The following is a 108,597-nucleotide window of genomic DNA, read 5'->3' as shown; positions in this document are numbered from 1 at the left end:
GCGCGAACGTGAGAAGGGATACTGGAAGTGTTGGAGACGTGCTTTGTACCTTGTGCTGTCCTTCTGCTGCACCAGCCTTGTGTGTGTGTGTGTGTGTGTGTGTGTGTGTGTGTGTCAGTCATAGTCGCACGTGGCTATCACGTGCTGCGCAGAAGGCACCCCGAACACGGTGTCTCCACTCTTCGCATTCGTTTTCGCTCTTAGTCCAACCTTTGTTCGCATGCCGTGTTTTGCCCTACCTTCACCTTCTCTTTTCCTCGTCGCGTGCTGCATCCGAGTCGTCGGGCTTTGCTATTCTCTCTCCTTCTCGTTCTGGACACCCACCCACCAATTCACCCACCAAACACACTCTCAGAAGCATCAGCGAAAGCACGTCGTGAAACAACCAGTGAGAGAGAGAAAGCCCCCCCCCCTTCCATCCCCCTCTCCCCCGCCCCAAACACACACACACACACACACACAGGCGCTCACCTCTGTCAAACGCGAGGCTTTGGCAGTGTTGTTTGTGCGTGCTATCGATTACTTCTCTGCCTCTCTATACACCACTGCCCACCGCCACCGCCCTTCCCCCCTGTCTTCCCTCTACGCATACAGGTACACGTCCACAAGTCAGTCTTCCAATGTTCCGCCTTGGGTGCAAATCGTTGATGCGGCGCACTGCCGTGGCGCTCTCTAGCGTGGCAGCCGCCGGTGAGGCGGCGCCGAACCCAGTCACCTACCTCACCGATGATGAGAAAATGCTTGTCGAGACGGTACGTGCCTTTAGCCTGACACATGTGGTGCCGAGGTCTCGCCAGATGGATGAGGTGGGCAAGATGGACCCTGTTGTGCTCAAGGAAGCGTTTGCTGCTGGTCTCATGGGCATTGAGACCCCCGCCGACCTCGAGGGTGGAGGCATGAGCTTCTTTTCGAGTATTCTCGCTATCGAGGAGCTGGCGCGTCACGATCCCGCCGTCTCGGTCACGGTGGACGTACAGAACACGCTGGTCAACAACATCTTCTTCAACTTCGCGAACGACGCGCAGCGCAGAAAGTACCTGCCCAAGCTCGCCAAGGATACGGTAGGCTGCTTCTGCCTCACCGAGGCGGGCAGCGGCAGCGACGCCTTCGCGCTGAATACGAAGGCGGAGAAGAAGGGCTCGAAGTGGGTCATCAACGGCTCGAAGCTGTACATCACGAATGGCGGGTGGGCAGGCATCTTTCTTGTCATGGCAACGGTGGACCCATCGAAGGGATACAAAGGAATCACCTGCTTCGTAGTGGACTCTTCTGAGACCTCAGGAGTCTCTGTGGTGCGGACAGAGAACAAACTAGGTATTCGCGCCAGCTCGACGGCCGAGCTCCGATTCGAAAACGTGGAGGTGTCGGAGGAGAACGTCATTGGAGAGGTCGGCAAGGGCTACAAGATTGCTATTAACATCCTCAACGAGGGACGCATCGGCATCGGCGCGCAGATGCTCGGTATTGCACAGGGCTCCCTAGACATCGTCATGCCCTACCTCTTTCAGCGCAAGCAGTTTGGGAAGCTCATCGGCGATTTCCAGGGTATGCAGATGCAGTACGCCGAGTGCGCCATGGAGCTACACGCCGCTCGGCTCATGGTCTACAATGCGTCTCGCAAGAAGCAGAACAACGAAATGTTCATCCAGGACGCGGCGATGGCCAAGTATTTCGCCTCTGTGGTGGCAGAGAAAACGGCCAGCCGTGCGGTGGAGTGGGCTGGTGGCGTCGGCTTCATGAAGGACTTCGGTCTCGAGCGTTTCTACCGCGATGCCAAGATCGGCGCCATCTACGAAGGTACGTCCATCATTCAGCTGCAGACCATCGCCAAGATGATCAAAGCCCAGTACGACGAGTCTTCCTCCCCTTCAGGCGCCTCATCTTAAAGATACAGTCTCCCTGTCAGCAGCCTGTTCACTGAGAACTGCGGATCTACTCATGTTGCGGGGCGAGGACTGGCAGAGGCTATCGCGTGCGCGCCAGTTGCAACTGCTCGTTTCCATAGAGAGAGTATCCTTGTTTTTTCAAGATGACGTTCTCCTGGCCGACAAAGGGAGATATTTCAGGGCGTGACATCTCGATGGCCACTACCCACGCTCTGGGCGTTGAAAAGCCGAGCAGCCCTCTCAGTGTCCCTTTGCCAATCCACAACGACTTTCTCGTGTTGACAGGGTCAGGTACCTATGAGTAAGTGAAGCCAGCGCAATGTATCGCTGCTGATGTCGGCAGTCAATCCGTGAATGGTGCTGCGTTGGAGTGGCCTGCGGCGGTTGACACACTTGTGGCACTCATAGGAGTAGACAAAGTGTCCACGTGACTCAAACACATCTCTCACCCGGCCCTCGCTGCCTGCTGGTACGGGGATCCTGAGCCCCACACCCCAGAGAGAGATGCCCCATGGATAGTGGCCTGTAGAACGGGTGGTGAGTGGGTAGGGGCTGAGTCAGAGGCAGTGCACAGGTGACTGAGTCGGCGTATTGACTGTAAGGTGTGTGCCTAGGCCGGCTTCGCACCACAGGATGCGTGCCTGTGACAGACCAGGGAGGGCAGAGAGAAGTTGCGTTTCTCCTGTATGGCAGAACGGACTCGTGAGAAAAGGGTATTCCTCGATCGCGGAACTTCTCTACATCAGCCTCTTCTGCTCCCCCACTCTTCTCCGCGCTGTTCTGCGTTTTTTGCATGTGAGTGAAGTCGACTGTTTGATTTTGTTTTTTTTTCTGGTTTTTGTTCATGTATGCCTGTGTGCGTGAGAGAACGCATGCAGTTTTGTTTTCGTCTGTTCTCTTTCCCGTGATGCTGTCCCACCACGTGAGGAATCATAGGGGAGGGAGTAGGGCCCGCCGCCGCTGCCTTCTCCGCACCCTCGTGCGCTGCCCATACATGTCCCCGCCGTGTTTTTGAAGCATATGGTGAAGAGGAAAAAAAAAAACGCACGAAAAGGCGACGAGCAAACAGCGAACGAACGCCTCCGGGGGAATCGTTTTGAAGGCGTATCAGCAAGGGTAGAGCGAGACACCAGACAATGTGAGCCGCGGCGTCACCGTGTTGTGCCCTCCGCCACCCCGCCTCGATCGGTTGCTGTTTGCTTCCTCACACCCATTTCTCTTTTTTTTTTCGCCCCGCTCCGCCTCCCTCTTTCTCTTCAGAGGCCTGCACTGCTGGCATGATCCCCAAAACGCTGCCTTGACTTTCCTTTCTTTTCCGCTGTTCTTGCAGATGTGTCTGCGGGTTTGAGGTGTATCTTTTCTTTGTTGTTTGCTCTCTTCAACCGATCGAGCACCGGCGTCGCAGCCCGTTGCTCTTCTTTGTCTGCACTGTTTTTCTCCAGCTCTAGCGAGATGGACATCGTTGCCTCTACCGCGTGCCACGCGCCCTACACCGCATCAGCGTGTACCGGTGCAGGGGACTGAAGTTTGCTGTTCTCCTTTTTGTTTTGTTTACTTCTCTCACTTCTCGACAGACACTTTTTCTCTTTCTTTGCGCGACGCTGCGTACGCTTGGCGCTTTGTGGCTGCCGTGAGGCAGCGTGCAGCTGAGCGGAGGTGCTGTGCAGCAGCAGCAGCAGCCATGCACCCATCAAACAACGCAAGGCAGAGGGGTGGAGCAGCGGCGTCAGCAAAACATGGCATACCAGTGGCCATGGTAAGTGCGGTGGGGTGCAAGACGATACAAAAAACGCACGCAAATGCTCCTCCTCGAGCGCACGGCGATTCCATGGCGAAAACGAACGCGACAGCGCCCTCGATGGCTTTTCGGAGCAGCAGCACACGTTTGGTCGTCTATGTGGTTGTGGACACTCACAGACCTATCTGACTCCAAGGTGTTGTGAATGCATCACAGGAATGGCACCGCTTTCTTCTCGCGTGGTGTGTTCTGTCTCCGTCAACATTCTCGCCTCTCCTCGCCCCCACATCCTTCACTTCACAAACCTTCTTCTCCTCGTGGTATCGTTTTTTTTTGTCTTCGCTATCCCTTCCCTCACTCATGTTTTCACCGTTGTCTGCCCCAACACAATACTGCTAGGCGTTACCATCATAAGAAGCAAGCAAGCGGCGGCGGGACGGCAGAGGTGCTGGTGTGTGTGTGTGTGTGTGTGTCGGTGTGTTACCGTTATTTCTCGTCTGCATCAGCTCTGCAAGTCTGCCATATCGGTCGCAGTCGCTCTCGATCTGTGTGTGTGTGTGTGTCCCGGTCTCGCTCACGCTTCACCGTCCCCGTGTATTCATGGAGCGCGGCTCCGGTCTGCAGCTTTTTCTTGTCGCCTCCACACTCGTTGTTTAGAACTGCACCAACATATCGAAATTAGTGGGCTCTATTCTGTGAAGAGAGACGTTGGAATCGAAGAGCTGCCCTCTGTTCCGCTCCTCTCGTGTGTAGCACGGTGTTGTCCAGCTTCTCTGACAGGGCCACCGCCCAGCACAGGTGGGTTCACTCTGGTCTCTCGCTTTGTAGTTTCACTTGACTGCGTGCAGCTTACTGCCGACTTCTCGTGTGCCATAATGATCCTCTTGCTCCACATCGCGGATAGTGCTGGTTGCAAGCACCGCTTTTTGGCTGTCGGCAGGCCCTCCACAACCGCCGTCGGTGCCATCAACAAGCTTCGCTTCAAGCTTTCCATTCCTACAGAGGTAGGTGTAAAGTTGCATCTCACCAATGATCTTCCCATTCGCCACCTCGCAGCACCCTTGACAAGTCTGCGGAAGCAGCGCAGTGGCAGCGCGCGGGTCTTGTGCATGCCGCTGTGGGCCGTGCTGAGTGGTCCGGAAACCGCCGTCAACGAGATCGACTACAGTGCAGCTGATGTCAAAGATGAGAGCGACGGGGAAAGAGAGATCCAGGGGGAAGAGGCCTCGAGGAGCTTATCACACACGTCCCCGCGACCCAGCAGTAGCACGGTGGAGAGGGCCACCAACGGTAGTCAGTCCATGCGTATTGTTTTTCCGGCACCTCCGTCAAAAACGCCACCTGTGCCCGTGCAGGCCAAGCTGCCGGCAGCCGCCGCCAGTCCTCGACCATATCGCAAGCCAACGACCGGCGTGCACGAGACGCCACAAAAAGACGGACGACATGAAGATCGCTTCACTAGAAACCGGCGACGCAAAGGAGAATGCTTGCTCTACACCCAGCCTTGCCACCACCTCAACCGCTGCAGGGCCGGTGCTTCGTCCGCCAAGGAGAATGGCTCCTCCGTCGCAGGACATGCCGCAGACAGCTCGTGCCGTGCCGCAGCAGCTGGCTGTTAGCGCTTTGGCCAGCTGCTGCGGTGCTGACCCAGTCGATCGGCCTGGTGGGCTCTACAAGACCGGCTACGCCCGCCGTGACACCGTCGTCGGGCACATTATGCTGCGTGAGTATCCAAAGGTGATCTCCGGCCATCAAAAACAAATCGTGCTGGCCGTGAAGGATGAGGAGCGGTTGGCGTCGCGCCCCACAATCGTGACTTTTTCTGTGCGTCCGACATTGACGGCATCGATGACACAACCTATGCACAGTGCCTCTCCATCGGCCTCACCCACGGACAGGAATTCCGCACCAGCACCTCTCCTGCCGAACCTCGGCTGGCCCTCTATGGCGAACTCGGCACGCTTCGGCATAGCTGCTGGCCAAACGCGGCTGTCCAGTACGATCTCCTCACTGCACCGTACGCTGGCATCTGCCGATGCGCCCGATTGGAGGGCATTCGCCGCGGAGAGGAGATCAAGTATCTCTACAAGCACGCCGACTCTCTCGCCTTCCTACTGCTTTCTCGTGAAAGACGCCGCAACATCCTCCAACGGAAATACTTCCTGGACTGTGCCTGCTGTCGCTGCACTGAGACTCTGGAGAACACCGCGTCTACCACCGTCACCGGCTCTACCACTGCTGCCGCTGGGGCCGCCTCGATACGCACCCTACATGAAAAGGGATGCGCGGCCAATGTGAAGCCGTTGAAGAGCGCGACGAGGATCAAGGCGCAGCTCGAAGCGGAGTTGACCTTGACCGGGGCCTTCTTCACAGACTCGGGCGTCGACCGTGATGCTGCGAAGCAGAGGGACCTGAGGCAGGAAATGCACGAAGACTTCGAGGCTCTCCACATCATGGATGACACCGGCGTTGAGATCAATCGCGCCCTTGTCGGCAACGTCCCTCTCATTCATCGAAGGAAACAGTGCAACCGGCTTCTCGGATTTTTGCGCAAGTACAGCAGCTCAGAGTCGGTTCTGCGCCTTCATGATCACCACTGGCGGCTGAACCTCGCGCGTGCGGCCTGCGTGCACGAAACGGTGCGACTGTGCGCCGTGAAGGGCGCCATGCCACATGCTCGGCAACTGGACCCGTGCAGCAAGACACTCTTCGTCCCCACCAAGACGGTCTACGACATCTCTCTGAAGCAGCTCGCCGCGGAGGCACTCTTTATCCCTCCTGGGCACCCCCACAGCCTCACCACGTACGAGTCCTACCTCTACCTACTCGCGATTCTGCCCCGGCGATCGCCCAGACGGCGGCGGATTCCGCGCAGAGCGAGTCAGACATGAAATGGAAGCAGCTGCAGGAAACGAAGGAGGCGTAGGGCGTCCTGAAACGCGCCGCGCTGCCGCCGAACATTGAGAAGCTTGTGCAGTCTCAGGAGCCGCCGCAGCTGCCTTCGCCGCAAGAGTGCGCACCACCACCCGCAGCGGAACCACGTGCGCTGGTTGAGGAGGGGCCAGTGCGGAAGGAAACCTCCACGAAGGCGCCGCAAGTGTCGGCCAAGTGAATACGCGGGAACGCCTCCGAATGGGAAAGAAGTGCCAGCTTGCGCATTGGTGTGTTGCGGTTCTCGCTTTTTTTTTCTCGAGAACGATTCTCTATTAGTGCAATCTCGTTGAGGCGAGCCTGAGGTGGCAGGGGGATCGAAAAAAAAGTGTGTCTGTGTGTGTTTCACGCGTCTCCACTACTTACCAGTACCAGAATAGAAGCGGCTATGTGTGGCAAAACAGTGGTGGTGGGAACGGTAACGCGCTCCTTCACGTCTCAGCGTGTCGCAGCTAGCAATGACCTCCCACATGGAGGTGCATTCGCACCTTTCAATTAGCCACTGCGTTCCTTTATGTGCATTTCCGTCTCCGTATGTATATATATGCATATATATGTGAATCACTTGCTCTGTGTGTGTGTGTGTGTGCGTGTGTGTGCGTGTGTGTGTGGGGGGGGGGGGGTAGCGCACCTGTGATCGAGAGAATGTCAGCCCTTGCGCCCCTTTTGCTTGTCTTGATGCATGAGGCTCTCCTGCTTTATTGCTGATGGGATCGTTTCGCTTTCACGCTGGTACACTCTCTCTCGCGCGGTGCCCCATGCGATGCACTGGTCCGGGTTTGTTATCGAGGTGCCGCACTGAATGCTCACCACGTTCCCGCGGACCTTTTCTTTCGTGTTCGCCCTTGCCTCTCACGTGGCAGGAACCTTTTCACTCTCGCATACATGACACATTAGCCTCTGGCAACCGCGCTCAGGAGCTCCCCCCAGCCCCGACTCCGCGAGCTGTCGCTACGCTTTATGACGGTAAGCTATCTTCTCTCTTGTTCCCATCCTCTCCATTACAGTGAGCAGAATGCGAGAATGGAAGCGTGCCCACTTTCCCTTTTGTTTGCAGCATGTGGCGGTGCATACGCGGTGCTGGTGCCTGGGTACCCAAGACGACTGGATGCACTTCTTGCACTAGTACACTGGCCAGGTATCTATATCGAGTGTGTAGGTGCGTGCTGTCATGTTCGTATGTGTGCATATGCGGTGTTTGGGGGGGGGTCGCACGAGTCGGGGCGACGGCTACGCCGCCTCCGTTAAGCAGAACGCACTCTTTGAGTTTCAGCTGCCCACCTTTTTGTGGCGTTGTCGTTTCCGTGTTGCTGCTAGCTGTGCGCTCCCCACCCCCCTCTCACCTCCCTCTGCGTCGTCTTTGTTGCCTTCTTCCTTTTCGGTTCCGTCGCCCACCGTGTAGATCCCTTCTTCTCAGTGTGTGTGGCCGTGCCTTTAGCGCACGCATCTGCGTCCTGTGCCTTCTTTTCCCCCTTCGTGAGGACGCGACAGTGCTGCAGCAGCGTTCATTGTGACGTCGACGTCGTACTCATGATGGCTAGGCCCATCACCCATGAATACATGTAGTCAACGAATGAGAGAATGCGGAAAGTCGGCTGTGAAACAGAGACTACGCATGACTTAGATGCACTCGACTGCAAGACCCGCGGGAAAGAGTCGACGGGTAAAGCAAGCCACCACACCACCCATCTATAACAGTGCCGGCGTCATGATTTGCCTAGTTCTTTCTTTCCCTGCTTTCAAGATAGAGGCTCTACGACGACTCTCAAATGATGCGCACCAGATCACTAGCGGGGAAGTGTGTACTACTCTCAAATTCGTGTCTCATATATATATATATATATATATCGTTTGTTTGTTGGGCACTCCCCCACCCACCCACGTCACCGCACACGCACGGACCGACATAGACGGACAGACACAGCCGCGTCTTGGCGTTGGCAAGCGTTGCAGTGATAAAACGCATCACGAGAAACGGAAACAAGAAAGAAACGGTAAAGTGCGCCTTTGAATCCCGTCTTCGGCCTTCCTCGCTCTGTAGATCACAGTGGTTGTGGCAGGAGAAGCAAAACCAAAAGAGGCCGCTCGGAGAGTCATGGTGTGTATGTGTGTGTGTGTGTGTGAGTGTGTGTCTGCTTTCCAGAGGAAATGAGAACAATCGAAAACAAACAAAAGAAAGCAAAAGCGACTGCGTGAGACGTTGAGGCGTATACGTATCCGCGCTGGTGGTCGTGCCGATGTCGCCACTAGCTGTGTTAAAGTTTTTTTCCATCTCTCTCTCTCTCTCTATTCTTTCCTACACCGTTGACTGCGCACTTTCAACAACAACAAAAAAGAAGCGCAGTTACGTGCACGTCGAAAATATGGCGACTCGCGACCGCACGGGCGAGTTCTTGCAGTACCGTGCGATCCGCCCTCGCCGGCATGAGACGGAGCAGCTGCTTGCCGAAGAGGAGAACATGAATCGTGTCTATGTGACGCCGCTTTGGGTGAAAAAGATGGCTGATGTCCGCCGCATTGAAGACCAAATCAAGGAGCAGATGGCGGCGCTCGAGAAGCTGCGCAAGGACCACCTCAAAGTGGAGTTCAGTTCCACGCGTGATGAAGGCCGCGAGGAGGCCGAGATCGAGGATGCTCAGAGCACCATTGATCGCCTCTTCAAGCAGAGCGAGAAGGGTGTGAAGGACTTGGAAGTCTCATACACGCGCGACCTCCCTGACGGGGGCACGGATGCCGAGCTGAGCATTTTGCGCAATGTCAAGATGTGTCTGGTGAACGAGATCAACAACATCAGCAAGATCTACCGTGAGAGCCAACGCCGTTACATGATGGATGTGAAGAAACAGCAGCTCGTCTCGCAGCGGTGGGCTGGTGGCGATCGGCAGAAGGCAGTGGAGCAGCAGCTGGAGAACGACGCTCTTATGGATCAGTACCTCCAGAAGGGTATGACGCAGGAGCAGGTCGAGACGATCATGCTAAATCAGCAGATGGCAGATGAGCGGGTGAAGGAGTTTGAGCGCATCTACAGCTCTATCAAGTCGCTGCACGAGATGTTCAAGGACATGAACACCCTCGTCATTGAGCAAGGCGCCTTGCTCGATCGCATTGATTACAACATGACCATCACCCATACCCGTGTGCAGAAGGCGCGCACAGAGCTGCAGAGAGCTGCGGAGTATCAGTCCGCCGGCACATTCAAACTGTGCGTTCTCTTCATGATTATACTCATTATTGGCTTGATGATAGCCCTCGTCTTCAAGGCCATTACCTGAGGTGAATCTGAGGGTGTGTGCACCGCATGAATCTGTCTTTTCCATCTTTCGCACGATGGCGTGAGCGCGCACCCCGCGCAATGCATCGGTCGAAATGATATACGCCTCGGGTCACCTTTGGGGGGAGTCGTGAATCGGCACAAGGGGCTGTCTCTCTTTGACCCGGTCGCTCTCTCTCTTCCCCCCCCCAGCTCATCCTCGTTGCGTCTTTGTGTTTTCCCCCCTTTGAGTGTCCCGTTGCCACATGTGATGTGATTCTCTATCTTTGTGTGCGTGCGTTGGTTTGTCGTTCTGCGGGCGAGCGCACTGGTGTCGAAGTCCATCGGCGTCGAAGAGGCCCCTTCACGTCACCGTTCAAGGTATGCGCTGCGCCTTGCGGAATCGGTGTTACAGGGTGCGTTAAAAGACAAGTGAGGGTGTCGTATGCCGAACAGGACGGGTGTGTTTGCCGTACCGCGAATGCATGAGGTGATGTGTTCTCGTTTTCTTGTGTTGCCGCTCATCACCTTAGCGCCCTCTCGTGTTGTTGGTCCGTGAGCGCACCAAAAAACAAAAGGGGGCGCACGTGCACCGCGCCTATCGAGCGCACGCGCTGTCGTCGTTCGCCCTTTGCTCCTGTCGTTGTGGCTTTCTTGCTCATGCTTCCCGGTCCTTCGATTGTGCTCCTCATCTCTTCTATAGTCGTGGCGGAGTTGTGTGTGTGTGTGTGTGTGTGTGCGCCCTGTCTAGTGCTTCCGTTATTGGGGCATCGCTGCTGCCTGTAGCACTTGCATGCGTTGGTATCGCCGCCGCCTCCGCCTCCACCCCACCCCCATCTCTCTCTCTCCGTTTTCTCCCGCTTCTCTCCGGTGCCCTCTTGATGCCCCTGCACGTCGCATCGCTGTGGCGCAAACATACAAACGACAGCAAAAAGAGAGAACGAAGGAAAGTACAATGACTGCGTCGCCACTCAGTCGTACGGTGGTGGGATAGTGTTTTGCGATCGCGTATTCCGTGCCATCCGTCATGTGAAGCAAGTGGCTGCATCAGAGAAGTGGTACAGTCGAACGGGCACGTATGTTGCGTTTTCGCGTATGTGTACATGTCTGCTGGAGTATTGGTGTCTTCTACACGTAGACGCAACCACCCACACTGAGAGACACCTCGAATCTCGCCTTGTCTTTCTTTTCGCTGGTCACCGCCACTCTCTGCGAACTCGCCACCCCTACCGGACGCTGTCTCTCCCGCGTAACCCCCCTCCCCCTACTCTGCTCCCATGCCTCTGAATTGGCATTCGTTTTTCTTACTGAGTTCTCTTGACGAATGAAACACCCGCCCTCCATGAGAAGCACCTCTCCCCACCGAGGAAACCAAGCAGAAGCCTCTCCTCCTTGAAGTGGGTGGCGACACCGTTCTTGTGCCGCGCACAGGCATTGCCCGCTTAGTGGACCATGCAAGCAAACCCAACGCACTCGCTAAACCCCTGTTTCGACGATGAAGGTGGCGCCGGTGTACCGAAAGGTACTGAAGCAGCTGCACAAGGCGTGCTACACCCGTCCACACTATGTGCAGGACATCCGGTTCCTTCTCTCTTTCCCTCTTCACACAACAGGCAGTGAAGCGAGCACAGCGGTGCCAGGCACAACGTCCTCCTCGCGAACGGTGAACTCAGCAGCGGCTCCGGCCACGACCCCAGCTGATGTGTCGAAATCGCCAAAGTCGTCTTCGAGGAAGACGACGAGCCGCGATCCTGTCGCGGAGCACCTCCTGCGGCCGAGTTCCGAATGCTACCCTATTGACACAAGCATGCTCTTTGCGATGTGTTATACCGACTTACACAACGCGGTGCGCGAATCGGCGCCGGTGGTAGCCGGCATGAACCCGGTAGCCATGCAGATTGTGCGGTACCGCAACCTTCTGTGGCTTCAGGAACGGCTCGGGCGCGTCCTTAGTAGCAAGACCCAGCAACTGCTAGCCACCTCACTGAGCATCTCCAGGGGGCCAGCCGAACATGACTTCATTCCAGACGAATACTTTGAGAGCAAGTCGCAGAACACCGGGAGTGCCCCCCTCTCCGCGACGACGGCTTCTCAGCGGGCAGAGGCGGCAGTCACGGCCGCAATGTCGACACGTTCTACTTCGGGTAAGGCATCCCAGGAGGCTACGGAATCGTTCGCACTCGCCGTCGCTGGCGGTGGCTTGGCGGAGGTGGTGGAGGAGAGCGACCCAGACATCGTCTACTCCGCCGGCGCCATTGGCCAACAGCAAGAAATGTTTGTCCTTCGCCACCGCGAGCCCTTCCCAATGGCGGAGCAGTTTTTGGCCGGGTTTCCCACCGTCACAGCGGCCGAACTGGCTACATGCGCGTATCAGCGAGCGGCATTGACGCAGCTGGTGCGGCAGAAGTTCCCGACAAAGCTGACGTGTCAGGACGCGAATGTGAGTCTCTCCATCTCTCTAGAGCCGTACGATCTGCAGTACACGAGCAAGGAGCACGCTGGCATGGGATACTTCGCAGCCGCACATCGACAGTTTCGCGTCCGGTTTTTGCTTGCGCCTCTGTCGCCGGAGTTGTCCGGGGCGGAGCGAACCGATGTGCTCGTCGTAAACTCGTACTTTGTGCGACTGGACATGGAGCTGATGCAGCTGGTCGAGGAGGTGGGCTATCTCCACAGCAGCGACGTCCTTCGCATGCTGCGCGAGCGCGATTACGGCGATCATTTTAGCGAGCTCATCGGCAGCGGAGTTGCTGAGGTGCTCGGTGAGGGAGTCTTTGCGGGGCCAAACGAAGGAAAAGTTGCGGTTGCAGCGACCTCGGTCGACAAGCGCACCGGCATCGAGACCTCAGCAACCTCCCCCGCGCCGGCGACCGTCGCCGAGGGCTCTCGAGTGTTCTCGCTGTACTTTGTGAATCACAGCGACGCACCCATGGTACTGAAGGGGTTGCTGTACTACAAGCTGGGCAAGCGTCGCCACTTGGCCCACGCACCCATTCAGTGCATTCCGTTCGGTTTTCTCCTGATGGAGGCGTAAACCGGTGGAGAGTAGAGAACGACAGCCGCGGTGAAGGGAGCTCGTGTTCGCGAGCGAGGACGGGAGTGCTTCGGCTCGCCACGTGGCGCAACGAACGAAGCCCAGACGCGAGGGAGGAACAGTGGGCGGAGAAGCGCATGACTGCTGAACGTCCCTCATGCACTTTGCACACCACCACGAGCACTGGAGCACACCGTTTGGCGTCGAACAGCACTGCTCGAGTGCCTGTTTCCTCGTCCCTTTCCCTACTAGATTGGAACAGTTTATAGCTACACAAAGTGGGACATCTCATATAAAGACTCCGCGGTGAGCTCAAGTGGAACGAGCGAGCGCAACAAGCACCAAGTTCTCGGCCAACTGCGGTGTTTTCGCTTGTCCGTTTCCTTCTTGACGCCTTGCCGCATCTAAGTGTAGGAGCGTGACGTCCGTTACGGGAACGTGGATCGCTGCCATGCTTTCTCGCTTCACCTCCTGTGCCTGTCACAGGTGCCCCTGCATGCGAACAAAAAGCGAAAGGAGCAGTGAAAATTGCGGACACGTCTCCATCGTCTCGCTGATCCGTTCCCTCGCTCTCCCACTGAATGATGGCCGCACACCCTGTGTCACCTCTTGAGCACTCCCTCTGCACCCATACACGCACACACACCTGATCCCCTGCCCTCGTGCATCCCTAGGAGTACTGAAGCAGCATGCAATGCGCCCCGAGGAGGCGCCCTCGCTTGCTTTTATTTGGAGTGCGCCTTACTTGTCATAGCGAAAGGGAGAGAGAAAGAGAGGCGGGGCGCGGGACCGTGGGCGTTCGCCTATCCGTGCTGCTTTGCCACGCAGTGGGCCCTCTCGACTTGGGTGAGGTCTTTCTGTGCATGTTCGAGGCATTGAACCGGCGGAGACCCTCTTCACACCGGCCCCACCCCCACCCCCTCGCCACATATCGTCTGCCGGTGCTTGAGAGCGAGCAGAAAAATAGATCGGCCTTTCATGCGACTGAGCTTCGCGCCTGAACCGTGTTTCCATATTCGATTGCGCCCCTGTTGTGTCCCTTTTTGCGCACGTTCTCCATCATGCGCGCTAGACTAAATCCCTCTCTCCTTTCCGAGTACTACCCGACGAGTAGCAGCTCCCTGGAGCAGCACACGCACCTGCGCATCCTATGGCTTCCGCTTTCAGTGTGCTTTCTGTGGAGCGGTGAAACGCTTTACGCCAAGTCAGTGACAGGTGTAGCGGCGACGACGACGGCGGCAGCAGCAGCAGCAGACTCTTTGCAAGCGCCGCCGACTAGGGGCTCCTCTCTAACCGCAAGCAATAAAGGCTTGCCAACGCCGTCGAACGCGAGCGTTGGCTGCGGTTCCTTTTTGAGAGGCCGAAACACAGAAGCTTTTGTGGGCGTCGATGAAACCGTGAGCGGGTACGAGGTGGCCCTACGGCGTAGTCTTACCCTGCACCCACCTGTTTCAGCCTCGGAGCTCTCCTGGACCTCGTTCCCCGCAGTGTCCAGCATCGTTGCATCGCCTAACACGTCTGGCGAGGAAAACGGCCGCGGAAAGGGACTCTCGCTTGTCGACCCATCCGCATCGTTGCCGTTCTCCCTCACCAGCGACCTCGGCACTTCCCATTGGGAGAATATGGACAGCCATCGCGCCACCATGGCTGTAGTGGTTGTGGTCAACGCCGCCGTTCTCACCGTCTCTGTCGAGCACGCGGTGCAGGTTGTCAGCATCATATTCGCTTCGCAGTTCAAGGATAAGGTGTGCCGCTGCGTCGTCGTGGATCCTCCCGAAGGGCTCGCCGAGAAGCTCTCGAAATCATCCCTGTACCTGTGCGTCTCCGACTCCATACCAGTGAGTCAGACCGTGCGGAAGCTACTCCTGTGTGTGGCGCAGGCGGTGGTCGATGCCCAAGGCGCTGCGCTGCGGCTTTACAGTCAGCCCGACAAGGCAGATAGCACGGCCGTGCGGACGCCCATGGACAAGCTCACCACGTTCACGACAGCGCGCAACGCGAGCACGTTGATTGCCTCCCGCTTCAAGAAGAAAGCGGCGGATGTACTCCTGCAGTTTGGCGCCGTGGCCGCCGCTGTGGCCGTGTACGGGGAAACTCAGTTTAATTCGAATGTCGACTGTCTCTGGTGCTCAGCAACGTTAGAGAGCATCGCTGCCGCTCGGTATCGCTACCTGCAGACGACGCTACTCTGCCACCGCGACGCGCTTAACGCCACGGTCTTGCAGCTTCAGAGTGACAACCCCACCTGGGGACCGGACCTGGCCGCCTCCGTGAACCAGCTCGACTCTTGTGTGGCGCAGTACAGTGAGAGTCTGACGCTGACGATAGCGAGCTTCAGGAGCGCGTCCGTGCCCAACTCGATGCGGGCGCGGCTGACGCGCGAAGTGGAGGAGAACGTGGCGGTGCAGGTCGCGCTACTGAAGGAGCTACTTGTGCGAGTGCACGTGTGCTTGAACGCTGGTACGTGGGAGGTGCCGTCCGACCCGCAGTCGTATCGCCTGGGCAGCGATGTTAAGGGCTGCGTCGAGAACGTGTTGCGTCTGGCTTTCAGTGAAATCGACGTGTATTTGAGCGAGTCGCTGCGGCAGCTGAGAAGGTATGCAGCAGCGGGTACGCTGACGTTCTACCCCTCAGCCATGGCGGCAACCGCCTCGCTGCTCGGCAGCGGAGGCACGAGTAACGCGATGGTGAATACGACTCTCGCCATGCTGCGAAAGCGGGAGTTGGAGGCGCGCTTCAAGCGGCTCGAGCTGCTCGCCGCGCGGGAAGCGCGGCAGCCCTTCCTCGAGGAGCTGAGCACATTGCGGAGTCTCTTCCCTGGCATCTACGGGGCCGAGTGGACGGAGCGCAGCCTACCCTTCTTTGCGTACTTGTGCATGATCAACGGCGCTGAGCGTCGCGCGCGGGCGCTGCTGGTGGAATTCGCCTCCATCAAGGCACGTCTGCAGCACACGGAAGAGGCTGCCGAGGTGCTCCTGCGCGTGTGCGCACTGGCTGGCGTTGGACTTCCGCTTGTCGGGCTTCAGGCCTCGAGCAGCACTGCGAGCGACGACGGGGTCACCCTAGATAGTGCCACCTCGGCGGACCCGCTGTATCAACTTAGCCGCGCAGCGACCGCCACACAAGTCGCGCAGCAGGTGAAAGACAGCGATGCTGCCGAACCGGCGGCGAACGGGAACACGTCAATCGGCGCATCCTTTAGTATGTTCAGCTCCGTGGAAGAAAAGGCTCCCGATCGCGGCGTCGTACGGCTGAATCAGTCGATCACCAACGCGGCACTGCTGAACGTGCCACTGCTGCTCGAGCTCATCAACGTCTTCGACCGGGTGGCCCCTGCGACGGCCACGGCGGCGCTGCGTTGTCAGCTGGCGACATTCCTCCTCTTTAAGTTTCCGCATCTCCTCGAGAAAGCAACGCAGCAGACCCTCAAGTCCGTTCTGCGTGAAGCGTCCGCGCTGCTGGAGCCGCAGATGAACACCGCCATTGTGCCGTCCCCGTTCTTTCTGGGGTGGCAAGCTTTCCCGCTGCCGCCGCATCTCGCACCCAAGACGGTGCCTGTTGGGGGTGCTTTCTTCACCTTCATTGACACACAGCGGCTGAAGCTGACCATCCTCTGCCTGAATGGCAGGAAACTGAGTAGTCGGACCGTGTGGACGGTCGGCGACGTCGCGTCCGTTCTCGTGACGTTGTACAACCCCTTTCAGGAACCCCTCACGTTTGACGCGCTGGCCTTGCGCTGCCGCTCCTGCGCATCTCTCGTTGCGGACGACGGCGATGCCGCCTCTGGTGAAGGTGCGGTGTCGGCGTCTTCGTCGCACACGCTGAGCGCGCCCATCTCGTATGTGCTGTCCAATGTAGAGGTACCCCCGCTCGCGAAGCGCAAGGTCTTGCTGAAGGTGCAACCAACCGAAGAAGGTACTCTGCTTATCGACGGCGTGACGCTGCGGCTGGCAGACACACGCTCGTCGCAGCCGATGACCGGGCAGCTTCCGGCCCCCATGTACATCCCGGTACTGGAGCGATTACCGCAGGTGTCCTGCACCCTGAACACCAGCGAGCTGGAGGTGTTCGGTACCCAACGGATCAACTTCACGGTGCGGGTGGTCAACTGCGGTCGAGTGCCCATCAGCTGCATCTCCCTGACGGCGCACAGCGAGCAGTGCCAACTGGAGGGCTGCGAAGGCTGCAAGGAGCGCCGCAACGAGACAGACACAACGGTGAAGCTGAACAAGCGCGCCCTCGACGCGGCGGCGCGCACACCGCTGCAGCCTGGTGACGTTGTCATGATTCCAGGAACCCTGGAGGCGCCCCCGACAATAAGCAAGTTCGGCGCGCACTACGTTATCTTCCGCACTGATCTCTCACTGCCCCACCCTGAGCCGCAAAAACCGCGCGACGTGCCGGACGCCGTGCCCGTGTATGCGGTCATCCCGCGGCGCGTGACGGAGACGCGGCTGCGCCTGTTTCACTCTCCCGGCCTTGTTGTCACGTCTGTGGCGCTAACGAAGGACCGCCGTGCCGTGGAGGTGCGTGTCGCAAATCGGAGTCGCCTCTACAGCATGGAGCTGCAGCTGAGCGCCCTGACATTTGCAGAGCTGCCGGCCGCCTTCATCGTCGCCGGTGCCGAGTACGTGGTTCCGCCGATAAAGCTGACGCGCATTCCGCCGACGAAGGAGAAGGACGGCCTGCGCTTCCATGTACCGTGGGTCGCGCGCGAACTACCTAACTGCACTGGCACGCTGGAGCTGAACTTGTCGCTCACTGGCACTGAGGTGGTGAGCGCGGAGCCGCTGGACGAGTGTGCGGTGACGCTCGAAGCCAGGGTGCCTCAGGCGGTGCTGCCGCCACAGCCTTCCGATGCCTGGTCATCGCCGGTGCTCCCTGACGAAAGCAGAGACTACGTCGTCGCCGAAGACCCGCAGACAGATCCGTTGGGCGACGGAGCGGTGCTGATCTACCGCTGGGAGTACGACGGAGACGCCTCCTACGGCGGAGCGGAGACAAGCCCTGTCATCTCGCGTGCCAAAGTAGTCTGCCGCGGCGCCCGCCTCTGCGACGCCACAGGCGCTGTCACGGCGACAGCCGTGTACGACAGCCCTTCGCAATCGCCGCCGACAGCAGGCCAGCACCTGGCGCACCCGAGGGCAGCGCAGGCGTCCGAATCCCTCTTGGATTCGCCAGCCTCGATCTCCGCTTTGTTGTCTCGTCACACAGATTCGATGGATTCGGGGGCAAAAGCGAGCGCCAGTGCACCGCAGGCTTTGCATCGAGCCAGGACTGCGCTACCGCGACTCGGCGGCTGTGAGAGTGGCACGCTCAGCACTGGCGGCGAAGGCACCCCAGTACCGATCGTCATCCCTGCCTTGAGACCGATTCGTCTGTGCCTGCGTGTTGCAGCTCCGCGGTGGCGCCGCGCCATCCCCCTTCACGTGCACGTGTCCATTGACTCGCACTTTGACGTGGCGGTGCTAACGGGTGCTGTGCAGGCCGATGCAATAGTCGGCGAGGAGGGTCGAGCGGTGCACGAGGGTGAGTTTGAGCTGTTCGCCTTCAAGACCGGCGAGCATCTCCTGCATGTCACCATTACGGACGACGCCGAGCGGGAGCTGACGCACACGATCCGGCTGCTTGTTGAACACTGACGCATATCCTGACCAGCGGCACAATGACATAGACGCACATGCAAGCACACGCGACGGGTCATTCCAAGAGCGCGCGCTGTCGAGCGATTTGCGGACGCACGCGCGACGAGAGACGAGGAGGCTCGTGGTCAGTGGGAAAAGGGGGTGGGGATCACGCGACGCGCTCTCTTTGACCCAGAGAGGCAGCGGCGAGAGTGCGTGGCGTGAAAGCCGTCAACGGTGCGCTCAATGTTCTGCTCTTGAGTTGGCGATATCGTGGAGCAAGATCGCCTTTTTTGTTTGCTTGTTTGTGTTTGCCTGTGTCCGTGTATCGCCTTGCTTTAGTCGCCACAATGGATGTCCAGGTTGTCAGGTGTGTGTGCGCACCGTTTGCGGAAAAAAGAGTATAGGAAAGGCGACGCATGGAGAGGACGAGGCGTGAGGGAAGCAGGCGCTGTGTGCCCCGTTCTCTGGGAGCGGCGAGCGACGGCGTTCGTGTGTCGCTCAGGGCAACCCAACACACACTCGCGCTTTTATGTTTCTTTGCTGGGGATTCTCCCTTCCTCATCCCTCCGTGAGGTTCGGTGACGCGCAAGTCACACGAGCGGAACTCCCCTCCGCCAATATGTATATATATATGCTTTTTGGACGGGGTCCTCTTCAGGTGGAGTAGTTGCTGGTTATGAGCGCCGACGCTTCCTGTGCTCATTGCCACCTCAGTTGCTGTTTCCCCGTCATTCCCCTCTCTCTATCTCTTTTCCGAACCCTTACCGCTCCTGTTGCAACCATCCCCTACCCTCACAACGGTTATCTGTGCTCCTCTCGCGCACGCACTCCTGCATGCCGAAAAAAAAAATAAAACACATCCGCTAACATGTCCGTAAACTCGACATCGACAGCTGTGCATGCAGTTTTCGTTTTTCTGAGTCCATTGAGCCAGACACACAAGCATCTACATACATACTCGTTGTACACGCGTGCGCATTCGTGTGCTACACGTATTGGGGGCATTTCAAGCCCACTTGAGGGAGTGTGTGCGTGTGTGTGTGTGTTTGTTTGTGTGTGTGCGCGCGCGGGTGTGTGCTTTGTTGTCGTCGCTGTCTCGATCAGCTCACACTCCCGCGCCTGCCCCTTTTCCCAGTCTTTTATACGTTGTGAGGGTCGCTGTTACGCCGCGTGTACTGCGCTGTCACCACTAGAACACTACCCACACACTTTTCCGAGCGCACCTTCGAGTGTGGTTCCTGTTTACCTCTGCATCTTGCGCGTTTGCGTGCGTGTGTGTGTGTGTGTCACACCATCAGTGACGTAACAACGTTTTGCTCATCGACGTGTTGTCACGCCTTCGCTTCTCGTCTATCGGGGTGCCCCCTCTGTGATGCCGCCAACCGCCGTCGAAAAGGGTAATGGCGAGCGAGGCGCGCAGCGAGCTGTGAGCGGTCGGCGCCAGCAGCGTGGGGGACGTAAGCGCACCCGCGACGCCACCTCCATCACCCCCGCCTCGCTTCTCGTAGAACCCGGTGATGCCCCGGCTGATCATGCGTTGACGATGGCGGCGTCTGTGGCGGCGCCGGAGAATGACGGCGTAGATCACCCTCCAGACCACTCCTCCGCGTCCGCCACCCCTGCTGGGCGCGACTCTGTGCGTGACCCACACTCCGCCACGTCGTCCTTTGCCGACGGAGGGGAGGAAGACAATATGAACGACGACGGTGATCCAAGCGGGCTGGTGCACTCCATCACATCACCGACGTTTTCCCCTAGTGACGCTGCCGGGAACATGACCGAGGAGGAAACGGCGGCTCGACTACTGCAACAGTCGCGCGGCGCCGCCCAGTCGATTCAAGCGCAGGTGGAGAGCTGCGTGTCTCGCTTCAAGGTAATGGAGACGCGCCTAGACACACTCTTGAAAGAGCGGCAAGAGGTGAAGCCGAAGCTGGAGGAGGTTGCCCAGTCGCGTCATCTTGAGCGCTACATGGAAGTGGTGTCACTCAACGTCGGTGGTGAGCGCTTCACAGTGCCGCTGTCGACGCTGTTAAGCAAGGATGCCCCCAACTACTTCCACATCCTCCTCGGCTCCGAGGAGACAGGGTGGGTCGCACCGGTCTTCAAGGATGAGCACGACACCATCTTCATCGACCGCGATCCCTCCTGCTTTAAGTACATAGTCGACTACCTTCGCGGCTACCATTACTTCAACCTACTCAAAGAGGACTCGCTGCGGCGTCTCAAGGTGGACGCGGCGTACTATCAACTGCCTGGCTTACTGGCGATGCTGGGGGATGTCGATCGTGATGCTGAGCTGCAGTTCAGCCCCGGCCCGGGCGTCAGCCCCGAACGTAACCGGTTGCGCGTCGTATATGGCGTGGCTGTTGTCGGTGACGTGTCGCTTGTCACGGGGAGACACACAATCACGTATGAAGTCAAGGTAGCCGACTATGTCGGGTTTGGCCTCATCTCCGAGTCCTGCGTCAACACCGACCAGGAGTTCCACAAGATACCGGACTGCTGTGTCTACTACATGTCCGGCGTGTTCTACACCAACTACCCGTACCACCGCAAGGAGGAGAACCTGGAGCGCATCGAGAACGGGGACTTCGTGACGGTGAAGGTAGACCTGGAGAAGGGCTACGTTGAGTATGTGCTGAAAAACTCGCGCAAGATGGTCTCCCTCGGCCGCGCTCGTCGCCTGCGCTTCGCAACCACGATGAAGCTTGCCTCACGCGTGCGAATTGTCCCGCCAGAGGAGGTGCGACGTCGCTTGTCACCCATCCACTACAGCTTTGAGGAATAAGAGGCCGTGCCGGCGAAGAGAAGGTGACAACGATGAAAAGTGTGGCGTCATCGTGAAGAACGGTGCGTGGCCAAGAAGAGTTGCATCCGCTGCAAAGGCGAAGAGTGGTGGGGGCGTAACGGCGAATGTTAATGTATACAATGGCAGGCCGTTCCTAGGTAGGTTAGGGTACTTCACCTCCCTGGATGGCAGCATCTGTGTTTCTCCTCGGCGTCATCAGTCTCTCTGGCGGCCGATTGCGCCGCACGCATGTGCGAAGGCGAGACGAGAAGAGCTCCTGAGGCGCGTGGCTCGATTTTTGGGCAGGGCAGTCTGCACTAGACGATTCGAGTGTAGCCGTTGTACGGCAGAGGCTGGTGAGCTGTGCTTGTGTATGCGTTTACTTTTGTGGATGTGTTCGTGGGTAGACTAGACACCCGGGAAAAGAAATGAGTCTTTTCTTCGTCTTGTACGTTATGCTACATTGCTTATCACTGCTACGCGAGGGCTACTGCTGAGGCAAGGCAATCCTGCACTCTGCCTTTTTTTTCGTGCTCCCCCCCCCCTCACCCTCACAGAACAGAGCATTCCCTCCGTCATCCCCTGCTTGCACCCCTTCTCCTTCACGCTATGGTGTTCGTCGGTTTGCACGCGTCGGTGTGCGACGATGCTGTTTTGAACCTCGCCTGTGGCCGCAGCGGTGGTGGCGCTCTGCAGCTCACTCACAACTCGCGCACGCACACGCACACGCATCCCTAAAAAGTGCACGAAACGGCCATGCGGCGTCGTATTGCTGCAGCCCTCTCGCTCAGGCCTTCGTCCTTGTTTTGCTGCTGCTCTTCTTTGTGAGGGTGCGTCGGTCCCGGCAGTTGTTTGTTGGGTTGTTTTCTTCGTGTCGGTGGCCCTCCTTTTGGGGTCTCTCGCTCGCTCGCTCTTTTTCTCGCTGCCACTATGCTTTCTGCTTTTCCTTTGATCCCATTCCTCTCGCCTCTGTTCGTTCTTTATATGTGATGTTGGCGTGTATCTTGTTCCCTCTCTCCCTCCCTGTCGCCATGAGCGAGCCTGCGGTGCATGCTGACTTGATATGTAGGCATGTATGTGCCCTGATGAGACTCCGTATTTAAGTGCGTGACTGTACTTTCTTTTTTCTTCGGGCGATGGTGATTTGCTCTTGTAAGGGGGGAGGGCGGTGCGTTTCCCCAAAAGAAAGGGCGCAGCCAGCGTACATCTCTGACCTTTCCAGACTGGCAAAGGCACCACAATGTGTGCGGGTGCTTCGGTGTGAGTGTGTGTGTGTGTGTGTGTGTGTGTCGGCTGGACAGAGGGAGGGAGGCTCCCAAGGTGGCTACACAACAGCAAGCGGTAGGGTGTAGGAGGTGTGGGCAGTCGAGCTGTCGGGACTTGTGCAATGAACAGAGGGCAACGCAATCTACTATCTGTTGCTTGCTTTCCCTTTTTCGCACTTCAAAACGCTTCAGTGTCCTCTCACTTGACCTCTTCGCGTTTTCTTCACCCCTTCTGTGTCAGTATCTTACCCCCCCCCGGACTAGTGTCGGTACGAAAAGTAGCTTTGGGGTGTTGTACGGCTTGTCGCGAGTCTTTTTGCTTACTGTCTCCGTGGATTGATATGCTTTGCTCGGAGGTGTGTAGAGATGTGCATGGCGCGCGCACCGAAAACAAAACACGGAAACAAGTAGTCTTCTGCAATGTAATCAAATCCGAACGTGACGAGCCAACCCAAGTCAGTGCACACGAAACATAAGAGTTGAAGCAGCTGACAATCATGTCAGTCTGAGAGACGCTCAATCGAAAAAAAGCGGTGCCGGTGCCCTTGCTCCAGCACCGCAAATACAATCTGTCACCACAATGAAGCAGGATGCCCATCACGCAACAGCAGTTGTGGCGATTGCCAGCACCTCTTGGGCAAGAGGCAACTTGCATGCATGCATCTTTTCGCGCACGTGTGCCATCGCTCTACGTTGGCCCTCTTTTCCCTCTCTTGTGCTTCTTCGACGGCTGTAAGTGTAAGATTCGCATTCTTTTTCAGGCACACCACGTTTCAGCACCACATTCGACGCTTCAGTTTCACTGCTCACCCCCCCCCCAGCTGCACTCGTGACGCCTGCGGTCGAGATAGGTCTCTCGTTCACTGTATCGACGAAAGATCACTTGAAGAGGACGCGCGCACGCCAAGAGCAGCACGGGCTTGCCATACACATCTACACTGTCAGTAGCCGCATCGATCCTCTTACCCTCCTCACCACTTCCCGTTTTTTGCACACAGACGTCCGACCCTTCAAGGTACGTCGGCGCTAAAGCCGTTTATTTTCTTCTCGCTTCCACTCGTCTTTACGCCATCGTCGACATTCTACACGGCTCTGTCCCCCTCTTTGTTTTTTTTTGGTCCTAAGAAACGACTTTGGCTCTCTTCCGCGAGCAAGTTTTCATTTTCTTGTCATCTTGTGGCTCCTTGACTTTCCGTTGATCTCTCACTCCATCGTTCTCCAGCGCCTCTTGTAGTTTTTTTTTTCGTCTTATCACTAGGGACCACTATTGTAATATCGACTATGCCGCCGAAGGCCACCGGCTCTCGCAGCAAGAGTGTCACCAGCGTGACACCCACCACTCCCGCTTCTGCTGCCGCACCGGCCGCGATGGTGGCCAGCTCTGTGCCCCAGGGTGGCACACAAGAGGTGACATCGCATGTGCAGGGGCTGATGCAGCAGATGCAAGCCCGCTTCGACGAAATGTCGAAGTGCATCATCAGTCGCATCGATGAGATGAGCCTCCGCATCGATGATCTCGAGCACTCGATTGATGATCTGATGCAACAATCTGGCGCAGAGCAAAGTCAGAAGCCCGCGGCGCGGCCGAAAAAGTGAAGGCCGCGTCGGGGAGAGGCCCAAGTGTGCATGTGCCGTAGCGCCTCCGTTCCTCGCTGCCCGTTCCCTTGCTTGATCGCTCCGCAGATGCGCATTCCGCTCACAAGAGCGAGACTTTGCAGAAGTGTGGTTGCCAACAAAAAAGGTATTGGTACCTTTGTTTTTTCTTTCCTGTTTTACCTGCCCTTGAGGTCGCGTTTGTGTTGCCACTCGGTTTCGTTTCGTCTGACTTTGTATACGTGCTGCGGGTCGAGTCGTTCTCTCTTTCCTTCGATCATTACATTGTGGCGTCCTCGCTTTCGATGTCTGCACTCCCCCTCTCACAAACACACACACACACACACACATCTTCCCAGGCTGCAGCTTGCAGCGATTTCACTGTCCATGTCTAGGAGTTTCTCGGAGGCGACCGAGAAGAGATTCATGCGCGATAAGAGCGAGAAGTGCCGCACCCTCTCCTCTCCTCCTCCAGCCATAGCGTCGGTGTATCTGGACGCATTAGATAAGGCAGATCACGGGAGCGAGACGAGGAGGAGGCAGCAGCGTCTTGTGCCACTCGTCTACCTCCTTGGTACTGGGTCCGATATGCAAATATGTCGCCGGTTGTGTGGTGGATAGATTCGCGCTGTGTCTGTGTCTCTTCGTGGTTGTGTTGCTGTCATGCGGGCGTCTGTCGGCTCTCTCGACTGGTTGAGTGGTATTCGTTTTTTCTTTTCTTTGATGACTTCCTCTCTGCATGCGCGTCTTTTCCGCTTCCTCGTGCATGTGCGCTGTGCTGTTTTCGTTTCTATGATCATTTTTTGGGGCGACTGTTGTCTACTCCCCTGTTGTGCTGTCGTGAGCACAGGTGCGGCGGCTCTTCGTCCTTTTCGTTGCTTTTTTGTTGTTGGTGAGTCGGTTGGTTTTGCACTGTGGTGTCTGGTTCATCGAGATCTCGTTGGGTGTGTTCTTTTTCAGAGCGGATGTGTGTGCGCGTGCTGCTCTGTGGCGGCCAGAGGGGCGAGTGCGTATGTGCCCCGTTCGCTCACAGACGTTGTTGCCTTTGACGTTGTCGGGAAAGCCGTCTGCAGACTGAACAAGTCATATCTTCTCGTCTCTGAACACTCTCATTCGCTGCCAGACAACGTGAGCGCAACTCCACTAGAGCCCCGGCCACCCACAGGCCCCATTTGCGTGGTACGAGGAAACCGTAAACACACACGCCGCGCAGCAATGCACCGCCTCCGCCATCCGAGCACGGCTCCTGCCTCCAACGCTACCCACCCACCCCGCCACACAGCCGCCTCCATCATGCCGGTCGCCACCCTTCGTGCATCCCCCTCGGAGTGACAGACCCAGGCTGCCCTACCCAACAGTAGGCAATGCGAGGGCCGGGTAGGAGACACGTTCGAGTCACGCTGACGAGTTGCCTATTATATTGATGGTACAAGCGTACTGACGGCCGCGCGCTGCTTGGCTTTCAAACAGAGTATATGTACTGCACTCTGAGATGACACGCATGGCGGCGTCCCCTCCGCCGTCAGCGCGAAAGAGGGCGTGCAGAGTGAAAAAATAAAACAAGGGTAGAGGGCGTGTTCGTGGTGAGGTACTTTTCTCTCTTCCCTCTATTTCAGCCTCTTCTCTTGCCGCTGTCCGCACGAATACACAAAAAAACGCACTCATGATTTCATCCTACGCTCTCTCGTTATGCGCCCGTTGCCATGGTATTTTTGTTTTGTTTTCTTCGAGGTTGGGGGTTGTTTTCTCGTGACAACGTACACCCCACCCCCGCCCCTACCTCCCTGTGAAGCGTCGTTGAATGCTTGTGTACATGTGTATCCGTGCACGGTATCTCTCTCTCTCTGTCGATCTCCCTGTATGGTTCCGGTCACGTATCGTGTCGTCTCTCACCCCTTCTTGTCGGTGTTCCACCCGCCTTGTACCCGCCTCACACCACCACCACCCCTACTTCCTTGCTTTTGGTGTGTTTTCCAATGCTCTCTGCGAGCCTCTCTACGTGTGTGTGTGTGTGTGTTTGTGTGTGTTCTCTTGCCTGTACTCCCTCCTCCTGTTCGCGTCACACAGTAGAGCCGTTTTTGTCACCTCCACCCCACCTTTCGAAGTTCCTGCGCGGTGCGCAGGACTGTTGGCATCACGCGGTGTCGACTGCGGAGGGGCGCGCAGCTTTGGTGGTTCCGCGGCACACAAAGCCCGCTCTTTTTTTGTGGCCGTCTCCGAATCAAGGGCATGTCCGGCGATGTGCACGCCTTTCAGTGGGGCACGCACAGTGAAGAATCCGTGCAATCCGGTCTCTTCCGCGAAAAAAAAAACACTCCCGACCTCACCAAGGCTCTTGCAGCTCACAACTTCGAGAACGCTGCCTGTCTCACTCGACAAGTGAACCCATTTTTCATCCCGGCTTCGCTTCCCATCTGCTCTTCGCCGTGCACAAAGCCTCCGCTTTCGAACAAAACGAAACAAAGGAAGCAACGACACCTTTCAGCAGCCGCTCTACAATGTCAAGCACTCGCTCCCCCCGCGACACCACGTCACGGCGGGAACCCCCTGCGGAGACGATCTACGACGCTTGTCGTCGCGGTAATGCCGAGCGCTTTATGGCGTACGTGCAGAAGGGTGGATGCCTCAGTGAATGCGATGATCAGAAGCTCACCCTGCTCCACCACGCCGCCTTTTCGGGGAACAACGCCTTTGTGAAAGCCATTCTCGACGGCAGCGACGCGCAGCAGGTCAACATCGACGCTGCCGACAGTGAAGGGTGGACGCCGCTGCACTACGCCGCAGACCGTGGGCATGTACGTGTCGTGGAAGCGCTGCTCGACGAAGGCGCCAACGTGAACGCGCGTGATGCCGCAAAGCGCACGCCCATGCACCTCGCCGCTCTCTCTGGCAGGGCAGAGGTGGTGGCGGTGCTGCTTCGGAATGGTGCCTCGAAGGCGGCAAAGAATGTTGCGGGCATGAGCCCGATGGATTGCGCCCAGCAGACGGGCCAAGCAGCCGTCGTTGCTCAGCTCGAGTAACAACCGAGGTCAGTGTATGTGTGCGTCCATTGAAGCTGCAGGTGCAGATGTGCTCATGGTGGACGCTGCCTCCACGTCAACCAACAGTGACGTTGGTGGCGGGACACTTGTATGTTTGGAGCGCTTTTGACGTGCGTGTGAGTGTATGTGCTCACAAGCGAGCTCAACTGCACCGTGGCCTTGACACGTTTGTCGGGAGTGACGATGCATGAAGGGCAGCCGCCTTGTCAGCGGCCGAGCATAACCCGTTATTGATGCTGACACGGCGCCGGGGAAAGGCCTCGTGGCTCGCAGCCACGGAAAAGGTATACATATATATATATATATATGTGGGCAGATGCAGAAGAGGTGCACATCTCTCAACGGGTTTCCCTCTCCGCAGTGCTGCTGCTGCTGCACTTTTTTCCCCCTCGCTCAGCTGCACGTTTCTGTCTTTCTGTTTCTCTCTCTCCTGGTGTGGCGCTGCAGGGTGAGCGTATCGTTCTGTACCGATCCCTCCCTCTGTCTGTTTCTGTTCTTTGCTTGTTCTTGTGCCATGCACTGTTTTTTCTTGCTGATGCGCGTGCAATCGGCTTCAAGGTGTGGATAGGCACACGGCAAGCAGGCAAGCAAAACGCGCATAGGCACACATAGACACACATAGACACACACACATCTCTTCATAGATAGTTCTCAGCATCCACGTAGCCGCAACGCCTGCTTTTCGCCCAACACCCCCCGGCCGCCCCGCCACGAGACTGCCCTTATCCCCGCGCAGCCGGCGCCTTTGCTCAGTGCGGACCAGAGTCACATCCGCAGTCGAGAATGCGCCCAACAGAGACGCTATCGCCAGACATGTGCGAGACGTCGCCGTCTGCCCCGTCGCCGGAGGTTGCCACCGTCACACAGCCACCCCGGCCTGCCGTTGGTGATGGAAAGGATGAAGTCACCATTCTCTCCGCTTGTTCTCCAGCCATCACCGCCCTCGGCGCCTCCGCTCTCGTGGGGTGCACAGAGGAGGACAAACTCACGAGAAACTTCGTTGAGGCGGCGGTCGTGGCTGACGAAGGTGCGAACGCTCCCTTTTCCGTGGATGACGCTGCCCAGTCCAGGATAAGCGGGAGGACGCTATTTCTGGTGGACACGGAGGGCAGCGACGTGATCCTTGGTGACACCTCGCAAAACATCTTGCCCTCACCACCGCTGTCTTTCAGGGAGGCCGGCGAGCATCACGGCGCTCCGCAGCACAACTCCCACGCTGGAGGCGTGGGAGACGAGGAAGAGCAGAAAGCGGACGGCGAAGATGGCGCTGATGTGGCGCGAGGCAATGCGATACAGAGCAAGTACAGCGTCACATCGGAGTGGGTCGAAAGCTTTCCGCGAGCCGACTCGTCTGTCTTCCTTGACGAGTCCATGCAGGCGACTGCTTGTGCAGAGGCGACGCAGGTCTTATCAGCGGTACTGGACAAGAAGCGAAGGCGACGAGAAGACGACGGCAAAGATGGGCATGCGAAGGGTGGCAAGGGTGATCGCAAGCGGCGCGCGCAGGAGAAGGCCAAGGCTGCCGAAGTGCAAGCAGCTTTCAAGCACTCCCAGCGAGCGCTGCGGAAGCAGGCGAAAACTTTGAACATGAGGGACGTCTTCTCTCGTACGCTTTCCCTGCCGTCGCCGCTGCAAGCCGCTACCGATGCGCTTGTTAGCCCCCTCTCCTTTCCTCCGAACAGGTTACTTGTGGACACCAGCATCAAGAGCAACGCTGCGAATGACGGTGGCACTTCTCCTGCCGAGACGGGTGTCTGCTCGCCCTCGTCGCTTCGACCCCACTCGCCTGCCTTCTCACCAGCGTCGCTTGTGTCGCCGTCTTCGCCGTCCAGCAGCAGCGCGTGGTCCCCAGACGTTGTAGGGGAGCTGACGAACCGGTTTCTCGCCCATGTGCAACAGCAGAAGCGGCAGAAGTTTGAGCAGATGGTATCACGCGAGCTCACACAGTCCCAGGCGCTGAGCCAGACGCGGAGCCTTGCACAGCACCCACGCGAGCATGGCGGTGCTGAGGATGGTCAGCGCGGTGACGACGACGAGTACAACCCGCGTACGCGCACGGACAGCGCGATGGCGAATGACTTCAGAACACCGGTTGACGAGCTCGTTATTGGAGAGGAAGACAATGAGGCGGCGAACTGGATGCCAGCCGATTCGTCCTCGCCCACCTCACAGCACGCGCGGCGCATGATGCAGCGCGACCCAGTTACAGGCAACGAGATGATGCTACTGGGAGCTAGCTCGAGCGAGGAGGGGCGACTTCCGTCCTTCTCCACGACGCCGGCCGAAAGTCGGAAGGCTGAGGAGGATGAGGAGGCGTCGCAAGAGCAAGATCAGGTGATGAGGTCGCTCGCCCGCAAGCATGAGATCTGGAAGCTGAAGCAGCGACATCTACGGGCGCAGGAGCAGGTCGAGCTGGACGAGCGCGCCAAGGCACTGCAGCAGCAAAAGTCGGCCAAACCCCTCGCGGCCGTCACGTCGGCGTCGTTTTCCGTCAACGTCCCCTTAGCCCGCGGTGATGCCGATTCGGCCCCGGCGACGTCTGCGACTGAGGCCAGCGCGGCGTCCGCGCCGTTTTTCACTGGCATCTTCCGGAACTACGCGGCCGCCGCAGCAGGCGTAGAGCGCAGTGGCCGTAGGGGCGGTGACAGTGCTACAGCCGCCGTGGGCTGTGGGCAGGTGGCAACGCTGTCTCCAGATGACATTTCCATGATTCGCCGCATCAACAGCTTCGACAACACCTCGACCCAGCGCGTGGTCGTCTTTGGCACGGCGGCGTCGAAGCAAACGCGGTATGAGAGCATGCAGCGCTGACGGGCGCCCTCGAAAAGGAAAGGACCAGCGTGGGTGCATCCTCGGCTGCCGTTGGCGATGCCTAGAGTGTCTAAGGGTATGTGCGGCGATTCATCGGCCTCGCTCTTCGCTTGTTCTTCTCTTTAGCCCGTGATTCAATGCATAGTCCCTCATCTAAGGAGGATCTAAGAAGACGTCGGTGCTGGGGTGCGCGCATAGCCAGCTGCCCTGCCCCCCCCCTCCCCAACCTACCACCTCACTCCGCCCCGATGAGGTTTGCGCAACATCCTTTTCACGCATAAGTGCCTCGCTCACGTCGATTTGACTGGAGGATGTGAATCTCCACGGCAGGTATCAGCTCTGCCGATCTCCCTTGACACCTCTCCACCACGCATCAGCTGTCGTGGGCTGTGAAGGCACACATGGGAAGGAGTGGAGGCTGTGGCTCCTGCGCATGGTTGTTCTTCTTTCTCTTTTGTTTTCTTGTGTGTGTGTGTGTAGTTTGCATCTCTTTCGCACTGTTTCGGTGTGTGCCAAAAAGTATGAGGGCAACCTAATCCGCGGGGTGGTGGTGGGGTCGAGACCACCTCGTGTTGTCTCCATGGCTGTCGGCGTGGTGACTGCTGTGTGGTATCGTGAGGTGTGTGCGCGCGCGTTACCACTCGTGTACGCATGCGGAAGCGGGCTGCCGCGTGCCCTCTGTCGGCAAGGCGCCAGCTTAGAGCTTGCGTATCATACACGTCTATTTCTTCCCCGTTCCCCCCTCCCCCCCCTCTCTCTCCCTTTCCTTTCGTTTTGACTGTACACCTCTTCGCCACTCGCATTCTCCTACCACCGGTTCGCCGTTAAATCAAAGTGTAGGGGCGCGCGAGCAGCGTGCTCGGTAGCCCAAACAAAACGCAGTTGTCTCTTGTGCGGTGCATTAAAACGAATGGCGTTGGACAAGAGCCGCATTTCGATTCTCAGCGCCACCAAGGTGGACGGCGAGAAGCTCAGCAGCGTAGGGGACACAATGGATTCCTTGATCCCCGCTAGTCGTCGGCTGCAGCTGGAGAGTGAGAAGTGCTGCCCACTCTGCTGTGTTGCGTACGGTGTTCTCATCTCCAGCGTCGCCGTCTTCTGCATCACGGCATTCGGCACCGCGGTATCCATTTTTGCGGAATCGCGCATCAACTACACGGTGAATGGTGCAATGAGGCAGACGGCATGGATCGCTTTCCCTGGTATTCTGGCGGGTGCGACGCTGCACTACTTCATGGCGGAGGCCATGTGGAGCAGCAAGCATAACTCCTGGGGTCAAGCATGGACGAAGGCGATTATTGCGAACGCGGGGCTGTGGACCGGGGCAATCTGCATCGGCACTCTCGGATGGCGAAAGGGGCTACCACTCACTTCGACAGGCCGTCGCCTCTATCACCGCTACCCGATCCCCTCTGAACCGCTGGAGGCACGATTGCTGCGCTCCAGTCGTGAGTTCTTTACCGGAATGGGCGCCACGTACTGGCTGAGCGGGGTGGCAAGCGGTCACTTGGGCTTTGTTACGTGTGTTTCGTTTTGCGTGTCGGCGAATCGGCCGTACTTCATGATGGCACCTCATGGCGGATATGCGTACCGGTGTATGCCGCCGTGGCGACGACAGCAGCTCCAGGCAATGGCCCTGGGCAGTGACTCGACGAACCAGCCTACCAAGCCGCAGCCGCAGGAGCAAATACGCAAGCAGCCGTCCATCAAGTGATTGTAGTCATCTTTGACGTGTAGCTTCTGCTCAAGCGCCCGATCGACGCGAAGGTGCACGTATTTCTCGTGGATGGACTTTAGCAAGCCTGTGATGTGCGGGGTGTTCGTCTTCGTGTCTCACCGCGTGCGCATGGGCGGCCTGGTGTGTGTACGCGTATGTGTGTGTGTGTGTGTTCCTCTGGGAAGTAGGTCGGAAGCGTTCGTGCGACTCCGTACTCTGAGTTTGCACAGAAGACTCTGTAAGGAGAGGTCATAGTGAAACGGACCTGCAGGCATCACTCGCAGAGGCGACTTGCTGCCGCGATATGCCGGTGAAGTTGTTCCTCCCTCCCTCGCTGCCGTGCTTATATATATATATATATATAGTTCAAGCAAAGAGCGCGGATTTCCTGTAGCCCTGCGTGGTTGCGTGTCTTATCGCATGCCACGTTGCTCACCCTGTAGCGCATCTACTGATGCTTTCTTCGTTCACCGCGCGAACCCCCTCCCTCCTGTCGCTGTTGTCCATACACTTCTTCGCCTGCTCTCGGGTCTCCTCATCACCGCATGCCCAACAGTGTGTGCAACCCGCTTCCCGTCTCCCCTCCGTCGGTGCGGCGAGACGCGCCGTCGCCAGTGCGGCTTCCCCCCCCCTCGTGACAGGGCACGGATCACCTAACCCTCGCTCTCGCTTTCTCGCATGACGAAAGACCGCCTCCATTACCGCCTGTCGAGGAAGCACGCCCATGGCGCGGAGGAGGTGGAGCGGTCTATCGGCATCACCTGCTCACGCTATGCGCCAGCAGCCCGGACAGCGGACGCGCGCCGGCCCGTGGCGCTCATGAAGTGGGCCTTCGATGACTATATCATGGAGGAGGAGCTACCGAGCGACGCCTTCGTTTCATCTACACCAGCGGATGCCAAGCCTCGCACAAGCCTCGTCGTGCGCCTCCTCAGCGAAGGGGTGCCAGACACGGTGGTGGAGCGGCAGCTGCGTGAGCGACTGCCAAAGCACATGCAGTTTCACTTCCTCTCTCCCGTTGACTTTGTCAGCTGCGCGTCGCGCTACGTTTGGCTGCGTTGTGATGGCGCCCAGGCAGCCCAACTACTGAGCAACTCCTTTCAGCGAGAGCAGCTGTGGCACACAGGGGCCGGAGACGTTTACGTCAGTCCGATGCAGGAGGTGTGTGTCGACTCCAGCGCTGACCATTTCCCTCCGCACTTGCTTCCCAGCACCCGGTACACTATCACCCTGCGCAACGTGCAAGGCAGCCTGGGTGATGTGCTCCCGCAGCTTCGAAGTATTGCCCAGAATGGGTTTCTAAACTACTCCCACGCAGCCCGGCACGGTGTTGGGCTCTACTACGTCTACAAAGACGCGAAGCTGCTGCTGCGTCGCGAGTACGGCGAATTCCTCCAAAGCTACATGAGGCGCCTCACCGAGGGCACCACCCACGTCCAGCGGGAGATGCCTGTGCTGCAGGAGGTCCTCGCCTCGCCGCGCAGTTCGCGACGTGATTGGGTCAGCGTGGTTGAAGGGATGGAAGCTGCCGTCAAGGGTGACATGCAGGTGTACGCGCGTACGCGACAGACCGGCTTGTACCCGCCGCATCACGACCTGCTTCTGGACTTTGTGCGGCGGGCAGCCGATGTCGCCCCGCGTCACCATGACTCGGCGCAGATCATTCGCGAAGCGGTGCGTCCGCTCGTACTGCAGGAGGCGCTGCACGCTATCACAGATGTGCACTTCAACGCACTGGCCTCCCTCCGCTGGCAACGCGGTGGTGACACCGTCGTAGTCGGTGACGTTGTTCGCGTACGAGACTTGACCCGCCAGCACGCCGCTGAGCCGGATAACGCGCGAGATGTCTTCGCCGGTGCGGCAGATCACGTCAACGGCGCGATGCTCTCTTCGGCACATCAAGACTGGTCAGCGTTCACAGCTGAGGGAATCGGAGCCGCGCAAACGGCGGTTGCCTACCGGCGTGTTGCCACGAAAGCGGAAGCTTCCCAGTACCGCCTCACGGATGTTGTGCTGCCGACGTTTGGCAGAGATGTGGCTCACCTTCCCCTCCTGTCGGAGGAGAGCAGCGACGCGCTCTTTGCCGCCCTCGCACAAGAGCTTCGGGTCGAGGGCCTGGCAGACATGCGCCTCGCCCCACGCGCAGCTTTCCGCCCGCTCGTGCAGCTGCCCGTGAGCATGTCGTTTTACCTGGTGGATGAAAAGCGCGGCTGGGACTGGGAGGAGGATGCCGGTGCGACGCGCATCAAGGCGTCGCTCTACCACGATCAGGATGGCGTTCTGCGCTGCCACTCGCCCATGTCGCGGCGGACGGGCAAGAACATGGTTGCACGCCTTGGCATTCGTGGCGATGCGGCCCGCAAGTTTTTCCTCAAACCGGCACGGAAGCTTGGCATGACGTGTGTAATGCAGTTCACGCTCCCGGCAGGAAGTCACGCGACATCGGCGATTCGAGAGGCGTTTATGATGGCTACCGTCTCACCCTCCGCCATCTTCCGCCTTCTTGCCGCGAAGTAGAGGTGATGGCGGGCGAGTCTTGTGGCTCGGGACCGCTGCTCGCATGCGCATGTCAACGCACTCCCCTCCCCCTCTCGGTACATTCCCGCTATGCCATCCGCCGTTGCACTACCGCCTTCCTGTTCTTTATCTGTGTGTGTGTGTGTGTACGCGCGTGCACATTCCCCCCCCCCTTGTTAATCGTCCCAGCAAGGCTCGTTTGACGTCAGCAAGCCCCTATTCGTGTAAAGTGGTGCAGTTGAATCGAACTCGGTAGGTGCAGGTACGACGACTCCCCGTCATCACGAATGTGTGCGTGCACGTGTGTGCCCGCATGCCTCCGGTGTCCGTACTTCCCCTCCTCCCTTCCCCCTCCCGCTCAAAGCCCATCCCCGTGCAACGCGTCCTCCTATCCTGCACGTCCATTCCGCAATCACTTCTCACCTCTAGTCTCCAGTGCGCATACCTACAGACGCGCGCGACACAGGCAGGCGTCCTCACCCTTGTAACCTCAGGACGTTGCATTTCTCTCTCTCGCTTCGTGGGAGGTGTTCTGAGGCACCCAAGTGACACACAAACGGCGGAGCAACAGCGAAACAGACGTGACACAGTGCCACAGCAGCGGTAAAGAACGCCGCCGTATCGCGCGCGGTCTTCGTCGAGACGCTTGCCGGTTGCCACCTCGTGCTCGCATACCGCGCCAACGCACCCATAGATGCACTCGCGTGGACATAACCCATACACATGATTGTAGCAAACGACCATTTTTCACAACAACTCCACCCATTCCCCCACCCCTCCACCTGGCACAGTGGGAGGTGCGCTTTCAACGATGCCGCGCGTCCGCGTCGGCCTCCGACTGCGATTCGTGAAGCTGCCGCACATAGACGGCGAGCGCGTGTTTCGCGACGTCATCAGCTTCGTAGAGCCGGAAGATAGAAGCTATGACGATCTTCGCGCGTTGGTGGAGGCAAAGATGCGCTTCATGGAGCTCAGCCACTCCGACTTCACCGCCTTCCACATCGAGGAGCACACCGGTGACCGTGTTGTCGTAGACACTGCCTACTTTAGTGCGCTGCTCCGGCAATGGGCGCGCAGAGCGGCGAAGGAGCGTCCGCCGCCGAAGCGGCCCACCGCACTGGAGATGGCGGGGCTGGCGGTTCTCGGTGAATCGCCCTCGCCATTTGGCAACCCCGAGTATGAAGGCCACGTCGGCAGCGGCGGTATGCTCACTATGCCCACGAGCAACACGAGCAGCGATGACGACGTGGAGGACGATGAGCGTCCACCGGACATGTTGGAGCGCTTTGAAATTGAGCTGCAGAGTAGTAAGTCTGTCGCTGTAGCTACAGCCGCCGCAATCCCAAACCTGGTGTCGTCCGTGTCTGGTGCGATGCCGTCACCGGTGCAGTTTGCCGCTCTCACGCGCGAGAACCTAGCGCGCCTGTGCGATGGGGATGTTGCGAAGTCGGGCGCCTCAGCGTTGCTGTCTGCATCCGGGGCTGCATCACCTGGCAAACAGGTTGCTGGGATAGACCCCTGCAAAGCCGCATCGAACTCCCATCTGCCTGACCCTAATGCCGAGGTCCTGATGCGTGTTCGCGACCTGACGTATCCGCTAGGGCACGTCAAGTTCTACCTTCGCTGCATCATTCTTGCCGTGCGCTTTAAAATACCTAAGCCGGGACTGACGGTCGCCGAGCTCGACCTGGGCGACGCCGAGGACGTCACACAGGCAATCACGGCAGTCACGTTTGACGAGGTTGTTCACAAAGCCATACGAGACCGCCTGCGCGGGGACCGTCGACAAGTTCTGGAGCTGCGCCAGGTGTACGTGCGGCGTAAGAACGACGTGGACGTACGCTACCAGACCAACGCGCACCCACTCCTGCTTCGCCTCGATCGGTCGTCGAAAATGGAAGTGGTGCGCATCCTCGCAACGCCGGCGCCGCAGCCAGGTAGCGGCGCCATCGTCACGGTGCGCGAGCAGCTAGGCTCGGCAGGGGTGGTGGACGTGACCCAGCTCATGGGGCAGCCGCAGCGGTTGCGTCACGTCTCCGGTGGTGCTAGTGGCGCTTCATCGTCAGAGAACGGCGTCTGTCTCAGCGGCGTCGGCAGCGGCGCGTACCCGCCTGTGTGCTCGTCCTCATCTTCCTCCTCGGGTCCGCGACGAACGACCTTCACCATGTGCACCTCCAGCGGCAATGCCGGCACGAGCACGGCGCTCGTGAGTGGTGTCGTTCCGTCGAGCTTCGGACAGGAGTTGCGCAGTCGGCAAGAGATGCTGCTGCGCCAGCAAAGGCCGGCGGGTTCGACGCCGATCGAACCCGGGGTCGCGATCGTCACTGCACGCGATGTTCGAGAGCGCGAGCCGCTGATAGAGCAGTACGCCAACCGCGAGGAACAACGAAAGATGCGCATTCGCCGCAAGGTGGAGGTATCAACACAGTGTCTGCTCTGTGGGCTGGATTGCAGCGACGAGTCCGCGTGCATGGCGATCGTCCGGCAGCAACTCATGCGAAGCTCGCGCAACCGCGGCGCACACGTGCCTCAGTTCGAGCAGGTGAAGCGCGACCTCTCGGACCGTCGGCGGGTGCCAGAAGGGAAAGTGCCTACGCGGCTCTTGTGCGCACATACCTTCGTGAACAGCGCCACTCGCACGGTCCACGTCGTTCATCCGCGCTGCGCACACTTGTGCTCCGCCTACCAAAGCGGGAGCGAGTTGGAAGATATCGTGGCGTGCGATCTGAGCATGAACGTGTGCACACTTTGCGGAATGCCCGGCGCGTGCGTGGCTTGCTATCACCCCCGATGCACGGAGATGTTCCACGTGGTGTGTGCCCTCTACAGCGGTGGCTACGTGAACCTCGGCCAGCGAGACCCCTTCTGGCCCTGCCCCGCCTGCCCACGTCACACACAGGTGATGGTTGTACCGAAGAAGGGGCGGGAGGGAAGCAACGTCTTGCACGTTGATCACAGCTGTTGGGAGGATGGAGTCGCCTTCGACTCGCGTGTGGTGGAGTCCACTGACCTCCGCGACCCGGACGAGAACGACGGACAGTGAGCGTTCAGCCACACGTAATCCCGCAGCGGAAATGCAACCAAAGCAGCACTGGAGAGAGCGGCTTCCTCGGTCCTGCTCGCTTCTGACGTCGTCTCCCGTTCCTCCGTACACAAGACACGTTCTGTTTGGTTCGTTTTGCCGACGCCAGTTCTCATAGATGCACCCCCACCCTACCGAACAAAACGCAAGCGATGCCCCGTGCTGCGAAATGCCGCTCACAACTGCCGCTCCTTCAGTATGATTCCTTCTACGAATGGAACGTCGGTCGCACGCGACGGGCCGTTGCCATTCTGACACGCTCTCCCCTTTTCGTGCCACCGTTGTGCTTGTCTTTCTCTCCTTCGGACTCCTTTATCACACACGCACATCCACAGTCACCACAGCTGCCTGCGGAAGCCGCGCACGGGAACTGCCAAACCAGCGCTCGTGGTTCTTTATGCCGCCGTGCATCAGGCAGCGTTCGTTCGCGATTGTACAAGTGCTTCCGCAGATACGCAAGACATGACGGATTCACCACCAAAGCTGACCCCGCCGCCAAACGGGAGCGCGCTGCTGCGGGAGAACCTCTTCGAGGAGAAGACGGATGACGACGATGGCGAGCTGCTGAAGCGGCGCGAGCCGACGATGCTGCTGAAGGGAACAAAGCTCATTGCCCCTCCCTCGGACGGCACGAAACGCTACACTGTCGTCTTCGACCTCGATGAAACCGTCGTGTACGCGAGGGACGGCCCCCTCTACGCACGCGCGTACCTGAAAGACCTTTTCCGCTTCATGAAGGACGACTTCGAGGTGATTGTCTGGACCGCAGGCGAGCGCGACTACGCCAAGTGCATTCTCGAAGAGATCAATGAGGACCACATCATTCAGCACCTCGTCTACCGGCACAAGAAGTGGTTCCGCGAGGAGGACTACACAAAGGACCTGCGACAGCTCGGCCGCGACCTGAACTACACCCTCATGATCGAGAACACACCCGACTGCGTGCGGGCAAATCCGGAGAACGGCATCATCGTGGAGGACTTCGAGGTGCTGCCAGAGACGACCGAGGAAGAAGGCTCGATGCCGGCGACGCCGGTGCCTACGCCCCCGCCGGCACAAGCAGCGGAGGCGACCGCGACAGCGGGGGAAGCTAAGGACAGCGCCACGCCGCAAGCCAGCACAACCGCCGCACCGAGGCCGGCACTGGAGAGCGGAGGCGGCGGCAGCTCCCAATCACCACTGCGGCGGCGCCGCACAACCGATCGCACGCTGTTTCTGTTGCGCGAGCTGTTGCAATCGCTTGTGAAGAGCGGGGAGACGGTGCCTCGCTTTCTTGCCTCGTGCGAGCTGCTCTCACGGCAGACGGTAACTGGTTCGGATGGCAATGACATCCCCATTTACCACCTCGGCACACGGCGGCGACGCAAGGATGCGGGGGTGCAGCGGAAACAAGTGCGAGTAAACCGGGACAGGGCGCCGCCAGCTGCTGCCCCGGGTGGGGTCCCTTTGCCTCCCTCGGACGCGTCGGCGGAGAGCTCAATGAACGAGAAGAACGTGTCTAGCGAGGACCGCGACGACTGCAACGACGTGGCGCACTCGAGCGGCTCGTCAGGGGACACACCACAGCTCTCCCCCGCAGGCGCACCGCGGCAGGGCGCGGACGGCCAAGTCGAGTGCGGACGTGCTGGAGGCGCAGACAATGAGGACAAAGGAAAACCGCATCCCTGATGCGTCGTCGCACACAAACACGCATTGTACGGTGCCCATGTTGCATGTCACGGCGTACTAATCTGCTTCTGTTTGGTTTGTCTCCGTCACACGCCACTTTTCGTCGTGCGCTTACGCAACTGCTGCCGCGCGCTCGGTTGCGCGTCAGACACGACAACTTCCCAAAGAACGATGAGAAAAAGAACCAGACACAGGTATATCTGAATGTCAACATGCGTTGAGACAATGAAGGTGTCGAGGCTGGCCCAGTCACACTGCTCGGTAGGCCCACCGTCTTTTGCGTCACTATCGTGCACGCATGTAACCTTCTAGCTTCTGGCTCTGTCCGTCACGCCTCTTCGTGTTCCTCCCCCTCCACGTTAGCGGCCTTCGCAGGCTCGCACCTCCGCATCAAGGCCCATCTCCTCGGGGTGCCTCCGTTCACAATCTAGTAGTTACACCTCGCGTGGCTGCCGCATGCAGCACTGTGATGTGTGGTCACACGTCTCATCCGTATATGGAACTTTCTCCCCACCATCCCCCTCAGCACCACCCATTTCCCTCCACACCCCAACAACAGCCGCCTCCGCTCAGCTGTAAAACAAAAAAAAAAACACGCGCGAAAACAATGAAGCTGGAGCCGCGCGAGCGTCGGCCGCGGTCGGACTACATTCTAGACAACGCAGCTGCGTTGCAGCTGGGCAAGCTCTACCTCGGCTGGGGCCGCAGCAAAAGACGCTCGAAGCCCAAACTCGCAACACCCGCCGCTGTGTCGAAGCCGAAGACGGCGCCGGTAAAGGCTTCCACGAAGACGACAAACAAGGCAGCGGCGGCAGAATCGTCGCAAGTGTCGGAGAAGGCAGCGACGGTAGCGCCACGCACGCCAGCAAAGCAAGTACCCGCGAAGCACGCCACAAGTGCAACCCCAGTAGCAAAACGTCCTCGTGGAAGGCCGCGCAAAACGACATCACCGGCTGCGGTCGTCAAGAGCATGCCGCCCAAAACCAGAACCCGCGGACGTCCCGCGACGACACCAGCGAAGGCACCGCGAAAGGCGGCCACTCGGGATCGGGTGCCATCCCGCAAGAACCCGAACCCGGTGGTGAAGTCGATCTCCTCGAAGGTGGTGGCTGCGGCGACGGCCGCGGCGGCGGCCGTGAGTGCCAGCGCCAAGGTACCAGCCACGCCGCTGCCGCACACTCCTCGCAAGACCGCCAGGGTGCTCGCCACGAAGACTGTCGTGCAGCAGTACCACCGTCGAAGGGCAAACAGCAAGGTACCACCAGTGATCCCCAACCCGGTGCCTACACCGGCACTCTTGCTTGGCGCAGCAGAGCAGTGGGTCGGCAGCGACGACGTAACCGTGCTCGTGCGCACCATGAACGGGACAAGCTTCCGCCTGGCTTGCACCTCCGAGTCGACCCTGTGGGAACTCAAGCGTCGTATCCTGGAGGTCATTATGCCATGGACTGCATCGGCGTCTCCAGGCTCGATGGTGCGCTTACCGATGCTGGTCATGAACGGACGTGCGCTGGGGCCAGAGACTGCCACGCTAGCCGCGCTGCGCTTCTCGGCGGAGTCGACGGTCTACTGCTTTCCCGAGCCGAACTGAGCCGTGTCCGCCGATAGCGGCTCACCACCTAAACTTGCACCTTTCCCCGTTCGCCCCACCCCCCACGCCGTGAGCAACGATGCCTCCGCCCCGCACTCCCGCCTGCGCGCCCCCTCCCGGGGGGACGCCGTCCTTGGGGCGAAAAAAAAAAAACTGCGGGCGCGCGGTTCCCGCTGGCCGCCTGGGCACCCCTTCCCCGCGCCGCGATAACTCGCCCGCCCTGGCCCCGTGGCGGCCGCGCCTAGGGGGCACTGCCCCCGCCCGCAGGCCCCAGGGGCGGCGGGGGGCGGGGCCTGCGGCTGGCGGCACGCCGAGGGGGCCGGGGTGCACGCGCAACCACCGCCACCCCCCCCCCACCACCACCACCAGGACACCGCCCCGCAGCCCTGAAGGGCACGCGTGTGGAGCGCCTCCTGCCTCCACATGCTCACGGCCGTGTCCGGACTGTCGCGGCAACATGCGGGCAAGCCATCCGGGCACGCCACCCTCCTCCCCCAGGCCAGAGCGCCGTCTTGAAGCAGGCCGCGGGATGCCGCAACTGCGAGCACTGCGCGCAGGCGCTGTGGAGCGCAGCTGGCACGGCGTACCACACCCAGGCAAAGCATCCGGCGGTCAGCGGTGCGCGAGGGAGGGGCGCGAAGCGGCGCATGCCGATCACCCCCCGGCGAGCATGCCTGCGAAGCATGCGGCAGCCCCTCTACATCCCGACGGGGTGGGCTGATGAGGCGCAGACGCCGGAAGCATGACGAGAGCACCACCGAGCCCTGCAGACACCCATGCGACGAGTCACCGCGCCACATCACGGAATAGCGCGACTTGCAGCGGCTCTGGGCGGAGGAGGACAACACGCAGGCCGGGTCTCAGAGGGCCCCCTGCCCTGCGGCTGTCCCACCTCCTCGTCGAGCTCGTGCGGCGTGCACGGTGGCGCCGCCCTCTGTCCCGCGCGGCGACAGAGACGCCGTCGCCACTGCCCCTGTGGAGCGCAGGACGCTGTACGCGACCCGCTTGGATCGAGGCATGCGGACCCCAGTGTGGGGTCCGTCTGGCGCCCGAGGCGCGTGGCTCGATTTTGCGGCAGGGCGGTGTGTCCTTGACGACCAGAGTGTAGCCGTGGTGCCGCAGAGGCGGGTGAGCTGTGGTTGTGCGTGCACTTCCGTTTGTGGAGTAGTTCCCGGTAGGTTGGACACGTTGATGAATAAAAGAATAGCCGAGGAGGTCGTCTTGTGTATATATAAGCAAGGGGGTGAGGCGCGGAGGCGCTGCGCTGAGTCTGAATCAATATGCAGCTTCGTCGTCACGTATGCGTCCACGCTGCGTAGCGCTGTTGCATGTGGCCGGTCGCCGTGCTGAGGTAGGCCGAGTCGATGCCCCAGACAATGCGGATAGCAGAGCCGGTAATCTTTGTGGCGTCGTCGTACGAGTGCGCTTCCGTCGTCGGCTTTGGGCTGACGCTGGTGAGCATGTAGTGGTGCAGTGGGGTGTCGTGCGGCACGCCCACGATCTGAAGGATGGTGGCCGCCATCAGGTCTGTGGGGTCCTTGCCGGCGGTGCCGTAGAACAGGATGGATTGCTGCCGCCCGTCTGCACGGAAAGGGGTGCTCGTCAGCAACTGCAACAGCTGCGCCAGCTAGTGGCTTCAGTTGCCGATATGGTGGCGGTGCGTGGGGTGGACGAGGTCACGCATGCACTCTGGCGTGGCCTCCGTTTCGGGCTCCCACAGGCTCCGCCCATCGACCCCTCCCACAATCAGCTGGAGCACGTGCTCAGTGTTCCGAAATGAGCACGACGTGTGAAAAACCTTGTCTCAACTGCGGAAATCAAAGGTGTAGGTGAGGTGCCGCCGCTCTGCGAGGACCTACTGTGCGACAACGTTGTGGTAAGGTGTGCAGGCTGTCGCTTCGGAACCCAAACCCTTCGCAAACTCAACGCCCGCAGGTGGTTGCGTAGCCTCCGAGACCGCGCAGGTTCGTGAGGCCGGGCAGGTTTGAGAGCGCGTTTCATGGGTGCGTACGAAGAGGCAGATGCTATGGTCGATCCCGCACAGCAATGGAGGACGCGATGACGACGAAGCACGAGCAGCAAAAGAGCGGCCAAGTGAAAGCATCAAGGTAAACAGTGTCGGTGAACGAACCGCGAGAAGGGCGCAAGAAATAGGCAAGCGGAGGCAACAGGCATGACCAGTATTGCGAAAACGAAAAGACGCAAACGTGCGCGTAAGCACCATCATCCGAGCCGTTCGCGGAGATGCTTAGTAGAGCAGCACCGCAGTATCCGCAACGGCGCTGTATCGCTCACCCCTTTTTCTTTTCCATGCCCGTTTCTTCAAGCGATCGAGACCGGCAAGAGCAACCGCCATCTGCACCAACCACACACATGTGTCACACCACCACACACAGGCAGATCACATGGCGGGGACTGTCGACAAGAACAAAAAGAGAGGGGAGAGAAAAAAAAAGGAGCACGAAACAGCGGCAGCAGTAGAAGCACGCGGCGTCAGAGAAAGTTGCTCTGTGCACGCAAGCTCCACACACACACACACACACCGTCGTCCTCGTGGGTCCGTGTGAATCTTTTCCTCAAGGAACGCCACCGACTAGACATAGTAGTCGAAAGGGATGCGGCTGCGTCCGATGGGGCTAAACAGGCGGCGAAGAAGATTGACACAGTATTTGCCGCTCCTCGCCTCCGCTACAGGAACGACACCAGGTGGCTGCTCCCCCGACTGCGTCTGCTGCCGCTGGGTGCGCATCGTCTCCTTCACGGTGGAATTGGAGGCGCTTAGCATAATGTAGCGACCGGCACACGGCATCACCAGAATCGCACCTATGACCGCGGCCACAATGCAGAGGGTGCACGAGGCAGCCAGCCAGATCAAGTGCGGCCGTTCGTTCGCTGGCTTGAAGTCCGTCGATACGAGGATGATAAAGGAACGGATAAGGATATAGAGCACCAGGAAACTCGTAATGACAAAAAAGCCGCCGAAAAAACGGAACGTCCGCTTCCCCACGCAGCTGCCGATGATACCGCAGTGGTGGTCAAACTCCTCCACGCAGACGTCGCAGAACCGGCAGTGTGTACTGCGTGGTGGCCGAATGATGTGGCACGTTGTGCACACCTTGCACAGCACAGGCTGCCCGCCCACCGTGACGGCTGTCGACTGCGTTGGCTGCTGCGACTGCGGGGCTGGCGGGATGACGCCGGGGTCGAGGGTAACCGACAGTGTCAGGCACGTAACTGATATAGTGGTGAAGAGGGCCGTGAAGACGTAAGTGAGCCACTCCCCGCGCGGCACGACGACCGTAACGAAGAGGGTCGTGAAGAACAGAATCGGCAAACCGACGAAAAGGGCATGCCAGCTCTCGGCGGTCACCACGCAGCACCACACAATGCGCAGCCGGCCGAGCGCTCGTTTCGTCGTGCCGGGCGGCAGGTGCATGGTTCCATCGTACACGTTTTTAAGCCTCCGTGCAGGTACGGCAGAGGGTGGCACATCAACGAAGGCGCACGAGGGCGGCGCCTGGAGGCACGGCACGGGGGCAGGCGCAAGCGCACCCACCTGCGGCACCGCATCCGGGGACGCCAAGGCAGCAGAGGCAACAGATGAAAAGCAGCAGCTGTCATAGGCAGGTTCCTGGGCACTCGCACACGGCGGTGCATTTGCGTCGGTGCTCTCGCCGGTTTCGAGGAAAGCGCAGCGGTCACGACTGCCATCGTCCGTGACGTTGATGGGAGCAGCGATTTCCTCTGCGCCGTGTGGCGAAGAGGTGAGGTGCGCGGTGGTGGAGCGCTCATGGGCCGCGCTAACCTGCACAGGAGACGATGTGCGCCTCAGCATATGGCCAGCTAGGCAGGAAGGCGAGGCGAGAAGAGCTGCAGAAGGTGCGGAGTGTGATCGCTTGAGAGGCACCGCGGTAGCGCGCTTGAGAAGAAGGTGCGCTCGAATACCCGCTTTCCTCGCCCACCGCACAGCAAAGGTGAGAGGGTACGAAAGGCGCGCGCGCTGTTGGGCGAAGTAGATGGATGCACGCAAAACGCCATGCCCACCCCAATCGAAAGACAGGAAAAAAAAAAGGGTGGGTCATACGAAGGAGAGGCAGAGTCGGCATAGGGAAAAGTGGGGCACCAACTTGCGTGTGAGTGAGCACCGTAATGCCGTACAAGCGATCCAGTGGGAAGCGACGAAAGTCTGATAGGTCTACAGAGAACGTCGTGTGCCCTTCCGGTAGCAACGACGACGACCACCACCACCGCCCCCTCCTCAGCCCTTTCTCTTGGCGAGGAGAGGGTAGTCGCAAATGCCGCTCCTCTTGTATCGCGCATTTGTGCGCCTGTTTTCACGTTGTGCGCCGCCGCCTAAGCGTCGGACGATGACGAGCCCCGCACTTCATTACCGCTACCTAAGGTGCACCGCGCCACACACATCCGTCACATCATTACGACAACCGTCCCGCGAGCTTCTGAGAAGCAGTGGCCTTGGCGACTCGCTCATGCTCCAGCTCCTCCTCCAGCGTCTCCACATCAAAGCCGAGCCCGCGCATCTCCTGCAAATACCGCTGCGTCGGGTCGTCATGCCCCTCAGCGTGCGCGGCGCGGGGAGCCTCAACACCTGGCAGCGCGTCCGCCTGGCGTTCCTGCTTTTTCTTCTTCATCGCCCACATGAAGGCGGCGACACCGACAGCACACATGACGAAGGCGCGCAGCCCGCGAAACGCTACTTTCTTCAGGATCTCCGTGTTCTCACTGAAGGCCTGCTCGCCCAACTCCTGCGCGAGCCGCACCTGCTCTGCCGCCTTTGCGTCCAACTCGGGTGCAGCCTGTGTCTCGCCAGCTGCAGACGGCTTTGCTGGCGAGCGACTGGCCTCTGCAGATCCAGTCGCAGCTGCTCGTAACGACGAAGCCTCTCGGCGCGGCACCACAAGCGCGGGGCTCGCGTGCGAGAAGGGTACAGCGAGGCGCGCCACACCGCCCGCAGAGCAGCGCCGCAGCGCGCTCGAGCAGAATCGTTGCATTTTTTCACGATACAGCCAATCAAAACACACACAAAAACAAACAAAACGGCAAGCTGCGCGTCTTCTCTGCTCAGCGGCGAGTGGCACCGAGCCAGCCCGAACTCCTCGACACACGAAAAGGAAAAGAGCCCGGGAACAGAGCGCAGAACCGGTAAGGATGACAAGGAGTGAAGCCCACCACGCACCGTGGCACTTATGAACAAAACAGCTCTTTGATCAGCTCTGCAAGGCGTCGTGGCGAGTAGCACCAGTGATGGGTCGGAGGGAGAGGGAGCGATCACCAACGCGCCCAAAGAGAAAAACAGAAGGACGAAGCCCCTGCAGAAGTACCAGGTCCATCAGAGCCATGGGGGCGGCAGGAGAACGAGACGCAAGGGAGGCAAAGAAGTACATGATAAGGGACGGGAGGGAGGTGCCGCACGGTGTTCTCTGCAGAGGCCTAAGCCAGTATGAAGCGCACCGTCGGTGAGCTCTCGGTCGTGTCCACAACGGGTATGAGGCAAAGGTCGTCAGAGGCCCTCCGCCACTTTTTGCTCACGCATGCACGTGCGTGTTGTTGAACGACGTGCATTCGGAGGAGATCGCGCTCTGCCATCTCTCTTGCGTGCTCCGCTTCTCATCGGTTGCGTGTAGGTTGTTAGAACGGTAGGGAAACCTCCGCAGCGACGCCACATGCGTACGGTGCAGAAGAACATCACAATTACAGAGAGGGTACGGCCCTCGCCGTAGCATAGGTGGGCGGGTGCCTCGCCAATCCAAGAAGCCGCCCCGAGCTCGGTCTACGTCTATGTGAAGCACACGCAAAGAAAAGGATATGGCAACACAACCTCTAGCCGACAACACAAGGGACAGAGTAAAGTGATAACACTCTACAGGGCGGAGCGAAGAGAGGGAAAGCGAGAGAGGAAGCAAACTTGGCCTGGGCGCTGAGGCCTGTGCCAATCGATGAAGAAAACAAAACAGAAAACGGGGAGGCAGACGCGCATGTGTAACAGCGGTAGCCACCATCACCACCACCTTGCAGCGTGCTTCGGCTCGCGAATGCCACAAGCCGCACCTACCAGGAGAGAGGGATGGGTATCCGTGTTCTCACCTGTCCACGCGCGAGGTCATCCTACATGCTGCTCCCTGCGAGGGTGCCCGTTTCTTTGACTGTATGTGCAAGAGAAGAGAACAAGCACCGATGAGGTAGAGGCGCACGACGCAACCACAGAGGAAAGAAAAGGTTTACCAAGTCCCCAATGGCTGCTGCCACACGCCTCGCCACACACACACACACACACACACAGCAGCAGCATCAAACTCAACCCACTTGGGCTCTTCGGCAGCTGCAGGGCACGCAATCCACACGTTTCGAGCCGCGAACAAGAAAGACAGGGAAAACCAGTACGGATCCGTCCCACTGCGGCCAGTGCTGAGGCGGGCCATTCGCCTTCACATTGCTTACCAGTCATCTGTAGACCTGAGGCCCGCGAGGTGACTTACGCTGCTCGTGCGCCGCTTCGACACAGCGCGGTGCCGCAGCGCACGCTTTTCACTGTTGCTATTCCCCTCGCTCGTCACGGTAGCGGACGTGTTTGTCCTGAGAAGCGGACGGGCAGCGTGTCCATGCACGTGCGGGCTGCTTGTACGGCTGAGGGCACTAATAGACGCAACCCGGGTGATGGGCATGCCCGAGCGCCGCACAAACGCCGGGGGGGCGTTGAGGGACGGCGAGGGCCGGCGCGAGCTGCTCTTCTTCACCGAGGTGGCGCGCTCGTGTTCTTGCGCATCACCGTTGCTACTCGGGGGCGGCACGAGAGCGGAGGTCTCACGACGGAACGGGCTCTCATGTATGCTGGGCTGGCGCGTTGGTGTAGGTGGACGGTGAACTACGGCAATGTACTGACGCTGCTCCGCGATGGCGTCCACTTTGCGGCCGAGGATGGTGATGACCGACTGAAGATTGCGGCAATCTGCCTCGCGATCCGCCAGCTCATTGGTGATGAGTGAAAGCCGCTCCTCAAACGTCTCACGCTGGCGGCGCAGCTCCGCCTCGAATATAATCTTCTGCCGAAGCAGCTCTGAACGGAGGGCGTCTATGTCGTCTGAGCTCATTGAGATCTCTAAAATCGCTGGCGAGAGTTGTGAAGTCTGTCACGAGCACAGCTCTTCCGTCCTGTGCTGGCGGTATGCGTGGGTGCTGTAGAGTAGAAGGGTGAGGACGGGGGTGGGGGGAGTATCGCTGTGGGGAGGGGAAGGGGGCTTTCAATGTATAGACCAGCGAAAGACGCAGACACACACACGCACATCACCATCAACGTATCAGCGGGAATTGCAGCGCAAGCGCACTTTGTGTACACAGTAGATCACGATAGACACAAGATCGCGTGTATCTCTCTGGGTCCGTGTGTGTCCGTGCCGATAAGCGCTGTCGGTTGCACAGATCAGAAGCAAGCACAGGGCAGTCTGAAGTGGACCCGCCAGGAATGGGACAGGCGCAGTGCAGTGGAGGAAAGAGGTGGCGTAGAGGAGAGTGAAGCATACGTGCCAGCAGGAGCAAGAGAGAGAAAGAGAGCACGCGGGCAGCCTGTGGTCTGTGCTATTTCGCAAGGCTGATGACCGTCTTTTCAGCCCGCCATTTGCCTCGATGCGCGCGCATGCGTAAGGAAGGGGGGGGGAGGGTAAGCGATGCTCAGAACACTCCGAAATGAGAGCGTGCTGATATGCGTAGGGTGTGCATGCGACTACATTAGCTTTCCTTGTGATTTTACGCCTGCCTAGAGTCTTGCGTGGCCAACGTGGCGGTTAAGGACACTGTGGAACAACCAGTCCCCGACTCTCTCCTTCTCGTGGTGAAGCGACTGGGCCGAGAAAGTGCTGGGGGACGGAGAGGCAGGCAGTGGCGACAAGAGAGAGATCAGAAAGGAAAAACAGGGAGATCGCGTAGACAACGATACACGCACGCGCGCACACACATATACAAACAACAGCCTTACGAACAACGAGGCAGCACGGTGCCAAAGAAACAGAAAAGGACATGAAGACATGATCATCAGTATATGATACTCAAATTCGAACAGCAGCGAAGAAAATAGAGGGAGAAGGAAGAGCAATGAAAAGAAGCAGAACATACGGTCAGATTTACCGCGGCTATCGTCGTTGGATGGTGTGCCACAGAGAGCGAGCGAGGGAGAGAGAGAGAGAGACAGCGTGACGTTCGCGCTCTATCAGAAATCCAGTCACGTGCTGCGACGTGTGGTCGTCGAGGTGCAAATTTGCTGGGTTTCTGCTGTCAGCTGACTCAGGCATAAAGGAGACAAAGGAGGGTGGTGGTGGGGGGGGGCTAAAAGCACACCTACACCCCAGCTACGGAGGTGCTCCGCAAGTCTGTCCACGATGCGTCAGACGACGCTCTCCTACAGCCTTCGCTGACAGCTTCTCAGCAAGCTGTCGGATGACCATTCGAGAACAAATGGAGAAGAGGAAAAGAACACCCGAGCTGCGGATATGCCCGGCGAGGCACCGGCGCCAACAGTACCGCAAACACAGGTGCACAGATCGATGATGCTGTTCGCATGTCCTCTGAGCGACCAACATTGTCCTTCTTGGTGCTGTGTGTGTACATGTTACTTGTTTGAACTCACTGCCATTGCTCAGAGCAGATTGCATGACTGCCGCCGCCAGCATCATCATGATCGTCGCTGCTGAAGGGGAAAGTCACAAGCGCAAAGAAGACGGGAGTAACAAGAGGCAAGAGAACGGAGGCGATTGCACCACGGAGCAGCCGATGGGTTCCCATGGCCGATGACACCAACAACAGTCTCCGCGCGACACAAGCCATGAGTAGAACGATCTCAGAGAAGACTAAGCACATACACTCGATTTCCTACTTATGCTATTGCGCTTTGGTGGACCTCTGCCAACACCTCTCGCAGCATCCCGTTGTTCATGGACACACGAGCTGCCGCTGGCGTTTGCCTCTCGTCGTCTGCTGAGCGAAAGGGGGGAACACAAGAGTTCAGTCACAGAGAAGGGGAGTCGTGAGAAGAGGCAACGGCACCTGCACACACGGAAAAACACACGCGCACAGTAACGAACGCAAACGCAAAAAAATAAAAAATAAAAAGAGAGACAAAGCCACGAGGAGGACGATCGTGACCGCCCCATAAGCGACACGGTCGCGGAGGAAGACGGCCGAAGAGAAGGAAGAGGGGTTCGCTTGACTGCTGCCTCGAAGCAGCGGAAGAGCGCGTGCGCACACACACGCATACGCATACGCACATACACACAGGAAAGGAAATCACTCGGAAAAGCAAACCCGGAAGACAGAATGTGGCAGACGAGGAAGAGGGGGCAAGATACAAAGAGAAGTGGAGTTTAACAACGCCAGTGCGTGGTGAGGGAAGAGGCAAAGAAGATGAGTGAGCGGGTGGCGGAACGTAGGCGCCGACGCACATTAGCAGCCACACATGCGCACATCCACTTGCAGGGAGAGTGGGAGTACTGCAACAAGCACGGGGCCTGTGTGAGAAGAGCTAACGTGACCACTCGTCGTAGGAAAAGGAAAGGAGAATGCAAGGGAAAAGACGACACGCGACGAGGTGCAAAATCGGTGTTCCTTCCATTGTCGCGCACAGGCGCAGATGAAACAGCGACCAAGAGGGTCACACAGTCATCGCAGGACGCACACCACCACACAACAGCATAAAAAAACAGAAACGGATGAAACAAAAGGAAAAGGAGCACACATCATATGGAAAGATGACGCCGCCGCAGGGAGGGAGGGAGGGGCCGCGCGACACACAGAGGTGGGCGAGAAACATCCAACAAACATGGAAGTGGAGGCCCAATAAAACAAGCAAGCGCTGGGGCGACAGAACACGCAAACGAGGCGAGGTGATGGGGGTTTCAGAACGCGCGCCCCAGCTGCGCAACCTTCATCCGCACACGGGCACAGACAGAGACAGGAAAGCACTGAATGGGGAGGCAGAAGCCGACTGGGTCGATGCCTAGTACACATCCTTGAGATAGCGGTGGTCGCTCTCTAGGCGCCGGAGAAACTCAAGCGCCGCCAGGCGCGTCATGCCTCCACGGTCCTGCAGCAGCGCCACCAGTGCCCGGTCCACGTCCTTCGCCATGACAGATGCTTCACCGGACAAGAAGACAAGGCATCCGCCGCCGGCGGTGCTCGTGAGCATCTCGTAGATGAGATCCTTGTGCTTGTCAATGAGAGAGGTGACGTACCTCTTCTCCTCTTGATCTCTACTGAAGGCGCAATCAACGGTGGTGATGACAGAGGTGGGCAGTGGCTCCCACGAGTGTGTCTTGCTGCGGCGCGCCGCCAGCCCCGCGTGGGAGGTCGGGTGATCGGCGTCCCATTGCTTCATCTCGGCCGGCGCCATAGCCCAGCGCTGGACCTCCTCCTTTACAAAGTACTCCGTTTCGCGACGCTGCGCGCCGAAGAGGAAAACGGTCGGGCCGTAATGGGCCGCCGGTTGCTTTCGCATGATGGCCTCCTTCCTGTAGCAAAACCCTACCATCGCGGCAGCACCGGTGCCCGGGCCGATCATGAGCACCGGTCGCTTCTCTCCAATGCGCTGCGGCAGATGGAAGGTGGTGATGCGGACGTACGCAAATACCTCGTCTCCTTCCTCGACGCGATGGGCGAGGTAGGAGCTGGCCAGCCCGTCCGTGAGTACTCGCACGATGATCTCGACCTTGGTGCCGTGGGACATCCGGTCCGACGCGATCGAGTAGTAGCGCGGCTGCGTGCGTGGCATGACCTCGATGAAGTGGCCAAGCGGAATGCAGCAGCAGCTAGGGAACTTCTCGAGATAGTCCACGACTGTGCGCAGCTTCTTCGGTTTCCACGCAGCACAGCTGCCGGCAGCCGCCTCCTCCGCCTCCTCGGCGGGGAGGCGGAGAAGCTCAAGGAAAGCCTCCTGCTGGACCGGGTCAGCGCAGTACTTGGCGAGAACGCGCAGGGCCGACTTCTTTGGACGGCCGCACAGGTCCACGTAGCGTTGCAGCACAACGCGCAAAGGTACACGGGCCGGCAGTACGTTTCGGAGAATGCCGCGCGATGGCACCATCTCGCACAGCTCCACCGGTGTCTCCAGCTCGCCTGCTGGGATGGAGAGGGCCTTGGCGCACCGCGCCACCATCTCCGGCGGGTTCGTGGGAAAGATGCCAAGATGGTCACCGGCCTGGAACGAGATGCCTGTGCCGTCCGTCTCGAAGCAGAAACGGTAGACGCTGCTGCCGTCGCTGTCGCGCGGCGGCGACAGCTGCGTCTTCGTTACGAGGTGGATCCTTGTCGGGTTCAGTAGCGATGGCTCCAGCAGCACCGGTGGCGGCGGAAACGGGAGCGAGATGGGCGGAGCGCTCGTGCTCTCCGCCGCCACGGCGCTGCTCGGTGTTGCGGTTCTCAGGAGAACGCTACGATTCGGGTCCGCGTTGTTCGTGATGGCGGTCGCGCTCGGCGCTGCGGTGCCCTCGGCGGCTCCGCAGGGTCCCGCCTGAGGGACGGTGGACGTGGTCGCTGCCGTCGTCGCTGCGGTGGAAGACAGGAAGCGGAACTGGAGCTCGGGCTTTGGCGGCGCACGCGTGCCCGTTGTCATCTCCAGCCCACACTTCTCCTCCAGCGCAAGCATCACCTTCTCCTGCCAATCATCGAAGACGTCTTCCTGCATGCCGTAGCGGGCGTCGCCGAAGCCGACACGATGCACGTTGATGCCGCCACCCTTTTTGAGAAGAGTGTTCGTGTCGGTGGCGGAGCGGCAGTAGTACTTGTAGGAGCTGTCACCGAGCCCGAACACTGCGTAGTAGATGTTTTTGAATGGTGCCTCCTCGGTAGCTGACGACGGCGCCGCACCTGCGGTGACGGCACTGGACTGGGCAGGTACCTTGGCTGTGGTAGCTCGCCGCACCGCCGACTGCATTTCCTGGAAGAGAGCCATGAAGTTACCGGTCGGTTCGCCCTCACCAGCAGTTGCAACAATGAAGATGTACACCAGCGGCGGACGTGGTGTGTTCGCTTCCTCTGGAGTCTTGCGACTCTCCTTCTTGGCGGCCCTGGTGCTGGCGGACGCTACCTTGATGGGGTGAAACAGCGGCACGTTTCGCTTGTTGTGGTACAAGTAGTCCTCCATGTACGCCCACCGGCTAGGATCGATGAGCGCGGCCTGGACGCCGCGGTCGCGCAGTGTCATGACAAAGCCCTTCGCCAGTCCCTCGGCATTGCCAGACTCGCTGCCGTAGATAACCTTCACGGCCGCGGCCTCGTCGTCGAAGTCGGCGTCGCTAATGTCCGCTGAGTCCGGCGAAGCACTGCCACCGTTCAAGAACTGGGCATGCGCCTCCCGGGCCGCCTTTATTTGCTTCGCGTAGCGCTCCGCAAACTCGCTGCGCTCGCGCTGCACTCTCCACTGTCGCATCAGAAGCACCGCGGAGGTGGCGCCAAGCACCAACGCTCCTGCCAGGGCCACGTACCGCTTTTGCACCATTATGCTCGTTTAGTCGCGTGACGTGCAGATAAAGAGAACGAAAAGATCAACAAAACAAAAGACGACAACTTCGGTGGCGCTCGTTGCGGCGTCGCCGCCTCTTGTGAGGCTCTGTGTGTGCGTAACCGCTGGAAAGAGAACACGGCGTTGACGAGGGGGACAAAGACAAACGCAGCAGAGAGCCCGCCGCAGGACTACACAAGAGAAGCAGCGCGGTGAATGCCCTCGTTATTCTTTCACCTGTTTGCTCTGACTTGGGTCAGACACCTCAAAACAACGCCCTCCCCCTCCCCCACCACCCGCGCGCCAAAACAAAAACGACAGAGCAACACCCACAAGAAATCTTTAGAACAACCCGTCGCACGTACGGGGGATCCGGGAGAGCCTTCACCTCGTAAAAAAAAAACGACGTGTATAGAAGCCGAACAGGAGGCGCAAATCTTGTCCACGAGAAACGAAAAAAAGAACAAGGAAATCGAGAACAGCCAAGCAGCTGTCGGCCAGAGAGGGAGCGTGAACGCCACACACAGAAACACAGGGCAGGGTCGGCGCAAACGAACCAAACAAACGAAGCGAAATATGCGACGCTGGTTGCTCCTCCCCACTCCCCGTCCAGCAGCGAAGTAGATCTCAAAGGTATTGGCAGAGCGACGGCGCGTCGACGGAGTTAAAGGGCGGTGCCCGACTGGGGAAAGCGAACAAGAAAAAAAGAAACAAAGAGCGTCTTAGCTTAACAACAACAACAAAACAACAGAAAGAGCCGATTCGCAGCGCGGCAAATTCACCGCCGCTGACGCCACGCGAGAAACACCGATAAAAATGAAATCGATGTGAAAGACAATGATGGCAGGTGCTCGGTCGCGAGGAGTGGTGGGGAGGGGAGGGGGGAGGAGAGGGGGAGTAGGCGAGTTGGAAAGATAGAAAGCGCCGCACACACCAAGAGAACAAGAAATTGGTACACCCCCCCCCTCTGAACAACAAAAAGGAAAAACAGAGAGAAGAGAGAAGGGACGAGTTAGGAAACGACAAAATCAAAGGAAAGCCAAGGAGAAGTGATGATGAAGAAGGACACCTAATTTTAGACGTCAATCTTTTTTTTTCTTGTTTCTGTTCACATGCAAACCGTTAAACGCCAAAACAAAAGGAGAACACGCACACGCACACACACAAGAGTGGTCGGGCGGGATGGGCGTGAGCAAAATCGACAACAGAGAAAACAGCAACGACAAGGAAAAAAACGAAAAGAGGGCTGGTGTGAGAGAGCAGCGTCTCTCGTGGTGAGTCGTGCGGGAGTGAGTAGTGAGAAGGACAGAGGCAGAGACGCAGAGCCGGAGATAATCTTTTGAAGAGAAACCACACAAACAAAACGATCTATTTAGGTTATAATCTCCGGTCGAACAACAACGAACAAAAAAGAGGAACAAGACAAGCAGATATGACCCCGTTCGCGCGTCTCTCCTTGTATACATGTATATATATAGAGAGAGAGAGAGATGTATTACGTAGACTGGGTGCTTCGCGAGGAGGAGCGGTTTACAGTGGAGATGTAAGTGGGGAGAACGAGTGCTTCTGTGCAAGGAGGCAATAACGACACTCTGCGGCTCCTCCTAGTGGTGGTCGTCGAGTGCGATACCGCTGCTGCGTGTTCGCAGGGTTGTTAGTGCTCTTGTCGTGTGGCAGAGAGAGAGAGAGACACGGGAGGCCGAATGCAGGGGAGAGAAAGGCAGCAGTAGCGGTAGCGGATGCGCCCGAGAGCCGACAAGCGCTCACAAATGACTTACAAGAGGGCAGAGATGAAAGATTGGGGGAGTGAGGCGGGGTGGGGGAGCCGACGACCCAAGCAAAGAAGATAGACAACGAGGCAACGAACAAGGCTGGTTCAACAAAAAGGGAAAGACAGTTTGTCAGGCGCTTCCTCGTCATAGTGTTGAGAGGTGAGTCATGGAAAGAGGAGAGAGACGGTAGATGAGGTGGGCACAGGCACACACAAACAAACAAACAAACAAAAAAAAGAGGAGGAAAGCGCCGGAGGAGTTGAAGAGGCATAAAGTCGAAGTCCAGAGAGGACGGAGTCTTCGAAGCAGTTTGTGTGCGTGTGCGTGTGCGTGTGCGTGTGGGGGGGGAGGGGGGGGGAAGGTGTCTTGTAGCCCCTGTGTTTCTCAACAGCAGCCGAAGAAGGTACTATACGCCATGCGCATCAATCGCGTGGCGGCGATGAGGTCTGTCTCGTATGCGGCTTGAGAACGAAGGGGCAGCAGCTACGGCGTCCAAACGCACACGGCTCTCCATAAACTCTAGATCCGCCTGGTGCTCCCCTTGTTCACACCACGAGCAGCAAGCCGCTGACGGATCGTGAAGAAGAAGTGCACACGTAGGACACGAGAGAAATTCGTCATGCTGCTGTCACCACAGGTTTTGCTTCTTGCTTCTTTATATCGTAATTAGTTGCACTCCTTTAACCGAGGTCAAGACGCATGATTTCTTAACAGAAGCAACGCAGGATACCACCATAGATGACCTGCTTTACACGTTACACGGACGGCCGCGCTTCGCACCTCTTCTCACGCCGGGTGATGGCCTCTGTCATTCGTAGGATATACATACCGCGCATCTCAAAGCCTGTCCCTCTTCCTTTTTTTCGGCTATCAAAGCATGACTGTTCAAGTCATCTGTCGTTCCTATCTCGCCGAGCTCACTCGGTGCATTGGCGGCCAGCCACCACAGTTCAGCTCCAGCTCGTCTGCGCGCGGGGGGTGCCCTTACTTCTCTGGATTGCGCGTTTTGCGCTTCACTGGCGCGCGTGGGCCGCGCGGCTTGAACTCTACCTTGCCCTCTACCAGCGGCCGCAGGTCCTTCGGCATCTTGCGCCGCGGGTTTGTCGTTAAACCTGCCCACGAAGGAAGGTCGGAGTCGGTGCGCGGTTTCTTGAAGTTGGAGTAGCCTGCGCTGCCTCTACTGCCACCGTCACCGTCGCCTCCGCTGCGAGATCGTTTGCACGCCTCTGCACCACCACGGCCGCCGGCGTGCTCACTGCGTCGCTTCTCGCGTCGGCTCTTCGTCGCCACCTTCACCTCCTTTGACTTGTTAACGTGCACAATGCGCAGTTCGCGCCCGTTGAGCTTGTCGCCGCGGGTCTCTATGGCAGGTTGGACAGATGAGGCGTGCATGAACTCAACGTACCCGAAGCCCTTGCAGTCGCCTGTCTCGCGATCCCGCACCAGGCGGACTCGCTTCACATCTGCGATGCCGTGCTCCTGAAAGAAGCTCCACACATCCTCCTCCGTCGTGTTGTAGGCCACGTTGCCCAGGAAGATGGACGTCTCCGGCGGGTACGCACGACTCTCAACGTCCATCGTTGTCACGACTATGTGGCGGTTGTGGAAGATTAGCCCGTTCTTTTCCAGGGCCGATGCGATAGATTTGGCTGAGTCGAAGAGGACGTACGCCGTTGCACTGTATTTGGCATCCTTCTTGATTTCGCCGCGCAGTACACGCACGGCGCGACCCATATTTTGGTGCTGCTCGTCGAGCTCCTCTAGCGCCTGGCAGCGGATGCGGACCGCCGTGATGCTGCCGCACGACTTGAAAATCTTCTCCACATCGCGCTTGTGGATGGTGTTGGGCAGATTGCCCACGAAGACAGTGCGTGCGTCCTCCTCTTCGTTGGAGTGCAATGCGTGCCGGAGCACCTGCTTCTTCGAGCGCTTCCGGCTGCGGCGATCCTCCTGGGCGGCGAGCTCTTTTTCCACCTCCTTTGTGTCGAAAACGGTCTCGAAGAGACTTTTCTTTTTCTCACCCTTATTTCCGATACCGCTGGCGTCATCGGACGAGGACGAGATAGTGGCGGACCGTACCACCTCCGCCACCGCGGCGCTCCTGTCGCTCTGCCTCGGCTGCCCCTTCCGACCCTTGCCGGCCGCGCCACTGGAGTCGTCGACGGCGCGGGGTTTGGCTCGTTTCACCTCCAGCTCGCGCAGCATCTTGTCTTTCTCACGCCGAGTGAGCTTCTTCACCTGCGGCGCCGTAGCGAAGAGGTCGACATTGCTCTTCTGGAGGGGCTTGAAATCAAAGGCGGGGGCAGCGGTCGCCACCGAAGCAGCAGCAGACGTGCACGAAGAGTCCGCCATGTTCCTTGATTGAGCTTGCCGTTTGGCGATAGGCCTGGTGTGCTAGAGGGTCCTGAGCGTGGATAAGTGAAACGTGTAGCGATTACACAGCTGCACGCGCAAAGCAGAGGTGTCAGAGAGAACGAGAGGCGTGGCGTACACGATGAAGCACAGCGGCGCCACTATGGCACCGCCGAGCAGACGTTACAGACAAGAGAAGGAAACGGAGAAGATACGAAGAGAGAGAGAAAGAGAGAGAGGCAGCTATCACCAGCGGAATGAGCAGGATACAGGAACCAGGGTCTCGTCCACTTCACGAGGACGCTGTCACTTCTGCGTTTCTTCCACTCCTCATGACCCTCTTTTCCTCCTTTTCCTCTTCATGAAGCACTGCCGCACGTGAGTGGCTGTATTGTTTCAGCCACCGTGTGGTGCTGCGCGCGACATACGGACGCAGACAGTGAGTACATCACCTTCAGGGGATTCTCGGGATCCGTTACTGTTTTTGTTTGCGCCTGCTCCATGCCATGGTCTATGCACGGTCCCGAATAAGACGACTTGGGCACGTCCAAACCATGGCGGAATGGCGAAAGATGTAGCACAGCGATGACAGCCTCATCCACGAGCGAAGCTACGGTCTTCTTCAGTGGAATAAGACAGGAAGCGGGAGTAGATCACAGAGGCAGCGCCGCCGCGAAGCACACACACACACACACACACACACACACACACACACGTATACCAAACGAAATACGCGCACTGTTGGCGGGGTGAAGAATCGGTTAGTCCCTGGGAGGGAAATGGGGACGAGAGAAGGGAAGCGGGGCACATGTCCGAAAAGGCGCAAAGGAGCGGCAGGGTAGTGCAGCCTGGATAGACCGCCGCTGCCCCTCACAGACTCACACAGACCCTGCGTTGCTTCCTCATCCTCACCCACCCTCAAGCGGAGAGCCGTCGAAAAGGCCGCTCGCTCTTGTTCGTTGCGGTTGCCGTTGTGTGTGTGTGTGGGGGGGGGGAGAGAGCGTTTGATCGCGCAGGACGGCGCATGACCCTACATTGAGCGCGACAGAAACTCCGACTTCGTTGACAAGAGTTCTTCTTCGCACCTCGCTGCCTGCAGCGTATCTGCGTGACGCCGCCCTTCGCCGTTTCTCGTGCGTGAATGGGGTATAGCCCGCGCGGGTAGGGTCAAGGGCCGCTGCCTGGCTTCGACAGCACCTCTTTCAATCACGGCCTGCCGGACATCAGCTAGTCTCGCGGCCAGCATCAACAGAGACCCCTGCGCGCTACGCATCATACGCTGAAATGGCCGTTCGCCATGGTAGTAAAACAACACGTTAGCGCAGTGCCGCGCGAGTCCCCTGGCGCTGCACTTGTGTGCGTCTGCTGCCAGGACTTCTCAGCGGTAGCGCCTACGTGCTTCCTCCGCAACAGGAACCTGCGCACGGGAGCGCTGCAGGAGTACCATGCGACTGTTTCGTCTTCCCAAAGGATGGACTCCACACACGTTCCCAATGGTTGCGGCATGGCATCTCGGCCACGCGCTCTGCAGACCACGCGAAGTGAGAGCGATCGCGGGTGCACAGATACAACACGGCTGATGAAAAACAACAGAGGAGACGTCTGCCGTGGTGTGAGAAGAGAGAGTCACAGGGGGGAGCACTGCAGGGGATGACGATGACCCTCCTCCCTCCCCTTGCACACTCACCCACGACAAGAGACCCTCAGCGCCTTTTTCCAAATGCGTGCAGAGCCGGCGGCTTCATAATATGTGGATCGATGCAGTAGACCGAGAAAGGAAGAAGGCCGGCAGAAACCGGAGATAGTACCAGTCGGTGTCATACAAACGATGCCGACAGCAATGCAGGTCATCACCGCATCGTTTCCCTTGAATCCAGATTGACCGCGTGCGTAGCACGCTCGGCCCTCTCTCGCTCCGCTAAACATGAAGTAGGTCGCGCATGCTCCGTGTGGTGGATGGCACCAGGCAAAAACAACTTCACCTCCACAGCCTTCTCTACACGAGCGTGGCATCGAGAACTCTTTGTCTCAACTTGCTCATTCGCTGCCAGACAACGTGAGCGCAACTCCACTAGAGCCCCGGCCACCCACAGGCCCCATTCGCGTGGTACGAGGAAACGGTAAACACACACGCCGCGCAGCAATGCACCGCCTCCGCCATCCGAGCACGGCTCCTGCCTCCAACGCTACCCACCCACCCCGCCACACAGCCGCCTCCATCATGCCGGTTGCCACCCTTCGTGCATCCCCCTCGGAGTGACAGACCCAGGCTGCCCTACCCAACAGTAGGCAATGCGAGGGCCGGGTAGGAGACACGTTCGAGTCACGCTGACACTCTGCACATCATATGGACAAGACAGACATGTTCGCTGTCGCAGGTTGGCCCGATGCACCCCTCTCCAGGACCTGACCGCCGACATCCGTGGCGATGCACCGCAATGACCCCCCTCCCCCTAGGTCGTGGGGACCTGCCGCTGTCACTACCAGAAAGCGGATCACCATTTGGCAGGGGATAGGAGAGGGGGGACTACCAGGCCTCCTCGACTCAGTGAGGGGAGGGGGAGGCGTGCACTGGGCGCTGGATGCCACGCGCTGCGCTGTAACCCTGATCATTAGGAGTCTGCAGTGGTAGTTGGAAAGACGAAGGACGAAAAACAGAAAAAAAGCGAGGAAGAAATCCTCCATGCTGCAATCACGCAAAGTGCCACATGCGAAAACTGAGGCGCTGGGGTGCCAACGGGGCGCCAACCTCCTCCCCCGCTCCCTCACCACATTCGGAGCACGGGAGATAGCAAAACGACCAAGAGCCCGATGACCGCAGCGGCGACGGAGGAAAAGAAGCCAGAGTGCAGCTTCCTTACAGGGCTGTCACGGCGCGCGTCAGTGTAATACCCCGCTGCCACATTGTGATACAAATGGGACTGGAGCCCGAGAACGGCCGCCATCGCGAAGCAGGCGATGGCAGCGAGCGGCACGAGAACCGCGAGAACGCGCGTGATCAAGACGGCAGCGCGGCCGTGCTTCAACGGCAGCATCTGGACGAACAAGGAGACGAGGAGTGAGAGGCACGTGAGGAGGCACAATGAGGCAAAGACAAGGTAGGCGGTCATGCAGCGTGTCAGCGTCGAAGCGGGGAGGTGCGCTAGCGACGTTCTAATGCGCACTCCCTCGATGGGAAGTGATGACCCACTACTGGTGTCCATGATATCGATGCTGCTTTTCGAGGCTCTGTCCGATGCCGCAAGCCACGTGCTGGGTGGCGGGTTGTACGCAAGTGCTACGCCGTAAACAAACAGGTTCCGCTCACCAACGGATCGCACCTGGATGGGTGACAAGACACTGCACACCATCAGTGCCATCATGAGAGCGGCGTAGGTGAAGTAAAACACCACCAAGTCCGCCTTGTTAAGCATTGGGGCCGCAGGAAACCGGAGAACCGAAACGACGCAAGATATATATGACTGCCCAAGAGGTGATGGGAACCTTGCACGTGCGTGTGTGAAGAGGGGGGAAGCGAAGTACACCACCAAAAAAAAATGAGGCTCACTGCGTGCCTGCTTTTCGTGTCCTTGTTGATGCTGTCCTTGCTATGTGCACGGACAGAAGCGCTCGAAGAACAGAGAAACCATTGACATGCGGATACGTTCGCTCGCGCGCATGCGTGTACACTGCGCACGTTGGCGCACCACCGACAACACGAGGGCCGCAGACACACAGCAACACCGAAGAGAAAAGCAAGAAGAGATGAGATAAGAGGGTCGGCGGGGAAGGGGGTGAAAGATGGATGTACGAGTGGCAAGCCAGGCACGCGCATCCGCATTGCACAACGGGTACCGCTCTCCTTGATCGTCACGCGCGGAGCGGTGGGTCGATTCTCGTTTCCATTGAGGTGACCACTTGCTTGCCATCTTCGCGAGTCTAGCTCAGCGGACGGCTTCCGCATCCACCAGGCACTGCAGCAAAGCGCGGCGGGTGTGCCGTCACGCACGGGATTTCCTGTCTTTCACTTTTTCTCCCCCGCTGCTCACGAGCTGTTTTGCTTTTCTTTGGACTAGCATTCGCTTTGGTTTGTTCTTTCGCTTCTGTGGGTGCGCGATGCGTCGATGCGTTCCATATTCACTCAATGATTTTACGCTTGCGCTCCTGCGCACGCCGACGAAACTCCTCGTGTGCGTCGGCCCATACTTTGCGGAACTGCCCCGCCTTCTCCTTCGACCCTGGCGTCGCTTCCATCCGCCGCTTTCGGTCTGGAATGGTTTGTGTATCAGCAATCACGGAAGTCGTGTCCGTTACAAAGCAGCGGTCCCACCACAGCGTCATGCCAAGACCAACGGGTTCTTTAAAGAGCTGCACAACCAAGAGACGCAGGTGACGTCTAGGCATGAAGTGCAGCTGCCAACAGCCGTCAATCAGATCCTCGGATAGCTTCACGGGGTAGCGGAACACTTGGTGTATGCGGAGAGGCGCCGCTGAGGCAGACGGGCCGCTACTCGGCGATGTCAGGCACGCTGGCCGCACCAGAATCGTTATCTCCAAGTGAGCTTGAAGCAGCTCCGACTCTAGCGCCGTCGTCGAGCGTGCCTCGTAGAGACGAAACTCGGTCACAGACTTGCCCTTCGTCTCCCAAGGCACCAAAAAGCTGACAGTTACCGTGTCTTCGGTTTGGGTCCACCAGTGGTGGGAGCCCTCCCGGCCACCGTTGCGGGCAAGGCTCTCGTATAGCAGATCCTCGTCATCATCAGTGGCGCCCATGCGTTCCTGATCATCATCCCGTCTCCCAGCTGTGTTGCCGGTAGCGTGACTGCTGGCGTTCGAAGCCCCCGTGTCGTACTCGGCGTGAAAAGACTCTTCCTTGATTGGGCATCTTGCCACAGCAACACTGCCGTTATCCGTTTCCTCAGGAGGTGCACACGTCCCCGGAAACGGGCTGGCCGACGCTTTGGGTGGCACTTGCTCGAGCTGCACCCCATTCGGGCCCAGTGTCACGCGAGACGGATACTCCAGCCGTGTGACCTGCGGGGCTCTGCTGCTGTCATCGTGCCCCTTGTCGTCCCTGTCCCCTTCGTACTCGGTGCCGCTGCTGGTGCCGCTGTCGCACAGCTTGTCCCACTTCGAGTAGTCGATCCCCGCCATTTCCTGGAATGGAGGGAGGGAGAGAGGGCACCATGCAAGATTGAAGAAGAGCAAACAAAAAGAGAGGCAAACGCCCAGAGACAGAAAAACAGTCGTGAGGAGGCCAGAGAGAAGCAGCCGGTGCACACACCCACACCCACACCCATCAATTTGTCCCTATTTCACCTCTTCTGCACGCGCTCGCTAGCTGAGCACCACGGAAAGAGCAAGTTCATGATTCCCATCCTCGGTCTTCTCTTTATTGGGCCGCCGCTCATGGCGGCGTCTATGAAAGCCATACCACCTGTGCCTCGCGCGCATCAAGGGAATAGCGCGTGACAGTGCTTATCCGCGTTCGTCCCAGCTCTTCAGAGGGGGTCCTTGGACTGCATCTGTGCGTGCGTGAGGAAGGGACCGTCATAACACAAAGAGGAAACACGCACCCGTAGGCTGGATGAGAAGCAAGACCATGAGACACGGTAGAACGCCACTAGCAAATGCGGTTCCCCACTCACGCGCTAGTGCAGCCATGCGGCATGCGCCGGACGTTCAGAGGCAGCGCTTGGAAGATTGCTGTCCATCTCTGCTCTGCCTTTCAAAGCGTGCGCGAGAGCACGCAAGCGACAAGAAACAAGAGCTGTAAGCACAGCAAAAACAACAACAACAACAAAAAAGTACATGCCACCTTACATGTGGTGGTGAAATCCTCTTCCGCCAGTGGGCGCGGAGGTGTGTGGAAAGGGAGTGCGACGGAGGTCGGCACACCGTGGCTCCGCCGCACCCTGCGTTCCCTCTCTCAAACTCGTCTCACCATGTTCCCACAGGAATGATTACATCGGGTGTTTGGCGTAGCCGGAGCGGCAAACGGGGCAGCGGCTCGGAAAAGCGACGACTGCTCCACCATCTTGCTCTACCATGTCCAAGCAACGCCGCTCATGGAAGCGCTCGTAGCAGTCAATGCACGCGGCGTGGAAGCAGTGACCGCAACTCAGCAGGATTCCACTCTGCGGGAGCACCACGGCAGCCTCGTGAGCGCCCACCGCGTCCACTCCCGGGGCAGACGACAGTGCAGCGAATGCATTCGCATGCTCAGGCCACGGCGCGGCAGCTGTCGGTTGAGCAAATCCTTTCTGGCGTCCTGCTCGGTGCTCTGGTGCGCGCGACGATGCAACTTTTCCGTCCCTTACCGAGGCTACAGCTCCGGGCATAGGGGTCAATGAGTTGCCCGTCTTGCGCTGCGCTGCACCTTTCACCGCAGATCTCACAAGCGCGCCAGCAGACGCCCTTGCCGCTTTCGGCTCGACAGACGGAAGACGTTTGGCCACCTTTCGAGCTTCGTAGGCCGCCCACATCGCCGCCACAGCGTCCTTTCCAGTCAAACGGCGCACCCCACCTGCATGAGATGCGGCGGCCCCGGTGCCGGGACACTGCGAGCAGTGAATGAGCTCCAGGCATATAGGGCACTGCACCGACGCGCCAGCCGTTGACGGAGCTGCCGAACTTCCAGGTTCGCTGGAGGTGGACGGGCCATGCACTGCCTTCCTCCAGATCTCCGCCCATGCCTCTTCACTCAGGAAGGCTGCGCGAGCCATCTCCTGTTGCACGGTGAGTGCTGTTTGCAAACCCGCTCGACGTTGCTCCTGCTCAGCACAAAAAGTTTGCCATGCAGCAGACAGACGGGCGAGACGTTCCTGCACATAACGCGTGCGAAACTCTGGGTTGTTCTGCAGTTTTATCTTGATGTAGGCGCGCCGCGCGAGGAGACCGCGGACAGCGGCTTGTACCTTGACGATGGCCGCTCGTTGCGCTACCGCCTTGCCCTCGTAAAAGATGCGCTTATAGTAGCTCTGCGTGCGGCACACCGGACACGCCAGTGGGGCGCTAACCTCGCCAATTCGAAGGGCATCAGCTCTCTGCTGAGCGCGCACGTAGCGCTCGAAGGAGCGAAAGCATCGGGCGTGGAAGACGTGCGAGCAACTTAGGATCACCTGGCCTTCGTCGCAGTTGGTGGAGTAGCTCATTTGGCAGATGGGGCAGATAGACGGGTTGGCCCCGGGTGAACCAGCGTCACGCGCGTGTCGATGCTCGCGCTGGAGGGCACGATGCGTGATGACACGCCAGTCGTCCGCCGACGGTGGCGGCGTCGGACCTGGTACAAGCCCCATACGCTGCGCAAGTGTCGGCTTGTGCAATCGCCCGGCGAGACTTGGCGCAGGTCCGAGGTGCGACCGAAGGTCTGAGGACACAGCTCCCGAAGAGAAGCCGGCGTTGTCACCCAGCGCCGCGGCGGTGCCCCTGTCTTCCTGCGAGGGCAACGCAGACGACGACAGCGGCAGCGGCAGACCTCCGCGACCGCCGGTAGCGGTGAAGTGTTGCTGCAGGGCGACAGCGCTCCACAGCCCAAGCTTCTCGCGACGTGTATTGCGCGCGACTCCGGTTCCGGGCTGGTTCGTGCCCCAGTTCGACACGGGCGGACCCAGTGAGGGAAGTCCCTTCGCCTCGAATACAGAAGGCATTTGCGAAGCCTACGAGTGTAAGATTCTCCAAAGCAGGAGAGGCAGCGCGTGCCGTGAGTGCTTGCTTGTGCTTTTGTTGTTGTTCCGATGCGCAGCCCAGTGAGAGGAAGAGGAAGGAAGCAAACATGACATCCATGCCAGCGGTGGTGACCAGGACAGGCAGAAAGGGGCACGGGGAGGGGGGTGCATGAGGAGGTAGCAAGTGGCAGATGCCACACTTGGAGCGGTGACAGCATACGCGTGCTCACCAGAGCGCATCTGCATGCGCCCCACTGAGATACGTTGACATGCGTGGCGATTACGTTATTTTTTTTTCTGACTGTTTCCGCTTCGCTGCTGAGTGTACACGTGTGGAGAGAAGACGCGTCTCCTTTCCGTGCTTGCGTTCGTGGTCCATGTTGCGGTATCCCTCATCAGCCGAAGATCAACGCAAGGCCAATCAACGTGATGTTCACAAAGATGAGGGGCCAGCGCATCAGGAGGCGGATGGAGTGCAAAAGAGAGCCGATCTGCAACTTGACGGACGAGACAGAGCGGACACCGCCGTTCCGATTAGAGCCGAAGTCGGCATCAAAAGAGGATGGCACCATGTCATTGAAGGCGGTGTCTTGCTGCGGCGCAAAGCCCTCTTGCAAGGCCTGTGGGGTGGCCAAGCCAAACTTGGAGAGGAACCGCGACTCCGAGAGGATGGCCAGTGCGTTCAGGCACAGAACCACGGCTGAGACTAGCGAATAGACACTGATGCCCATGTTTCCTCTGCTGATCGGCTCGTCCCCCTTTTTTTACCGGCTGTGACTTTTTCCGATGATGTCTGTGGTGGCAGAATAGACCTAACAGCTGAGCCGCTCGCGCTGTCCCCTCCTGCCACCTCAACTTGGTCGTCGGTTGGTTGTGGAATTCGAGTGATCGTGGAGGGAGGAGAGGGGGCGGGGGAAAAAAAGAAAATCGGTCCCGGAACCACCTTGCAAGCACGCTTTCAGCACGCGCAACGCGTCAGCGAAAAGGGGCGATGCAGCAATATACCTGTCTAGATATAGATTTGTCTGGTCCAGCCAACCATTGCCTCCAGCAACAAGAGCAGAAAGCACAAGGGGAGTCCAAGGGTGTGCGAGTGTGGGAGGGGGTGGAGAAGGAATGCGTGCGGCAAGAGAAGCAGACGAGGTATCGCACCACAGTTGGGCTTCCCTTGCTAAGCAACCTTGTATGTAAATGTGTGTACGTGCGTGTATATGTGTTCCGCTGAGGAAGACACGGGAAGCAGGAGGGGAAGGAAAGGGAAGAATAGAAAGCGGTGCCTCGATGCATTCCAAGAGAGACGGCAGCCCCTTTGGTGCTCGTGTCGGGGCTGTGCTGTGCCCGTGGCCCGCAGTGTCCACACACACGCTTCGACTGCTCCTCCGCGCCACCACCACCTCTAAGGCGCTTGACAGCACATCCTTCCCTTCTTGGGAAACAAAACAAGCAGCGGAGCAATGCTGAAAAAAAAAGATGGAGTTTGCGGAGCAGCGGTGCGCCACTCAGGCGTGCACAACATGACGCACGTGTCCGGGTCCTTCCGCTTGCACGAGCAGCAGCATCACTGAGACAGAGAAAAACCAACAAGCAGCGCCACAAGCCCGCAAATGATCGCTTTCTGTTTTCTGTTCGGTAAGCCCCCGATATTTTCTTTCCCTCTCGATGTGTGTGTGTGTGTGTTTCACGTTCTCTACCTGTAGACATGCGTGACCGTCTTACGAGCAATGAGTGTTTAGTGGTCCTCGAAGGACGTCAAGGAACAACGGAACGACAACGGAGAAGGGGACAAACACACAAAAGAAATCAGAAGAAACACCACACAACCACAAAAGGGAGGGAGAGGGAGAGAACTCCCCCCCCCTCAAATACCAGACAGAAGTACACCAACCGAAAGGCATGACTCCGCCTGCTTACGAGCGGCAGGAAGTGAAGCGGACGAGCCCATGTCCCTGCCGCGACGCGCGTGAGAGAAGAAGAAAGAAAGCCACAAAGCCGACACTCCAACAACGAACCAAAACCAACGAATCATCACGCTGCGTAGACTTCATCGGCACACCATCGTGACGGCCACACTCGTGTGCTGCTACCCCTCGATCCGCTCCTGCTTCACTTGCGATGAGCTCACCGAAGCGGTGTTGAGAGTCGCGTCGCTGACGACAGGCGCACGAGCGGCGGCAGCAGAGAAGTGCTCCTCCACACGTAGCTGCACTTCACTTCCTACAATGAGTACGTCGCCGGCTTGCAGCTGGCGCGGCTCGCTAAGCACCCAGCCTCGTCCAGCTACGCGCACACCATTGCGACCGTAGTTGACGAGCCACAGCGTGTAGTGATGCGGTCGCTTTGTGTGCAGCACCGCCGCGTGCCCTTGATGCGCGTCCGCATCGCTCTCGGACGCCTCGTCATCGGTCGATGGCTCTCGTTTGCCCACGTGCAAGTGGCTGTCGGGCCGCCTCACCTCATTGGCATCCGCGGCGTGTTCGTACACCGGCCGCAGCACCAGCGCGAACTGAAACCGGGAGAGCACCTCTGGGTGGGTAGTGTAAGGAGCCAAGGCGCCGGCGATGGGAGTAGCCGCTGCCGCGGCAACAGCAGCCGCTCCTCGTACCCCTGACTCACGTCCAAAGTAGGTGGTAAGTTCGTCCAGTGGCAGACGCGTGGGAGCGGGGGCAACGGACTTCCCGGCTGAAGTGGGCGTTCCCGCAGACAGCACCACCGCGTAGAAGCAGGCGGTGTGCGCCACACGCACGCCACCAAAGTAGTCTGTGCTGAGTGATGAGGAGAGGGTCGCCCCCCACCCGAGGGCGGTGGCAGGGTCTAGAAGGGCCCCTGGCACCTTGCTATTGTCCGCGAACGGACTAGTGACGTTCACCGTTCCTGGCGGCACCACAAAGTCGGTCTGCTGACCTCGTGAAGCGAGCGTCCGCCAGGGACGGTGGTAGAGCTCAGCAAGAGTGCGCAGCAGCTCTACCTGCTGCTCTACGTTCGCCTCGCTCACCGCCACAAATCGCCCAGAGCCGTCCGACGCTGCCAGCTCCGCCTCCGTTGCCCATGGATGTGGCGACGGGAGCCACACATCTCTCTCGTCATTGTCCTGGTCAGCGCGACTGCGCTTCCGAGACGGGGGTGGTGCAGCGTGGGAGGGCGAAAAGGCGGCACTCCCTGCCGCCTCCTCATCGCTCACCTTTTGCTCGGCACGAGACACAGCGGCGTGCAAGGAGGGGCCGTTAAGCTCTCGCAGCTTTTGCCACGCGAGAAGATTAATGAAGTGGTTCGACATGATGGCGGCGCCTTCCTCGTCGCTCAGCCCCATCCGTGCCTGAAGCGCGGCCAGGTGGGTAATGATTGCAGCCGATGAGAAGGCGTCTCTCTCCAGCACCGTTGCATCCAAGCCTGCCGCCAGCAGACGGTTTTCGGCAATCATAGATGTCAGCGTCACCATCGCCTGCGGCCTGCGCTCCACTCCTGTGCTGGGCTTGATACCGCTTGTGCCGGCTGCTGCCACGCCAGCCGCAATCAGCTGCGTCGCATCTGCCACGCGCCACGACGAGGCAGCGATGTCCACAGCATCGGCCACAGCGTCCCACACTGGCAGCGGCGGTGTTCCCTGTGGTACCGGCGGCAGCAACTCTGGGAAAAGGTACAGTGGTGGCTCGTAGGTGGTCGAGCGTGAAAGTTTGAGCACACACTCGCCAAGGATTGGCGCCGTCTGCGCGGGAGCCGCTGCAGCAACAGCAGCAGCAGGCTGAGTCATGGCGACTAGTGAAGTTATATCAGTCTATGTGTCCAGAGGGGAGTATTCAACGATGTACTCGCGTCAACAACCTCGATGAACGCAAAAAGGCAAGAACCGAGACAGCGCGCGCGTGCTCACGCGCCTGGTGAGCGACACACAGCCGAGATTTTTAGTGGTATATATTTATATTTATATAAGTGGCACACCACACACACACAGAGAGAGAGAGAGAAAGGGAAGCAATACAAGTACAAGGCGAGCAGACACTACCTAAGACGCACAGAAAATGAAGAGGGGGGAGGGGCGATAGATGCAATCAGCACAAAGGAGAAAGGAAACGACACAACGAAACAGAAGGGGGAGTTGCGTGTGCGTGTGCCTGTGTGTGGAAACACAAAGACGATCTAATCGAGCTCCCAGTCCGCAGCCGCAGAGAGCATCACTCACCAACAACAAAGAAAGTAGATGAATACCCAGTCAGCGACAAACAAATAAGACACACGCACACGCACAGAGGGGGAGAGAGGAAACAAGGGCGAGGAAGCGTGGAGCAACGTGTGCACGCACGAGCAACGTGAGGAGATAATGGGCGCCCGGCACAGTGGGGCAATCGAACGGCAACGGCCGTTGAACCACCACTGCTCAGGTCCTTTGCACGCTTACCCCTCCCCAGTCCGGTCGTGATGACGTGCGTTTAAGGATAGACGCCGCTACTGCGTCTTTCCTTTTTCTTTGGAAATAGAACGTCGCCTCTTGATGGTACGTCAGCCCAGCTTCGTCCGAGAAACAAGCCAAGACGCAACGTCTGAGAGAAAGAGGTGAGGCAGAGAGAGAGAGGCAGTAGAAATCCAACGCCTTCACCACTACCACAGCAGACAAGAAGCAACACAAGCAATAAAAAAAAAGAGGCACCAGCACGAGAATAGCGCGCGGTGCACCGCTGCAACCAGACGTAAATTCTGTACGCAGAGGAACACAGACAATACCACAGATATGAGACGCAGAGAGAGAGAAAGGGCGGTGATGTAAAACAAAAAGGGGGGGAGATTGTCAGTGGGGAAGCGGGAGGGGCGGGAGGGCGATGGCAGTCATAGAAGGCGCCGAAACCGTCGTCGAAGCGCAAGGGCAGCGACCGAGAGGCTGCGGCAACGCGAAGTAGCCGGGGGGGGGGGAAACCGCTCGCGTCGAGAGAACGGTGAGGCGTCCTTGTTCTTTTTTTGCACACAGAGCTGAGGCTACACCGTTGGTGACTGGGCTCTCCCCAGCGGTAAGTGGTGACGTATTCGATTGTGTTATGGCGCACAGCGCTCGCGTCAGTTCCTCCGTGCGTGTTCTACACCTAAACGAGCTCAGGACAACGGCTGTGAAACGCACACGGCTGTGCGAAGATGAAACGTTACAGAAGTAGGGAAACAACCACAAACAGAGCAGGGGAGGGGGGTGTAGGAACACACGGGAAATGAGAAAGGCAGCGACAGCGCAGTGATGGATGACAGTGGGAGCTTGTCAAGTGGAAGTAGCACGTCCGCCATGAATCTACGGCGTCAGCAACGACAAACGACAAGCTCGACAAAGCGCCAGGCAAAGGCAGTAGCGCCCCAGAGGGCAGCGGGAAATCACGACAGGTTTACTACTGGCTAATCTAGGAAGAGAGTGAGATACACACAAAGACGACCACAACAAAAGTGGACAGCACGCACGCCTCCACCCACCCACCCACCCGCACAGACACACGCGCGCGAAAAAAAAAGGCAGCCCATGACGCACAAATGCATCGCTAGAAACCGGATCGGCGTATGCAGTCCTCGAAACATCACGAGCCGCTCCTCTCGACTCGTACGATGGACATACGCAGGGTCCACCCAGGACAATACAGACATACAAGAGAGACCGACCGCCTCGCCGCGCCTACGTCCCTTTCTCGAAGCCATTAGCGCAGGTCACCGATATCGTCATCTGCTTCATCGCCGCTGGCGTTGAGGTCCGCAAACGGGTTGTAGGCCGTTGTAGGAGTACTGCTTGGGTTGTTCGCCTCGAGAGACTCGGTCTCAGGTACACCACGACGGGATGCCTCGCTTGTGCTCCCTGCGCTGTTGTTCGGCGCCGCGGCAGTTTGTGGCTGCGGTGGTGCGTTTGTCGCTAAAGACGACTCCCTCGTGGTCCAGCGAGCTGCACCGCGGTCCCTGGCTCCTTCGACTCCCATCGCCCGGTCTCCGCCGCTTCCGAGAAGCGTGCAGTCGCCACCCGCCATCGCGATTGAGTTATCCTCGGGACTTCCAGCGCCGGCCAAGAAAGGATTCGAAAGAGCAGCGCCGGAGGTGGTGACCACAGCAGCAGCCGGTGCTTCCTCTGCACGCAGTTGCGCAGAATGGTGCGTAGCTGAAATGTCGGGGGTGTTATACCTGGCCTCCAACATGTTGTCGGTCACTGGTGTCTCCTGTATACTTCGACAAACCCACGGCGGCACCCCTCTCGCAGAGTCATGCACTGTACCGTCCACCAGTCCGCCTCTGTGCTGCCTCTCCACGGGGTCGGAATTCTGCGGTGAGTCCTCGGCAAGCAAGGCACACTCGACCCTCGGTGCTGGAAAGCGATGCGACAGGGCACTTCGCTGAGGCGAACACTGCGCGGCCGGCGGCAGCAGATCTCTCGGTGGCGGCGGTGGTCTTCCGTCGTGCGAGCGCTGCTCGCCAGCAGCGTTGGAGACAGAATTTTGTGGCGGCTGCGCCCCTACAGAAGCGCCGTCTCCACCACCGAAGAAGATGGTGGGCAGGTCAGGGTAGCGAGGGGCTTGCAGCGCAGACCGCTGAAAGGGGTGTTCGTGCGCCGTTGCGGGCAGTGGCGGTGGCGGTGGAGGAGGGGCATGACTTGCTGGAGGGGGCGGCGACTGGTCTGCATGTTGCTGTTGCTCCCCATCGGGTTGCGGCAAAGGGGCTAGCGAAGGCGGTGTTGCTTCCGCCTGCGACACAGCTAGGCTGGAAATCGACAATGGATTGGCTGGCGCTGCCGACAGCGGAATCGACCGCTGGGCCGGTAGAGGAGTCGCGAAAGCTTGCGTAGGAGTTCGCGCGCCCGAATGGTGAAGCGTGACATCCATCGCCGCTTCATAGGCGTGCATGGATGCATCAGGCCTGCCATTTGCATCCGCACTCGGCTGTCCCTCGATAGCCAAGGCCAGGGCCCGCGCCTGCGTGGTGGGCACCGGCTCTTGCCCTTGCACTTTGAGCATGCCAGTTGCCGCAGTATCCATCGTGCCCTCCCACCGCACAGGCTGCGGTGTAGCAGCCGTTCCAGGTAGCACCTCCGCACTACTGAAGAAGGTTTCGTCAGTCATGGCACCGTCGTAGACGGCTGGCTCGTGAGGCGCCTCAACCACCCTTTTCAGACTGAGCCCAGCATCCTCAGGCCACGGCCGTGCTGGCGTGTCTGCTACGGACGAGCCTGCCTTCACCGATACGCACTCCTCGTTGAGCTCGGCTACGAGGAGCAGCAATTCGCTGTAGTCGCTACTGATGCCTTGCAGAGCGCGCTGCAGTCGTGCAGTCTCCTCTTGTGATAGCGCAAGCTGCTCGACCACCGCATTGCGCTCCGCTTCCATCGCAGCAATCACATCCGGTGGTGGAAGATGCTGTTGCTCTTGCTGATGTTGTCGCTGCTGGCGAGCCTCCTGCTGCTGGGAGGCAGCGGCTGCAGTGGTGTTGGAAACGTGCCGCAGCTGCTCTTCCATCATGTTCAGCGACTCCACCAGTTGCTGATGCTCCTCTTCCTTCGAGCTCAGTGCCTCTTCGAGCAGCCGAATGTTCTCGCGAAGTTCCTCCACCACCTCAGCCGATACGGCGTGCGAGTGCGCGGCCTCCGCTGCTGACGTAGCCGCATCCTCCAGTCGAATGCGCTCTTCGCCCGCGGCCGCGGCGGCGCGCCTCTGTTGCTCCTTCTCCAGGGCAGCGCACTGTGCAGCGGTCTGTTCAGCCCGTTCGCGCCACTCTCTCAGCGCGTTCGTGAGGTTCACCTTCTCCGCACGGACGGCCTCCAGCTCTGCTTGCAGCGCAGCCAAGTCGCACGCGTGCGCGTCTGCCAGAAGAGGGGCCTCTACCGGGTGCAGTGGGGCGGCCAGTGGCTGTGGTAGAGAAGACTCAGCCCGGAAGTTGCCAGGCGGCATACTGCTGTGCCCGAAACCTCCCAGCGACGCAAGGGCGGGGCTAGAAGGCGGCTGCTGCATCGATGCCAACGGACCCGCGTGCCTCGGCGGCGGCAGCGGCGGTGCAACTGGCTCTGACGCTACTCGGCATTCCATCTGCTCATCATCGGGCTGCAGCTGTGCAGAGTGTATGGACGGCCGCAGCGCCATCGTCGCACGTGCCACCTGTGATGCAGACTCCGCAACGCTGTCCAAGAGCTGCTTGAAGTCCGCCACAAGCTGCTCCACCAGCCCCACAATAGCCTCATCGTACGGGGTGGGGTTCTGTGTTCGCAGCCCGCTCGCCACGGGGTGTTGCCAAACCGGCGTGCTGGCTTTCAGGTCAAAGAGGATCGTGTCAAGGGCCGCCCCTCCACCCACAATCTGCAGAAACCGGCGCGTGAGAGCCGTTGCGGCCGCCGCGGCTGTGGGTGGGGCGGCAGCGGCGATCGTCGCCGTCGTTGACAAGACGCAGGCACTAGCGACCAGCACAGATGGCCACAACCGAAAATGGGCAGCGCCGTCGCGGCGGGCTTGGTGAAGCAGCGTCTCACCCCATGACGCTTCCTCGACAAACGCGGCAGCGGCCACGGGGGAAGAGCCCATCCACGCTAGCAGCGCCCCAACATAGGCACCGAGAGCCGCCGTGTTCACCTGCTGTGCCGCCGCACCGCCACCGAGGCAGAAAAGCACGAAGGTAACGGTGTAGTTAAAGAATGAGGGCGGCAGGCGGGAGGACAGCGTCCATCCCGGCTGTGCCTTCACAAGACCGTCCAGCGTCGACGTCTGCAAGTGCGGCGGCACCGGTGCGTTCACGAGGTCCTGGAGCACCGGAGTGGCGCCAGGCACCGTAACCAGCGCCCGCAGCACCTGCGCGGTGTAGAACTTCTCTACAGCTGACGTTTGCGACGAGAGCAGCACCCGCGCAAGCGCCGCACCACACTGCGCGTCCGCATTGACGGCGCCGGCGGTGCCTGCACTGAGACTGCTGGGGGGTGACGTCGTGGTAGCCCATGACTGTACTGCTTCACGGACGCCGCGGTGATCACCACGCTGCAGGGTCGGCGACACCAACCCGCTCAGAAACACGCCAACCGAGCGCTCTTGACAGGCAGGCACGCTCAGCACCGCCGTGAAGAGCTGCACGCCAGCACTGACGAGGGTTGTGTCAGTTGACTCGCAAACGTATGCGAGTAGCGCGCGCGGAGCCGGCCACACCTGCACTGTGTAGGGCAGAGTGGCTCGGACGAGAGTTGTGACCGGCGGGAGGTTCAGCCATTCTTCCACCGCTCGCCGGGAGTCTCTCAGCAGCAACGCCAGCACCCGCACTGCTTCGATTCGGACGGCGTCGTCGATGAGCAGCCCGCAGAAGGCGAGGCGAGCAAGCGAAGTCAGAAGACCGCATCGAAGAAGGGCGTCTTGCGTGGAGTGTCGCTCCTCCTCGCCCTCGTCGACGCCCCGCAGGACGCACGCGAGAATGGAAACGGACATTAGCACGTTTAGCATCGACTCGGAAGTCTTGGTAACGTTGAGGAGTGCCTCCAGCTTCTCGGTCAACACTCTCGGTTGGGGGTATATGGAGCTTGGAGAGCTGCTGTCTCCGCTGCTGCGGCTGTGATCCACCAGCGTGCACGCCGCCAGCTCAGATGGGACGGAGTCGAACAGGGCCGCCAGCCGTGCAGCACAGCCCATTTCGCGAAAGAACTTCTGGGTTGCCTTGTTCGAGCGGAGCATGTTGTGCACCACCGTCAGGCAGTCCTGCACAATGGATCTGCCATGCCGTACACCGCCCTCGCGCTGGATCACATCAAAGAGCGAGTCGAAAGCGTTGTGAAAGGCCAGAAGGGTCTGCAGCTCCGCATCGGCCAAGGTCAGCGATGTGAGAAGCAACAAAGCCTGATTACGCAGCAGGAAATTGTGCTCATCCTCGTTCAACGCGTCGAGCAGAACACCGATGCCACGGGCGCCAAGCAGGGACTGATTCAGCTTATACGGCTCCAACTCCTCCAGTCGCTGAAGCAGGACAACCACATAGTAGCGGCTCCAAAATGGCGCTGTTGTTTTCATCGAGCCTAGCAACGATGGCACCGCACCGAAGAGCGGCTGGAGCAGCGCATCCCTCGCTCGCCGCTTGGCCGCCGCGTCGACTTCGACGATGCGACGGTTCGACTCCAGTTTGTCAGGGTACAAGTCTAAGTCCGTGGCATTGGCAAGCAGATGCAGCGTCGGCTCCGTAATCGACTCATCATCGGCGTAACTGACAAGCAAATCGAGCAGCGACTTCAGCGACGTTGCATCTAGCGCGTATGGGAGGTCAGGACAGCGCAGGAGGTCGCGCTGCGCGTCACGGATATCCTGCGCCACTGTGCAGCCCTCAATGCGCAGAAGCAGCGTCTGTGTTGGCGTGCTGGGCCGCGGCGGCGGCGGCGACGGCGAGGATGATAAAGACCTTGACTGCGGCCCCGCCAAAGACGCGGATGCGGTGACGGATGGCCCGGCAGGCGAGGAAGGTGATGCCGCAGCGTCAACACTCGGCTTTGGTGCAGAAATCTTGCCGTGAGCACCGGTGTTGAGCAACGATGCGTTCGCCGGCTTCGTCGCAGGCGCCGATGACGACTTGGTGTCGCATATCCCGTTTGCCGCCACGTGCAACTTTTTGTCACTCTCCGGCGGAGGCGGGTGCACCACGCGCTGCCCCAATACAGCCTTGAAGAGAAAGCTCATCCTTCGCGATTGCAAGGGTAAAGAATAAGGACGGAAGCAACCGTGCGAAGGCGGGAGAGTGGCGCAACTGGTCGCACAGCCTTTGGCGGTGGCCCTTCCCCTGCTGCTTCGCTTTCAGACGCAATGGTCCGACAAGTTCCGTTACTCGGCCTATTTTGTGGTCCCGTCCAACAACACACCGACACAACAGCACAGACGACAAGAGGGAGACGGTCGAGAGAGGGGGAACAGCAGCAACAGCCACACAATCACAAGAAGCGCATATATATATATATATATGCATGTACGTGTGCCTGTCTCTATGTACGTGTGCGTATGCGTATGTGCAATACAGCACTGCTACGACAGTGCAATTCCGGGAGCTATCGTGCGGCACACCGGTGCACTCATATACACCGTCGTGGATGAGGTGAAGCAGAGGGTAGAAAGCCAGCAAAAGAGAGAGGGCGAGGGAACAGAAAGGCGTGGGTGGGTGGCAGTCACAAGAAACGGAAGGAGGTGGCATGATGGGCCCGCAGCGGTCAGCTAAACACCATGGAACTCATAGATGTGGACAGCGGGTGCGAAAAGCCTCATGCCCTCGTTCACCAGCCCTGTCTCGCGTTTCTGCTCCATCGCGAGGAGCACAGTTGACAAGTCTTCGCGCCCCTTCAGCGGTGTTTCTCCCCGGCCGCGAATGACGCCCGCACTCGCATGATTCCACCCGGGGTTTCATGGCATAAGGCAAGTTACTTTTGTACTCGACGGCACAGACACAAACACCTGTCCCGGAGAGAAATGTACCAGAAGCGGCTATCGCGACGGCACGTATACAGACACACACACACACACACACACACACAAACATACACACCGAACATGAGGGTGAGCACTCCCTTTACACATTAGACACGCCTTTAGAAAAAGAGAGACAAAACACAGCACGCGGCACAGCGGCAGTTTAGTCGAAGAAGCGCTCACCACCACAACAAAACCACGTGATGGTGCACGCATTTCAGGTGAGCAAGTAAAGCATACATGGGAGGGCAAAGGGCAAGTCCCTTCGACATGCAGCTCAAAAACCTGTCATGGGCATCACGCCGAACTCTTCCCGCTTGACGCGCACCTCACCCTTCGGCTTCAGCACCTTGCGCTTGTTGTAAGTGTGGCGCATGCGTGCCGGCACCAGGTTGCGCTCCTCGAGTGATTTCATGCGCTCCAAGGCCGGGTGAACATACCCGCCGCTGAGGTGACGCAAGGAGCCTACGAGCTTATCACTCGGCGTGACGTCCAGAACTAGCGGGGTGTGGTAGTGCCGGCCGTAGTGTTTAATAGCTAGATTTGCCTTCTTCGCCGCGCGACGCTTCTGCCGAGCCACCTCTCGCTTACACGCCGTTGCCTTATGTGCGGCAAGCAGCACGTCGAGCTCGTCCGTTTCTTTCGCTACAACACCACGCTTCGGGTGACGCCGGTGTGTCATGGCCCGCTTCGCCTCCTCCGCTGTGGCCTTCTTTGTCTTCTTCTTTTGCTTTTTGGCCGTCTTGCCGTTTTTCGCCACGGCCGCCGGAGCAGCAGCGACCTTCTCATGCTTTGCCTTGTTGCCGTTATGCGTCACAGGGCTTGGCGCTGACGAAGGTGCAGACGACGACGCGCCGGTGGAGGCAGGCGCCGTCTTCGTCCTTTTCTTTTTCGGCGTCTTTGCAGTCGCGGGCTCCGTCTCTTGCACCTCCTCTTCCCACGTCTTGTCTGCTGAGAGGTTGCCCGTGTACTTCTTGTCGCGGCCCATTGTCATCATCTTCACAAACTTCTCATCTTTGAGCTTCTTCTTGCTAAGCTGCCGGACGGCCTTGGCAAGGGCCTCCTGGTGCTCCTCATCCAACGGGTTGTAGCTCTGACCACCGAGCGGGATGGCGACTGCGTCGCGGTTGTTGGGGCGAATTGGTGCGTATTTGCGCCGGCGCGGCGCCAGCGGCTTGGCTGGCAGGAGGTCTGGCGTCACCCTCCATCCCTTGGCAACGGTGACCTGTTGAGGGCGACACACAGACTTGGTGCCCTCCCCGTCATTCCACAAGTTACGCGACTTCTGGCGGCCCATTCCTTCGCGGGCGCGCCTCTCTGTGAGTGCTGAAGGGAGGAGCTGGGAGCAGGGCGGTACTGTGAGCGTTACTACGTTTGTGGATATGGCCGTTAAGGGCGTTTTTCCTGCTTCTTGCAGAGAGCAAGAGCACGCATAGACGGAGGCCTTGAGTACCTTGTGCGTGAGTCAGATCGCCGTCGGAGTGACCGACGCAGGTGCCGCTCGGTGTTCCGACGGCACAAGAAGACAGTAGTGACGGAGGCGGATAGAGAAGGAACGGTGAAGGCCCACGAAGTGCGAATGTAGCACGTACGCATAGAAGGAAGTAGCCGGTACACGATTGCCAAGGCATGCTCAACATGTTACAGATCTATGTCCCTCCCCTTGGACCGTTGGAATGGAACGGCACACGCGGTCCATTCAGCACAACCACTCCGCCTCTGCTCGCACACTCAGCGATGGCCCCGCATGCCCGACGGCCACTGCGTTGCTCTCCGCACCCTTGCATCGCTCCGCGTTCGGGTGCCGGCATCTACGCGAGGGCGCGCCTCATCGCGTTTTGTGTGGCGTGTACACGCACTGGCGCGCGTGTCCACCATTATTCGAAAAAAAAACATGTATTACCGCCTTAGTCATCCGCCACACGCACGCATACACAGTCGGGCACGTGGAGGTGTCTTTCTTCACCAGTGCCTGCATGGGTGGCTGTCAGCCCGCACACTGTCTTTGATAGCCGCGGCGACTCGCTCATTGAATGATCTGCGTGTTTTGGCCGTGTGCGAACGAGCACCCTTCCCGAGCGCCCTTCTCGAAGGGAACCCCGTTCCTCCGCCGTCATTGAAACATTGCGCGAGTATGGCTGTGTGTTCCTGCGCTCATAACTGTGTGTGTGTGTGTGTGTGTGTGTGTGTGTGTCGACGGACGACAGAAAGCCGCAAGCGCGTCACTGGAAGCAACAGTCCAGCCGGCAAACAAAACGTGAAAGGAGCGAAGAAGCATGGGAAAGAGGGCGCTTCAGAGAAGCGGAAAACTCAGCGGGTCAGGGCTAGCGTAGCAAATAGGAAAAATCGCCTCTGTCGCGAACAGACCAACGAAACGCGGAAGCACCCCTGTGTCGCTCACCCAGAACAAAAACCCTGAAACCCTCCTCCCTCATCGCCACCTTCAACGCTCTGCCCACCCGCGCTGCTTCTACTTCTACAACATCGACCATCACCGAGTGACTGGCGCACGACGCACACATACACACAGTGGGGCAAACAGGAACGCAGCAATAGCAGCAGTAGCACAGCGAAGGCAAAAAGAAAGAATGAACACCAACAGCAAGCCGAGCAGCAAGCAAACGCGAGCGGTGCTGGGCGCGCAGAAGTAGGGAAAGGCACCCTGTGGCGAGGCCCCTACCATCTAGAGAGCCGCATTAGTCTCAAAAATGTTTGATGGTACGCTGGTGCTTCTTCGCCTCGAACAGCAGCTTGTTTGATCGACTACGCTTAAGGAAGTTCTCCGCGTTGCGAGTCCACCGCCTACTCACCTGAAACTGGTAGAAGTCCGAGTACGTCCGCAAGCGTCGACGACGGCTGCGGCGCACAGGCTTTTCAGAGGTCTCCGCCACCCCGTCGCCGCCGAACGTCGACACCAGCTGCTCGGTGTCGACGAGAGTCTCCGGATCCTCGTCGCCGTCACGCGCCTTCTGCGCCGAGAGTAGCTCTCGCACCACCTGCTTCACATTCTTGGGCACCACGTAACGGAACCCTTGTTTGTCCCCACCGCGGCGGTTCACCGCCCGAAGATGGTTAATGTGCTCCTTCGCAACCTTGTTGAGGGCCCGCTCTTGCTTGCTGAGCTTCTTGAAAAAGTGGTGCGCGTTCTGGAGCAACTCATCGGCCGAGACGGCTTCGGCGTGCTTCTTCTCCGCGTAATCGTCCAGGAAGGCGTGATCGGGGTAGAGCGACGGGTCTTGGCGAATGAATGCTGCGTCATCGGCGACTCCCGCGGCTGCGTCGCTGCCGAGCAGATCGTCTCCGCGGATTGCCCGAGCAAGCAGCTCACGGTCCCGCTCCGCCTGCGTCAGTGTCTGCGTCGGCTCCACTGACGATGCCGCCTGTGCCGCAGTCGCAGGCAGCTCGTCCTTTGTCACCCGCGCCTTGCTTTGCTTTCCTTCTAAAGTCTCGCTCGAGACAACTGCGGCGGTGGCCGCACCTGCACGGGTTGACTTAGCGGTCAGCTTCGGCTCCTTCTTGGCGCAAGCCTTCTTCTTCCGATTTTCCTGCACCAGCTCCCGCGCCTTCTTCTTTGTGAGCGTCTCCTTGCCGGTCTCCACATTGGCCACCTTCAGCTTCGGCACGCGCGTTTTCGGCTTCCTTTTTGTTCCCGCTCTTCCTGCACCACCGGACTTCTTCGCTGCTGTGGTCTTTGTCTTCGCGCCATCACTTGCAGACTGAATCTGTTCGCTCGCTGGGCGCCTCTTGCCGGTGACTATCTCGCGCTCCTTCTCGCGCGCCTCGACGCGCTTCTTGTACTGGTACTTCTGCTTCTTCTTGAACTCCTTGTTGAAGCGCATCTTCGGGAGAAGCTCCCGCAACTCGTCCTCCGTCGCCATGACAGCGGTACTGGACCGAGCGTGGCTTGAAGGGCAAACAAGAAGTGAGTTGTGAGGACGGCACAGAACGACCTGGATGTGGTCTACAGAGGGAGCAGAGCGCGCGGCGGTGATGATGCAGCTTTGTTTTCTAGCGTAAGGCTGTGATTCGCTCACTGCGTAGCACGGAGAGGCCTCAGTCGGCAGCGGCAGGAGAGGTGGACAGTTAAGCAGCAACGCAGAAAAAAAAACGCTTTGGTTGCGGAGAATGACAAGGCGTGAAGGGGGAGTGAGTTGCACAGAGAAATTGAGAAATATGGCGCGTACCTTCATCACCAACGAGGAGCGAGTCGCGGCAAGTGAAGTGGCAACAAGTCTCTGGGCTGTTTTGCGTGTGGGGGGGGCGCGTGGAGAAGGGGAAGGGGGCCCACCGTTTTGGCGAGGCGCAAAACAGAGCCGCGGATCGGAAGGCCAGCGTCAGCGGTAGCGACAATGCTGCTTTGAGCTCTGGAACACACACACAGACACACACGCACACATCGACAGGATTCTCTTGGCTTGGTGAAGAAGTGAGAGCAACACGGGCCACAATGTAATGTAGCACCTTGTCGAGAAAGGGAAAAGGAGCAGCATTTTTTTTTTGTGATGGAGCCACAACAGCTGCCACAGCTGAAGCTTGTTTTTCTCGATTCTTCCTTCGAATTCATCGCTGTTGGTGTTGTGTTTTTGAGGGGGAGCTGCACAGGAGACTGCAATGGTGGTGATGGTGGTGGTGAGGGAGTAAAAGGAGAGGGGGAGGAGCAGTGGCACCGAGTCGACACGATATACCCCCATTCACCCATCGTCAATAACGACAAGAAGTGAAGGCGGCTGCAAAGACAGTTACGGCACGACTCGAAGTAGCTTCAACATCCTAAAACGGCAACAGAAAGAGAAACGCACAGCAAAAAAAAGACGGAGAGCTAACATCGTTTACAGCAGCTTGCGCCAACAGCCGGCACGATATTGGCCCCTTCGTACTGACGCAGTGGGAGAGCCTACTGCTAGGGCAAACACCGGCGCAGAGACGTAGGAGAGAGAGAGCATAGGGACACCTCACCATTGAGAAAGATGGATGAGTCGCAAAACAACAATAGCAACTCATTCCCAGACACAGCGCCGCGAAGGAAAGCACGAGGGAAGAGCGCGCGCGCAACCGATCATTCCAGAGAGAGATATGGCAAGACACACGCACGCAGACATGCACATAGAAAAAGAAGCAACTGAGCAACATAGGAACACCTCAGCCCGCACTGAGGCAGGTATGAAAGGCAGCACAACAGGCAAGAAAAGAGAGCAACAAGAGGAACCCGAAGGAAGAAAAAAAAACGCATGCAGAGGTCAGCTGTGAGTTCGTGAGCGTACGGACGCTTGCAAGCAGGGAGACGGGGAGCAAACACACGGCAAGAGACAGGAAGGGAGAAGTAGCGGGAAAAAGGGGGAAGAAGAGGAGGGCCGCAGAGGAAGAGCAGCAGCGCGGGCGAAGGAAAGGGAAAGCATCGCGCAGGGGACAGAAGCAGAAAACAGAGGGCGGGGAACCAACAGAGAGAAAAACGATAAAGCAACGAAACTGTGCAGACGGGAAGACGAGACGAAAGATGAAGGGAGAGGGAGTGGGGGTACAGCAGTCAACGGGTGAAGAACGCGACGAAGGTGGAGAGATAGGGAGAAAGTGTTAGGCACCGGCGAAAGGAAAACGCAACAGAAAAAGTAGCACAGTGCAGAGAGAGGGGGGAGAGGGGGGCTCAAAGGGCGACCCAAAGGCCTTCCCCCTGCTCTTCTCTACCCGAACCCCCTTCACCACCGAAAAAGAAGAGCAAACGCGAAAAAAAAAGAGGAGTCGCTCTTCAGAAACACACAGATACGAGTGTCAAAACACCACCGCAGCCGCCTTCAAGTCTTGAGCGAAAGCCCGCCGCATCCGCGACAACCCTCACAGCAGGGTGCGCCAGCTGCACCAAATATCATCCCAGTGGATGCAACAGACATATAAAGAAAGGAGGGGCCGCAGAGACGCGAAAAGAACGCCAGATGAAAGGCAGAGGAAAGACGTGCGCAGACGTCATGTCTACGAAAGCTCGAAGGAGCTACCAGATTCCATGATGCTCATTAGGAGCTTCTTGTACAGCAGCTCCTCGCTCGGGTATGGCGGCAGCTTTAAGTACCGAAAGCATGTATTCACCGATGGCAGAGCCCACTCAGACTCAGGTAGGTGGAAGAAAAAGCTTGACAACATGCCGCCTGGCTCCTCTGATGCTGCAGGGTAGACGGAGGAGAACATGTGGCTCGGTGCCTCGCCCTGTCCAGACGGCGAGTCTTCCACATCTGACTGAGCGGTGTGATCGTACAAGCCGCCCATCAGGCCGCCTCCGCCGTCGTCCTCCTCCCCTTCCATGTCAAGCGCTCCACCGCCGCCGCTGCTGCTCGTCGTCGCTGCTGCAGCTTCTCCCCCCAGCACCTCCGTGTGCTCGTCCACAAACGCGTTTGAGCGCCTCACTACCGTGATGGCACCGAGAGCGCGGATGCCGCCAATAGGTAGCCGGGGGCAACCGGTGCAGAAGAGCAGGAATTCGCGCTGCTCTGCTGGAGTCAGCCGCTGGCCGAGCACCTTCGCCAGCAGTTCGAGCTGCGGTGAGTCGTTTCGGTAGCCGTGGTCGCCGACCAGCACAGAGCGAATCTCTTCCGTCGTCCACAGAGGGTCACTTGGGTTCTTGTCCTCGCCACAAAGCACGCCAATCAGCTCCTTCACGTCCATCACCGTGAGCGCCTCCTGCGGCACAACGTCCTGGCAGCCCATCGTCAAAAAGTACAACGGCACCGCCACGGACTCGTACAGCAGCGCCCCAACAACGCGGCGCTGATACAGGCGCAGGTTCTTCTTGGTCACCAGGATCTGAGCCCCATCGGGGCAAAGCTCGACGCTGTCGTCCCCCGGGAGGGTGAAACGCAGGTCGAGCGCAGCGAGGGTGGAGCTATCCATGGTGGACAGGCATGCTAGGCTGTCTGCGATGCCCTGGTCGACCCAGCTCGCCGCTGTCAACGGTAACTCGAACAGGTCGACCGGGAACTCTGGCGGCGGGTCAATGTGCGTCACATCGGAGACAACGCACTGGTAGGCCGGCACGCCACGACGGATGAAGTAGGCCACAGCCCGTGACAGTGGAAGAGGGAACACCTGCTCGTCGACGAAGGCGCGGCCGAGTGCAGCGCCGATGACGTAGTAGGCCTTGGCGCGCTCCCGCTGTTCCAGGACATAGTCCCTCATCAAGCCAACGTTTCTGTCCACCAAAAAAGCCGCCTTGCTGAGGTCGTACTGCACCGCCGAGGCGTTGAGGCTGTTGCTGTTCGTACGATGGTCACCAGCCCCCGCAGTGGAGGCGTGGCCGGTGAAAGCGGGACCTTTTCGAGTCGGCGTCGAGCCGAAGTGGTCACTGCTGCTGTGGCTCAAGGCATGGGTGGAGCTGTTGTCGGGCACGGTGTGACTGTGGCTGCAACGCAGTAGAGGCGTCACGGGAAAACTGTCGATGTCTTCGAGGTAGCGCTGCACGCCATCCATGTGGCGCGGATAAAAGCCTTCCGGTGGTGGAATGAGAACTGCGGCCGCCTCCGCAGCCGTCGTCATGGACGGGCTCGGGCTGAGGGTCGCGCTCGGCGTCGTAGGATGCGCCGAGTCTGCGCGCGCAAAATTGCGCAGGGAAGACTGGGTAGGGATCGAGCCCAAACGCGATGTGCTCACGGTGCCGCCAGCACCGTTGGTGACAGAGCCAGGGCGGGAGGTGCCCATGCGAGATGGGGAAGTTATGGGGGTGATGCTGCTGCGGCGCGGCGGCAACGACTTCGGCGGCAGACCAACCATCAGCGAGCCAGTTGCCATCACGATCCCTGCGGACGAGTTTGACACAGCTGCAGCGTTGTCGCTGCTGCCGTTAGCGTTGTCGTCGCTATCGCGCCAGAGCCTGGTACAACACTTGCTCACCTCAGCAGCCAGCAGAGTGTAGAACTGCGCCGTGGGCCCCTGTCCCACGCCGACGTCGCCTTTGAACTCGATCGAGATAGGGAACCGCGCGTCGCAGCACTTGCGCAGCATCGTGTACGCGTCGCGCGCAAACTCGTCACGGCTGACGGCGAACTTGTGGTTCGACAGCCTTGCCCACTCCCCTGGCAAGATCAAGACAGCCCTGTCGTTGCGCTGACTACGGAAGACGCGCATGTGCTGGATGAAGGCGCGCCGTGCGCCGTAGGCCAAGAAGCGCGACGCACGCTCCCGCACCGACAGCGGGATGAGGAAGCGTCCCTCACGCAGCAGAAAGTTCACCCACCGCGGCAGCGCGTAGCGCGGCGGTAGCAAGCTCACACGCAGCGCCGACGCCTCGAACGAGCGCACCAGCGCGGTGGTGATCGTGTTGTTCTGGAAGATGCTGTCATCCATGCCAAAAATATCCTTCGCCTCCCCGGCATAGGCGATTAGCCCATGGGTCTCTTCGAAGAGCGCGCGGTGGAGGATGATGAGCAGCAGCATATCGGCCCGGTGGGCAAAGGCGGGTGGCGTGAAAGTGAGCGCCGGCGGCTCCTCTGTGTGGAACTCGGCGCGGGAGTGCGCACCGCACGCGCAGTACGCCGCCGAGTCACTCTCGAAGTGGTGAAAGAGGTAGTTCTGGTTCAGTCCGACGCGGTGGCCATCGAACTCGCGCGCCTCCGCCAACTTTTCCACACACGTCGTGACCGGCTCCCCTGCCGCGGTCGCAGCCGCAGCGATGGAAGAGCAAGCCCCGGCCACTGCAGGCGGTGACTTGGCCGACTTTGCCTTTTTGGTCACCTTCACGTTAGCGTTGAATCGAATCGGCAAGGCAGCCGGATTCGCGACCGTCACCGAGCTGTTCGCCTCCAGCGTCAGCGGTGCCTCCACGGCGCCGTCAGCCCGCAGCAGACAGTTCTCCAGTTGCAGGAGCACTTGACGATCGCCGAGGGCAAAGGCGCGGCGGTAGAGCGTGCTCAGCAGCGTCTCCTGGAACGGGAGCATGCCGCAGGAGGCGCGATACAAGATGTAGCGCTCCTCCACCGCCTCCTGCACTATACTCTCAGCTGCCTGTCTCTCCGCCGCAGTGCGCAGTACCCTCTGTACCTCGACATCAAGGGTGGCCGCAATGTCCGGCGTTATCGGCGTGCCCTCGTCCATCAGCGCCCCACGCGTCGAAAACCGTGAAAGGTACTTGTACGTCAAGCGTCGTACGACGTTGGGGTGACTTAGCAGTTTCTCCGCAAGCTCCACTGGAAGATTGCTGCTTGCGGTCGGGTTCGCAAAGGCGAGGAAGTTGGACCCTGTTGCGCTGCTAGCACGCGGGATGTTTGAGACCGCAGACGAGTTGTGAACCGCCGTATACCGCTTCAAGAAGGTGAGGACGCGCGTCGTGAACCGCTCCAGATGATGAAGCGACGACTGTGAGGTAGGGGCCGACTCAGTGCCCTTGGTCGACGTGGACCCGGTGCGGAACCACCGCTCTAGATCGCCGATAGTGGCGCACAGGTGCACGCGGTTCCGCTCCATCGTGGAAAGTGACCGAATCAGGTCCACATTACCCGTGTAGCCGGGGTAGCAGTTGTCGCATACGTCGTAGTTGCACGTGCGGCAGCTGTGACTGCTGGAGATGCTGCGGTTGCACTTGTCGCATCGGCGCGGCTGCGGGTAGCGCTCCATGTGGTGCAGGCGGTGGCCTGCCATGCAGCACTCCTTTGCCATGCACGCGACCTTGGTCGGGTCGTTTGCCCACCACGACTCAGTGCGGCTACGTGCAAATGAGGATGCCAACAAGGTTGTCTTGCGCTGTTTCGGCTCCGTCCCGTTGGAGGACGATGCAGCAGGCACCGAGGAGTCGCCGGCCATGATTGCAGAGGAGCTGCTACGAGGAAGCAGTACAGCGTCGCCGTGTGGCACGGTCTTGATCGCGGCGGAGATGCGCCGGCCGGCATCGCCACAAAGTGAGATCAACGGCGAGATCACGCTGAGTGCCTGATATGCCTGTAGAGGGGTCTTGCACACCACCTTGTCGTAGGTCACCACCGACTCGACAAGCGGGAGGCAGCTTTGCAAAGACAGGTTCGCCGCCAGGGTGTGCACAAGCCGGCGCATGCCGATAGGGTAGGCCACCGCGCACTGGATAAAGCACCGCAAGCGTTTTTCAACCACGTACATGGCAAGGATGTCGGCGACATGCATACCGCTTGCCATCATGGCCGTCCACGACGACGTATTGCGGTCGATCGGTCCAGTGTGCACCTCTGAAAGCGGAGTAGTTTCGTGCCTCGAGGTGGAGGTGGAGGCACCGGAGGCGAACATCGATGTGCCACCCAGCATGTCCTCCAGCGTCCGGTCACCGAAAAGGTAGTACAGCAGCGTCGATGCCACACCGGCGGTGAAGACCTCGAAGGCGGTGATGTCGTTCGACTCGTTGAAGATACGCAGCAGCTCGCGAATCGCGCCCTCGTGTGTATCAGCGAGTGCCTTGATCGCCCGCGTAGGGCTTCCGTTTCTGTCAGCAGCTCTAGCTCTGCTTGTGCTGCTGCTGCTGCTGGTGGCGGTCACAGTGCCTTTGACGGCCCCACAGTGGCACAGCCGGAGCTCGTCCAGCACCGTCTGCACACGCAGCATCGTCGGCGACAAAAACGCGTCACCGAGAGTAGTTTTACTCCCAATGCTCCCATTTATGCCCACACCACCCACGTGTGCGGCACGGCAGTTCTCTAGTTTCTCCACAATGCAACCCATCAGCGCGCTCGCCTTCTCCACGAGCGTCGCCGTCCGAGTCGGCTTGTTGCACACCAGCGGCGTCGTCTTGGACAGCATATCCAGCTGCTCCAGCAGACCACAGCGCAGTGCGCTTTCTGTAAACTGGCACGGCTCGGCCATCGGGTGGTACAGCATCCACTCAATCATCGTCAGAACAACCGCCTTGGTAGCCTTGTCCGCCGAGATGAGAGCTTCGCGGCACATCTCGCACATGGACAGTATCGCCGTGGCCATCAGCCCCTCAAAGCGCGCCGAGGCACCGGACAGGAACATAAGTTGCAGCATCGACGCGCACGCACACGTGGCCACCTGCTTCGCCATCTGCCCCGATGTGTTCTTCGCAAAGGTGCACAGAAAGCCAAAGTACTCCTCGGCGAGCAAAATGTGATCCTCTGGAACCTCCACCTGCGTGTTCAGCACCACCGTCGAGGGCACAGAGTCTGTCGCGTTCGTGACTTCGCCCTCGGACAAAGAAGGTGTGTTAACGCCTTTGCGGCGACTTCGCTTTGCCGAGCTCGAGCGGCTCGTGTTTTCGTCCACTTGCTTCGCTCTCGAAGCGCTGGCCGTCGTCTTGCTGCCGTGCATCGCCGATGCAGTCGGCTTCCACGTGAGCATTGTGCCGTCCTCCGCGCACGGTCCGGCCTCCTTAACGGCAACGATGGGCCGCAGTGTCATTTCGTCTGCGAAGTGGTACACAAACGGGACGTAGCTGCGACAGACGTTGCGGTGTCCTGCGCCGGCAGCCTTGGACATTGTCATGGTGTGCAAGTCCACGTTCAGCTGCTTCACGTGGACAGAGATACGGGCGCGGGGATTAAGTCGCGTCCAGCTCCGCTCGAGGGACAAGCACTGCTCCTCCACTAGGCGGTTGTAGTGGCGCAGTTCATCCTCCCACATCCACTGGTGCACTGGCAGCACCAGCTTAGGCTTCAGGCCGAAGGCGTTCGGGGGCACTGTCGGGCAGGCTAGTACGAAGAGCTGCAGGGCAGCGATGGAGGTGATGTGATCCTTGTCGCGACGCTGCGTGCTGCGGGTGGCAATGACAGCGCGCGGGAAAGGGTCATCGAGAAGGGTGGTAATCTCCTCCGTCGAGTCCTCCAGGATGAGCCGGAAGAAGCGTCGCGCCTCCGGCAGCTGAAGGCTCTCGAGAATCAGGTAGCGGTGGCAGTACGTCAGCAGCGTCAAGGTCGTCTCGCATAGGAGGATGCGGTCGACGCGGACGCTGGGTTCCAGAGTCACGTTCGACTCCGTGTCGAGGATGAGCTGAAACAAGATCTTGGGAAGCAGAGGCGAGGCAAGTGCGCGGGCGGTATGCGGTCGGTGACAAATCAGCGCTCGCTCAATGAGGGTGCCGAGACACTGCAGCGACAGCTCGAGCAGGGCCCAGTGCTCAGGAATCGACGTGAACGACTTGGCGCACTGCTCTATCAGGGAGACGAGCAGAGGCAGGATAACATTCTCAACCTGCGCCACCGTGGGGTGATCCGCGTATGGTGCAATGTCCTCGGCCGAAGCCGCCTTCGTCGACGAGCGTCCGCTGGAGACGGACATTTGGCCAGCCTTGCCTGTGTCGCTGCTGGTGCGCGACGACTTCTTCTTTGACTTGAAGAATGAAAGGATGCCGGCGGCGAAGGAATGGTTCCGCTTCCCGAGCTCCGACGGCATCACCACCTTGGAGCTCATCATCAGCAGCGTTTCCAATGCCTGTCGTGCCACCAGCGGGTGTGGGTCCGTGCAGAGGGTGAGCAAGTCACCGACAAGGGCGTGTTGGATTATCTCGCCAGTCATATCGTCCTTGCTAACGAACCGCATGACGCGCAGACCTTCCTCAATCATCAAGGCGTTGTTCGAGTGTACAAACTTCCACTCCGTGCAGAGCGCGCGGTGGATCGCCTGCGATGAGAACTGCATGAGAGAGACGTGGAATCCTTGCGCTGCCTCGTAGGAAGACGGAACGTGCTCCATGATGAGGGAAAGGGCACGCAGTGCCATGACGATGAGGTCGCCCTGCGCGGCCTCCCTAATGAACGTCTCGCACACGTCGGCAAGGAGTGGGATGGCAGTTGCAGAGTCGAACTTGCGTAAATATCCCTCGAAGCCCATTACTAGGGAGGTAGACATAACATTGACTGCCGCGAGGAGTCGGGTGGTGTTCATTGATTTCAGCTCCGCCGCCACGGCCTTCACCTGCGCCTTTGGATCATAGACGCCGACGTCCATTGTTGGTCAGAGAGCTACCGAGAGCGAACACTGTGAGAGAGGGAAGGGTGGAGGAAGGTTGAAGAGCATACGAGGAGGAGAGAGCAGCCGCGCAGAAACGCAGAGAACCAAAGAAAAAGGCGGTGCACAGATTCTGCTTCACCAGCCTACACGAGAGCTTTATGAGTACTTCTCTCGCCTTCCAACCAATCGAGCTGGTACACCTGCAGACTCCCTCACACCGAGCGGGCGAGATCGAGAGGGGAGGGAAAGAGGGGGGGGGCGGATCGAAGAGCACTGCCTCCCCCCCCCGTTGTGTGTTTCCGGTTTGCGTGTGTCTGCGGGTGGTAGAAGAATAGAGGAGAGGCACCTTATGCAAGCGGCACACACACACGCTTGCAGAAGCAGACAACACTGTTGAGGAAGCAGCAGACAACAACGGCCAACAAAAAACAAGGGAAAATCCACTAGAGCGCCGACGACGACGAGCGCCGCCGTGACGAGGCGAAGGAAAGCAGTAACCCCGGTAGCCTGGTGGCGAACGGCAATCCAAAAAAAAAAAGTGATAAAACAGAGCTGAACAATCACGCGCACACAGCCACCAAAAGAGGAGGCGATGGAAACCAACAACAACGATGCTAGGGGAACGGAAAGCGAAAAGGAGTAGAGGTCTTCGGGGCACTCATGTCGAACAGCGCGGCCGTGTGTATAGAAACAGCAGGGGATTCGAAGGGGTCGTAAGGAGAGAGGATCGGCGTAGAACTCCGAAAGCACGGCAACAGACCAGAAGCCCGAAGCAGTGAAACAAAGTTGAAAAAAAAAGTGAGCAACAAAGACGGGACAGCAGCACGACCGATGGTGATGGGAACAGTTCTCCATACACATAGACGGACAGACTGACAGACAGATGGGCACAGGGCAAGAGGAAACGAAGCACGGATCAAGAAACAGCTACAGCCGTATCGAAAGCAAAACCGCCACGGCAGAGGGGCAGAAGCGAAAGATAAAGGCATGAGGAGTGCAGAGATGCCTACAGCAGTAATGACAAAATGGTCAGCGGAAAAGGTGAAGCAGGACAGGGAGACGGCAACGGAAAACAAAACGATACTTCCTGCGTCCTGCTGTTGCGACACAAGAGTGTATAGTCTTGATGTGCAAAATAGCGTGCGCGCGTGCTCGCCCTCGCGTGTGCACTGGTGTGGCGAGGCTTGCCGATGCAGAGTGCCCGCCGCAAAGAAACTCACACAAACGACGGACACGGACACGGAGCTCTGCCTGCCGCAGCGGACACTCGACAAATCGACTGCGGCTACTCAAGGTGACGCACGCCAAAAAGCGAGCACAGGATGAAATGTGATTTCGCTTCACGACGAAGTGGGTGCGTGGGTATTTGTGTGCGCGTGTATCTGGCAAGAACCAATGCAGAGACACGATATGAAACAGCACCTGCCTTCTTTCCACACGACGACTTGAGCAACGAAACGATCTAGAGAAAGATAGTGTGCAGAAGGCTGAACGCGTCTGCTGTACTTGTGTGCTGCGCGCGTCTTCTCTGACGAATCTTGTGATGAGCGCAATGACAGCTGCCCTTCTTCTCTGCTGTTTTGACTCGGCCTGTGCTTGACTGAAACGCGCAGAGAGAGAGAGAGAGACGAGACCTGCGAAGGTGCAAAACGAACACACAGAATGACGTAGGCGCGAACACACACACACACACACGAGCACACGAGGAGAAACCAAAAAAAAAAGGAAAGGGAGCGCAAAATGAAATCTAAAATACACATATACGAAAGAGGATGGCGAAAACAAAAATGTTGGGCACAAAGACACGGAGGGGGAGGAAAGGAGGGAGGGGGGGGGGGTAGCTCACGCACAGCACAGTAATTGAACTAATAGAAACATGAAACAGCAACAATGGCAGTAGATGTGATCGCACTTGTATGCATCCGCGTTCGTCCACCTCACTTCCACTCGGGAACTGCGCGGACAACCAGAAATGAGACGAAACGGGGAGAAGGCAACGGTAGAGTCGAGAGATAAAAAAGATCAGAACAAAAGAAAAGTCGCACACGCACACACACCGCTTGCAAGGATCGACGTGTCCAGAGCACCCGAAAGACCAAAGACACACACACCAAAAAGATGAGGTCAACAAGACACTTCCGGGAACATACATACACACACACACACAGACACACGCACGAGACCGAGAGAAAAAAAAAACGATCAGCAAAGTGAAGCAAGGCGAGGAAGAAAGGCGGCGGAGTTGCCTCAACGGCGTCGACGAGGAAATCCACAAGAAAACAAAAGACGCGTCGGAGATATAACTCGATAGTGATGCGGAGACAAAGACACGACCCAAGACAGAGAGGAGGAAACAGAAATGAAAAGAAGAGCGTCGGTTTCGTATCTCTTCGTTAAAAAATATTCGCTTCTTTTTCAAGTTTCCGTTTACTTGAATGCCTCTGCAGCCGTTGCCAGTGCTGCCTTGAAGGCGGCGTCTTTGCTGTGCTCGTTTTGTTCGTCGAAAAAAAAAAGGTTTGTCTTCACTCTAGAACAAGTCGGTTCTTTTTTATCGCCACGGCACTGAAAACCCATGGAGAGGAAAGGACCCGCTTCCACGGTCTTGATGCGTGCAATGGAGTCGTCTACCCGCCTCTTCGTCGTATCTGTGCAGGAGCCTCGACAGGCGATGGTGAGAGAAGACGTTGCGATGATGTAGATGCTGCTGATGGCAAAAACCCAAGAAAGAGCTTGAAGGGAGAAACACAACGAAGAATAGTGATGAGAGGAGTGAGCGAAGCGATAAAGCAAGTGTGCGTATCGAACACCTGGAGGAGAGGGGTCGGAGAGGAGCGAGCGAGCAAACAAAAAAAAAAAACAATAGGCTTGTCTGATACGTGAGCCTTCTTCAACACGGCACACGTGTGCATCCACGACTACCTCTTAAAATTGACTTGAAGTACCTTTCCCTCGCCGCACACATCCAACGCGAGAAGAGAGATGGAGGAGTAAGAAAATCGTTGAGGTGCCGACAGGATGAAACACGAAAAGAACAGGTGATAAAGAGCCGAGTCGCTGTGTAAGTCGGGAAAAGAAACGAACGCAATAAAAAACGAAAGAAAAAAACAGAAGGAGTGCGTCTTTAGAGCTTCTATGACAGAAAAGGGAAACGCAGGAAGCAGACAATGAAAGACGAGAAGAGCATACAAAGAAACAGCAGCAACAAAAAACAAGCAAACAGACGGAAACAAGGGCCTCACGGTTTCGAGTGCCTTCGTGGGCGTATACGTGGTTGGTGGTGCTGTTTTTTTTTTGTTGTTGTTGTTTGTGTTTCGTCCTTGTCGTCCACGCTTGTTCGTTTTCGCTGCTATGCGCTTCCGTGCGTGGTTCAGGGGAATGGCCACGGAAAACGCAGTACTGCTTCCAATACATATATATATATATATATATATTGCGGTCACGTCGTCCACCCTTTTGGAGAAGGAAAACGAGATGAGAAATCGAGCCGACCACGAAGGCGGCACACACACCAAAAAAAAAAAAGGTAGGGGGAGGAAACCATGAAGGCGGCACACACACGCCCCCAAGACAGAGAAGGAGGGGGGAGCGAGACAGCTAGAGACGCGCTGGGTGCAGAGAAAAACACAAACAAAAAAAAAGGAGCAAAATGTTGAGCAGGTGGGCTATGAAAAAAAAATCCAAACAAAAAGATGCATATATACACATATATATAAATATATATATGCATAAGGGACTCCCTTGTGGAAAGACAAGACAGATTACGAGAGAGAGGCCACAACAGACGGTAGACATGGAGGAAGAAGCACGGCACCACGAGTGCACGTAGTGAAAAACAAGTTCATTGCATTTTCGTGATTTAGTGGGCTGAGCAGAGTGCGTTTTTTTTTTGCTTCTTTCGAGGTAGGACGGGTACGCGGTCGAGCCTTCAGCGTTACTAGTATACGCGCAATGAGCAAGTCTACTGTTTGCCTCCCCCGTGGGCTGAGCGTGCACGATGCGCCGGTGCGAGACGGATGACGTATGTGTGCGTGTGTGTGCAAACACTTCCGCTCTTTCGCCAGCGTGAGAGAGAGAAACAGAGAGAAGAGGAGTGAGAGAGTTGCACCGAGGCGAGTCAGCGCATTCGTCTCCATCGATCCGACCGCCGGGCTGGTGTGTGCGATTATGCCGCTTACACCGAGGGCCATGCCGGCGGGAACAGAGCGCCGCTTGCTGCACAAGCGCGCCGGGGTACGCGTATATGCCCGTGCCTGTGCACGGGCGAGAGTGAGGGGCCACCCGTCCTCGCAGCTTCCTGTCGTAGCCGGGTGACGACATCGCGGAGCTCGCATGGGCAAGACCTACTCTGGAGGCACAGACGGTGGAAATAACGAGAGAGAAGGAGCCGCAAGGCCACTGGGGTCCTTTCTCAGACAAACGGGAAACCAGAAGCAACGCCGGCACCCGGAGCAACGGTATCGCCTCCATTCGACACCGTACACTCGATCGCCCTCCACACCCACCCCCGATCACGTCGCACCATCATGCCCAGAGAACAGTGCGCAAAGGCAGCTACACGCAGCAAGGAAAAGAGCGCATCCTCGTTTCTTTGTGCCCGCGGCGGCTCGTGCACACTCGCCTGCCGGCGGAGGAAGGCGGTAAGAAGAGAGCGCGAACGCTAGTCGTCAGTGCTCACCATCCAAGGCGCGCCCTGTGCCAAAATGTGGTTGAGAAAGGTGCGTCCTTTTTTTTCCTTCACGTTTGCGTTCGTTTTCTGTTGTGTTCCTGCATGCGCAGGCGCGATGCGTTCGGTCGCTAGCTCAGATATGTGTGCCAGCTGATTGTGCGTGGCGGTAGGCTCGAGGCGAGGGTGTGAGTCCACCACGAACAACTTGTCTTCCGTATCCCGCTGTCTTTCCGTCGCCTTTCCTTATCATCTATCCGCCTGCTTTGAGTCGACTCACAAGAGACGTGCGTCGATCCTTGCTAGGATCTGTGTTGGTGTGTCGAGGCGTACGTGTGTGTGAGGACCAATGCACGCGCGGTGCATCAAAGAGCAAAACAGAAAAGAGGAACAGTTGAAAGTAACGTCTGAGGAACAGGATACGAAGTATTAGCGCGGTTAGTGTACAGGATCTCTCGATCACACGCCTCATGTTCATCCTGCATTCACCCCACTACCACCACCACCAGACACACACACACACACATACACACACATGTATATACGCGTAAACTTGCCATCAACGCTGCGCCCCGTGTACGACTCGTCTGCACCTGCTGAGGTGCGAGCAAAAGCATACATCCCGGAGAGCTGACACCAAAGAAAGCAGCGAGCAACGAGCATCTTGAGGGTGTGGGTGTGGATGGTGATTGGAATCATGCGCCGTACCCATCCCTATTCACTGGCTAGTGCCACACAGCATGTGCGGTGAATGCTTCTATGCCCATTGTACGTTGGTCTTCTGTGGCCTTTTGCTTTCGGTTTCAGTGATACGCTGCCCCTGGCCTACATGCTCTCGCGCGTTCAAAGGCGTCGATTTGTGTTGCTCGCACCTAAACCCGTTTGTGCAGCGGCGCGAGGCACGTTACGCCATGTTGTATGCGGGGGAAGGGAAGGGGAAAGGCTTTCAGAACGACGTGAAATGGCCGCTCAAGAGCGGCGCACACGTGCACGACGACACTCACATCAATACGGCATCGGAAGAGCGAGAAACATCAACAAGAAGGGGTCCCACGGCAGGAGAAAGAAAACAAGTGAAACAAACAGAAGAGCTCTCTCTCTCTCCATGTGAGCAATCGAAACCACACAAAGAGGGAGTAGCGCGTGGGAAGGGAGAAGAAGCGTGCGGACTGGCCTCGTGCACGTATACAGAAGCTTACCGAAGCGCGGGTTCATGATTGCCGTTTTTCTTAGGTATTCTATGCTGTGAGAATATGACGGTGATGGAGCTATCAGAATGCCGATGATGCGTACTGAGACGGCAACCTTCAGCAGACGACGCGAAAACAAGAGTGTGAGGCTGAGACGGCCGAGGGGAAACAACTGGAGGGACGAACCATGTCCCTGCGACAATTTTTGTGACGACACGGTCGAGGTGACTCAGACATACTTCAGTTTACACGGACGGGGTAAGAGAATGCCCCGTGGGAAGGAGGCAAAGAGGGAGGCGCCGCGCGTGTTTGCCTTCTTCTTCGACTAAGTCGGTCATGTCCCACGGACTCCGGTGTTCTCTCCCTTTCCGATGATGACTGCAACTCTGGTGTATGAAAGAGGCGAGTACGACGCTCCCCTGTGTCCCTCGTCGCCCGCCTGAGCAGGGAACCCACACTACTGCAGCAGTGAGCGCGCGTTGTGTCTCTCTCACGCACCCACACAGCCCTCCCGCTCGCCACAGACTCCTCTCCTCCGTGGCTGCGCGGTTCCCACCCAAGCGGCGGTGGCAGATGCAGACTGATGAACAGAGAGGAACGGTTCTCAGCAAGGACGAATGGCAATGAAAGTTGAGAAGGCAGGTGAGTAAGTACGGGATACTGGACGCGGATTGCGTGGTGGTGGCAGGGGTCGGGGGTTGAGCCTTATTCGTATTGGCGAACAGTGAACCAAGCGGGCGAGCCAAAGCAAATATCGCTAGCATGACGGCAGATGGAACCCAAACACACAAAACACAAAAGCGAGAAAGTACAACGGCAAGGAGGAGCAGCTTCACTGCACATGAGGATGATGTGCCTCAACGGCGCAGCAAAACGATAAAATGACAAGCGTGACAGCCGCTCGCACAACTACGCGCGGCAGAGACCGTCGGAGGAGGTGTGACAAGAAGCATCCAGGCTCACAACGCACGCATACCAATCTTACCCGCGATCGACGCCCCCCCCCCTCACCACCACCAGCTTCTCAGCTAAATAACGTTCACCTTGAGCGTACCAAGCCCCTGGATGCCGGCCTCCATCACGTCACCGCGACGGACAGCACCCACACCGGATGGGGTACCGGTGAAGAGCAAATCGCCGGGCTGCAGTGTGACGTACTTGGTCAGTTGCGCAATCAGTTCCGCGACCGACGACACCATGCAGTTGAGGTCGCTTCGCTGGCGCTCATTCTGGTTCACTTGGAGGAAAATACTTCCGCAGCTCACCACATTCGTCTCGTCCTTATCGAGCGTCAGGAACATCTCCGGGTGCGCCTCCTTCAGGTCTTCCGAAAGGACGAGAGGGGCGACGACGGCGGCGCCGTCGGCGCCCTTGGAAAGGTCCCAGGGCTTGCCGTTGCTCTTGGCCACCAACTGCAGATCTCTTCGTGTCATGTCCAGCCCCACGCCATAGGCGTAGATGATGTCGTGCACGTCCTCTATGTTCATATTGGCATAGTGGGCATCGCCGGGGCCCTGCGCGGATTCCGGGGACATCGTTTTTTTGCTAGTCGGGTATCCGAGTGCGACGATCAGCTCCACCTCGTGATGGTAGCACTCCGTGACCGGCGGGTAGCGAATGCTAACGGTTGCATTGGGGGTCGTATGATTGCCAAGATCCGTGGTAATGCTGTCTGTCGGCTTCAAGAAAAAGAACGGCTCCGTGCGGTTGATGGCGCCACCCATCTCCCGCGCGTGGCTGTCGTAGTTATGCCCGACGCAGTAGATGCGGCGAACTGGAAAGTTGAGTGGTTTAGCGCCTCTTGTCACCACCGGCACCACCGTTTGACGAAGCATAAAGGCCAACGACGACATCGGCCCAAGAGCAACAGAAAAAAAAAGACGGCGAGCGGAGGGGGTAATCAATAACCGAGGACACGAAGCAAGGAAGACCTTCTCAGTCACGCGAAACACGCGAGTGCGGGGAGAGCGAAGAAGAAGCACGCTTTACGGCTTCTGCGTGTGAGCAAAGGTAGGAGTGGGAGGGCTGTACAATGAAGACACTAGTGGTCTTCCCCCCCCCCCTCTGGCAGAGTGAGCGATAGTTTCCAAGAGGATGCAGTGACGTGAGTATCCTTCCAGCTGGTCGAATGTGGCCTCAGTGACCCCCTAGAGCTCAGCGTACGGCTGGTGACGCTGTGTTGTGTGTGTGGAGAGGGGATCTTTGTGTGCGTGAGGTTAAGCCGACAGAAAGCAGGCGTGGCTCATGAAAGACTCGACAGAGAAGAGGACCTTCCGCCTCCACCGAAACAGTGCGCGTGTGCGTACGGAGTGGTAGCCATGCCGGGAATGCGGTGCAGCGAGCCGTCCACGCGAGCAGTTATTGGAAGCACAAGAGATGCCAAAGCGCGTCACCCGTGTTGATGATACAATGGTGGCGCCGACGTAGAAAAAGGATAGAGAGGGGAGAAGAGTAAGTGGCGATGGTATGGAAGCCGGCAGAGGGGGTTCGGTTGCAGGTTGTAACGATTGCAGCGCTCCGTGGCAATGCCGCATCGACAAAGACGAGTGACAGAGCTCACATCGGTAGTTGTCTCTTCGCAGTCTGCGGGACAACGCAAGAAGCGCCGCGCAAGGCGGCTGCCACTGCTACCGTCGGCGAGGCGTCAAAACGCAACAACGTGCGTCCTGGGTCTACCGGGGGCGGGTGGGAAGAGGACAGGAATGACGCTCAGCAGCGGCACAGGCAAGGCAGCAAAGGAAAAGTGAGACGCCAGGGCGAAACGCTGCCGGAGCCAGTGACCGTTGCCTCCACCTCCACCTCTTGCTCTCCTCTGAATGCAACATGTCACGGCACAGACTTCCAGTGTCACCCAAAGTCGTCCATTTGTTTTCTCGCTGCTGTGGTTATTGCCTTTTGTGCAGTTGACGTCCAGAGACAGAAGCATAGAACATAAAAAGGGATACTGTTCATCGAGTAGCGAGAGCTTCGCTTACAACATGCGTCGTGGCACACGTCCGCGTTCGCTCATAACTGTGCCGATTTCCATTTTTTTTCTTTCTGTCGTCTCCCGTGCTCCCCTCTCGGTGAAGAGCGAGAGGATCTGGAAAAAATGTCAAAAAAAAAACGAAAACGTGACACAGATGGCCAACGAAGGCGACAAGCGGCACATGCCTCGAACACGGGGACAGGAGTCCGAAGCGATGAGTGAAAAAAAAGGGAGGGAGGGGCGAAAAAGAACGGAAAGTCAAGAAAAAAAACGCCGCAGACGCAGCCGCGCGCGCACACATACAGAGAAAGAGAGGAAGAGAACGAAAGCGAGGTACGCGAAGGAAAGGAAACTCAAGCTAAGAAAGAGTGAAAGAACGATTGCCTGGAACTAACAACAACATCACCAACATAAGAAGTAAACCGCCAGCACTGGCCTATACAACACACACGAAGCAGGCATAAACATACACACACACACACACAAACACAGGCCACAGCCCCGACCCCTCCTCCCAGCAAATGGAAAAAAGGGAAAAATGTTATTGAACACCAACCCATCCCAGAAGACTCGCGCAAGGTCCCGCGCTGATCCTTCCACCTGGCATAAAAGAAAACAACCACAGCAAACCCTCGACCCTAGCCGTCACAAATCAACCAACACGAAGAGAAAAAAAGAGAGCAAAGGAGGGGTGAGGGTGAGGTGGAGAGAGAGGAAGGTGGCGGGAAGGAGAGCACGAGCAAAGAAAGATGGGAATGAAGGAGACGTCGCAATAAAGCAATGAAGGAAATAACAGAAGAAAGAAAAAGGCAAAAAAAAAGGAAAACAGATTCGCACGCGAACTACGCAGACAGCGCGAGAAACGAGAGAAAAGCACATGCATGTCGCCTCACGCCGGTAGAGCGAGGCGGTCAACTGAAGCATCTCACTCCAACGCTCGACGGCTCACAGACACACAAACAGAGAGAGAGAGAGAGAGAGAGAGAGAAAAAATACGCAAACGAAAAAATAGATAATGAAAGCGCGGAGACGCACGCAGAGTGACGCGCTTGCATCTCACATGCAGTCCGGCCCTTCATCATCGTCGTCCTAGCGTACCTCACGTGGGTAACATAGACATGCTTTTTCTTGAATACCTACTCGATTTCGTCTGCACCGTCAATAAGCGGAAACAACCATTTCTTGCTCTTCAACAACAACGTCCGCTCCTCGACGGAAAGGTTCAGTGCTGGCCGTGGACCATCGACAGGTGGCGACCAAGCAAACTGCCCATGAGAGCCCTCGTCGCTTTTGCCCATAAGCGTTCGAGCAGAACCGGCCGTACGAGGGTACATGGCAATAGGGGGCGATGCTGGTGGTTGAGGGTTGTTGACGCTCACGAGCGGCGTCTTGGGCTCGAGATCCAAGCAGACGTTAGCGTCGCTACAGTGGGCCACTGTCATCACCAATGGTGTGGCCGCCATCTCCTGTTCAGACTCCGCACTTGGTGTGAGAGCACGAGATGTGATCAGGCTTGAGTCAGTGAAGACGCGAGAGCCGTTGCCGGTCGTGTTGCTCTGAGCGCTGCTCACCTCGTCGGCAAGCATCAGGTCGTCGAGATCGTCCTCGAGTGCGTTGGGGCCGGGGCTTCGTTGAACACGATTGCACAATAACGAGCTCGGCGGCGACAACGGTGAAAGGGTCGTCACAACAGCCGCCGCGGCAAGAGGAAGTGTCTTACAAGGGGCAAGGACTGGCTGCCATGGCTCACAGTACCTCTCTGACCTGCGTTTTCTCAGGGACTTCGGCGGCTTAGCGGCCGGCAAGTGCCGCAGCTGTGGGGTAGGGACGCAGTTCCGGCTAAGAGCCGCGCCGTCCGTCCCCTCCTCCATCGACTTCTCCTCCACCATGTCAAGCCTGTCACTGAGCGCGTCCGTGGCTGGTAGCGCCGTCTTCGTCAGGCTAGTGAAAGGCACATGCAAGGCCGCGTTAGGCACAGGGGATGGCGCAGCCGTGCTTTCGTGCTCAGACGGTAGCGCTAAATACTCCACCTCGCTAATGTACGACTCCACCGTGGTGCAGAGGGCTTCGCTAGAGGGCTCGGTAGGCGGGAAGCAGCCTGTGTCAAACAGACCGTCAGCGATGGTCTGGTCGGCGTGATGTGTCATTCCAGCGTCGAAGATAGCGGTGCCAACGTGCGGGAGTGCGACGCGCGCACAGGGAGTGTCGTGGAAGGCGTCCGCGCCAAACAGACACACACACGATGCTGAGCTGCGACGCGATAACTCGGCCAAATGCGCCGGTGGCGGAGGCGTGTGCGACGACGACTCGACGCTCGCATCGGACGCTGTCGAGCGAGTCATGGCAGCGAGGCCGCCGCGGGGCTGCTGACTGGCACTGGCATTGTTCCTGCAATCACTGGTAAGCAGTTGGTCCTCGGCGTCAAAGGAGCTGTTGAAGTGGATCAGGTGTGTCAGTATGTCGCCCCTGATGTGGAGGGGAGACCCGCGTTCGTCCGCCGCGGCGCCGCGGAGCGCGGGACGCTCGACTTCCGCGTGAGCTTCACCGCCGCGGTCGCTCTCGCACGAGCAGCGCCGATCACGCATGCTGCTTTCACAACTGCTCACACCTCTGTGATCGCCGCGGTCATCGCCGGTGTCGGAGGAGTCGGTGATAGCGGTAGCGAGGCACAACACTTCCTGCATGTGCGACAGCGAAGCGGAAGCGCGTGGCGAGGCTGACGGCGTGCGATCAGCGTCCCGTGATAGATTCCGGGAATCTCTTGGATTGTCAGTCGCCCCCTCGCCAGCGTCCACTGCGATCGAATCCGTGCGCCTTCGCTCCTCGGTCGAGTCTGTTGGCTGAGTCGACATGTAAAAGAGCCCGACTGGTGTCTGCCGCCTCGCTCCCCACAAGCGCGCTCCCTCCACAATACAGCTATCAGCGTGAAAGAAAGTACCAAGAGCACGGTCGCTTTCTGCCGCACGGCGCCCTGCCCTCTCATCGTCCGGAACGTCCTGCGAGTCGAGCTGGTGGCCTGAGAGGAGCCCACGGCGAGACACCACTGCATCTCCAGATCTCACTGCACTGTCGTTTTCCGCATCGGACGCATCATCTACAAAGCGCCGCCACCTGCTCAGCCAACGCGTGCAGTAGCGCCACCACCTCCTGAGACACCACGAACCTACTGCCAGAAGAAGAACCCCGACGCAAACAATGGACGTGGCGTACGTGAGGAAGCAGCGACCGTATGCACGGTTGCCACAGAGGTCCTGCCACCACGAGTGGGCAGGCCGTGTAGTGTCACTGCTACCCGTTCCAGAGCTGCTGGACGACAGCGCTGTGCTTTTCGAGGCCGAAGCGACGGGGTCTGAATAGTCCTGCTCCGGAGAAGACAAAGTACTGCCGTTTCTTCCCTCGTGAGCGCGGCTCTCCACGGACACCGCATCCAATAGAATTGGTGCACCGCCCAGTAGCACCGCCGCTACAAAGGAAGATACGACAGGCATCTCTTTTTCGTTTTTGCTTTGCGCCTGCTCCCTTGTATGTAGCGTGGAGCACGCTCGGATGCTGATGGCAGGAGCCACACAATCGCTAAAGAAAACGAAACGGAAGCGAGAAGCACTACAGAAAGACCTGCAAAAACGCGTTGATGCCTCTCACCAGGTACCACGTGTATGAGCCCCCTCCTGCGTCCTCTGATCCGTGCGTGTGTGTCCTTGCTTCAGCTGTCCTTTAACTGCAATGAGCAGCGCTGGTTTCGGCCTCGTACTTCTGCAGGCGACGGAGCACAGAAGGCGTCAGTGACCAGAACCCACCGGCCTACACCGGCTGACAAAGAACAGAAACGAAAAAAAAAACTACTAGAAACCTAACTAAGAGAGAGAATTGAAAGACCAACTGCAAAACTCTGGGCACCTCATGTGCTGCGTACGAACGAAAAGTCAACGTAGCTGCGACACACGATAAATAAAAAAGACGAGGCTAAAAAGAAAAAAGAAAAGAACCAGGGCGTCGCTGGCACGCACGAAAGCAAGACCACCAAACACCGCCTCTTCAGCACACTGGGCGATGGGAGGACCGACCGTGCAGAGAGGCAAAACCAAGTGAGGAATTTAGCACAACGAGAGAGGAAGCAAGAAGGGGTATCACGACAAGCTCCGCTTCACGCACGCTCTGTAGACTGAGGAGCAGTGTCCTTGTTCCGTTGCCTCGTTTTTGCCCCCCCCCTCTTCAATATTGCCTTCGCCAAAGAAAATCAGATAACCGTATTTGCTGGACCGTCTGCATACACAGCTGTGAGCTGCTCTGTCGCTGAGGCTTTTCGTCGATTGTTCTCCTCCTCGAATCACTGGAGGATGCCTGTCTCACTCAAAACAAAACACTAGAAAAGTAAAAGAAGGAGCGACGACGAGCAACAAGAGGAAATCAACGAAGAAGAGGAAACACTCACGTGCACCGGCAAGAAAGGAAAGACTTGAACGAGGGCAGTAAATACTCGAGTACAATTACAATGCGGGAGAGTCTAAAGCACGGAGAAAGACATGCGCGCAAGCACTAGCACACAGACTCGGAAGATAGGAGAACGACGGTTATAGCGTTCCTTTGTCGTGTCGATTGGCTGCTATTTCAAAACGACACGCCAGTTGGAAAAAAAAACTCGGAGAATCGGAACGACTAATAAATACAAAAAGGAGAGACCGCCAAAAAAAAAAAGAATGGTGAGCTCGAAATCAAACTCCACACCTGACCAGGGCACGTTTATAGGCCAGAAAATTAGTTACTTTGCATTCACCTTAGTTTGCGCGAGCCTCTCTCTCTCTCTCTCCGCTGCAGCCGCTGTTGCTGCGCTGACGCCGGGGCAGCTGTTGTTATGTTTTTTTCCTTGTATTTCTGTATGTGCCCGTGTGTGGAAGGAAAAAAAAGTCTGTAGTTGGATCAGCGCCAAGAAGCTGCTTTTGTTTGCTTGTTTGTTTTCGATTAGCGGGTTGTATTTCAACCCACGCGTCGACCAGTGTGTGAAGTCGCGAGTCGTTTTTTTTTTTTGCGATCACGACACAGGCGAGAAAGTAGCGTGTCCACGGAGTCCGAGATGGAAGACCTGGAGGCACACGTGCACAAACGGAATGGAAGCGAAAGGGCGGCGCTGACGGTAAGGCAACTGCCTCCGTTTTCTGTCCTCTTGCGTATGTGTGCGTGTGTGTGTATCGGTCCAGAGAACGCCGAGAACGCTTGGGGGAGCACAGAGCAAGCAGAAGCCCACACGCACGCAAAGACGCCAACAAGCTCGATTTCCCAAAGCACTGGAACAAAAGGACAACGGAGGGGGTGCGTGAGAAGATATCTGAAAAGACAAAACCAACAAAAATATATATAAAGAAAAAAAAAACAACTGAAAGAGGTTGCAAGGGGAGGAGGAGGAGGAGGAGAATGCTTGAGACGAAGCGGTGGGGAAAAAAAAAGGCAGGACAATCTGAAACAAACGAAAGATGCAGGTACGCCACTGAGCAGCCTGGAAAGAATGCCAGCAGGAGAAAGAAGAGCACAACAGACTAGAGAAGCAGAGCTGCGCCACGACGAAGCAGAGGAAACACTTAAGAGCAACACAAGATTCACCGCAATAAAAAAAGCAAAACCGAAGGTGAACAAGGATGCAGGAAAAAATGCAGTCGCAAAGTGGGAGTCGTAATCGTGGTCGGGATCAGCGATCAAGCAAAGAGGAGAACAATCACATGAACCCGTACCGCAAAACGCACAGCGGAAAAAAAAAACCAACAAAAACAAAAAGGAATTATACAAAAAATAGAGAGATGAGCCAAAGAAAAGGAGCCAAATCTCTCAAGATCGGTATGGAGCACCCCCGCTTGGGTAAGCCGGTGCAGAGGGGTAGAATAAACAACGAATTTCCGTTTAACTCACACGTAATGATAACAATTTGGAGGCAGCCGTCAAGTAAGCTGGAAAGCAAAAAAAGTAAACGGTCAAAAACGAGAGAATGATGAAGATAGGAAGGAGTGCGTGATGTGTATGATGCCCACGGAAACAGCGTGCAGTAAACGCCGAAATCGAGCACCGTGGTGTGCTTGCAGGGGAAAGTCTTCTTTTTCTTCCTTTTCTTCTTGTATAGATGCGTCGGTATACTCCACTCCTCTTCTTGATCTCTGCGTGTGTGTGTGTGTGCGTGTGTGTGTGTGTGTGTATGTGTGTGTGTGTGTGTGTTTCCTTTCCTTTCTTTTTGTAAGTTTGTATTTGAAGGGCACGGCACTACACCGAGCCAGGGAGACAGAGAGGGAACAACCAAACAACAACACACGGGAAAACGGGAACAGCGAAGCGCTAGTCGCGTTGTAAACGCAGATACAAACGTAGAAAAGCTGGTGCAAAACAAACAAAAACGAAAGTAATACAAAAAAACTCAAACTGAAAGAACACCACAAAAAGCACACACACACACACACAGAGGAGGAGGAGGGGGGCGGCGGCCGTGAAAAAAAAAAAGTGCAAAAAAAAAAATAAAGGAGCAGAGAAGAAGCAAAGTGGACAGGGTCAACAAGGAGCGAAACAGATGAGAAAAAAGTGGAGTCGGGAAGTTGATTATCTTAGTTTGCCACCTACAAGCGCCGGTCTTCACTGCTTTTTTTTTGTCTCTCCTCTCTCTATGTCACTTTACGTTGTGGGTGCTGGTTTGGGGGGTTCCCTCCTTTCTTTCTGCCACACGTCTCGCCTCCGAATGCGGGCTTTGCTTGGCCGTGCACCACCCCAGAGGCTCCTGCCCCACTCCGCAAGTAGGCCGAAAGTCGGAGAGAAGTGGGAGACCGCACCAGAGCAGCTTCACCTACCCTCTCTCTGCTCCTTCCCTTCGGACGTGCTATCTCTAGTCAACCCTGAAGAACAACGTAGAGCTTGTGCGAAACAGGCTGTAAAGAGATAGGGTCACGGGGCTTCGACAAGAAAACACAAAAAACGATGGTGGTAACGCACGCACACACCACCTGACAGCACGTGTCGCAAGGACAACAACGAATGCTTGAAGACTACGCACACGACGGAGGTGACGTCCACCGTCTGCTGCTCACACCAAAACCTCGGTGTCTGTCAACGCCTGTTCTTTTTTCTTCTTGTTCGAAGAGTCTCTTTACGATGTCGAGCGCCCACACACGCACACGCAAACTGGAGGCGGCCAAGACACGGGAAGGGGGAGGGGAGGGGGGGCGGCAGAAAAAGAGGAGGAGGGTGACGCTTACAGCAGGAAACACAGAACGGTTGCAATGAAGCACAGACGTTTCGACGATATGTCAATCAGTCAAAAAACGAAAACGGAAGCGCTAAAAGAGCAGAGAAGGAGAAAAAAACAAGACGGGAGAAAAATAGAGATGCACGATGTGCTTGTTTCTGTATCCTATACACCTCTCAACAGAGAAGTGCAGAAAATAGAGAGCACGAGCAAGACGCACCCCCCCCCCGCATCAAAATAAACACGAAAACGAGAACCGTTTCCTGCTACCTGTGTGCCCAGAAGACCTTGTCGAAAGGAGAAGCAGGTGAACACCGTTTGCCAACAACAAAAAAAAAGATGCGCAAAATAAACAACAATAAAAAAATCTGGAAAACGAGCAAACACAACAACAGCAGAAAAAAAAAAGAAGAGAGAGGGATGAAGAGAAGAAGGAACACTGAAAAGGAAGGCGGGCACACATACCCATCGAAAACGAAGCAGGAAAAAATTATAACGGTCGAAAAAAGGATGTGGTAATCGCAAACAATAATAAATCAGATCGGGATCGAGAGAAGTAATATAGATCCACATAACGAGATGAACAAAGCAGAGCCAGTACAAAATGAAAGCGACAAGAGCGCCTAACAAAAAGAAAGCAAACCAAAACAAAAATGGATCAAACCAAGGTCGACGTAAACAATAAAAGACAACACAAGAAAAAAAAACGAGTAGGCCAGACCAAGCAGAACACCTCTAAACATGTACGCGATGGGCAACAGACACGAAACACAAGGCTGAAGAAGGCTGCGCCTGGTGGCTGCCCACCCCCACACACACATACACAGAGAGGCCGAGAAACCGGTCACAGGTGACAGAAAAACAAAAGGGACGCAAGAAAAGAAAACGAAAAAAAAAAGATCCGACGGCCACCGAAGACACGAGACAGGGTGAAGCGTGAAGATAGATGGGAAAACGATGTGAGAGGGGCGGCGAAACTGAACAAGCCGATAAGAAGAGTCGTTGTGTGTGGGGGGGGGGGAACGAACAAACAGCGTCTCAAAGGAAAGAAAAAGGGGTAGTGAAGGTGGAGGTGTGCGGTTTGGGGGAGGGGGCGCACAGAACAGAAAAAAAGAGTGAAGGTAAAAGAGAAAATGTACAAGAAAAACGACAGTTCTTCCGCCCACGCGCAGAGACAGCAACACACAAGGTAAGATACGGGGAGAAAGAGGCGGGCAAGGGGGAGAAAAGGTATCCAGTCGCTTTGCGCTCGAGTGAGTCACACTTCTTGCGCTGAATCTTTCGCACACACACGCACACACACTCACAGGAAGGGGAGGGGAGGGAAGGGGCACAGGAAAAGTCACCACAGTAATATGTCTGCACACGGCAAAGGAATACCTTGAGCGTGCTCTTGTTTCTTGCTTGAAATACCAAAGGAGAACAACCAAAAGGGGAAGGAGGAGAGAGGCAGCCCAACAGGCAAAAAAAAAGCCGTCACGTGCACAAACGGGTGCACAAATATCATATATACGCGTATATATATATATATATGAAGAACTCAATATGTCAAGTAGAAGTCCTAGTGAATCTTCTTTAAGCAAAAGATGATCACATTTAAAGAAAAACGAACACAGACACGGAGAGAGAGAGAGAGGAAAAACAACAGATAGGAAGAGAAGCAAGACGAAGGAGAGAACCGAGCAAAGAAGAGCAGAGTTGATGAAAGTGCACGCACACGTACAAGGAGAGAGAGAGAGAAAAGAGGGAGAAAGAGCAACACGAAAAAGACAAGAAGCTGGCAAAAATAGAAAATATGAACAACAACAAAAAATGAAAAACAAAAACACAGGGCAATACGAGAGATAAAACGACCGCGGAAACCAATACCACAAACAGCAACAACAATACAAAAAATTACTGAGAGAATCGCGGACGAGAGAGCTGACTTTGGTGCTTCGCCGCCAATCGACTCGCTTGAACCTGTGTGCCGATTCCTTATTGTTTTCGGATGCGTGTCGGTGTATGGGCAAACTTGCCAAAGGCACGTCGTTTGTGGCAGAGCCGCAGACGACTTCGATGGAGGAGAGGCCAACAGCTCGGGTAAAAAGTACACACACAAGGACGTGCAAGGATAATGTTGTGAAATATATATATATATGTGTGTGTAGAGAGAGAGACTCGTCCTAATTCAACCAAGCTCTGTATATGTCTTTGCCGCGATGCGCTTTGCTCGTCCTCTCTTTGCTTAATCCTGCGCCGCACAAAGGCTTCGATCGGTCGGTGGCTTGCGCTGTAGGCGAAAAAAAAAGAAAAAAGAGAGAGGGAGATCCGTCAACGAGAGAGAGAGAGACAAGCAAGCGGAAAGGATTAGGCCTTGACACGAAGAAGACACACACGGCGCAGAGAACGCGAGACACGCAACACACAGGCAAGAACAATGTATATATATGTGTATATATATATATATATGAAACGAAAAAGCTACAGCCAGGCACAGGCACAGGCACGGGCACAGACACGGGCACAGGCACACAGATTCAAAAGGAGGTGAAGCGACAGAAAAGAACAGCAGGCCGAGAGGAGCGGGAATAAAAAGAGAAATTACATTAATCCGTGAACAGAGCGCGCCTGTGCTATACGTTGTCGTCTGGTGCTGTGCTTACCTACCCGGAGGGGGAGGGGGCTGTAATAGTAAGAAAATTCGTTGAAAACCAAAGGGAACACGTATACGCGAGCGGGCACCACTGAATAAACGACCGCGCAGACACTCACAAACACAAAAACAAAACAAGAAGCACAAACACACACACACACACACACACCAGAGAAAGAAAAACAAGACGTACAAGACGACAAGAACCGAACAAAAAGAGAGAACTTAAAGAAGATTGGTATTCTGCTTTCCTCTTTCTGTTTCGGAGGAAAAAAAAACGGAGTGGGGAAACCGAACAAAGGAGGAACACAACAACTGTTTGGAAACAACAAGGAAAACAACAAAAAACGAAAGAAGAAAAGAAGGCGAGCCTTCCGCTACTTCTCAACGAAGCGATTCTAATGGGGAAAGAGAGAGAGGGAAGAAGCGACGTCGTGTGATGCGCGTGGTCACTGACTATATGTGCGCGCAAATGTGTACTTGGCGTCTTCGTGCTTTGACTCTCCCGGGACAAGGAGAGCACACCACAGCCCTCGCCTCTTCCTCCCAAGCGCTGCGAACGAAGAACAGGGCAACAAAGATGAAAACGAGAAAAGATAAATGATTGCTTTGGTGGTGGAGCACTTCGTCTGGCGCACGAGAAGGAAGGGATTGGGGCGAAGGAGTGAGGCAAAAGAGCTTGCTAGCGTCGTCTTGGTCCGGCTCGCTCAACACACGCCAAAGGAGTTGAGGAAGGCACAGATCCTCGCAAAACAGGAGCAAGGGAAAGGCAACAAGGAAGAAAACAAAGGCTGGGAGGCTTTGCTTCT

At 57.9% G+C, this 108,597-nt stretch overlaps 31 protein-coding genes across 31 annotated transcripts; 15 read left to right on the top strand and 16 right to left on the bottom strand.

Annotated features, from left to right (window-relative positions):
* Positions 1 to 647: 647 nt before the first annotated feature.
* On the top strand, positions 648 to 1,886 carry LMJF_35_2730 (putative acyl-CoA dehydrogenase; the record flags this gene model as incomplete). Its single annotated transcript, XM_003722619.1, has 1 exon — positions 648 to 1,886. One exon carries the CDS (start codon positions 648 to 650, stop codon positions 1,884 to 1,886), a length of 1,239 nt encoding a protein of 412 aa, XP_003722667.1.
* Positions 1,887 to 4,800: 2,914 nt separating this feature from the next.
* LMJF_35_2725 (hypothetical protein) lies at positions 4,801 to 6,515 on the top strand (the record flags this gene model as incomplete). Its single annotated transcript, XM_003722618.1, is given in 2 exon segments — positions 4,801 to 5,919; positions 5,922 to 6,515. Coding segments are annotated over 2 exon segments (1,713 nt in total).
* Positions 6,516 to 8,918: 2,403 nt separating this feature from the next.
* On the top strand, positions 8,919 to 9,827 carry LMJF_35_2720 (putative QA-SNARE protein; the record flags this gene model as incomplete). Its single annotated transcript, XM_003722617.1, has 1 exon — positions 8,919 to 9,827. The coding sequence occupies one exon, from the start codon at positions 8,919 to 8,921 to the stop codon at positions 9,825 to 9,827; it is 909 nt and encodes a 302-aa protein (XP_003722665.1).
* Positions 9,828 to 11,300: 1,473 nt separating this feature from the next.
* On the top strand, positions 11,301 to 12,839 carry LMJF_35_2710 (conserved hypothetical protein; the record flags this gene model as incomplete). The annotated part of the gene is made up of 1 exon (XM_003722616.1): positions 11,301 to 12,839. One exon carries the CDS (start codon positions 11,301 to 11,303, stop codon positions 12,837 to 12,839), a length of 1,539 nt encoding a protein of 512 aa, XP_003722664.1.
* Positions 12,840 to 14,461: 1,622 nt separating this feature from the next.
* LMJF_35_2700 (conserved hypothetical protein) lies at positions 14,462 to 18,481 on the top strand (the record flags this gene model as incomplete). The annotated part of the gene is made up of 1 exon (XM_003722615.1): positions 14,462 to 18,481. The coding sequence occupies one exon, from the start codon at positions 14,462 to 14,464 to the stop codon at positions 18,479 to 18,481; it is 4,020 nt and encodes a 1,339-aa protein (XP_003722663.1).
* A 1,528-nt stretch (positions 18,482 to 20,009) lies between these two features.
* Positions 20,010 to 21,254, top strand: LMJF_35_2690 (conserved hypothetical protein; the record flags this gene model as incomplete). Its single annotated transcript, XM_003722614.1, has 1 exon — positions 20,010 to 21,254. One exon carries the CDS (start codon positions 20,010 to 20,012, stop codon positions 21,252 to 21,254), a length of 1,245 nt encoding a protein of 414 aa, XP_003722662.1.
* A 2,633-nt stretch (positions 21,255 to 23,887) lies between these two features.
* On the top strand, positions 23,888 to 24,115 carry LMJF_35_2680 (conserved hypothetical protein; the record flags this gene model as incomplete). The annotated part of the gene is made up of 1 exon (XM_003722613.1): positions 23,888 to 24,115. The coding sequence occupies one exon, from the start codon at positions 23,888 to 23,890 to the stop codon at positions 24,113 to 24,115; it is 228 nt and encodes a 75-aa protein (XP_003722661.1).
* Positions 24,116 to 26,610: 2,495 nt separating this feature from the next.
* Positions 26,611 to 27,132, top strand: LMJF_35_2670 (putative ankyrin repeat protein; the record flags this gene model as incomplete). The annotated part of the gene is made up of 1 exon (XM_003722612.1): positions 26,611 to 27,132. The coding sequence occupies one exon, from the start codon at positions 26,611 to 26,613 to the stop codon at positions 27,130 to 27,132; it is 522 nt and encodes a 173-aa protein (XP_003722660.1).
* Positions 27,133 to 27,966: 834 nt separating this feature from the next.
* On the top strand, positions 27,967 to 29,964 carry LMJF_35_2660 (conserved hypothetical protein; the record flags this gene model as incomplete). The annotated part of the gene is made up of 1 exon (XM_003722611.1): positions 27,967 to 29,964. One exon carries the CDS (start codon positions 27,967 to 27,969, stop codon positions 29,962 to 29,964), a length of 1,998 nt encoding a protein of 665 aa, XP_003722659.1.
* Positions 29,965 to 30,874: 910 nt separating this feature from the next.
* LMJF_35_2650 (conserved hypothetical protein) lies at positions 30,875 to 31,678 on the top strand (the record flags this gene model as incomplete). The annotated part of the gene is made up of 1 exon (XM_003722610.1): positions 30,875 to 31,678. The coding sequence occupies one exon, from the start codon at positions 30,875 to 30,877 to the stop codon at positions 31,676 to 31,678; it is 804 nt and encodes a 267-aa protein (XP_003722658.1).
* Positions 31,679 to 32,359: 681 nt separating this feature from the next.
* Positions 32,360 to 34,198, top strand: LMJF_35_2640 (conserved hypothetical protein; the record flags this gene model as incomplete). The annotated part of the gene is made up of 1 exon (XM_003722609.1): positions 32,360 to 34,198. The coding sequence occupies one exon, from the start codon at positions 32,360 to 32,362 to the stop codon at positions 34,196 to 34,198; it is 1,839 nt and encodes a 612-aa protein (XP_003722657.1).
* Positions 34,199 to 35,009: 811 nt separating this feature from the next.
* Positions 35,010 to 37,241, top strand: LMJF_35_2630 (conserved hypothetical protein; the record flags this gene model as incomplete). Its single annotated transcript, XM_003722608.1, has 1 exon — positions 35,010 to 37,241. The coding sequence occupies one exon, from the start codon at positions 35,010 to 35,012 to the stop codon at positions 37,239 to 37,241; it is 2,232 nt and encodes a 743-aa protein (XP_003722656.1).
* A 501-nt stretch (positions 37,242 to 37,742) lies between these two features.
* Positions 37,743 to 38,948, top strand: LMJF_35_2620 (conserved hypothetical protein; the record flags this gene model as incomplete). The annotated part of the gene is made up of 1 exon (XM_003722607.1): positions 37,743 to 38,948. The coding sequence occupies one exon, from the start codon at positions 37,743 to 37,745 to the stop codon at positions 38,946 to 38,948; it is 1,206 nt and encodes a 401-aa protein (XP_003722655.1).
* Positions 38,949 to 39,555: 607 nt separating this feature from the next.
* LMJF_35_2610 (hypothetical protein) lies at positions 39,556 to 40,539 on the top strand (the record flags this gene model as incomplete). Its single annotated transcript, XM_003722606.1, has 1 exon — positions 39,556 to 40,539. The coding sequence occupies one exon, from the start codon at positions 39,556 to 39,558 to the stop codon at positions 40,537 to 40,539; it is 984 nt and encodes a 327-aa protein (XP_003722654.1).
* A 1,300-nt stretch (positions 40,540 to 41,839) lies between these two features.
* On the top strand, positions 41,840 to 42,319 carry LMJF_35_2600 (hypothetical protein; the record flags this gene model as incomplete). The annotated part of the gene is made up of 1 exon (XM_003722605.1): positions 41,840 to 42,319. One exon carries the CDS (start codon positions 41,840 to 41,842, stop codon positions 42,317 to 42,319), a length of 480 nt encoding a protein of 159 aa, XP_003722653.1.
* An 813-nt stretch (positions 42,320 to 43,132) lies between these two features.
* Positions 43,133 to 43,975, bottom strand: LMJF_35_2590 (conserved hypothetical protein; the record flags this gene model as incomplete). The annotated part of the gene is made up of 1 exon (XM_003722604.1): positions 43,133 to 43,975. One exon carries the CDS (start codon positions 43,973 to 43,975, stop codon positions 43,133 to 43,135), a length of 843 nt encoding a protein of 280 aa, XP_003722652.1.
* A 997-nt stretch (positions 43,976 to 44,972) lies between these two features.
* Positions 44,973 to 45,548, bottom strand: LMJF_35_2580 (conserved hypothetical protein; the record flags this gene model as incomplete). Its single annotated transcript, XM_003722603.1, has 1 exon — positions 44,973 to 45,548. The coding sequence occupies one exon, from the start codon at positions 45,546 to 45,548 to the stop codon at positions 44,973 to 44,975; it is 576 nt and encodes a 191-aa protein (XP_003722651.1).
* Positions 45,549 to 46,991: 1,443 nt separating this feature from the next.
* Positions 46,992 to 47,645, bottom strand: LMJF_35_2570 (conserved hypothetical protein; the record flags this gene model as incomplete). Its single annotated transcript, XM_003722602.1, has 1 exon — positions 46,992 to 47,645. The coding sequence occupies one exon, from the start codon at positions 47,643 to 47,645 to the stop codon at positions 46,992 to 46,994; it is 654 nt and encodes a 217-aa protein (XP_003722650.1).
* A 2,894-nt stretch (positions 47,646 to 50,539) lies between these two features.
* LMJF_35_2560 (putative cytochrome P450 reductase) lies at positions 50,540 to 53,035 on the bottom strand (the record flags this gene model as incomplete). Its single annotated transcript, XM_003722601.1, has 1 exon — positions 50,540 to 53,035. The coding sequence occupies one exon, from the start codon at positions 53,033 to 53,035 to the stop codon at positions 50,540 to 50,542; it is 2,496 nt and encodes an 831-aa protein (XP_003722649.1).
* A 2,759-nt stretch (positions 53,036 to 55,794) lies between these two features.
* LMJF_35_2550 (putative RNA binding protein) lies at positions 55,795 to 57,162 on the bottom strand (the record flags this gene model as incomplete). The annotated part of the gene is made up of 1 exon (XM_003722600.1): positions 55,795 to 57,162. One exon carries the CDS (start codon positions 57,160 to 57,162, stop codon positions 55,795 to 55,797), a length of 1,368 nt encoding a protein of 455 aa, XP_003722648.1.
* Positions 57,163 to 59,927: 2,765 nt separating this feature from the next.
* Positions 59,928 to 60,575, bottom strand: LMJF_35_2540 (hypothetical protein; the record flags this gene model as incomplete). The annotated part of the gene is made up of 1 exon (XM_003722599.1): positions 59,928 to 60,575. The coding sequence occupies one exon, from the start codon at positions 60,573 to 60,575 to the stop codon at positions 59,928 to 59,930; it is 648 nt and encodes a 215-aa protein (XP_003722647.1).
* A 703-nt stretch (positions 60,576 to 61,278) lies between these two features.
* LMJF_35_2530 (conserved hypothetical protein) lies at positions 61,279 to 62,295 on the bottom strand (the record flags this gene model as incomplete). Its single annotated transcript, XM_003722598.1, has 1 exon — positions 61,279 to 62,295. The coding sequence occupies one exon, from the start codon at positions 62,293 to 62,295 to the stop codon at positions 61,279 to 61,281; it is 1,017 nt and encodes a 338-aa protein (XP_003722646.1).
* Positions 62,296 to 63,104: 809 nt separating this feature from the next.
* LMJF_35_2520 (conserved hypothetical protein) lies at positions 63,105 to 64,295 on the bottom strand (the record flags this gene model as incomplete). Its single annotated transcript, XM_003722597.1, has 1 exon — positions 63,105 to 64,295. The coding sequence occupies one exon, from the start codon at positions 64,293 to 64,295 to the stop codon at positions 63,105 to 63,107; it is 1,191 nt and encodes a 396-aa protein (XP_003722645.1).
* Positions 64,296 to 65,203: 908 nt separating this feature from the next.
* Positions 65,204 to 65,539, bottom strand: LMJF_35_2510 (conserved hypothetical protein; the record flags this gene model as incomplete). Its single annotated transcript, XM_003722596.1, has 1 exon — positions 65,204 to 65,539. One exon carries the CDS (start codon positions 65,537 to 65,539, stop codon positions 65,204 to 65,206), a length of 336 nt encoding a protein of 111 aa, XP_003722644.1.
* A 1,349-nt stretch (positions 65,540 to 66,888) lies between these two features.
* LMJF_35_2500 (conserved hypothetical protein) lies at positions 66,889 to 68,556 on the bottom strand (the record flags this gene model as incomplete). Its single annotated transcript, XM_003722595.1, has 1 exon — positions 66,889 to 68,556. The coding sequence occupies one exon, from the start codon at positions 68,554 to 68,556 to the stop codon at positions 66,889 to 66,891; it is 1,668 nt and encodes a 555-aa protein (XP_003722643.1).
* Positions 68,557 to 70,468: 1,912 nt separating this feature from the next.
* LMJF_35_2490 (conserved hypothetical protein) lies at positions 70,469 to 75,439 on the bottom strand (the record flags this gene model as incomplete). Its single annotated transcript, XM_003722594.1, has 1 exon — positions 70,469 to 75,439. The coding sequence occupies one exon, from the start codon at positions 75,437 to 75,439 to the stop codon at positions 70,469 to 70,471; it is 4,971 nt and encodes a 1,656-aa protein (XP_003722642.1).
* A 1,054-nt stretch (positions 75,440 to 76,493) lies between these two features.
* On the bottom strand, positions 76,494 to 77,513 carry LMJF_35_2480 (conserved hypothetical protein; the record flags this gene model as incomplete). Its single annotated transcript, XM_003722593.1, has 1 exon — positions 76,494 to 77,513. The coding sequence occupies one exon, from the start codon at positions 77,511 to 77,513 to the stop codon at positions 76,494 to 76,496; it is 1,020 nt and encodes a 339-aa protein (XP_003722641.1).
* Positions 77,514 to 78,918: 1,405 nt separating this feature from the next.
* Positions 78,919 to 80,406, bottom strand: LMJF_35_2470 (conserved hypothetical protein; the record flags this gene model as incomplete). Its single annotated transcript, XM_003722592.1, has 1 exon — positions 78,919 to 80,406. One exon carries the CDS (start codon positions 80,404 to 80,406, stop codon positions 78,919 to 78,921), a length of 1,488 nt encoding a protein of 495 aa, XP_003722640.1.
* Positions 80,407 to 82,180: 1,774 nt separating this feature from the next.
* On the bottom strand, positions 82,181 to 89,116 carry LMJF_35_2450 (conserved hypothetical protein; the record flags this gene model as incomplete). Its single annotated transcript, XM_003722591.1, has 1 exon — positions 82,181 to 89,116. The coding sequence occupies one exon, from the start codon at positions 89,114 to 89,116 to the stop codon at positions 82,181 to 82,183; it is 6,936 nt and encodes a 2,311-aa protein (XP_003722639.1).
* Positions 89,117 to 96,000: 6,884 nt separating this feature from the next.
* LMJF_35_2440 (conserved hypothetical protein) lies at positions 96,001 to 96,825 on the bottom strand (the record flags this gene model as incomplete). Its single annotated transcript, XM_003722590.1, has 1 exon — positions 96,001 to 96,825. One exon carries the CDS (start codon positions 96,823 to 96,825, stop codon positions 96,001 to 96,003), a length of 825 nt encoding a protein of 274 aa, XP_003722638.1.
* A 2,251-nt stretch (positions 96,826 to 99,076) lies between these two features.
* LMJF_35_2430 (conserved hypothetical protein) lies at positions 99,077 to 101,428 on the bottom strand (the record flags this gene model as incomplete). Its single annotated transcript, XM_003722589.1, has 1 exon — positions 99,077 to 101,428. One exon carries the CDS (start codon positions 101,426 to 101,428, stop codon positions 99,077 to 99,079), a length of 2,352 nt encoding a protein of 783 aa, XP_003722637.1.
* Between the last annotated feature and the right edge of the window lie 7,169 nt (positions 101,429 to 108,597).

The sequence above is a fragment of the Leishmania major genome, chromosome 35 (assembly GCF_000002725.2).
Source record: "Leishmania major strain Friedlin complete genome, chromosome 35".
Lineage (NCBI taxonomy): Eukaryota > Euglenozoa > Kinetoplastea > Trypanosomatida > Trypanosomatidae > Leishmania > Leishmania major.
Note: the sequence above shows the minus strand (reverse complement) of the source record. Positions and strands in the feature narration are given on the sequence as shown.